Genomic DNA, 135,977 nt, shown 5'->3' on the forward strand with positions numbered 1-135,977 from the left:
TGGGGCCCATGACAAAAATGAAATTTGATCAACAAAGGGCAATAAATCAAAAAATAAGAAATGCAAGGCAGCAGTTTCTGTGCACTGCACTTCTTATCGGAATAAGATCTATCATCCTATAAAGTTTCAAGTCTAAAGCATTTATAATTTATGAGAAATGGCCTTGACAAAAATAAAGTTTGAAAATTAACAAGGGTAATAACTCAAAAAATAAGAAATGCAGAGTACCAGTTCTTGGGCACTGCACTTCTTCTTAATGAGATCTATCATCCTATGAAGTTTCATGTCCATAGCTTTTATACTTTAGGAGAAATGGCCTGGACAAAAATAAAGTATGAAAATTAACATAGGGCAATAACTCAAAAAATAAGAAGTTCAGAGTACAGGTTCTTGTGCACTGCACTTCGGGTCATTGCAAGAATCATGCATACCAAGTTTGAAGTCAATTCGACTTATAATGACTGACTTATGCTACGGACAAGCTTAAGGGGACGCCGACACCGCCGACAAAAGTAAAACCTATATGTCACCTTTTTCAAAGCGACACAAAAACCATGCAAAGTAGTGATTTTTGGCAATTTTGAGATGCCCGTCACTCCCCCCGTTGCCATGGTAACAGGAAATTTCCGATTGAGCATGCTGTTACAGAGGCTATGGTCTAGTCAACATTTGTGCCAAGTTTCATCATCACTGAAGCATTTTTCATAGTTTCATAGCAGTTTGAACTTGTTACAGGAGGCTTTTCAATGAAAATTGCCATTTTTCGCAATATGCTCATGGGGTAAAAGGTTAATCAGAGAGAGTTATAACTCAATATATGGCATATAAACTAGATTTAATTCGAACAATAACGGTTACCCGCAGCACTTGTTCAAATTAACATACATGTCAATGTCACGGTTCAGAACTGTTCACTATTTAGGGGAGAAAATGTTTAAGCGGCCGGATAGCTCAGTCGGTAGAGCCGCAGATCGGTATTCCGGCAGTCCTGGGTTTGAGTCCCAGTCAGACAGCTCATTTTTCCCACCCTATGGCATTTGGCGCCCTACGGGAAACTGTGACTGCATCTAGCTCACATTTCAATTAGCATTGCTCTGTAGCTTTGTGAAATTCGAGGACGAATTTCAATATAGTGGTGAAGTACGTCACGGTTCAGAACTGTTCACTATTTAAGGGAGAAGATGTGTAAGCGGCCGGATAGCTCAGTCGGTAGAGCCGCAGAATGGTATTCCGAAAGTCCCGGGTTCGAGTCCCGGTCAGGCTGCACATTTTTCTCACCCTGTGACATCAATATATATATACATATATAAATGCGTATATTTATAAATATATACTAGCAATTCTATTCAAATAAAAAAAACAAACATTCATTTTGCTTCCTTTTCAATTATTTCATTCACCCATTCAATTTGTTCACTAAGAAAAATTTAAAAAGTCAAGCGTTGCCCCCACCCCGCGGTGGTTCTTGTTCAACTTAAGAACACTTTTCTATTTCATTTTATTCACTTATAATTATAGAGATACTGCTACTTTTCAACAATGAGCTTCAAAACTCCTATTTTGTAAGAGTTGTAGCCCTTTTTCAATCTTGTTTCTGCGGGGGTATGTGTGTCCCATGGACACAAAGACATATTATTATCGTTTCATCACACCATTACCTTTACATTTTTGTATCATTGAATGAATAACTTAAGTTTATTTTTGATAGGTGGAGATTTGTATTACATGGTGGTATTGATGGATTTTCAAGACTTCCAACTTATCTTATGGTTGCATCAAACAATACTGCAGCAACAGCACTTAGTGTTTTTCAGCTGGGTGTTAGAGAGAATGGATTAGCTGAATGTGTTAGGTCAGACAAGGGAAAAGAAAACATTGGAATTGCAGAATTTATGTTGCAAAGTCACGGTCTTCAGACCAACTGTCATATTACCTGTCGCAGCGTGCAAAATCAAAGGTATGTATCTTTTGCTAAAAACTACAGCTTAGCCAAACTTGGTCAAATGTAAGATTGGTAAAAGATCTAGATTCCCTTTACATACCATCTGGCTTAGATCTTTACACAGGAAAAAAATCAGTATATTCAAAACACATAAAATATTAATATACTGTTAGAATCAGAAAATCCTACTACATGATCTTATATAATTATGACTTCTTGCTTTCCTTTATTTCAGAATATCAGCTATAATAAACCTACAGGGACAATGAGGACAATCATAACTGTTTGGCTTTTTATCCGTCAATCTCCGGATGATTATCAGTGGGATATTATGAATGACAAAGATGTTAAAGTTCATCAATAGTTCGATATTATGATTTCACATACGGATTGTGTGCTGGTAAAAAGAGAGAAAAAAGACCCACTTCAAAAAAAAAGGTTTGAGTGAGGGAGATAAATTTAGGATGAAGTGTAAAAGAAAAAGAAAGAGGATGAATGTTTGAGGTTGGCCAAAAATAAACAGTTGCAATCTATCATATTGGAAAGAAGAGCAATGAAAAAGGGGCAGGAAGAAGAGGATTATTCTAATAAAAATATTTTGCATATAGATAGTGAAAATCTTCTGCTTTATGACACTGAATATCCTCGAGAGCACTTACACCAAAATGTAGAATACAAAAGTGCAACATATGAAGGTGCATCTTATCAAGGTGAACCATACCATAGTGCACCATATCAAGGTGCTCAAAGTTGGCAAAGTAGTCAATTTGGCAGCCAGTACAGTGACTTTCAGAGATACACCTATGTTTGAGACCTCATGTCACCAACAAATTCAAATGCCACCTTCCATCAAATAGAATCACATAGGGAGCTACAAGACAAATGCAGGAGACTGTTATTAGAAAACGAAGAATTAACAAGAGCACCGCTAGGCGGAGCATTATATGCCCGAAAGTGTTTTTTTTTTTTATATTAAGGATGAAGCATTTGTAAGACATTACATAAATTAAATAAAATATTACCTCCTTCCAATAGCAATCCTCCTATAAAGTTTGAATATTGTGGGCCAAATAGAAATTAAGTTATGCTCCGGAAACTGTTTTCAGTTTAAAAGTAATAGTGACCTTGACCTTTAACCTTGTGACCCCAAAATCAATAGGGGTATTCTACCCAATATGGACAATCATCCTATGAAGTTTGAATATTGTGGGCCAAATAGACCTTAAGTTATGCTCCGAAAACTGTTCTCAGTTTTAAAATAATAGTGACCTTGACCTTTGACCGTGTGACCACAAAATCAATAGGGGTCTCCTTCCCAATATGGACAATCATCCTATGAAGTTTGAATATTGTGGGCCAAATGGAACTTAAGTTATGCTCCCGAAACTGTTTTCAGTTTTAAGGTGATAGTGACCTTGACCTTTGACCTTGTGACCCCAAAATCAATAGGGGTCTTCTACCCAATATGGACAATCATCCTATGAAGTTTGAATGTTGTGGGCCACATGAAACTTAAGTTATGCTCCAGAAACTGTTTTCAGTTATAAGGTGATAGTGACCTTGACCTTTGACCTTGTGACCCCAAAATCAATAGGGGTCTTCTACCCAATATGGGCAATCATCCTATGAAGTTTGAATGTTATGGGCCAAATGGAACTTAAGTTATGCTCCGGAAACCAAATTGCTAACGGACGGACAGACGGATAGACAGACGGACGGACGGACGCCAGGGGGTATAACATAATATGCCCGAAATGCTTTCGGGCATATAAAAAAAGAAAATGAGCAGTTAAGACTGCAGCTTGAAAGGTCTCATGACTGCCGGATAGATGGTAATATGCTTACTCATAATGAGTATTTTTTAATTATTTTTTTATTGTTAATTTTCTTATTAATTATAATTTAAGTTTTTTACAAAACAAAACTAATTTAAGTTAAAAAATTACCATTTTTCATATATTCAAGTTGAATAATATTCTTCAATTCAACTAAAGACTATCAAAATTTTGTAAGAACAAACAGAATTTCATTACTAAAACAACATAACAGGCTTAGATTCAAAACATCCACAAGTGCATCTATTTCAAGCAAATGTTTCAAATTCAAATGTTACTTATTTGGGAAATTTGCCAAATTCAGGACAGATGCCTGTTAATTACATGGCTCACATCATGTCACCATTCCAGTCTACGCAGCTGGTATGATTTGAACAACAGGTACCTGATGCAAATAATTATAATCCAGCCACAGGCATCACATCAACAAGATCTTACTTAGTCTCAACATAGTATATTTCAATAGAGGGAGATTTACATATCAAAGTGATTGACAGTCTCAACTTTTTACCTATGAAATCATCTACCCTTCCTAAAGCGTTTGACTAGAATAAATTGAAAAAGGATGGTTTCTGCATTACTTTAATACAAGAACAAATCAAAATTATGTCGGGACTTACCAAGACACCCAATATTATGGTCACAATTTTATGAGTGAAAAAGAAAGAGTTTGTTTTTGTAGAATGCTAAGTGAAAGAAAGAAATTCTAGATATTTCTCCATTTCTTATAAATGGATGTTGAAGCAAAGTGCTTTTGACAGAATTTGTCAATAACATTAATTCTTTTTACCTGAAATTTTAGCTTCTCGTTAAAAAAAAAATAGACAAGTTTGTTACATGGTTTCCAGCCCAGGAGCCTTAATCTGTTAAAGTGTTTAATATGTCATGGTTAATACTTTGTCCATATTTGCTTCCTCCATTTAATTTGATAACCAAAGTTATAAATAAAGTTGATATGGCTTTAATAGCATTTCCTCTATGGCTATCTCAAGCCATGGTTTCCTGTTCTTTTAGAATGTATTTATTCTATCCCATCAAGGTTACCATGACACAGGGATTTGCTTACAATTCAGCGCAATCAGGAAAAATATCCAGTGGGGAAACATCACAACAGTTATATCGGGGAATCACTCCAGAATAGAGGATTTTCATCAGAACAAGCAGATTTTATAATCTCATCTTGGTCTTCAGGAACAAGGAAACAGTATGAAAATGCTTGGAGATTATGAAATTCTTGGAACTTTGTCAGGTCTAGTAAATCCTTTAAATCAATAGAGAGGATGAATTGCAAAGTATTTACATGTATTTCATTTACTCAACTTAAGAACGGTCCTATTCTGTTAAAAATAGTCATAAATCTATGCTTCTACAGACTATGCCGTTTTTTGGCAACAAATGGTGAAAATCTAACATCCTAATTCCTCATCTCATGAAGAGTGTTTTCAACTATAAAACAGAGTTCAAAACCTAGAATCTTAGTGTTTTGGGACGATACGGTTGAAAGGAATGAAACAATATACATTATTAACATTTTTGCTCGAGTAATAAAAGAACAGTGTTATGGTTGTCAAAATGATTGCTGCAGTCAGAAGGATCATAATTATATGCCTCATGTTAAGTGAACATGAACAATTGGAATAGAAATAAGGATGGTTTATGCCTTACTTAAATACAAGAAAGTAAGTAGGTTGGTCAAGAAAATTTCACCAAATTGGAGATAGTCCTCCGATTGGGAGATGTCTCTAGATATTAAAGATCATTAAACGCTCAAAATCATGTGTTCATTTCTTAAAATTGAATATACCATTGCAAAGAAGAGTATTTTTTGTCATAATAGCCAAAATTTCAATGATAGATGTGGTCTCGTTACAACGGTTCAACCCGATATATAGTCATATTTTATTTTCTTGTGGCCACAAAATAATCCATTTGAATGGGACATAAATGCGATAAAGTCAGAAAAATACGAGCAGAAACGAAGTTTGGTTCGGGCTTTCTCGGAAGCGTGACGTAGTCCTCATGAATAATTAATGAGAAAATGGCTGAACAGAAACTAGGTCGACCTGCACTTAGCGATTCTATAAAGGAAAAAAGAAAAAGAGAGCGTGCTAAAATGAAAGTATATTTGGGCCAGCATATTGCAGACTGGAACTGTTTGAAAGAAAGAATGGGATTTTCGCACAACTTTGAAGTTGCTCGCTTATTGCTGGAGTTTGAAAAATAGGTCGCACATTTTGCTGATTTGTTGGTTTTTTTTAATCTGTATTTTCTCTTTACATTACTGTGATTACAATACTTGTTATCCTTGTCGCTCAGTAAATATAAACGATGAATCTTTTTTACGATTTATTGGAAAAGTAATTACGGTATTAATAAAGGTCTCGTAGAATATGAATTGTCACTGCATGCCTTCTCTCGTTTTATTTTTGTTTGTTGATTATTGTCGGTGTACTGTACTCTGATATACTTTATATTAAAAGTTGTTTGTTTTTGAATAAATTTGCGGATAAATTAATGATGATAATTAGTTAAAAAATATAGAAATTTGGTTGATGACACCAGAGTCAGTATAATTTTAATTAGTATAAACATGTATGTCTATAATGTCATAATGGACATGCAGAGTTATAGATGGCTCTAAAATGGACAATGGCTATTAAATATAGATCTATAGCCCCCCTACATTATAATTTAATTCATTATTATTAGACTGGATCATTTTTGAATTTTTTGTACTGTTATATTGAATACAAAACATGATGTGCAGATCAACTGAACCCGGAACATTTGTATGCATTTTCTAAAAATCAGAAAAGCCAAAAGTGGAAGATCCCCCACACCACCCTTCACCAGAGCTCAGACAGAAGATCTGTCCCAGAGCAGAGTAATGAAAGTAACATGAATAATGAAACTTGCAGACTCGTGATTTTGGTGATCAACTTAAATATTCAATTTTAAATATTGGAGTCAATAATACGACAAAAATGTTGTTACATGTATATATCAGGGTAAAAACACCAAAGTGTAGAATGGGAAAACTTTTAAAGCTGCTACATGGTACTTGCCACCTGCTGTTGTGTAGCTTTAAAATCTTGAGGAGCCATGTTGATTTTTTGCAGATAGTAACATACTGAATTTTAGCTGTTTCACAACAATTAAAGAAGGTATTTTAGTCAACAAGCACAGTCACTTCTACGGTCATTGGAAACTCTTATTTATACAAAAACAGTTTCAATGAAGGGCTCAAAAGCAGTATGTATTTTGTTGACCAGATGTTATCATTTTTGTAATCTTACTTAATAAAAATGCTTGAAGGGTATTATTGCATAAACATTTATTTTATTGTAGGGTTGGAGTGAAGCCACAAGCACTTGCCGGACAAGCTTAAGGGGACGCCGACACCGCCAACAAAAGTAACCCCTATATGTCATCTTTTTCAAGGCGACACAAAAAACCATGCACAGTAGTGATTTTTGGCAATTTTGAGATGCCCGTCACTCCCCCCGTTGCCATGGTAACATCCCCCCGTTGCCATGGTAACAGGAAATTTCCGATTGAGCATGCTGTTACAGAGGCTATGGTCTAGTCAACATTTGTGCCAAGTTTCATCATCATTGAAGAATTTTTCATAGTTTCATAGCAGTTTCAACTTGTTACAGGAGGCTTTTCAATGAAAATTGCCTTTTTTCGCAATATGCTCATGGGGTAAAAGGTTAATTAGAATAATTAAGGATTTATAATATATAGGGCAAAAAATTTAGTTTTAATTCAAACAAAAAGGTTCTGAGCACTTTAAAATAACATAATGTCAATGTCACGTTCAAATTTTCATATTTGGGGGAAAAAAATTTTAACGGCCAAAGCCAGTCGTGGCCCCCAGAAGGGTATAGGCAGCCCCGGGGTTTGAGCCCCAGTAACGCACTTTTTCCCCCACCTGGGGCATTTTGGCCCAACGGGAAAAGTGATGCATCAAGCTCCAGTTAAATTTAGCATTGTCTGTAGCTTTTTGAAATTCGAGAGAATTTAAATATGTGGTAAATATGTCACGTTCAGAACTTTTTCACTTTTTTAAGGGGAGAAATGTGTAACGGCCAATAGCCAGTCGGGAGCCGAAAAGGGTTTCCGAAAGCCCGGGGTTGAGTCCGGTCAGGCTGCACATTTTTCTCACCCTGTGACATCAATATATATATACATATATAATGCGTATATTTATAAAATATATACTAGCAATTATATTCAAATAAAAAATACAAAACATTCATTTCGCTTCCTTTTCAATGATTTCATTCACCCATTCAATTTGTTCACAAAGAAAAACTTAAAAAGTCGAGCGTTGCCCCCACCCCGCGGTGGCTCTTGTTCAACTTAAGAGTACTCTTCTATTTCATTTTATTCACTTATAATTATAGAGATACTGCTACTTTTCAACAATGAGCTTCAAAACTCCTATTTTGTAAGAGTTGTAGCCCTTTTTCAATCTTGTTTCTGCAGGGGTATGTGTGTCCCATGGACACATATTATTAGCGTTTCATCACACCATTACCTTTACATTTTTGTATCATTGAATGAATAACTTAAGTTTATTTTTTGATAGGTGGAGATTTGTATTACATGGTGGTATTGATGGATTTTCAAGACTTCCAACTTATCTTATGGTTGCATCAAACAATACTGCAGCAACAGCACTTAGTGTTTTTCAGCTGGTGTTAGAGAGAATGGATTAGCTGAATGTGTTAGGTCAGACAAGGGAAAAGAAAACATTGGAATTGCGGAATTTATGTTGCAAAGTCACGGTCTTCAGACCAACTGTCATATTACCTGTCGCAGTGTGCAAAATCAAAGGTATGTATAATCTTTTGCTAAAAACTACAGCTAAGCCAAACTTGGTCAAATGTAAGATTGGTAAAAGATCTAGATTCCCTTTACATACCATCTGGCTTAGATCTTTACACAGGAAAAAAATCAGTATATTCAAAACACATAAAATATTAATATACTGTTAGAATCAGAAAATCCTACTACATGATCTTATATAATTATGACTTCTTGCTTTCCTTTATTTCAGAATATCAGCTATAATAAACCTACAGGGACAATGAGGACAATCATAACTGTTTGGCTTTTCATCCGTCAATCTCCGGATGATTATCAGTGGGATATTATGAATGACAAAGATGTTAAGATTCATCAATAGTTCGATATTATGATTTCACATAAGGATTGTGTGCTGGTAAAAAGAGAGAAAAAACACCCACTTCAAAAAAATGTTTGAGTGAGGGAGATAAAATAAAGGATGAAGTGTAAAAGAAAAAGAAAGAGGATGAATGTTTGAGGTTGGAAGCCAAAAATAAACAGTTGCAATCTATCATATTGGAAAGAAGAGCTGTGGAAAAGGGGCAGGAAGAAGAGGATTATTCTAATAAAAATATGTTGCCGTTGCATGTAGATAGTGAAAATTTTCTGCATCATGACACTGAATATCTTCAAGAGCACTTACACCAAAATGTAGCATACCAAAGTGCAACATATGAAGGTGCATCTTATCAAGGTGAACCATACCATAGTGCACCATATCAAGGTGCTCAAAGTTGGGCAAGTAGTCAATTTGGCAGCCAGTACAGTGACTTTCAGAGATACACCTATGTTGGAGACCTCATGTCACCAACAAATTCAAATGCCACCTTCCATCAAATAGAATCACATAGGGAGCTACAAGACAAATGCAGGAGACTGGAATTCGAAAACGAAGAATTAAAAAAAGAAAATGAGCAGTTAAGACTGCAGCTTGAAAGGTCTCATGACTGCCAGATAGATGGTAATATGCTTACTCATAATGAGTCTTTTTTAATTATTTTTTTATTGTTTTTATAATTTATTAATTATGAATTAAGTTTCATACAAAACAAAACTAATTTAAATTAAAAAATTACCATTTTTTCATATATTTAAGTTGAATAATATTCTTCAATTCAATTAAGGACAATCAAAATTTTGTAAGAACAAACAGAATTTCATCCAACTATGAACAATGAAATTACATGGTGGATAATTGTTTTTCAGTGAATATGCTATATATATATATATATATATATATATATATAGTTCAGTGTAAGATCAGAATATATTTCACCAAGTGAGCACCAACAGGTATATTTCAGAAATATGAACTTTTGGGGTTCACAAGATGAAATATATTTTGATTGTACACTTAACTACACAAATTTTCTTTTTATTAATTATGCAAAGATATGTTCATAAAGACATTTCAACCTAATGCTAAATGAAAATCATAATTGAGCTTTGAACTTAAAGAAATCTTTATGATTTATAAACTAATGCTTAGAATAGCAATATTCAAGGACATAGTTTACATCCACAAGTGCATCCATTTCAAGAACATGTTTCAAATTCAAATGTTTCTCATTTGGGAAATTTGCCAAATTCAAGACAGTTACCTGTTAAATACATGGCTCACATCATGTCACCATTCCAGTCGACACAGCTGGTACGATTATTTGAACAACAGGTACCTGATGCAAATAATTATAATCCAGCCACAGGCATTACATCAACAAGATCTTACTTAGTCTCAACATAGTATATTTCAATAGAGGGAGATTTACATATCAAAGTGATTGACAGTCTCAACTTTTTACCTATGAAATCATCTGCCCTTCCTAAAGCGTTTTGACTTGACTAAATTGAAAAAGGATGGTTTCTGCATTACTTTAATACAAGAACAAATCAAAATTATGTGGGGACTTACCTGAAGACGCTCAATATTATGGCCACAATTTTATGAGTGAAAAAGAGAGAGTTTTACAAGAATGGCTGAGTGAAAGAAAGAAATTCTAGATATTTCTCCATTACTTATAACTGGATGTTGAAGCAAAGTGCTTTTGACAGAATTTGTCAATAACATTAATTCTTTTTACCTGAAATACTTTTTTTTTGCTTCTTGTTTAAAAAAAAAAAAAGACAAGTTTGTTACATGGTTTCCAGAACCAGGAGCCTTAATCTGTAAAAGTGTTTAATATGTTCCTCCATTTAATTTGATATCCAATAAAAGTAATAAAGTAAAACTTCATGAATTGATCTGGCGTTTATAGTATTTCCTCTATAGCTATCTCAAGCCATGGTTTCCTGTTCTTTTAGAATGTATTTATTCTATCTCATCAAGGTTACCATGACACAGGGATTTGCTTACACTTCAGCGGAATCAGGAAAAATATCCAGTGGGGAAACATCACAACAGTTATATCGGGGAATCACTCCAGAATAGAGGATTTTCATCAGAACAAGCAGATTTTATAATCTCATCTTGGTCTTCAGGAACAAGGAAACAGTATGAAAATGCTTGGAGATTATGAAATTCTTGGAACTTTGTCAGGTCTAGTAAATCCTTTAAAACAATAGAGGATGGAATTGCAAAGTATTTACATGTATTTCATTTACTCAACTTAAGACGGTCCTATTCTGTTAAAAATAGTCATAAATCTATGCTTCTACAGACTATGCCGTTTTTTGGCAACAAATGGTGAAAATCTAACATCCTAATTCCTCATCTCATGAAGAGTGTTTTCAACTATAAAACAGAGTTCAAAACCTAGAATCTTAGTGTTTTGGGATGATAAGGTTGAAAGAAATGAAACAATATACATTATTAACATTTTTCCTCGAGTAATAAAAGAACAGTGTTATGATTGTCAAAATGACTGCTGCAGTAAGAAGTATCATATATGCCTCATGTTAAGTGAACATGAACAATTGGAATAGAAATAAGGATGGTTTATGCCTTACTTAAATACAAGAAAGTAAGTAGGTTGGTCAAGAAAATTTCACCAAATTGGAGATAGTCCTCCGATTGGGAGATGTCTCTAGATATTAAAGATCATTAAACGCTCAAAATCATGTGTTCATTTCTTAAAATTGAATATACCATTGCAAAGAAGAGTATTTTTTGTCATAATAGCCAAAATTTCAATGATAGATGTGGTCTCGTTACAACGGTTCAACCCGATATATAGTCATATTTTATTTTCTTGTGGCCACAAAATAATCCATTTGAATGGGACATAAATGCGATAAAGTCAGAAAAATACAAGCAGAAACGAAGTTTGGTTCGGGCTTTCTCGGAAGCGTGACGTAGTCCTCATGAATAATTAATGAGAAAATGGCTGAACAGAAATGAGGTCGACCTGCACTTAGCGATTCTGTAAAGAAAAAAAGAAAAAGAGAGCGTGCTAAAATGAAAGTATATTTGGGCCAGCATATTGCAGACTGGAACTGTTTGAAAGAAAGAATGGGATTTTCGCACGACTTTGAAGTTGCTCGCTTATTGCTGGAGTTTGAAAAATAGGTCGCACATTTTGCTGATTTGTTGTTGTTTTTTTTTTAATCTGTATTTTCTCTTTACATTACTGTGATTACAATACTTGTTATCCTTGTCGCTCAGTAAATATAAACGATGAATCTTTTTTACGATTTATTGGAAAAGTAATTACGGTATTAATAAAGGTCTCGTAGAATATGAATTGTCACTGCATGCCTTCTCTCGTTTTATTTTTGTTTGTTGATTATTGTCGGTGTACTGTACTCTGATATACTTTATATTAAAAGTTGTTTGTTTTTGAATAAATTTGCGGATAAATTAATGATGATAATTAGTTAAAAAATATAGAAATTTGGTTGATGACACCAGAGTCAGTATAATTTTAATTAGTATAAACATGTATGTCTATAATGTCATAATGGACATGCAGAGTTATAGATGGCTCTAAAATGGAACAATGGCTATAAAATATAGATCTATAGCCCCCCTATATTATAATTTAATTCATTATTATTAGACTGGATCATTTTTGAATTTTTTGTACTGTTATATTGAATACAAAACATGATGTGCAGATCAACTGAACCCGGAACATTTGTATGCATTTTCTAAAAATCAGAAAAGCCAAAAGTGGAAGATCCCCCACACCACCCTTCACCAGAGCTCAGACAGAAGATCTGTCCCAGAGCAGAGTAATGAAAGTAACATGAATAATGAAACTTGCAGACTCGTGATTTGGTGATCAACTTAAATATTCAATTTTAAATATTGGAGTCAATAATAGGACAAAAATAATGTTACATGTATATATCAGGGTAAAAACACCAAAGTGTAGAATGGGAAAACTTTTTAAAGCTGCTACATGGTACTTGCCACCTGCTGTTGTGTAGCTTTAAAATCTTGAGGAGCCATGTTGATTTTTGCAGATAGTAACATACTGAATTTTAGCTGTTTCACAACAATTAAAGAAGGTATTTTAGTCAACAAGCACAGTCACTTCTACGGTCATTGGAAACTCTTATTTATACAAAAACAGTTTCAATGAAGGGCTCAAAAGCAGTATGTATTTTGTTGACCAGATGTTATCATTTTGTAATCTTACTTAATAAAAATGCTTGAAGGGTATTATTGCATAAACATTTATTTTATTGTAGGGTTGGAGTGAAGCCACAAGCACTTGCCGGACAAGCTTAAGGGGACGCCGACACCGCCGACAAAAGTAACCCCTATATGTCATCTTTTTCAAGGCGACACAAAAACCATGCACAGTAGTGATTTTTGGCAATTTTGAGATGCCCGTCACTCCCCCCGTTGCCATGGTAACATCCCCCCGTTGCCATGGTAACAGGAAATTTCCGATTGAGCATGCTGTTACAGAGGCTATGGTCTAGTCAACATTTGTGCCAAGTTTCATCATCATTGAAGCATTTTTCATAGTTTCATAGCAGTTTCAACTTGTTACAGGAGGCTTTTCAATGAAAATTGCCATTTTTCGCAATATGCTCATGGGGTAAAAGGTTAATTAGAATAATTAGAGAGAGTTATAACTCAATATATGGCATATAAACTAGATTTAATTCGAACAATAACGGTTACCTGCAGCACTTGTTCAAATTAACATACATGTCAATGTCACGGTTCAGAACTGTTCACTATTTAGGGGAGAAAATGTTTAAGCGGCCAGATAGCTCAGTCGGTAGAGCCGCAGAACGGTATTCCGGCAGTCCCGGGTTTGAGTCCCAGTCAGACTGCACATTTTTCCCACCCTGTGGCATTTGGCGCCCAACGGGAAACCGTGACTGCATCTAGCTCACAGTTCAATTAGCATTGCTCTGTAGCTTTGTGAAATTCGAGGACGAATTTCAATATTGTGGTGAAGTATGTCACTGTTCAGAACTGTTCACTATTTAAGGGAGAAGATGTGTAAGCGGCCAGATAGCTCAGTCGGTAGAGCCGCAGAACGGTATTCCGAAAGTCCCGGGTTCGAGTCCCGGTCAGGCTGCACATTTTTCTCACCCTGTGACATCAATATATATATACATATATAAATGCGTATATTTATAAATATATACTAGCAATTCTATTCAAATAAAAAATACAAACATTCATTTCGCTTCCTTTTCAATGATTTCATTCACCCATTCAATTTGTTCACAAAGAAAAACTTAAAAAGTCGAGCGTTGCCCCCACCCCGCGGTGGCTCTTGTTCAACTTAAGAGTACTCTTCTATTTCATTTTATTCACTTATAATTATAGAGATACTGCTACTTTTCAACAATGAGCTTCAAAACTCCTATTTTGTAAGAGTTGTAGCCCTTTTTCAATCTTGTTTCTGCAGGGGTATGTGTGTCCCATGGACACATATTATTAGCGTTTCATCACACCATTACCTTTACATTTTTGTATCATTGAATGAATAACTTAAGTTTATTTTTGGTAGGTGAGATTTGTATTACATGGTGGTATTGATGGATTTTCAAGACTTCCAACTTATCTTATGGTTGCATCAAACAATACTGCAGCAACAGCACTTAGTGTTTTTCAGCTGGGTGTTAGAGAGTATGGATTAGCTGAATGTCTTAGGTCAGACAAGGGAAAAGAAAACATTGGAATTGCGGAATTTATGTTGCAAAGTCACGGTCTTCAGACCAACTGTCATATTACCTGTCGCAGCGTGCAAAATCAAAGGTATGTATAATCTTTTGCTAAAAACTACAGCTAAGCCAAACTTGGTCAAATGTAAGATTGGTAAAAGATCTAGATTCCCTTTACATACCATCTGGCTTAGATCTTTACACAGGAAAAAAATCAGTATATTCAAAACACATAAAATATTAATATACTGTTAGAATCAGAAAATCCTACTACATGATCTTATATAATTATGACTTCTTGCTTTCCTTTATTTCAGAATATCAGCTATAATAAACCTACAGGGACAATGAGGACAATCATAACTGTTTGGCTTTTTATCCGTCAATCTCCGGATGATTATCAGTGGGATATTATGAATGACAAAGATGTTAAAGTTCATCAATAGTTCGATATTATGATTTCACATAAGGATTGTGTGCTGGTAAAAAGAGAGAAAAACCACCCACTTCAAAAAAAGGTTTGAGTGAGGGAGATAAAATAAAGGATGAAGTGTAAAAGAAAAAGAAAGAGGATGAATGTTTGAGGTTGGAAGCCAAAAATAAACAGTTGCAATCTATCATATTGGAAAGAAGAGCTGTGGAAAAGGGGCAGGAAGAAGAGGATTATTCTAATAAAAATATGTTGCCGTTGCATATAGATAGTGAAAATTTTCTGCATCATGACACTGAATATCCTCAAGAGCACTTACACCAAAATGTAGCATACCAAAGTGCAACATATGAAGGTGCATCTTATCAAGGTGAACCATACCATAGTGCACCATATCAAGGTGCTCAAAGTTGGCCAAGTAGTCAATTTGGCAGCCAGTACAGTAACTTTCAGAGATACACCTATGTTGGAGACCTCATGTCACCAACAAATTCAAATGCCACCTTCCATCAAATAGAATCACATAGGGAGCTACAAGACAAATGCAGGAGACTGGAATTCGAAAACGAAGAATTAAAAAAAGAAAATGAGCAGTTAAGACTGCAGCTTGAAAGGTCTCATGACTGCCAGATAGATGGTAATATGCTTACTCATAATGAGTCTTTTTTAATTATTTTTTTATTGTTTTTATAACTTATTAATTATGAATTAAGTTTCATACAAAACAAAACTAATTTAAGTTAAAAAATTAACATTTTTTCATATAGTCAAGTTGAATAATATTCTTCATTACAATTAAGGAACATCAAAATTTTGTAAGAACAAATAGAATTTCATCCAACTATGAACAATGAAATTACATGGTGGATAATTGTTTTTCAGTGAATATGCTATATATATATATATATATATATAGTTCAGTGTAAGATCAGAATATATTTCACCAAGTGAGCACCAACAGGTATATTTCAGAAATATGAACTTTTTGTGTTCACAAGATGAAATATATTTTGATCGTACACTTAACTAAACAAATTTTCTTTTTATTATTATGCAAAGATATGTTCATAAAGACATTTCAACCTAATGCTTAATAAAAATCATAATAGAGCTTTGAACTTAAAGAAATCTTTATGATTTATAAACTAATGCTAAGAATAGCAATATTCAAGGACATAGTTTACATCCACAAGTGCATCCATTTCAAGCACATGTTTCAAATTCAAATGTTTCTCATTTGGGAAATTTGCCAAATTCAAGACAGTTGCCTGTTAAATACATGGCTCACATCATGTCACCATTCCAGTCTACACAGCTGGTACGATTAATATTGGTTTGAACAACAGGTACCTAATGCAAATAATTATAATCCAGTCACAGGCATCACATCAACAAGATCCATCTTCATCTCAACATAGTATATTTCAATATATAGTATATTTTAATAGAGGGAGATTTACATATCAAAGTGATTGACAGTCTCAACTTTTTACCTATGAAATCATCTGCCCTTCCTAAAGCGTTTGACTTGAATAAATTGAAAAAGGATGGTTTCTGCATTACTTTAATGCAAGAATAAATCAAAATTATGTGGGGACTTACCAAGACGCTCAATATTACGGCCACAATTTTATGAGTGAAAAAGAGAGAGTTTTACAAGAATGGCTGAGTGAAAGAAAGAAATTCTAGATATTTCTCCATTACTTATAACTGGATGTTGAAGCAAAGTGCTTTTGACAGAATTTGTCAATAACATTAATTCTTTTTACCTGAAATACTTTTTTTTTGCTTCTTGTTTAAAAAAAAAATAGACAAGTTTGTTACATGGTTTCCAGAACCAGGAGCCTTAATCTGTAAAAGTGTTTAATATGTTCCTCCATTTAATTTGATATCCAAAGTTATAAAGTAAAACTTCATGAAGTTGATATGGCTTTTATAGTATTTCCTATATGGCCATCTAACAAGCCATGGTTTCCTGTTCTTTTAGAATGTATTTATTCTATCCCATCAAGGTTACCATGACACAGGGATTTGCTTACACTTTAGCGCAATCAGGAACAATATCCAGTGGGGAAACATCACAACAGTTATATCGGGGAATCACTCCAGAATAGAGGATTTTCATCAGAACAAGCAGATTTTATAATCTCATCTTGGTCTTCAGGAACATGGAAACAGTATGAAAATGCTTGGAGATTATGAAATTCTTGGAACTTTGTCAGGTCTAGTAAATCCTTTAAAACAATAGAGGATGGAATTGCAAAGTATTTACATGTATTTCATTTACTCAACTTAAGACGGTCCTATTCTGTTAAAAATAGTCATAAATCTATGCTTCTACAGACTATGCCGTTTTTTGGCAACAAATGAAAAATCTAACATCCTAATTCCTCATCTCATGAAGAGTGTTTTCAACTATAAAACATAGTTCAAAACCTAGAATCTTAGTGTTTTGGGATGATAAGGTTGAAAGAAATGAAACAATATACATTTTTTTACATTTTTCCTCGAGTAATAAAAGAACAGTGTTATGATTGTCAAAATGACTGCTGCAGTAAGAAGTATCATATATGCCTCATGTTAAGTGAACATGAACAATTGGAATAGAAATAAGGATGGTTTATGCCTTACTTAAATACAAGAAAGTAAGTAGGTTGGTCAAGAAGATTTCACCAAATTGGAGATAGTCCTCCGATTGGGAGATGTCTCTAGATATTAAAGATCCCTAAACGCTCAAAATCATGTGTTCATTTCTTAAAATTGAATATACCATTGCAAAGAAGAGTATTTTTTGTCATAATAGCCAAAATTTCAATGATAGATGTGGTCTCGTTACAACGGTTCAACCCGATATATAGTCATATTTTATTTTCTTGTGGCCACAAAATAATCCATTTGAATGGGACATAAATGCGATAAAGTCAGAAAAATACAAGCAGAAACAAAGTTTGGTTCGGGCTCAACAAATTATCTCCAAGGGTTTTCAAGTTATGCTCCAGACAAGACAACGGACGGACGGACAGACGGACAAGGCGCCGACTATATGCTCCCCCGAAATTTTTCGAGGAGCATAAAAAATGCTTGAAGGGTATAATAGCATAAACATTTATTTTATTGTAGGGTTGGAGTGAAGCCACAAGCACTTGCCACTGAGGCAAAGCCATCCACCTCCACACCAATGCGGAAAGTTATTTTATAATATATTTGTGATAATTTGTTTATAAATTTGAGTTTAATTTTGGAATAACTTGAGATGGACAATGTTGATGAGGTAAGATTTTATAATAAAAAAAAAATCACAAAAAAAAAACTAGATGCGATTAAAATAAAAGAAATCATATGAAAATGATTGAATTGGAATTCAATGTCACATTGTTGACAATGAAGGTAGATTCGATGCCTTCAATTAAAAAAAAACCCTAAGCGGGCAGAAATATAAATAAACAAAAACGAGGAAACAACCAAATTACATGTAATATTTATACTGACATTAAGTCATGTGCATGAAACTTCACTTATTGATATACTGATAAGGCAGATTCTGGGACACTCAAGAAATAAGTAATATTACACGATCTATACAGGAATGGATTTCACATTTCTGATAGATATACAAATATACATTAACTTATAGTGTTACAAACAAAACGATCAGGCAGATTCCATGCCAAAAGAACTAAGTATATGCCTTAAATAATAATACTGACTGGATTTCACAGTCAAAAGGCACTTGCCCAGATTTCATGGAAACAACTGTGTTATTAAGATATTGTAATTTTAAATAAGTTACAAAAGGTAAAGACGCATTCTTGTTTTTACAGGCCCATTTCGCAACAAGCTAAGACTGAAGTGAACAAAATAGTAATGCGCATGTGTCAATGTTTTCGAGACGATTGACGTATGGGGAACCAAACTGCCACATCACCTGATACTGTAAATCAAAGTTTGACCAACCCCCTTGATGCCCTTTTGACCAGTATTAATCAAATTCAAAGGGATGTGGCTAATTTGAAAAGGGCTGGAACAGAGCTGCAATCTGAGAGCCCTCAGAAATTTCCCAAACTGACACGTCAAGTACACACTCTGAGGAGGAGTCAGATCTTGATGCCTTATTACGTTTAGATTCAGAGGGGGTCGAAGGGGGAAATTCTGAAGAATGGTCAGACATTGCCACATTTTTCAAAGACAAACAGGAGTTGGGAGAAGAACTGGCTTGCGGCCTTGCGAAAGTTGTTAACACTTCATTAAGGACATCCCCCAAAAAGGAGAAAATGCAGGACCTATTTTCAAAGCACAAAAGGCCCAAAAACGTCAAAAATCTTCAAGTCTTGAAAGTCGATGAAATTTTATGGAAACAACTAAAGCCACAAACAAAAAGTTACGACTATGGCATGCAACAAACACAAAAACACTTATGTATAGCATTAGTGCCAACTGCCATGTTAATGCATCACATTAAACATAAAGGGGATGCTCAGACATCATTGGAACTAGTTGGTGACGTCTTTGCAGTTGAAAAGCAGTTAGATCATAACAATCTGAATGCATCTGTTTGTTTTAACAGGGGTTTTACAAGGTCAGAGGATACATTAGCCAAATGTGGTAAGCATTTTGAGCTTACAAAAAGTTTTCCATTCTTTATGGGCTGTCGTGGTTTAGAAAACATATGGATAATACGATTAAAAACAAAACTAGAACAGTGTCCAAAGGACACGGATGCCCCCACTGACAACATATATATGGTATATAGTGAAAAAATCAACAAAGGGCCATAATTCTGTTAAATTTGGTCACAGCAAAAAATCCTTCCTTTACTACCATCTACACATTAAAGTTGTTCATCCCAGGAAGTTTAAGCAAAATCTGCCAACAAGTTTAAGAGGAGTTGCGTTCACAAAAATTCTATATGGTATATAGTGAAAAAATCAACAAAGGGCCATTATTCTGTTAAATTTGGTGGCAGCAAAAATTCCTTCCTTTACTACCATCTACACATTAAGGTTGTTCATCCTTGGAAGTTTAAGCAAAATCTGCCATCTGGTTAAAGAGGAGTTGCGTTCACAAAATTTCTATATGGTATATTGTGAAAAAAATCAACAAAGGGCCATAATTCTGTTAAATTTGGTCGCAGCAAAAATTCCTTTCTTTACTATCATCTACACATTAAGGTTGTTCATCCCTGGAAGTTTAATCAAAATCTGCCCTCCGGTTTAAGAGGAGTTGCGTTCACAAAATTTCTACATAGTATATAGTGAAAAAATCAACAAAGGGCCATAATTCTGTTAAATTTGGCCGCAGCAAAAATTCCTTCCTTTACAACCATCTACACATTAAGGTTGTTCATCCCTGGAAGTTTAAGCAAAATCTGCCATCCGGTTTAAGAAGAGTTGCGTTCACAAAATTTCTACATAGTATATTGTGAAAAAATCAACAAAGGGCCATAATTCTGTTAAATTTGGTGGCAGCGAAAATTCCTTCCTTTACTACCATCTACACATTAAGGTTGTTCATCCCTGGAAGTTTAAGCAAAATCTGCCATCCGGTTTAAGAGGAGTTGTGTTCACAAGATTTCAGGACGTACGGACAGACGTACGGACCGACGGACGGACGGACGTACAAGTGCAACGCTATATGCTCCCACATTGTGGGGGCATAAAAATGTAAAATTTAATTTTTATGATTTATCCACTTCTGATTGGTTAAGTTAATATTTTTTTAAACAGAATGAAGAAGGAAACAGCATAACTTGACTTTTACGCTCCAGAATGAAAACCCAATTTACATTTTCTACTCATGCAGTTGAAAGTCATTTACAACATAACAATGTGAATGTGTTTTTTTTTCAACAGGGGTATTATTTACCACTGTGTAAGTCAGTGTTTAAGGTCATTCACATGCTATTGGAGTCACATGGATGGAAACGTATACTTTAGATTGCCAACAACAGCATGTTGACATAAGATGGTACTCCAAGCCGTGACAAGAAATAGGGCCAACTAATAAGGGTATACGTTTAAGACCAAAAGAGTATTCTTGTTTGAAGGATAAGATTTCAGAGATTGGGAAATTGTTACCCCAATTAGAAGCAGTGGTTCTTTGTTACCTACAAAGTGATCACATGAACCAAATAGGAGCTTTACAGTGTCCAGAATGTAACCATAATGAGTATGGAAATTGGTAAACAGGAAGCACTTGTCCATAAACAACAAGAACTGTCGGAGGACAGTAACGCTCGACTATTCGAAAATTTGTCACAAGGGTGTTTCATTGAGTATAATAATGCTTACCTATATGAAAACATCAAATTGTAGGAAAAGGTACAAACCCTTCAAGTTTCAATACAATCACAGAGAACAAGTGTGTGAAGTTTCAATCCATTCCCATCAGTAGGAGATACCAGCTTACACACAAAAACTTAACCACGAATTTATGAATCGAAAAAGGGGAATAATTATGCGAAAAAGTAAATCAGAGTTATGGGACTTGTGCCAATCATCTTAAATAATCACAGAGACCAAGTGTGTGAAGTTTCAATCCATTCCCTTCAGTAGTTATGGAGATACCAGCTTACACGCAAAAACTTAACCAAGAATTTCTAAGTCGAACAAGGGGCATAATTATGTAAAAAAGCAAATAAGAGTTATGGGACTTGTGCCAATCATCTTAGATAATCACAGAGAACAAGTGTGTGAAGATTCAATCCATTCCCTTCAGTAGTTATGGAGATACCAGCTTACATACAAAAACTTAACCAAGAATTTCTAAGTCAAAAAAGGGGCATAATTATGTAAAAAAGCAAATCAGAGTTATGGGACTTGTGCCAATCATCTTAGATAATCATAGAGAACAAGTGTGTGAAGTTTCAATCCATTCCCTTCAGTAGTTATGGAGATACCAGCTTACATACAAAAACTTAACCACAGGGACGCCGACAAATGGGTGACTGCATTAGCTCGATTATTCTACGAATAGTCGAGCTAAAACTGACGGTAGTTGATATGAAGTTAAATAGAAAATGAAATTCTAACAAGAGCTGTCCGTAAGACAGCGCACTCGACTTTTTTATTGCTTGCCAATAAAAAAAGTTTTTGCAGTAAAAGGCAATACAAGAATCTCTGTATTTTTAAAGTGAACAATGGCCATGAGCATTAAGATATTTAGTGAAGAATTATTTTACTGAATTGTGTGATACCCTTGAACACTGCAGCAAAGTTTTTTAGTGCTTGCCTATAATACAAAACATTGACAGTTAAGGGCCATAATTCAAATAAAATCTTTGACAGAATTACCTTCTCCTGGACATGTTTGGGAATCATGATTGTAAACAAGTATTCCAACTTTCAAATTAATATCTCAAACAGTTCAGTCAAAAAGTGGACTGGTACTAAAAACTTAACCAAGATTCTAAGTCGATAAAAGGCCTTAATTTTTAAAACAAATCCTTGACAGAGTTACCTTCTCTTGCGTACAGATGGGGGTAATGATGTGAAATAGCATTAAAAGTTTCAAAGCAATATCTCAAAGGGTTAAGGCAATAAGTGGATTTTACCCATATTCAATGTATTTTCTAAGTCAAAAAGGGGCATAATTCTGTCAAAAACCTTGACAGAGTTATGTCCTCTTGTCTGTTGATGAAGGTCGTGATGGTAAACAAGTATGGTCAGTTTCAAAGCAATACCTCCAATGGTTTTGAAATAAAGTGAGGTGGTACAAAAAACTTAACCAAGCTCAATACACTTTCAAAGTCAAAAAAGGGCCATAATTCTGTCAAAAACCTTGACAGAGTTATGTACTCTTGTCTGTAGATGGAGGTTATGATGGTGAACAAGTATGGTAAGTTTCAAAGCCATACTTGTAATACTTCTGAAATAAAGTGGGGTGGTACGAAAAACTTAACCAAGGTGTGACGCCAACGCTAACGCCGACGCCGACGCCGACGCCGGGGCGAGTAGGATAGCTCCCCTTTTCATAGAAAAGTCGAGCTAAAAATATTTACTAAACACACGTTAAATGCATGTACGTATGAATGAATACTTTACGAAACTTTGCTATTAATAAGATGAACTTTACCGACTGTGTAACACTTAACCGAAACATGGAATATTTAAAAACGATAATCGACTTGAGATGTTTGAAACATATCCAAAACAAATGTTACCCAATAAATACGAATTTGCTAGTGAAGGGCTATACTACACCGGAAAATTAGACATCAGCAAAAACCTGACTGGTCAGCTCTATAAAACAATCATCTGTCTTTAGAAGCCACATTTAATGTGACCTAAATGACACATTTCCTACAATACAACTGTATTATGCATCATTTTTTTCTTTTTCTTTTGAATGGTAGCTTAATCTGCAAATTTCTGCACTTAGCTTTTTAAATTATATGATTTTATACATCTGTGAAAATTGACAAAATTGTAAAGTTATTGTGATACAAGTTTCCAGCTAACGGACAGAATTATCATCTACCAAGAGGTGCTGACCATTAGAAACTGATATTACAGTGATATGCTTGATCGGCACGGTCAGAGGATAGAAGAGAATAATAAGACCAAAGACATGCAGCGTTTAGAAATTTCACTCTGTGGAACATGGTAGGCTTCTGGCTGTACAACTTAAGGACAAAACTGTCCTCCACCAAGAGGTGCTAACCAGTAGAAACTTATATTACAGAGATATGCTTGATCGGCAGGGTCAGAAATGTATTATATGCCACATTAAAAGTTATTCACTTTTCACCTTTCTAATATGCAAGTCAGGTCCTATCAATGGTGAAAGTATGAAATCACATTCAACCATATTTTCAGTTTTCATAAATTTTATTCTTATTACTTTGGTTATAGAAATTTTTATCTTACAGCTCTTCAGGGAGCTCCAAGGAATTGAAAATAAACAAATATTTCTAAGACGGGCATATGGCACCAATGGCCTCAAAGAGGCCAGAAGGTGCCGTACAGAGAAGATTGGGCAGGTGTACAAGAATTTTTTCTATACAGCTGTCCAGGAAGATTCCTGGGAGTTGGCCCAAAAGGAGTACCCAGAGGGCTGCAAACTAGTGGAGAGAATTGCTGGTACAACTATTATGTTCTACATCCTGTTTTTCCAAATTTCATTACTAAAATTTTTGATTTGTCAAATAAATTTAATTTAATGCAGATTATCATTAACAGATTTTTAATTAAAAAAATTCAAACAACTTTCTCTTTGTTTAACAAGAACCACAACCCTGCAGGGGGCCAATTAAACTATAAAAAAAAATTGTAAAATCAATAATATAAACAGTTTAAACAAATCTTTAAAAAAATGATTAAAAGAAAAGTTTTTTTTAAATAATAATATATTACTGCACTTGCATTACTGTCTATGCCACTTGTGAAAATATTTCATCTGGTGTTTCAATCTTACATGCAAAAAAACAAATATCCTCTATATAACACATTTTTTGCAAAAGCATGTTATCAGAACACAATAATTTAAATTCTTTATTCTTTTGCAGAAAAAGAGAATGGAAAGATGAAAAAGTACATCCCAAATGAGCTGATAGAACTTGCAGAAAAGTGCAATAATTACGAAAGAATTGAAGATTCATTAAAAATAACTATTGCTTTAGAAAAAAATGGAAAGAAATTTCAAAATTCACAAATCAATGAAATAATTTCAAAGTACCAACAAATTTTTTTAGAAGAGTTACAAGAAACAACGGAAAATGAAAATGAGCAGTAATAGGTATCAATGTTTGTTTTTTTTATATTGTAATATTTGTGCACAGCATATTTAAAAAAAACTAATATCTGCCCGAATAGTGTTCGTTCCCGATGGAACCGATCACCCTCGGGGTGGGATTTCCCTATCCTCTATCTAACCCAACGATAGATTCTATTAACCTATTGTCTACACGTGTTTACACAGGTGCTCAAAACAGCTAAGCACTGGGCTAGGTTCCATCATCCTATTGTAACCACGTATCAGTGTATGAGCTGCCATAGAAACTTCCAGAGGGCAACTGACGGGAGACAACATTATCATCAGTTTGGCCAAAGTCACTCATGTGAACTGAAAAGAGTTGTTAATGTAAACTTCAGGAGGAAGGGAAATATCCCAAGGAAAGGCAGGACGGACAATCTTGGGGGAATTGTGAGTTTTACTCCCAAGGAGTTAGACTATTTAGATATAATTGTTTTTCTGAGCACTGGTCTAGGTTCCATCACCCTATTATCACCATGTACCACTGTATGAATTGTCATAGAAATTTCCAGAGGGCAACTGACAGGAGGCAACATTCTCGTCAGTTTGGCCAAAGTCACTCATGTAAACTGAAAAGAGTAGTTAGTGTAAACTTCAGGCGGAAGGGAAATACCCTAAAACCTTGCTACCTTACAGCTGAGGAGAGAAGTGAGCTTCAGAAGAAGGAAAGAAAAGAATGTGGAGGAGAGAAGGTTAAAGATCAGGAGGAGAGGAGGAAAGGTAGGAGGGACATTTTTTGGGGGAAGATAGTTTTACTCCTGAGGAATTGGACTACTTTGATGATATCAAATTTAACTGATTAAATCATTTTGTTAATGGTCATTACAATTATGTGTAAATGCATTTTCTTTTCCTAAAGTTTATTTGTGTAATGTTTTATAATAAAGCTGATAGTAAATTTTTGAGTTTTTTATAGAAGTTATTTTTCACTTAGACTGAAAATAGGGTTTTACTTAGAAAATAAAAGTGCTTTAATTTTTCATATAATAAGATTTGGTCACATATTAAGTAAGAATAAATAAAGGTATTTGGTTCATCTTGATCAAGGTAATTCTTTCTCCTTTTATATAAGTTTTTTTTGTTAAATATTTTCAATATTTACATTTAAGGAGGAAGGAATGTAATAGTTTGCATCTTAAATGTGTATTTAACTTAAATTCTTTTGGTTATTACTTACACTGCATTCAATTATTGTTATTTTATGGGCGCAGCCATTTTGTCATTCATGCCTAAGTTAATGGCGATTATATAGAATCTTGTATTCGATAATTCTTCTTAAACGCATCATCTATAGGGTAGGTAGGTGTGTGTTTAATCCGGTACCGTAGTACGGAATTATACCCTACTGGATACTCTTCAAAGGAGGTTTACCATTATCCGGGAACTTTTGCCAAAGAAACGTGCTAAGAAAATAAAAAACGCACAAATAAAAGAAAATGCCCAGAGGCCGTGGAAAAAGAGTAAGGTCACAAACCGCCTCAAATACAGCCACACCATTGCCAAAGCGTGGCAGAGGAGAACCTCGTATGACAGAAATGCCAGACCAAGCATTGCATTACATTTGCAAGGTGGTGTCGATGTCGATGCGGCCGCTGCCGAATCTTTGCAAGGTAATATTAATACGGCTCAATTTATCTTTCCAATGCCGCCAGTTACGAGTTTTGAGCCATTCGACAATATTATATCAATAATTCGGCGGCTACAAATCATACTAATTCAGATGATTTTACAAGTTTAGGAAGTGGAATACCCCAAAAGATCAATGAAAAAGTTTGGGCTGGCAACTTTATAGACATGTCAATTTTATTAAAATCCACCAGTCAGTTGCATGACTATGCTGATGATGGCCCTTTCGGGGAACTCCAAATAAAAAATGGAAAGTTATGCATAACAAAGCAGAGGGGGTCAACATTTAAGTTGTCAGTTGAACAGTGGTCATCGGCTTTCATAGTATTCATAAGCATTTTCATCGAACGCTTCCCCAACAGGTCCCAGGAGTTGTTGAAATACCTCCGGGACATACGACTGACTGCCACAAGGTCTGACTCTTGGTGGAAATATGACGAACAATTCCACCAAAACAAATCTTATAACCCCTCTAGCTCATGGGGCACCATCAACCTCAAACTTTGGTTGCTCCATGTTAATGGTCATGTAACTAGGGCACAGGAATTCACAGGTCAAACCAGGCCCGCTATCAGACAACCTACCACTCAAGTATCAGGCCCCCCAACATCAAAGCTTTTCAAACAGCGTATGGTCAGTCCTAAAGCAGGTTTACTTGCATGTAATTATTTTAACACTGGTCGTAATTGTCCTTTTATCCCTTGTAGGTAGTCACGTTTGCAGGCTATGTGGAGGGACACACGCACAGACAGTATGCAACTCTACTCAATAAAACTACTCCTCTTTATCAAACCATTTGCACACCAGTCCTTTGAACATTCCAGAAATAAAAAAAGCACTAAAGTTAATTTGTTACGGCTTCATTCATTCGTTATTTTCCTCCTATTTTAATCCAATGTTTGATTGTTTATTTGGTCATGTGATTTTTGCATGTTGTATTGTCTACATAAGCTCATGCATTTCTTCATTTTGTTGGCTAGGTGTATCTGTCTACCGGTACTTTTTCGAAACCTTAGTGCTTTATTATAATTTGAGAATTTATTTCTCATCATTTTATTAATGCTTATTGCAAAATAAATATTGGTTATAATTTAAATATCTGTTCTTATTAACGTAGGGAAATTCTTTCAATGAACTTAAAGTAATCTTTAACATAATTATAATTAGATAACATATATATATATTCATTCACACAATTTAATCTATAGTTTGAACTAAAAAGCTTGTTGTTGTTCATTTGACTTGTGTATTCCTAATTTCACTATATGGTCAGATTATTTAGTAAAACTATTCTTTGTGATAAACATCACATATGAATTATACAAAGCAATCATGATATCTAAGTCAGGATATTCTTACATTTGGAAGAAAATAATTTAATGAACACTTACAATTAGTTTTAAAACATTTAAAAATATTACTGTGTAAATATTAATTTATATACTATTATTATGTAGATATTAATTCAACAAAAAAAACATCTTTTTTTTTTGGGGGGGGGGGGGGGCAAGATAGGATCCAAAGACTAGTCTATTATCAACAAAGACATCAAATATTTACGAGAAACTCTTCTTGACACCCATATCATGAGGTGCAACACCTTACCACAACTACAGTGGCGGAACAACCTTTCAGAATCACCAATATTACAAGACATAAAAAGAAAAGAAAATTAATTGTACTGTTCACCAATCTATCCGAAATTCTTTTTATTATATCACCAAAAACCTTAAGACTATCATAAGAACACTTTATAACCAATGGGGTACATCTGTCTTATAAAGATTTTATGGTATACCTACAAATAATTTAAGTAAATTTGAAGAAAATGTTATTCAATTACAAAATGGCTAGAATTCGGAGAACATGTGTATAATTATTTTTTTAATTAATAATAGGACAGGTGCTGTTTCCCCAACTGGCTTATACAAAAAAAACAAACACATAAGGACATGAACATTACTGCTAAACAGAAAATAAAGACAATGACTTTTCAAGTACTCGAACTAATTTCACCACTACTTTAAAGACATGGCTGATAGACATTCCATACAATCTCAGTCAGAATCTGAAGATATTAATGATTCAATTAACGATTTATTTTCCGAGGACGGAAATGACACGGGAGACAACGACAGAGAGAATGAAGATGATATTTTACAAGACTTGGACAATCAGTTCAAGGAAAAAATAGAAACTGGTGACAAAGTCTCTGACAAAATTGCAGAAATTACCGACAGGGCTTTGAGGGCTGCTCCTGATGAAAATCGAATGACAGAACTCGGAGAGAAATACACATGAGACCGGCCAATCTTAAAAACTTACAAACTCAGCCACGCAACTATTTCAAATTTGGGGATTCTTTGAAGGAGGATGCAAAATCCGTCAATGAGAAAACACCAATGATGACGCAAAATCTTAAATCCATGCCTCTTTTAGGGAAAAGAGGGGGAGGTCAGAACAACAGACCTTGAAACTACAGACACATATTTGTAAAGAGACCTTCCCAAAAGCAGCCAACCAACTACAACAACTACAAATGGCTGAGCCAGAAAAAATCACAAGCCTAACGAAATTACCGGAAATAGACGTAAGTAATAAAAATATTGTTCTGAAAAACACCACTGACAACTTTGAAGCTGGAAAAAGACAATTATAATCTGATAATTGGGCAAGATTGACTACAGACAAAAGTGGCTTGTAGTTGATAAAATATTGATCAAACTTCAACTTCCCCTTTTCAAAGGTAAGTCTCATTTAATCTTCCCATCAAATCATCATTGTCAACAGAACATATGGACTTTTCGCCAGCAGATAAGACCTTTTCATTGTAATACAGTCTACTAGGACTCATTGGCATTCAGCCAAAATCACTTCTACATTTAGTTACACTTTAATTTTAGTAACAAACATCATTAAGTGTAGCTGTTTTTTCCATACTTTAATAGCAAAAATTTTAGCATTAATTTGTCCTGAATAAGGTCAAATATTGACTTAAACTAGTTGACACTAATAAAATATTGTAAACCTGTCCTGGTGTTGACATGTATTACTCTTTTAGCTTAAACTTGTATTGGTAGCTTATTCTTAGTAAGCCCTGGACTGTGACAGAGCTTTTAGTTGACACAATTTCATAGATGAAGGAAAGAAATTATCTACATTATAAATAAACAAGACCACCACATGAGGTGTTAACCTTCGTCTGTTCCAAATTCTTAAGTAAAAAGGGACATAACTCCAAAAATATTGCTTTCAGTATTATGTCCCTTGTCTAACAGCTGCACCTTGTCGTCGTAAGTAAGTATTCCAAGTTTCATGTTGATACCTTTTGAAATGTTTGAATAATAATGTGCTACATTAAAAGTTTTTGCACAACAACGATGCAGCGATCATAATAGCTTGACTTATTCTTCGAAACAGACAAGCTAAAAATCTGTGGAAAATCTGGTGACTATTCAAATTTGAAAGCAATTTTAGTGTATTTTAAGATTAGTATAATTTTTATACAAGTCATGAGTCAGTATGTATATGAAATAAACAAAATAATTGGTATATAAAACTAGTTCTAGGTCCGTTTTTTTTCCAGCTCTTAATAGTTTACATTCAATTCAATTATGAAAAAAGAAAACAATTCATTTTCATCCCTGCATGCAATTGAATGTTTTATTTTGAGATAGATTTAAATCGAGTTCCTTAATGTAGCCAATTATGTTTGATTTATTTCCAAACATATCTTGCAGTCAGTCACACCCCTTACTGTAAAATTACAATTTTTGCAAGGGCGTAAACTTTTGTGTGTTTTTTTCATATTCTGAAGACTTTTATTAAAATAAGTATTCCCAAACTAACTAAGTATCACATAAATTTAACAGAACTGAAAGTAGAACTTTGAAATTACTTGACCTTAGCAATTAGTTCAAAATGTTGATTTGGCTAAATGCTTGGATTACCAAAGCTATCCAAGTCTTCAAATACTGTACTCCTTACTCTATATCTTTAAAACTATCTAAATCCATATATAATCTTACCTATTTTTCAATTAAATACATACTAAACAAATTAAACCTGTTAGAACAATTCTCCACAACCATATTGCACACATCCAATCAAATGAATTTATAAATTCTCATTTTATCACAGATATTCTTAAGACTTTTATCTTTCCATCACAGGTTTCACCTTACCACTACACCAAATCACCTATCACATTAATCTGTATAGTTTGTTTCCGTCCCTTTATAAACACAGACATTTCCAGTGATCATTACTCCATATCATCGCCAACGTCCAAATAAATGTCATAAGCCTCTCTGTTACAGTTGCCGTCCTTTGAGAACACATACTTATGGAATGTTCCATCAACACATATAGCTTAAAAAGATAAAAAGAAAATATCACTTAAATACAGTTCAGATTAATTTAATGGCACAGATATCTTTTTGTATCTTGCAAAAGTGACAAGGGAAATAACTCTTAAGTATCCTTTAGATATCATGTAACAACAATCTGATCTTTTATACAGTAAGGTTTAAACTTAAGCATTTGATTGGTTATTCCTGATCATGTGATTAAAACTGACCAATGGTAGAACTCATTTTACTACTAGCCATAAACATCTAAACATTCAACTCTTGACAAAGTAAGTGAAATCCTGACATGGGGAAAACAATCTTCGAGCATTATTCAAACCTGCAAAAGCTGTATGGAATGGTCCTTCATTTGAATTTTAATAATACCTCCCTAGAGTTTAAACCAAGGACTGTATTAGTCATAAGTAACTAAAATTTAATTCTTTACATGCTAACTGAACACTTTTAAATCCCCAAAGAGAACATCTGTTATCTAAAAATCATTATGTTAAACGAAACGTTGTCTACATGTTTGGCTTACAGGGCTGAAAATTAGCGGTCGCCCAGTCGCCCACGGCGACTTAATTTGTAATTGGACCACCAAAAATTTCAAAATAGTCGTCCAGTCGGCGATTAAAAAAAAGGCCGTAGATTAAATTAATATCCGCTATTAAATCAACTCATGTGAAAATTCAAATGAGCAAATTGGCTCCAAAATTATTAAATTGGCTCAAGAAAATCACGACTAAAGTATGACTTTTGGAATCTCCAGTCTAAATTTAGCATTTGCTATTTTAAGAATGGAAAAGTACACATTTGGTTTTCCATTTTTCATTTCCGCTTTACCGCTTCTTATCTCAAAACACAGCGACACAGTCTGCTTCTTGTGGGTCATTGACTGGTTTATATTTTTAACTTCCCTTCTGTATTAAATATCGATATGAACAGTAACACAGTCTAATACACTGGCCCTCACCGTTTGTTTACATCAGCTGATAAATATGACACTAATTGTCGTGAACATACCTGGCAGATTGTTGAATATGCATTGGAAAATTGGGTCTAAATATTTAATATGAAACAATAAGTAGTGGCATCCCAAGATTACTCAAGATTATCGCTAATCAAATCAGAAGTTTGGGTATGAATTAGCAACAAATTATGTTCTGCAGTTGACAACTTGACCTGTTGACGGTAAGTTTGCATTCAGTAAATCTTATCGTTGTTGATAAACAGATCAAAGAAATCATTAGTTAAGAGTAATGGTTTATATTTTTGTGTGTGTTTTTTTTTCTTTTTTATATTTTTTTTTGGGGGGGGGGGGGGTGATTGCCATTTAATTCTGACCTAATTATGCCTTTACAAGAAATTTATTTGACATTTGGCTTTACAGAGAATTCCTGGGGAAAAAAGATTGACCTTGATTTGGCTTAAAATCAAATTTAAGTTTGTAACCCCTAAAGCTCTTGCAGAAGTATTCATTTATAAATGGCTTATGGCTGTGAAAAATTATAGAAAGATTCAGTTAAGAAACATACAAAATGCCGTCAGATAACTTAAACTGATTCCTGTACACTTATAATGACAGTAGTACATGTTATTTTATTCCTGAATTATCTTTTGTTTAGAATTTTCAATATTATTTTCTTCACTCTTCTTACTTTCAAATTTGTTTCTTCTGTATTATTTCAGATACATATAGTCTTCAAGCCAAATCTTTGTCATTAACCAAGCAAGCTGAAGCAGCACATTGGAATGTGTTTCTGCTGTTACTGTCATGCCACTGACTTAACCAGGCAAATGTTATAGCTACTGAGCTGGAAGCTTTTATGATTATTGACTGTAAATTATATAAGTTTGATGTGTTAATGTGATAAAAAATGTAGGTACCAAAATAAAAGTAGGCAATATAGTTTATGTTTTTCTAAATACCTCATGCCGTACAATTTTGCCTTATTTGAAAATAAAATACAGGCACACAATTTTTGCTGCTAAAAAAATGGCTAAAAAAAAATTGCCAGTGCTAGCCCCGTTTCCGTTCAGAAATTGTTGGTCCACTAATATATTTACTGGGCCACCAAAATTTTACAGTCAGTGGCCCAGGTGGCCACCAAGCTTAAATGGTTAGTTTTTATCCCTGGCTTACCTATCACAGATTGACTAGGACCAAAGGCACAGACACAAGCACATTCTGCAGGCACAGTAAAGTTAGCTAAACCCCACTGTGACTCAACATACTGGCCGAGAAAACCCATCTTCTTAAACCTGAAAGAGCAAATCATAAAATGATATACATGTATACTGTTAAAGGAACTCAACTAAGCCTAAACACATAAAAAAATTTTTTACTAGATCAGTCAAGGCACTAAAAACAAAGACCAAAAACAAAGATATTCAAAAGAAAATTTAAGAAATATTCTCAGAAATATATTGAAAATCCTTTTTTGTGTGCTATACTTAGCCCAATTTTGGGTCACTTTTCACAATTAGAATAATTATTCTGGAAAAACAAAGTGAGCAACTGATCTAAAATTTTGTACACAAGTTATTGATCTAGACCTTCATTAAATGGAACTGTAATCTCCAAAAATAAGTCACAGTTCTGTCATGTAAAAAACCCTCAGCAGAATCCCTTTGTTTGTTTGATTTGGGTTTTACGTCACACCGACACAGTATAGGTCATTTCGCGACGTTCCAGCTTCACTGGTGGAGGAAGACCTTATGTGCCCCTCTGAACATTTTTTCAGGCACGAACGGGCACCTGAGTAGAACCACCGACGTTCCGTAAGCTAGCTGGATAGCTTCCTCACATGAAAGAATCCAAAGTCCCTGTCGGGATTCGAACCCACAGCGGTGAGGGGCAAGTGGTTTGAAGTCAACGACCTTAACCACTCAACCACAGAATCCCTTTAATCTATAAATATGTTAACAAGCTATCTATAAATAAATGTATGCTACTGCTGAGTTTAATCAAGGTCTGTCTTAAAAGTTATTTTGGTCATCTAGAAACAAAAAAATTCCTATTTTTACAGCAAAGTATATGGAAGATTCCGGAATATTAATCACATCTCACTACTTGTATGATACTGCTAACAAATAAATATTTTAGAACGTTCATGTACTTACGTAGATCTTTTATTAAGTTCCGTCTCTTTTACAGCAAATATATGCACTGTACCTTTATCACTTGATGCACACAAGTAAGCTGAATCCAGGCTGAATGAAATGCTGAAAATACATGTATAACAATGTTGCTGTCAACTAAAATATGAAAGAACATTTTCAATGCATAGTAACTCCCAATTTATATTTAGACTATCATGATGCATTGTACATTCAATTCATACAGTCTTTTGTAAATACCCCACACACTGTTAAGGTCTTTCGGCAAATTTCTGTCTAAATTGATAATAACCCTGCCTCTTGGTACATTTTTCAAAGCATTTACAAATGTTAACCACCAACCTTCTGAAATCTTACTGGATAGCGTTCATACACAAAACATTTTTGCAGTTTTTGTATTTTCAATATAAAAGTGGTGAGGAGCATTATGATATGGAGTCAAACAGTATTAAACCTGGTCAGACTGTATGAATATGCAAACTACATATAGCTTGGCTCTACAAAAGAGACAAAGGAAGGTCAGGCTATAAACTTACCAGTAAAGTTTGGCTGGATCAGCTCCTCGCCTCAGTTCTAGCTGTAATGTTTTCTTGTTGATGTCAAATACTCTTATCAATGTACCCTAATAAAAACAATTCAAACCATTGAAATTAATGTCTTTTAATAAAGGAACTCTGCACGTGTTTTCAAATCCGAAACCGATTTTGAAGTTATTATAAAGTTGTTTTTGAAAACCAAATTAATGCAATCTATATTCTACAACTGCTTGCAATTTTTCCTTGTTAAGCCAGCTTCCTTGTTAAGCAAAGATGAAAATCTTGGGTGTGTTATTCCAAGATATATGAAAGAAGTAATATGGACAGTTGATACATTAATATAACGTCCATAAACTAAATAATTAATGTCAAGAAAATTACTTCTTTACCATAGGTAACATATTACCAACCATTCACTTTCTATGTGCATATTAATAATGGATTTTTTTCTTTTTCTTGCTTTGTTGTTGGATCATGTCACATTGACACTATAAAGGTAATATGGGTGACTTTCTAGCTTTACTGGTAGAGAAAGACCTCAGGTGCGCCTTTGTGCATTATTTGAGGCATCAGCAGGCACCCGAGTACAACCATCAACCTTCCTTAAGCTGTCTGGTTAGCTTACTTATATGAAATAATCCAAAGTCTGACTGGATTTAAACCCACAACGGTGAGGGGCAAGTGAGTTGAAGTGGCGATTTTTCTAGCATTATCATAACTATGAGCCTATTGACTACACTACTGCATACTTGAACTGAGCAACTATAATTCATATGACAATGCTCTTTTAGTTGAAATCTATTTTCTAAAATGAATAAAGAAATAGAATTGATCGAAGTCATTGGAAAAGATAGAAAACTTCACCACAATTCGAGTTGTTACAATATAAGATCAAAGTCATGGAAAAACTTCAAAAAATTTGAAATTTGAATGATTTAAGCATAAGGGAAACATATTGCATACTTTAACAGAGGCAGTGGCAAGTAGTGTGCCCAGCTGATTTACAGCCACACTGGCGAGTTCTGTCTTGTGAGCATTTATTGTAACAGGTGATGATGTCTGACCAGGCTGTGAATGATCCAGATTCTGAAAATAAAATATTTGTCACCTAACTAAACATTGTTCCATACTTTACATGTGATCAAGATTCTGAAAATGAAATACTTGTCACCTATATAAATATTGTTCTATACATTACATGAATAAAATAATTATCTTGTATATTCTTCTTCTAACTTCACCAACTAAGTCTGAAAACATTATCATCATGATGTGGAAAGAGTGGTGTAAGGGTAAAGCATAAGACTCCTAATCCAGAGGTTGTATGTTTGAATTCCACCAATGATTTCTTGATTAGGTTCTTTTTTAAACACATTTCGCACAGACCAGTGCAAATATTGCTTATATCATCCAAGTACATGTCTAGGTCCCCTAATAGCAGTTTGAGTTTGATAAATAGGAAAACAAAATCCAAACAAAACCCACAATCATTCAAGTGACCCTAGCTGTTTTGATAATGTACTGGTACATACACTTTTTCCACATAGAAGTAGGTCTTTGTAGCAAAGCTTAAAACCAAATTGGTGTAGAAATATTTGATTACAATAGTTGAAACATAATGATGATCTGAAATTATGATCTATGTTTAAACCAATGAAAACAGAGATTTGTACATAGTATTGTTGCAGATGTACATTTGTGCGAAAAGCAACCCGGTCAATGCAATGTTTGTATAGAAACTAAGTTAACATATAGTAAACAGCTTGAAACAATGAGCCCTTAGTACAAAAGTTAAATGTATTCTTTGACAAAACTACACTGCACGACATGTCATTTGTGTAAACAGATGCTGTAAAATTTATAATTTCATAAATCTTATAGCCCTATCAATTAACACATCAGTAATGCTTACCACAATCTGAACACTCCCACAGATGTGACCTGGGAAAACAAGATTGGCCCCAACAGGACTCACTTCACATAGACCTGAAAATATCATCAACTAACTTTAACAAGGGCAATTTATGATTTTTCTGTCTAAAATATGTACTTTATACAGGTAAATAACAAGGAACATCGCAATGCGATGCAACCAGGTTTTCAGCAAAATATTTCACAGAAGCTTTGTCATGAAGGGGCATTTGTTTTTAATTGAACTTTTAGGAGGAATTATGGCTTTTTTAATATTCCTCAAACAAAAATGATTGAGAAATTTTATGTTGTCTATTCGCCTTTTTTCCCCAAATGTTTTAGAAAGGTAAACAGTACTTTATTTTTGCTTAATTTTTGCATTTTTGCGTCTTTTGTCATTTTCTTTTGTCAACAATATTGGCGTGTGGTGTTTTGTGCGATATCAAGAAAAGTATCTTCACAATTTTAAAAAAATACTTGAATGATGTCTTGGAAGAAACATGGGAATTTAGTGAGCGCCAGGGCACTTGATGACAAAGCTTCTGTGAAAGTTTGGTCAAAATCCATTGAGAAATGTAGGAGAAGTTGCGCACTGTAGAAATTGTTCACTATATATTCTGTATAAGGAAAAAATATACAAAGGGCCATAATTCGGTCAAATATTATCCAATCACAAAACCCCGACAATATGTGCCAGGCACTTGAAAACAAAGCTTCTAAGAAAGTTTGGTCAAAATCCGTTGAGAAATGTAGGAGGAGTTGAGCACAGAAGAAATTGTTCTCTATATATATTCTGTATAAGGAAAAAATATACAAAGGGCCATAATTCGGTCAAATATTATCCAATCACAAAACCCCGACAATATGTGCCAGGCACTTGAAAACAAAGCTTCTAAGAAAGTTTGGTCAAAATCCGTTGAGAAATGTAGGAGGAGTTGAGCACAGAAGAAATTGTTCTCTATATATTCTGTATAAGGAAAAAATATACAAAGGGCCATAATTCGGTCAAATATTTTCCAATCACAAAACCCCGACAATATGTGCCAGGCACTTGATAACAAAGCTTCTAAGAAAGTTTGGTCAAAATCCGTTGAGAAATGTAGGAGGAGTTGCGCACAGAAGAAATTGTTCACTTTATATTCTATATAAGGAAAAAAAACAAAGGCCATAATTAGGTCAAATATATACCAATTGCAAAAACCCTGGCAATATGTGTCAGGGCACTTGATGACAAAGCTTCTGAGAAAGTTTGGTCAAAATCCGTTGAGAAATGTAGGAGGAGTTGCGCACAGAAGAAATGTTCACTATATATTTTATATAAGGAAAAAAACAAAGGGCCATAATTAGGTCAAATATTATCTAATCGCAAAACCCCGACAATATGCGCCAGGGCACTTGATGACAAAGCTTCTGTGAAAGTTTGGTCAAAATCCGTTGAGAAATGTAGGAGGAGTTGCGCACAGAAACTATATATTCTATATAAGGAAAAAAAAACAAAGGGCCATAATTAGGTCAAATATATACCAATTGCAAAACCCTGGCAATATGTGTCAGGGCACTTGATGACAAAGCTTCTGAGAAAGTTTGGTCAAAATCCGTTGTAAAATGTAGGAGGAGTTGCGCTCAGAAGAAATTGTTCACTATATATTCTATATAAGGAAAAAAAAACAAAGGGCCATAATTAGGTCAAATATTATCTAATCGCAAAACCCCGACAATATGCGCCAGGGCACTTGATGACAAAGCTTCTGTGAAAGTTTGGTCAAAATCCGTTGAGAAATGTAGGAGGAGTTGCGCACAGAAGAAATTGTTTACGCCCGCCCGCCCGTCCGCCCGCCCGCCGACATACCTCAATCTAATAACCAGTTTTTTCCTTCGGAAAACCTGGTTAAAAATGTAAAGCTATTTTTTTGTTGGGTTTTACATTTATCTATAGCACAAACACAGTATAGGTCATATGGAGACTTTCCAGCTTGTGGATGAAGACCTCAGGTGCCCTTCTGTGCATTATTGCTGACATTAATGGGCAAACCCACAGCAGTGAGGGACAAGGGATTTGTAGTCAGTAATGTTAACCACTGAGCCACAGACTCCCCTAAATTTAATGCAAATTCTGAGAAAAAAAAATCTGGCACACATCTACTACAGTTTGAACTTTCAACAAGAAGAAAAACTTAGTGCCGTAAAAAGTTACCTCTAGGATTATCTCTGGTGTCAAAAGACAGAAGTTTCTGCGGATTGTTGGGGAATGAGAACACATGGACCTGATTGCGTAGCACCACTATCAACCTAGAACAATTACAATACATGTAGATTATCATGATTAAAACAGTTGAAAGAAATTATATTACTGAAAAAATACCTAAATTGAATGTTTCATGACAAAAAATAAAAATTTGTTCAATTCAAATCAAAAACAGACACATATGATAATGTCTTATAGCTTTATCAGCTATCATTATTATCAAAGAATTTATTGCCAAGCCTATTACTCAGAATCTATTTTTTTTAAGACTCTGCATTTTTCTTACCAAACAACATAAGGAATTTGCTCCTAAAAAGTGACATTTTACTAGTGAAAAAATCTGCCACTAAGACAAAATGGCAGTCAACAAAAATTAAATGTTAAGATAGACTAAAGTAAATATTTACTGGTTACAAAAATTGCAATTTACAACAATGGTTATTATTATATAAGAATACAGTCTATACTGTGTAAGTGGATATTTCCGCATGTCAAAAAGTTAGCAAATTTCAAATTCCAGACATTTCGTGTAAGGAAATATTAGAATAGAAAATTGTGCAAGGGCAGAATTTAATGACAGTTTGGTTGATATTGATGCTAGCGGAAATTTTAGTGATTTTCGTCTATTCGCGAAATTCCCCAATATTTCTGCATCGCTAACTTAACCACTAAAACAGTATTATAAAAGTAAGTTACATTATTACCTGTCTTTCTTCATTCTCACAGCATGAACTGGTTGAGCAAATGTTATATCTATTATAGGTTCACCACGATTATCATCCCATATGGTTACTGAAATACATTCACATCAACATATCTAACACAGTTCTATTCGTTCAATTTCCAATTTAATGACATGTCTCTAAATCAATAGTTTTTGTCAAGTCTGATAATTTGTCAAAGGACACTTACATGTAATCTTGGTTCCAACAACATTCTGTAAGCTACAGCCTTCAAGTTATAATTACAAACAATATATCTCTAAACAATGTGCTTCAATTTGCTATAATGAAGTATGACTTCACTAAACAAGAGCCATGTCAACATGGCCATCCCCCGCCGAATGTGTTTGCTCATTGGAGAAATGTATATGTAGTAGAGCAGAATAATTCCATTTTAAGAGGTCTTTTGATAATGAAAACTGATGGCTATAGTGATTACAGATTTGAAACCTATGTGAATACTGATGGCTGAAAATAACAAAGGGCAATAACTGAAAAATAATGCAGGGTAGGTTATCATTCTTGTGTGCTGCATCCCTCCTCAGTAAAATCTATCCACCTATGAAGTTTCAAGTTGATACCTCAAATACTTTTTGAGAAAAAAATTGAATTGAAAAATTAAGTATGAAAAATAACAAAGGGCAATAACTCAAAAATTATAAAAGGTAGAGTTATCATTCTTGTGCACTGCACACCTCCTGAATTAGATCTATGCACCTATGAAGTTTCATAATGATATCTCAAAGGCCTTTTGAGTTATGCTCTGGACAAAAATTAATTTTGAAAAATAACTAGGGATGGCAACCAGTAATCGGGTAACTGAGTACTTGATCGAACGTCCGAATATCGATTAACAAAATTGATATTCGATAACTCGGAAAAATATATATTTTCTATTTTTTGCGATTTAGAAAGATTGGTATATCCAATTAGTTCAGAAATTCGGAGATTAGCATGTATCTTCATAAATACCCGTTAAATGCAATCAAAACATCCTTGCAGAGGTGCGAAAACGAAGGCGATCAACAGTTTGACACGCGCACCTGTGTCGCTTATGTCATCAAGCCTCTTATGATATTAATTACCTTTAATTGCCGAAGTAACTGTTTTGAAAACAACAAAGGGCCGATTGCTATCATGAATGTAAGAATAAAGGTAACTAGAATTTAGACCATGTTAAACTTTTGTTGCCGCCGATCAGTCTATATTATTTTAAAAAGAAAAAAGATATATGAACTGTTATACATGTTTAAAACTTGATATTGCATTAATCAAAATGTTGTAAAATATTATGTTGTTGATTTAATTATAATTAATTTGTCTCCCGTGCAGTCCTATTTACTATCTACAGAATTCTATGAATTTAAATAGAAAACGAAAGTAGCACGCGGACGGTGTTGATATTGTGTGATAAACTTTGAAGATCACTGGCAATCATCCGAGTAACCGAGTACTCAATCGGAAAAATGACCGAGTACTCGAGTATTGATTTTGGTATTCGTTGCCATCCCTAAAAATAGCAAAGGGCAATAACTCAAAAATTATGCAGGGTAGAGTTATCATTCTTGTGCACTGCACTCCTCCTCAATGAGATCCATCCACCTATGAAGTTTCCAGTTGATACCTCAAATACTTTTTGAGATAAGCTCTGGATAAAATAGCATGAAAAAGAACAAAGGGCAATAACTCAAAAATTGTATAGGGAAGAGTTATCATTCTTGCGCACAACATTTCTCCTCAATAAGATCTATCCACCTATGACATTTCATGTTGATATCTCAAACACTTTTTGAGTTATGTCTCACTCAGGTGAAAAATTAAGTAAGAAAAATAACAAAGGGCAATAACTCAAAAATTATGAAAGGTTGAGTTATCATTCTTGTGCACTGCACACCTCCTGAGTGAGATCTATGCACCTATGAAGTTTCATGTTGATATCTCATAGGCTTTTGGAGTTATGCTCTGGACAAAAATCAATTTTGAAAAATAACAAAGGGCAATAACTCAAAAATTATGCAGGGTAGAGTTATCATTCTTGTGCACTGCACTCCTCCTCAATGAGGTCTATCCACCTATGAAGTTTAAGTTGATAACTCAAATACTTTTAGAGATATGCTCAGGACAAAAATGTCGGACGGAAGGACGGAAGGTCGGACGGACGGACGGAGACTATTTCTATATCCCCCGCCGAAAAGATTTCGGCGGGGGATAATAACCTTGACTATCACTTCTCCGCATAAATCAATTAATTACCAGCAGGGGATAAATGATATTTGGCATACTACATGTATTATTATTCACCATAACAGGAATAATAGTCACAAAATGCATCTCCTTTACAACTATGCTCTTAACTCACATTTTTTCCTTAATACTCTTTACTGGTGTCAAAGGGGAGTCCTAGCTACCACTAGAAAATGTAAAGTATTACTACCGTAGTTGCAATTGTTATTTCTGTTATGAAAAATAGCATTTCTTTATAAAAAACTTACCTGCTTTCTCATCATATCTTGGATTTTTCCCACCTCCAACCAATGCAATAATATTGGTTCTAAACAACATTTCAGCGCTGGCCACACTTCCCACAGCATCTGTATCTAATTAATGAAACAATGCATATAAATAGTATATAAAATATGACTGTCAGGACATTCAATATAAAGGAATTACTTCCCCTTCAAAAAATAAAGGTGTCTTTCTTAAAACCTTAATTTAACCAAGGAAATAAAAGATAAAGAAATAAGGTGCTGGTATCTTTATTGGACAGCAAGATAAAGAGATAAAAACAGACAAGAGATTGGAGTTTCAAACAACATCAAACTAATAGTTACAATTCAACACTAAAAATCTCTATGTTTTAGGATAACTGTTTACATACCAAAATGCACGATTTTCACAAATCAAATGACTAACATTCATGACCAAACTTGTGTTTAGTTTTAAACATTATATCTAAAATGCATATACCTTGATTGTGATTAAGCTGATTTGCAATGCTATTGAGACCACTTCCTAGAACGAACTATTACCTGTACTAGTGTATTATAGGTAACATAGTAGTGAAACCAGAAGGACTTGAACCTCTAATGCATTGGTTGAACACAGACACTATGACCACTGTACAAATGCTTGTCAAATCTATATTTGGTAGCATATTTACATGAATATCACGTTAAACAAATCTAGCCTATATACTGTTTGAGTTATAGTCAAACCTTCCAAATTTTTTGGCAACTTACATAATTTTTGTGCCAGTGGATCTACATTATACACTCTAAGACCGGATTCTGAAGCACATGTGAAACATCCTGAAAACATACAATCATACAATACAAGTCAAAAATACAGCTTCCTTTATATTCTCAGTAAATATTCTTAGTTTAAATGGTACCAAGTCTGTGTTTAGTAGCATTATAGACTATTCCAACATATCTTTCAGGCACTTTTAACATTCATATAATACCCTAAAATTTGATAATAACCCTGTCTCAATAATAAACCTACCCAGCAAATGCAATATGAGAGGAATGACTTGGTTTCGTTTCTTCCGAAACCAGCCACTTTTACAGGATTGGTTTCATTTTTACGACGTTCTTAATATGAAATTATTTGACAAATTATGCACTTTATACCAAGGTGAAGGAGTACCCGATACTATTTTCAAAGAGTATTGGTACACACAGAGTTAAATTTTGATGCATATTTCATAATTTTCAATACACAAATATGCGTCTTGTCCGAAGCTCTGAGTATCACAATCTTTTTATTAGCTTCAGTGGTTGATTCAATCAATCTGAAACCTATCAAATGATACAAGTATAATGGTCTTTAGATTGTGCAAATACACCAACTATTTATCAGTCAATAAATAAAGGTGTGAAGAGCAATGGTAATTATGATATAAGATAGGACACAAGGACAACCAAGCAAGTTTTTGCAGCTGAATCAGACTCTACAGAATTTTAAACTAGGGATGGCAACGGATACCAAAATCAATACTCGAGTACTCGGTCATTTTTACGATCGAGTACTCGGTTACTCGGACGATTTCAAATATACCTCAAAGTTTATCACACAATATCAACACCGTCCGCATGCTACTTACATTCATAGAATTCGTAACTAAAGATAGGATTGCAAAGGAGACAAATTAATTAAAACAAGATATGTTTGTAAAACATGTATGCCCCCTATCAGCAGCCAATTAGTCATGTGATAAGGTTATTATGCATGACTTCTGACCCAGTGATCAAACAATTAATAAGGGTTATAAAGTATCTACTGGTCATGACTTTGACCCCTTGACCCAAAACTCAATAGGGGTCATCTGCTGGTCACGACCAATCATCATACAAAGTTTGAAGTTCCTAGGCCTAGGCGTTTTTAGTAAATTGATCAGAAACCGTTTTTACCTACAAGGTCAATGTGACCTTGACCTTTGACCCCAAAATCAATAGGGGTCATCTGCTGGTCATGACCAATCACCATGCCTAGGTTGAAGTTCCTAGGCCTTAGGGTTCTCTTATTATTGATCGGAAACCGTTTTAACATACAAGGTCAATGTGACCTTGACCTTTGACCCCAAAATCAATAGGGGTCATCTGCTGGTCATGACCAATCACCATGCCAAGTTTGAAGTTCCTAGGCCGAAGCGTTCTTTAGTTATTGATCAGAAACCGTTTTTACTAACAAGGTCATTGTGACCTTGACCTTTGACCCCTTAATCCCAAAATCAATAGGAGAAATCTGCTGGTCATGACAAATCACCATACCAAGTTTGAAGTTCCTAGGCCTAAGTGTTCTTGAGTTATTGATCAGAAACCGTTTTTACTTACAAGGTCAATGTGACCTTGACCTTTGACCCCTTCACCTAAAACTCAATAGGGGTCATCTGCTGGTCATGACCAATCATCACACAAAGGTTGAAGTTCCTAGGCCTAAGCGTTTTTAGTAAATTTATCGGAAACCGTTTTTACCTACAAGGTCAATGTGACCTTGACCTTTGACCCCTTGACCCCAAAATCAATAGGTCATCTGCTGGTCATGACCAATCACCATACCAAGTTTGAAGTTCCTAGGCATAAGGGTTCTTAAGTTATTGATCGGAAAGCATTTTTACCTACAAGGTCAATGTGACCTTGCCATTTAACCCCTTAACCCCAAAATCAATAGGGGTCATCTGCTGGTAATGACCAATCACCATACCAAGTTTGAAGTTCCTAGGCCTAAGGGTTCTTTAGTTATTGATCGGAAACCGTTTTTACCTAAGAGGTCAATGTGACCTTGACCTTTGACCCCTTGACCCCAAAATCAATAGGGGTCATCTACTGATCATGACCAATCACCATCTCAAGTTTGAAGTCCCTAGGCTTAAGGGTTCTTTCATTATTGATTGGAAACCGTTTTTACCTACAAGGTCAATGTGACCTTGACCTTTGACCCCTTAACCCCAAAATGAATAGGGGTCATCTGATTGGTCATATCCAATCACCATACCAAGTTTGAAGTTCCTAGGCCTTAAGGTTCTTTAGTTATTGATTGGAAACCGTTTTTACCTACAAGGTCAATGTGACCTTGACCTTTGACCCCAAAATCAATAGGGGTCATCTACTGATCATGACCAATCACCATACCAAGTTTGAAGTTCCTAGGCCTTAAGGTTCTTTAGTTATTGATCGGAAACCGTTTTTGCTTAAAAGGTCATTGTGACCTTGACCTTTGACCCCTTGACCCCAAAATCAATAGGGGTCATCTACTGATCATGACCAATCACCATACCAAGTTTGAAGTTCCTACGCCTTAAGGTTCTTTAGTCATTGATCGGAAACCGTTTTTGCTTTCAAGGTCAATGTGACCTTGAACTTTGACCCCTTGACCCCAAAATCAATAGGGGTCATCTACTGGTCATGACCAATCACCATACCAATTTGAAGTTCCTAGGCCTTACGGTTCTTTAGTTATTGATAGGAAACCGTTTTTGCTTTCAAGGTCAATGTGACCTTGACCTTTGACCCCTTGACCCCAAAATCAATAGGGGTCATCTACTGATCATGACCAATCACCATACCAAGTTTGAAGTTCCTAGGCCTTAAGGTTCTTTAGTTATTGATCGGAAACCGTTTTTGCTTACAAGGTCAATGTGACCTTGACCTTTGACCCCTTGACCCCAAAATCAATAGGGGTCATCTACTGATCATGACCAATCACCATACCAAGTTTGAAGTTCCTAGGCCTTAAGGTTCTTTAGTCATTGATCGGAAACCGTTTTTGCTTTCAAGGTCAATGTGACCTTGAACTTTGACCCCTTGACCCCAAAATCAATAGGGGTCATCTACTGGTCATGACCAATCACCATACAAAGTTTGAAGTTCCTAGGCCTTAAGGTTCTTTAGTTATTGATGGGAAACCGTTTTTGCTTTCAAGGTCAATGTGACCTTGACCTTTGACCCCTTGACCCCAAAATCAATAGGGGTCATCTACTGGTCATGACCAATCACCATACCAAGTTTGAAGTTCCTAGGCCTAAGGGTTCTTTAGTTATCACTCGGAAACCATTTGGTCTACGGACCGACGGACCGACAAGTGCAAAGCAATATACCCCCTTTTCTTCGAAATGGGGGCATAATTAAATCAACGACATTATATTTTAGAACATTTTAATTAATGCAATATCAAGTTTAAAACATGTTTAACAGTTGAAACATCTTTTTCTTCTTGTAATAAAATAGACTGATCAGCGGCAACAAAAATTTAACCGGGTCTAAGGACTACCTTAATTATTTTATCATGATAGCAATACGGCCCTTTGTTGTTTTCAAAAATGTTACCTTAAAACAAGATTCGGGCACAAATATGCAATTGTGTTACACAATTAAAGGTTACTTAATAGCATAAGAGGCCGGATGACGTAAGCGTCACATGTGCGCGTGTCAAACTGTTGATCGCCGTATAATTTTCGCACCTCTGCAAGGAAGTTGTGATTGCATTTAACAGGTATTCATGAAGGTATAACATCTCCGAATTTCTGAACTAATTGGATACACCAAACTGTCTAAATAGCAAATAGAATAGAAATTATACATTTTTTCCGAGTAATCGAATATCAATTTTGTTAACCGATATTCGGACGTTCGATCGAGTACTCGGTTAACCGGTTACTCGTTGCCATCCCTATTTTAAACTGATTACTTATTTTACATAATTTCTAAGACCATACATATATATACTCTACCTTGATCTTGGTTAAATCTCAAACTTAGAACTCCATTTCTGGTCATCCTGGAATCTTTTGTACTCCCATAAAATAACAATATCTGAAGAAAACAAAACAGAAATGTTAAATTATTAATAACCTTAATTTTTGCAGTCTCTATTTTTAAATTACAAATGTTAAACATTATATTTTCTTTTCCTTTTACATGTTTAACCTGCATGTTATTTGCCAGTTTATGACCTGAAGTTTCTTGGCATCTTGCTCAAAATAAACAATGAAAGCATCAATTACATGAACCAATAAACAAATACCAGCTTTCCTTATTTTATTCTTTTCTTTCATTTGTGATTAAATTCAATTTTCAATGGTTGGAATTTGATTTCATATTTCCCCCCTTACCTAATTTATTGGGCTATATTTTTCGAAGCCCGGATGCTTCACTCCCCAAGACGTTTCACTATTGAGACGTTTCACTTCCAAGACGGTTCACACCTAGACGTTTCACTCCCACTTTGTCAATTGTGTGGATGTTTCACTCACATTTTCTTAGAGATGTTAACTAGGAAAGTTAACAAATTTTAATTTAATTATTAAACAGTGTAAAAGGGAAATTCAATTTAATGTTTCATTTTGTTGATTTCAATGGCATTGTTAATAAGAATTATTAGAATGTTTAGAGGTTTAAATGAAAGACAAATTTCTTAAATAAAACTTTTATTTTAAGAGTAACAACATGAGAAAATTCTATTTATAATAAATTAAAAAAGATAATAGAATAACAGAAAGAACAAGAAAGACATATAAGTAAAAAAAAATTGAGTATCAGTTTAGATATTGAAATCACTACCAGTAAAGTAATTAATATTTTTCAAATAATAAAAAATATCAATATAGTAAATATATTTTATATATATTGATTATTTTTTGTAAGTCTGAAACAATGAAATGCCAAAATTGTATATAAAATAAATTATTATATAGATATATACTTCAATTCAATAATCTAACCTTCAAGGTCAAGGTCATTAGAGAGCCAAAATCAATCTGAGTTTGATAAACATGAAGGTCTTGTCCTTAAGAATGTTCTGTTATAATATGAAGTCAATCCATTTAATAATGGCAAAGTTGCAGCCAGTTACAGCCAAAAAAAATGAAAATTTCAATAATTTCACCTTCAAAGTCAAGGTCATTTATGAGTGAAGGTCAAGTCTGTCTGGTTATTTTTAAGGGTTATCCTTGAAGATTATTATGTTCAAGTTTGAAGACAATCCAATCAAAAATAACAAAGTTACAGCCAATAATAGCCAAAAAAATGAAAATTTCAATAATTTGACCTTCAAAGTCAAGGTCATTTATGAGTGAAGGTCAAGGTCTGTCTGAGTTATTTTAAGGGATATCCTTGAAGATTATTATGTTCAAGTTTGAAGACAATCCATTCAAAAATAACAAAGTTACAGCCAATAATAGCAAGAACAAGCAAAATTTGGACATTTGACCTTGAAGGTCAAGGTCATTTATGGATGAAGGTCAAGATTAGTGTGGTCTACTGAAAGGTCTTGTCCCAAGGGTTGTTGTGGCCAAGTATGAAGACAATACACCAAGACCTAAAAAAATTATGATCCAGGTACAAGTTTGCGGACGGCAACGGCACGGCAACGCCGCCGCGACTATAACAATACCTCTATTTTTTTTTCAAAAAAAGTCGAGCTAAAAAACTCATGAAAACGAGCATATTTTATTACCAAAATTACAAAACAGATTTGTAAATTAGTTAACATTTGTTAATAATATAACCTGAAAACCTATACTTAATACAGCTTTTATTGAATAAAAACACATTATACTTTAACCAGCATTACATTTTTTTTCAGGAATCTTCTTTAAATCATTCCTGAGAAAGACAACCTGATTGCCGTTTTGAAGGTGACTTTGTGTTTTCGTCAAATAAATATGTACATTTAACACACTATGTTTTCATATTCTGTAAACATGTCTCAGACATTGGTCGTATAACAATAGGAGGAAGCTGGTAAAATAAAATTTAGCTACTTTTAATGAGATAACCGCTGTTGCTTCAGTGCTTCATTCACAAATTCGGCCTTACCTCGTAAAGATGGCATCAATTACGTCTTATCAGATAAATTAAGTGTAATATGACAAGAATAGATCGGAAAATGTCTCAGGTACACCGAATAAAAAAAAACATAATTGAAAGATTGTACTGTTAATTGAAAATCTGCACTGGGGGGGGGGGGGCATAACTTCATATTACTTATATGAAGAAACATTATTATTATCCTTACCAACGTCCCCCGCCTCGGGAAGTTTTATATGAAGCATAAAATTGTGCTATTTCAAAAGATTGAAGTATATGATCAATGCTAGATCTGCAAATGCAACAATAAATTTGTTAAAAAAATAAAATGAAACACGGAATTTAAAAATCTATCATGTTAAGCTTTGACCTCTTAATGTGACCTTGACCTTGGAGGTAGGGATGCAGGTGTTGTGCATGACATAACGTCTTATTATTGAGACTATTTGTGGCAAGTATTTTCAAAATCCCTTGAACTATGAAGAAGTTATAGATTGGACACAAAATATACCCTATAACAGACTATGTAAATCTTTGACCTCTAAGTGTGACCTTGACCTTGGAGGTAGGGACACAGATGTTACGCATGACATATCATCTAATCATTGTGACTATTTGTGCCAAGTATTTTCAAATTCCTTAATCTATGAAGAAGTAATGGACGGGACACAAAATATACCAAATAACAGACTCTGTTAACCTTTGACCTCTAAGTGTGACCTTGACCTTGGAGGTAGGGGTGCAGGTGTTGTACTTGACATATCGTCTTATTATTGTGACTATTTGTGCCAAGTTATTTTAAAATCCCTTGAACTATGAAGAAGTTCTAGATCCGACACAAAATATACCCTAAAACTGACTATGTTAATTTTTTACCCCTAAGTGTGACCTTGACCTTGGAGGTAGGAATGCAGGTGTTGCGCATGACACATCCTCTTATTATAATGACTATTTGTGCCAAGTATTTTCAAAATCCTTTGATCTATGAAAAAGTTATGGACCGGACACAAAAAGTACCCTGTAACAGACTATGAAGGTATTTGACCTCCAAGTGTGACCTTGACCTTGGAGGTAGGTGACTGGTTTTGGCGCATGACACATTGGCTGATTATTGTGAACAATTATGGCAAGTATTTACAAAATTCCTTCATAGATAAGAAAGTTATGGACCGGACACGACATATACCCTCAAATAGACAATGTTGACCGTGAATGAGCAAGTGCGACCTTGACCCTAGAGGTAGGGGTCTGGTTGTTGCGCATGACACATCGTCTATTTATAACAAACATTTGTGCCAACTTATTTCAAATTTCTTTGATAAATGACAAAGTTATGGACCGGACACGAAATATACCCTGTAACAGACTATGTTAATATTTGACCTCAAAGTGTGACCTTGACCTTGAAGGTAGGTGACTGGTTTTGGCGCATGACACATCGTCTGATTATAGTTAACAATTATGGCAAGTATTTACAAAATCCCTTCTTAGATAAGAAAGTTATGGGCCGGACACGACATATACCCTCAAATAGTCTTTATTAGACAATGTTGACCTTGAATGAGCAAGTGCGACCTTGACCCTGGAGGTAGGGGTCTGGTTGTGCGAATGACACATCGTCTTATTATAATAAACATTTGTGCCAAGTAAAAAGCAAATTATTTCAAGTTCCTTTCATAAATGACAAAGTTATGGACCGGACACGAAAGTGTGACGGACAGACAGACGGACGAAGCCTATTTCTATATCCCCCTTTTTTCTTCGAAAAGGCGGGGGACAAAAAGTTAATATAATTGAACTAGGACTAGTCAATCTAAGAAAATTATTGTTATAATCATACTGTGGCGAATCGTTATTTAACTGTGGCGAATCGTTATTTGACTGTGGCGAATCGTTAAGTGGCTAATCGTTATTGTGGCGAATTGTTACTAATTCCCTGGTGTCAACCATCTAAATAGTGAAACCTCTGTCTAGTTTCCCTTCAATTGTTCAAAAATACACCAGTTATTTTGAAAATTGAAATAAAATATTAAGCTAGAACAAAGATAATGAGGTTTCATATATCATTACAAAAAAGGTCGAATTTTGACTAATTGAGTGTCCGAGGCCAAATCATTACAAATTTATCTGATTTTTGAAATTATCAGATTATTCGTTTTCATCGCACGTGACTGTTCGGTGTTCCAGTACGATGTTTGAAAATTGCTACGTTAATATTATTTTAAATATCGAGATACTGTCTGTCGTGATTGACTATAACTTAAAAGTAAATATATGTTATAAAAATAACAAAATTACCAAAACGGGTTTTCTTTTGCGTTTTCGTTTTGCTGATTTTGTGTTGTTGTTGTTGTTCGTGATATATTTAGCGAACTTAAGTCAAATGTGGCGTAATGACGTATAATTGAACACAAAGGACATTTAAGAAGACTAAAGTTTTTTATACTACAGAGTTTTACCATTTACATAGCTCAGTCTTAGATGTATTTAAAACAACTATTTAAATGACATACCATTAAATATTCATCAAACTTTACGTAGGGGTCGTAATAAATAGAAAGGGAAATTAGCTAAAATAAATAAGATTTTAATTTGTTATCCATTTTTCCAAACGAAGATTGCACTTTTATAATGATACCAGCTGGCAGATCTAAACTAGTTTTCATATTTGGTAATATTATAAACTGGGGAAGGTAAAGTGACTGTAACGATTGGATGACTTTATCATTTTGTACTCCAATTAGCGTACTTAGAAGTGACACCTTCGACTGCCATTTTGTACACATTAACAGTAGTCATACCAATGCATTGTACTGTACATATGTTATGACATTTAGTGTTAGTTTTTTTTTTATCTTGAAAAAAAACCTGTTGAAAATCGTTGAATAGACTGCTGTGAATTTGTCTGATTCATTTTAAACAAATTCTTCAGTAGTGAATACCCTGCTGTTTGTATTTTTATTAAAATATTCATGGGAATGACTTGACTGGAACATATCTTTTTATTGTTTGTTTTTTTTTAAATATCAAGCCTTGTTGAAAATGTGCCAACCTGAAAATGAATAAATGTTGATAGATGCATTAATAGCTATAATAAATTTAACCATACTTTCCACTTCCATTTATTATTGGCTTGAAACAGCTTAACTTATTGAATAATGGTTAAATATTCCGGGATGCCGTTATTCATCTATGAATAGTAGCTTTTAAACCCCGTGACGAAGTCAACAATCTTAGACATGTTTGATTATTTACCATTCTTTACGTTCTTCTTCTTCATTTTTTTCACTTAATGAAAATTAATGTATATGGCATTTGATGAATTCAGGGAAATAAATAAAATACGTACGTGACAACAATTTACTTTAGTAAATTTTCATATTTAAACCAAAATTTAAATGAACATAATTCATCCTTTAACGTTTCTTTTTGGAGTGTACATTTTCTAAAAAAAATCGGAATGTCATCACCAAGAAAGTCATCTTTTTGTAAACCCTCACATTGCATTTATTGCAGACTACATACAAACCATGTTCTGACATTCGGCAAGAACACTAAGATATGCAATGTATCTTAACCTAGATGTTCTTAATTCAAAATTTCATCATTTTCGAGTTTAAATGTTGAATTCTGCGTAAGCCGATACTAGGGGTCGTGGACAGTAAGTAGAAAACTAAGGAATGTGGTACCTGACTCATAAATTTTCATTTTTGCAACATTTTCAATTTTGCCGTGTTGGGCTTTCTTTAGGGATTTTGTTTTTCTCTATTTCATGGTCACATCGAGATCAGTGTTATTTGCGCCATGTGGTGGCTGTAAAAAGTCTCCCCGTACATTTAATCAAAGATGTTATATTTTCGATCCTTGAAGATTGTTAACCACGACATAATTGTTATGTATACATGTTATGTGGTATATTTTGTTTCTTCTATTTGGGCATTTTCAATTTGGGTGGTTCCAGTATTCCTACTTTAAAACTGTAAAATCACCATTAAAACATGTTGGCTGCTTTTTAAAATTGTCTTTTGACGTCTTATCTGTGATATGCAGGTTATCTCATGTACAGACTCAATCAAACCGAGTCTGCAATTCTTATGTAATTTTGTTGTGATTAATGCTTCCGAGGGATCACTTTGTTTCCAGATTTTTATACTTCACAACAGCAGGTGTCAAGTGCTGTGTGGCAGCCGTAAATAGTTGCCCCGTACTTCACTTCAGTGTTGTTATATTTTTCTGGTCCTTCGGGATCATTGATGCCAGCACTATTAAGTGTTGAGAATTGAGTAACGTTCAAGCCGGTGCTAGGGGGCGTGAGGGATGTTGCACCTATTCATTATCCCTCATGTACAGACTCAATCAAACCGAGTCTGCAATTCTTATGTAATTTTGTTGTGATTAATGCTTCCGAGGGATCACTTTGTTTCCAGATTTTCATAACCTCCGATCCCATTTCAAAATTCCATTTTATTTAGTTCCGCCCATTGTTTTCTCGATGTTTGCTCACAAGCATTTTTTACTTGGGGACAATAGGCCGCTTTTCATGGAATGGTACACCGTGTCACATTAAAGGTTCCATGGTAACCGCCGTGTGAACACATCTGCGGATGTTCTAAATTCATAATTTCATCATTTTCGAGTTTAAATGTTGAATTCTGCTTAAGCCTGTACTAGGGGCATGGACGGTAACTTGCACTTTCCAGTACCGTCCATGAACAGGCTCATTATTGATAAAGTTAGTCTTAAAATATGGGTTAAAATGTTTTGAGTACGTTTTATAGATGTATCTATAATATTTTACTTTCTGAGCGCGTGTAAGCTGCCAATTATCAGTAACATTGTCCATCAGTCCATTGTTAAAGCACAAATAGGGGAATCGTATCTTACCGTATTCTTATGGAATCACTAGTTGTTGTCATATTTTTGTACTCTTTTATTTAAATTATTTGAAATTAAGGCGTAGTAAGATATCTTTCTATTCTCAAAAACATAGGTAACAGTAAAAATCAAAATAAATGATGATATCAATATTTTAAGATCCTATATGTTGTGAACAAAGTGGAAAACCACACTAAGTGAAATTATATGCATGTATATGTACATAATTATGCAAATAAATCAATTTTCAAACATCAAAGAATATGTAAAATATGTACTGCAAATATTTGTGCATATTATATGTAATCATTCAGATATGTGCATTCATTTCTTATTGTAAAATTTGACTTAAACTTTATAGAAAATATATTTTATTACCTCCCTTTATTTACATGAAATGTTAAATTCGGTAATACCTTTATAAATGATGCTTTTTGGAACCTCCAATATTGATAAATCTTAACTTTAGCATCATATTTATGATTTAAAACCATAAAAAATGTGTTACAGGATCTTTAAAAGTTCTGTGGCAAAAGTGTAAAATAAAAGATATTGTTAATTGATTAAAAAACTAACATGTTTGTTCGAAACAGGGCTTTTCAAATTTTAATCACAGAATCACGTATTAACAGGTATATTAAAAATATTTTCTATGAAAATCAAGGACATTGAATGCATATAATGTACATAAATACCATTTTTTACACAAAATGTACATTTGAATGGCATTTACATCACTGTATAGTACAATATGCATATAGTGCACATGTGTCTGTCTTCGCCCAAACGACCCTCATTTAACATAAACTTACTAATCTGAAACCATGACCCTGAAAACAGCATTTAAAGAGAATTCTTAAGTTATATGTTCCAACCCTTTTTCGTTGCGGGGAAAAATCTATGAGTATCATCGGCACGTCAAAAAGTATTTTTGAGTTTTGTAAAATTTGTACATTACGCCATATTATCACTTTTAACACTTCACATTACGCCTCATTTTGCAGATAGCTGTGGATAGCTTCACATTACTCCTTTAAACAGCATTACAAACAAAGATGGCGACTGCGAAAGGAGCTAACACGTACAATCGACAAAATTGGGAAGAATCGGTAAAATTCTCACATTTATATATTTTAATGAGTATATTTTAAATTTGTTTGGCAATGATTTCTTATTTCCATTTAATTTTGTTGTTTTGAAGTTATTATTTTCACCTATAATTTTAATTTTCTGTGTCAATCTACAATTTATCAAATTTGAAATTATCACTGATTATCACATCAGCAGTTAAAACGTATTTCTTAAAACATTTGAAATCACGCAGATATCCTAGATGTGAACGAGACAAAATTTAAGGGTCATTTCAGCAGCAGGTACTGAAAGTTTTCATTTTAAATCACTTTCGCCTGTGTGTTGCCACAATGAGACCTTGTAAACGTTGGGGGGGGGGGGGATCCTAGTCCAATATATTAGACGTTACAGGCTTGTTATAGTTTATGTCAGTCAAGCCTGACGTCTAATAGTTTTTGCTCAAAAACGCATAGCATCATAAAAAATTCAAAATGTCTAATATTGTCTTGCCTTTCAAGCTTTATTCAAAAGCTTATCTTCTTTTCTTTCAATTTTATGCTCAATCATACACTAAAACTCTCAAACAATGTACTTATCAATTTAAAAATAATATATAAACATCAATCTATTTTTGTCTATCAGCCATACTGGTTAAGCAAGTAGTCCAATAGATTAGACGTTACAGGCTTGTTATAGTTTTATGTTGGTCAAGCCTGACGTCTAATAGTTATTGCTCGTAAACGCGTAGCATTTTAAAAAATTAAAAAAATGTCTGTTGACTTGCCTTTCAAGCTTTATTCAAAAGCTTATCTTCTGTTCTTTCAATTGCATGGTCTATCATTAACAAAAACTTTCAAACAATGTACTTATCAATTAAAAGTAAAATATAAATATCAGTCTATTTCGCTCATCGGCCATACTGGTTAAGTAAAGCGTTTTACAGATTGATTCCAATTTTTTGAACAGAAAGATATATTAAACACACTGACGGTGCATGGGCAATTATTTCGTTGAAAAAATATTCCGTTAGAAACTTGTGGACTCATTTAAACGCTTGCATTTGAATTAGCCAATCAGATTTCGCGCACTGTATGGCGGCCATTTGTATATCGGCTGTACAAGGAATTTAATTAAATGAGAGGATTTAATCATGACTTTTCGGATGTGAGAGTTCAATTATTTTGTTAAAAGGTATTTATTTTTTAATTTTGTTCATAAATAGGTCAAAATTAATGTAAATACACGCTGTTTTAATTGTTTAAATTCATTAGATCTTAATCGATGTCTAATGTCAATATTTTTGCTACACGATTTTGCAAAGATCTGTTAAGACCTAACGTAACATGGAAAATGAAAAATGTAAAATATCAGATTAATGACTGATAAATATGAAATAGGTTACGTATAGGTCTTATAATTAGGACTAGTTAAGCAAGGTGCTTTACAGATTGATCCCAAATTTTTGAACGGAAAAATATATTTTAACACACTGACGGTGCATGGGCAATTATTTGGTTAAAAAAATATTCCGTTAGAATGTTCTGACTCAGTTAAACGCTTGCATTTGAATTCGCCAATCAGATTTCTCGCACTGTATGGCTGCCATTTGTTTATCGGCTGTAAAAGGAATTTAAATACGTGAGAGGATTTAATCATGATTTTTCGGATGTGACAGTTTAATTTTTTTTGACAAAAGGTATTTATTTTTTAGTTTTGTTCATAAATACTAAGGTCAAAACTAATGTAAATACACGCTGTCTTAATTGTTTTTCGTTCCGCCTGATTTTCTGGCGGAACATGCTATGGGTTTTTGAGCAATTTCGATATGACGTTGCTTTGCCCAGAAGCAAAAGTATCTTAAAGCCATGTCATATTTAAAGGACTAGGGGAATCCGTGCAGGCATGCACAAATATTTATAAATTAGGCCTTATGCCTAACTGGCAGTTAACTTCAGTTAGTTGAAGGTGGCCAGTATATTGGAAGAAGCATATTGGATGAAGAACTTTAACCAGTGTCCGAAATAATTGAGTGCAGTAAAGAATTTGAGCGCATGCAAGGTAACTACCGAAACCAGGCAATCCAATCAAAATTCCAGTAGTTCCGGAACAGAAATTGTAGTTACTTAAAATCTACAGTTAAATTATACTGATACATTTTCACAGGTCAGCAATACTCAACTCCAGTGTTTACCAAACATAGGTTCTTATTTGATAGTGATATAGAAATATACTTCAATCTATTGTTAACATCTAATAATCTATTTTCAGGAGTTCCCAATTTTATGTCAAACATGCCTAGGTGACAACCCATATCTGAGAATGGTAAGCAAAGTTTTTCAAAATTATTTTACTTATCATTTATATATAACTCAATACTGAAGTTGTTTTGACAACATTATACTAAACTATAATGTATTAATGATAATTTGCCAATGAAATACAATGATGTATTAATTAGAAATTATAATTAACCACAATTTGTTTGCCAATGGGTACATGAAATTATAATAGGGAGCAGAAAACAGCATATGAATTTCAAAAGCACGATAAATTAAGATGTTTCTCTCTTCCTCTACTTATATACATGTAAATAATTATTTCCCCTTTTTTCAGATGAAAGAGAGGTATGGAAAGGAATGTAAGATTTGTGCCCGGCCTTTCACAGTATTTCGCTGGTGCCCTGGAGCCAGAATGAGGTTTAAAAAGACTGAAGTGTGTCAGACATGTTCCAAGATAAAGAATGTTTGTCAAACCTGTTTATTAGATCTGGAATATGGTTTGTTGCTTATTTTTTGTTGTCAATTTATTTTTTGTGTTGCCTCTACGGAGTAGTGGCGACATATAGGGATCACTTCTCCGTCGTCTGTCTGTCCGTCTGTCCGTCCGTCACAAAACTTGTCCGGACTACCCCTCATAAACTACTGGTGCAATTTCATCCAAACTTTACAGGAATGATCAGTACCAAGTCTAGTTGTGCATATTGTCAGCATTTTCCGGTTCAATGATTTTTGTCAGAGTTATGGCCCTTTAATAATTTTTATTTTTAAAGTTTGTCCGGACTACTTCTCTTATACCACTTATGCAATTTCAATGAAACTTTACAGGATTGATCTGTAGCTCAAGTCCTTGCGCATATTGCACGGGTTTTCCGGTTGAATGATTTTTGGCTGAGTTATGGCCCTTTGATAAAAAGGTGTTTTTTTCTGTGTGTTGCCAGATACACAAAAGCTTGTCCGGACTACTCCTCATAAGCTACTGGTGCAATTTTATCCAAACTTTACATGATTGATCAGTACCAAGTCTAGTTGTGCACTGTCCGTCTGTCACAAAATTTGTCCCAACATGAAATTGGCCATTATGAGGCGACACATGTAATTACTGATCGCTCTTGTGTTAAGATATAGATATATAATTGTTGTAGATAGACTTTAAAGTAATATTTTTAAAAAAAACAGCTGTCATTTGTTTACAAGAGGGATTCAGGGGAAGGGAGGGGTAGTTGGAAATGTGAAAAGATGGACTGGAAAAAAACTAAATGTTGCTAATTAAATGTACAGGTCTCAATTTAATTGATTCATGTATTGAACAATTATGTCTATGTACAGCTTAAGTAAAAGCCAATTTTTGTGTCGCCTTGAAAAAGACGACATATAGGGGTTACTTTTGTCGGCGGTGTCGTTGTCGTCGTCGGTGTTGGCGTCCCCTAAAGCTTGTCCGGAGCATAAGTCAGTCATTATAAGTCAGATTGACTTCAAACTTGGTATGCATGCTTCTCATAATGACCTGAAGTGGAGTGCACAAGAACCAGTACTCTGTACTCCTTATTTGTTGAGTTATTGCCCTTTGTTTATTTTCATACTTTATTTTTGTCCAGGCCATTTCTCCTTAAGTATAAAATCTATGGACTTGAAACTTCATAGGATGATAGATCTCATTAAGAAGAAGTGCAGTGCACAAGAACTGGTACTCTGCATTTCTTATTTTTTGAGTTATTGCCCTTTGTTAATTTTCTTACTTTATTTTTGTCCAGGCATTTTCTCCTAAAGTATAAAAGCTTAGTCTTAGCTATGGACATGAAACTTCATATGGTGATAGATCTCATTAAGAAGAAGTGCAGTGCTCAAGAACTGGTACTCTGCATTTCTTATTTTTTGAGTTATTGCCCTTTGTTAGTTTTCATACTTTATTTTTGTCCAGGCCATTTCTCATAGATTATTAAAGCTTTAGACTTGAAACTTATTAGGATGATAGATCTTTTGATAAGAAGTGCAGTGCACAGAAACTGCTGATCTGCATTTCTTATTTTTTGAGTTATTGCCCTTTGTTAATTTTCATACTTTATTTTTGTCCAGGCCATTTCTCATAAATTATAAAAGCTTTAGACTTGAAACTTAATAGGATGACAGATTTTATTGATAAGAAGTGCAGTGCACAGAAACTGCTGATCTGCATTTCTTATTTTTTGAGTTATTGCCCTTTGTTGATTTTCAAATTTCATTTTTGTCTTTGCCATTTCTCTTAAACTATATTGTTCACAAGGCGACACATCCGACTCGCGGAGTTCTAGTTAGATAATGGATATGAGACCTACTCATGTAATGACCTTGTTCTTTCATATGACACCGGTTCTAGTTAAAACCGCCTCCGTGGTCAAGGGGTTAGAGTCAATGACTTCTAATCCAGTTACCTCTCTGGGGTGGGTTCGATCCCCGGGAGATGCTTTAGTAGTTTAGCACGGAGAAAGGTAGTTTAGTACTGGTGTAACTCTCCAGGAACGATGGTTAGAAAACTACCCGCCTATATGACTGAAATACTGTTTGGAAAAGGCGTAAAATGAAACAAACAAGTTCTAGTTAACTATTGGAAGTAGACACTTTAGAATGATTTCATATAAGTTTCATGAACATTAATCATAACTGTACATTTAAACTAAATTCCAATTATTGATTTGAATGACATTGAAGCAGGGTTTTCATTTATATCTGTAGCAACAGACATGCTTATTAAAAACAACTGTCAAGGGGGATATTTTAATCTACAGGCTAAAAAATACAACCGATTTTTAACAGCATTTCAACTGTTAATAATGAAAACCCTATTGAAGTACATTTCCTGGCATATTTACACATTTGTTGTATTACCGCCTATTTTGGTGTTGGTCTTTTGTGAAATGAGTGTGTGTATTATAATTGCAGAACACAAATAAATATATATGTAATCTTTGTAGGTCTGCCTGTTCAAGTGAGAGATGCTGCTCTGAAAGTACAGGATAACATGCCAAAGTCTGATGTCAACAAAGAATTTTACCAACAGAACATGGAAAGGGAGGTAAATCAGATTTTCCTATAGAAACTTACCTCTTTTATGTGTGAAAACTATCCAGCTAGCTTTTGGCTATACTTTAATGACTGCTTGTGTCTGAAGTAAAGCACCTGATGTCTCCCTCTTCACACTTGAAGCTAGATAGTCACCAAATAAAACTTGATATTATGTCTCACTTATTTGTGAGTTTAAACCCAGGTCAACAAAATAATCTCCCTAGTGTGTTTGTTTTCCTGTGAATAGTTTCTGAAGACAGGCCTGTTCCAAAAGTCCAAATTGCTTAAAATTCATATTTGACCCATAATAGCGAAAATGAATATAGTTATTCATATTTCTCATTTTCCTTGCTGTTGTGACACATTTATCCTTATTTAAATTACTAGTATGGAGACCCATTTGTGATGTGAGATTTGGTTTTGTGAGTAAAATGTTTTACCAACATATTGATAGCCGATGCTTCTACTTAAATGTCTATGTATGCCTAAAATGATGGGTAGATGATAAGCAGAGGTCTTTCAACACTAGTAATGCTGGAAAGTCTTTGAATTCACTGCCCAGTGTCAGTATGTTTTAAAACCCAATGACACTCAAACCCCCCTCCCCCCTAATCAAAACTTCTTATACAGGTTTTCATACCTCTTTAAAAAAATTGGCTTTATCCAGGTAAATAATTAAATACATGTATATTATACATTTTAGATGGCAATTAATGAAGGGGTGAACCCAGCAGGTGCCCTGGGTAAGGCAATGGCCCCGAGTGACATGTTGTTGAAGTTGGCCAGGACCACACCTTATTATAAGAGAAATAGACCACATATCTGTTCATTCTGGGTGAAGGGCGAATGTAAACGAGGAGAGGAGTGCCCATACAGGTATTGTACGATTAGTAAATAATTTGTTTTAAAAATTATAAACAATATAGAAACGATTTCCTCAAAAGCTAGTTGACTTCACCATTCAAAAGGGCCCCAGTCCCATTCACAAAAGACTGGTGAAAATACTGCTTTTAGTGTCTATTCTAGGAGTGGGGGAAGGGGGTATTGACTCATATTCACCCCTATATATTTTTGAGAATCCCCACCCCCCTTATTTTTCCACAGGCAGGGGGGAAATTTTACATAGAGAAAGAAGGAAAAAGATCAACAAATGAAATTAATTCTCACTTTTTTGATAACAATACCCCCTGTTTTTCGAATAGACACTGTGCTTAGTGATATCAGAATGTGAAGTGCTTTTAAGACTTGATATTTAAACCTCCTTCTAAACACATTTGTACAAAAAGAGAGAAAAGTGGAAAAATAACATTGACATTGTTTACAGACATGAGAAGCCGACTGATCCAGATGACCCGTTGGCTGACCAGAATATCAAGGACAGATTCTACGGGTTAAATGATCCAGTCGCCGACAAGCTAATGAACAGATATTCATCCATGCCTAAACTGGAGTCCCCTGAAGATAAAACTATCACAACATTGTATGTCGGTGGTCTGGGAGACAAGGTGACTGAAAAAGATCTTAAGTAAGTTATTTTAGTGTCATTATAAATTTATTTAGATTTTGTTCTCTTTCTTTATAGTTTTGGATTCATTTGTCCCTCACTGCTGTTGTTTGAAGCAGGCCTTTTTTCAAACATTTTCACCTAGAATTCTGAAGTAAAATACCTTTCATATACCCATAAGGCTGTTTAACCCATGTAAAGGTACATGACACAGTGTGTATAGTGTGCTCTGAAGCTCACAACTTTATATTTAAAGATATGCATAATATTACTTTAAGATTGCATGTTATTCTATAATTAACTCATCATTTGGGTAACTTGGACTGCAAAAAAAGATTGATTTTTCTTACAGTTTATTGCAGTCTTAATCTATTTACCAAAATTAAGGTTATTTTGTATTGCTATTTATTTTTCAGAGATTATTTCTATCAGTTTGGAGAAATACGTTCAATAAATGTGGTAGCTAAACAACAATGTGCATTTGTACAGTTTACATCACGTTCATCTGCCGAGGCAGCCTCAGAAAAGTCTTTCAACAAACTCATTTTAAATGGGCGGAGACTGAATATTAAATGGGGGAAATCTCAAGGTCAACAAGGTCAAGAGAAGGAAGAGGAGAAAGAAGAAGAAAAGAATCTTGAGCCGGTCCCTGGCCTTCCTGGAGGTATTTATTATTCTTGTAACAAAGGTTTGAAAAAGTTTTATTTTTTGACTGCCTGGGTTTAAGCCTCTGTGGAGATATACAAAAAAAGTCATTTTGTCAATTTGTTTAGGGTTTGTAGCCAACGTATTATTTTAATAAATCTTTTGTTAGAATATTTGTGTGTTAGAAAGTGTTCAGAAATACATACATACATACATAAAAAATGATGGTTTTACAAAACTTAAATGGAGCATGCTTTTGTCTTAATAAGCAATTGTTGACAAGTGGTATATTCCATTAATAAGAAAAGGAAGCATGCCGACTTGAGCTGCCATCTTGGTGGTGAGAAAATATAAGAGGAGAACTTATTTGTGTTGTAAGGAAAAGACTTCCAAAGGTGTTTGATGGTACTTGAAACTTTGCATAGAGAAAGTCCCAAATTTATGCAATACCATGAAAAAATAACATTGCCTTCTTTAAACAGTTTCAATATAACCTGAAAGTGCAGTATTTTCATGTTTACTATTCAAGCAAATGAAAATGCCATTTGACTTTATCAAAAAATAATTTGTAATATAAAAATATATAATAAATCTATGAAAGAAAACAACTTTTTCAGTTTTTCAAAACTGCAATGTTTGTATTTCAGCTTTACCACACCCGCCAGAGGAATTAGCGAACAATTTCTTCAATTTGAGCGGGGCACCACCAATGCACCCCATGCAGATGAGACATCCAATGCCACCAAGAGGACCACCTCATATGATGCCCATGTTTATAAGAGGTCCTCCACCACCAGGTAAATATGCTCAAATTAGATTTTATATTTCAATATATACTTATATAAATTAAAAATATTCCCCTCCACCAAATAATTATGTCCAGCTTAAACTTGATATTGTAAATTAAGTATTATAGTAAATTGATTTTCACTTTTTCTCTCAATCTTAAACTTTATTTTATCAAGTTAGTTTGTCTATGATTAACTGTCATTTTTTCATCCTTTATTGTTTTTAAGGTCATGCATCCATAAAAAAAATTGTGGAAATTTGTCTCTGATTTTCTGTACCTTACAGAGATTTCTTTTATATTGATAAGACTAGGGTCATCAAACATCTTTTCTGTTCAGTTCTTTGCTAGAATACATGAGATATATAATAAGTTTTTTCTAATCACTGCTTATTTGTTTTGTAGGTGTGAGACTGCCACCCCCTCCCCCTGGTATGATGCCGTTGAGACCCCCACCAGGTGTCATGCCCCGTGGCCAGGTTCCGCAGATGCATTACCCATCCCAGGACCCGAACAGGATGGGAGCTCAACAGAATGGATAGACAAGTCTGACCCATCAACTGCAATGGAAATATCTGCCATCTTTATTGTGTATGGTGTTCATTTGAAGCCATGATGTCATTTTATAATGACTGTTGACATGGTAATTATTGCAGTTTTAAAAGCTGCTTTATGTGGCCATCAAATTTATCAAGATCAACAGTGTAATGGGGAGTTTAAGAAATATGTGTGTTAATAAAACTGGTGAGAAGTGATTTTAGCAAACAATTTTAAGAGCATTTGAGGCATAATTAACAATGCTTTTGCGGAATATGAGAATGTAAATTTATATGATTATTGATAGATAACTATGTGGCGAAAAGATCACTGTAAATTCAACTAGTAAGGTATGGTTAATGTCCGAATGGTATAGAGTCGGTGGTTTCTATTTAATAAAAATATAATAACATCATGTATATGCATATTGTCTGCTTTAAAAGTTTTATGCATAACCGCATATGAGAAAAAAAAACATAAACAAATAATAACAAATATTTTATTGTATTGACCAGAACTTAATGTAAATAAATATGAAAATAAAAAGATGTGAAAATTCATTAATGTTGATTTATTTTATATATAAACTTAAAGCTGGGACAAAAGATCCCAGCTTAAAGAAATTTGTCATGAAACGGTAAATCATGTAAAGTTTAGAAACCAAATTGTTAGAGTAGTCTCCCCTTTATGAGAGTTTATTTTTTTGCTTTATCGATCAAAAGTTGTGAGTGATAAATATTTGAATCAGAACAGAAGCAACAATCACATCGTATGACAAAAGACATAAAACCAAAATAGATATTGCCAATCGAAATGAATATTGTCTAACTTATTTGTGTGATTGAAACGCCATTGTACTTGTATTTTTCAGGGTTGTGATTGATTTTATAGCTGTCATTAAAATCTTGTTTATTGAATGCTAGGGTTTTATCAATTTTCTATGGAACAATAGGACAATACTTAATTTATTTATTACAGAGGCCATATTGCGTTTGTTTACATTAAGTCGTAGGACCGATAAAAGCATAGACATTTTGTTAATTTGACTAGTTATAAAGACTAGTTATACAGACTTGTGTTTAAAAGATGTACTTTTTGCACACGGTTTTATTGATCATCCCTAAACAGCACTTAATGGGGAAAAACGTAATATGGTTAGAACTCCGTACAGCGGTTCCATGATTTTTCACCGGGGGGGGGGGGGGGGGAGTCTGCAAGATTTCCAAATGCATATATATTCAGAGGGTTTAACATTTTACAATGTTTTCAGAGGAGGTCATAGGTCAGAATTATATTGATTTTCACTTGTTTCTGCGTTATTTGGTGATTTTTGCAATAAAATGTTTGGTGATCTCTAATGGGTTCCACGAACTAGCCAAATCATTGGTAGGGGTCATGACCCACTATGGGACCGCGCATGCTCTGTGTTTCTGGTGACAAATAATATTGTAAGCTGATTAAAATATCTGCGGGTTTTGCATACATATATGAATGTTTGTTATGATATATTTACTGTTTATTTCAAATCTATATATACGGACAATACATGTATGTGGAATGTTGACTAATTAGTTTTTGCACAACATAGCATTTTAGAGCATTTAATAGTGAGCATATGGCATTCCTTGATATTTACGAGTATAGCTATTTGTTGCTTCCATGTATGAAGTTATTAAAGTTTTAAAATCTGGACCACTTACTGTGGGAATATTTATAAATTCATAGGTTTTTAAATATTCATTTCTTCAAATCAAATTACTTTTATGTCGCTATTACTTCGACTTTTACATTTCAATACAAATGTTAAATACGAAAAGAAACTTGTAGCCAATATTCCACAAAATTTATTATTACACATTGAATGTTAAACGATCGACAAAAAATGATCATTGGTCGATTCAGATATAAATTTATTACATATATTAAGATAATATTTACTTTCCCTTCTTCTATACATCTATATTTATTCTAGCTGAATTAATATTTGCATACTAACAATAAATATTATCTGAGTGGATAATGAAAAGTAGGTATTCTGTACAATGCACTCGTTTGTTTCTATGTACCGCGAACTTTATAAAAATCAAGTTTTTTTAAACCGTATGAAATAATGTAACCGGTTTATACCAAATTACATCTTGAATTCATCGGACGTAAAGAACGTAAACACTTCATCTCAGTCCATAGTTGCTAAATGAAACCACTTAAATTTGAAGATTTAATCAATACTCCGAGTTGTGCTTTTTGATAGTGTATGATATTTTATGGGGCATTTTAATAGTGTCAAAGATTAAAGAGGGTTTATAAATTCTATATTGAATGTACTTAGAAGAGTAGCGAATTTGTAATGAAGAAAAACAAATTTAAACATGTCCGAAATTTTTGTTTTTCGTTGAGTCATAACCTTTCGTCCATAGAAGTTTTCTTTATCTCTTTACAAAATGCTGAATTTAAGCCCCGTTATGCTAAAACTTTGATTTCTTTTAAATCACGTACATTAATTAACATAAAATTTGCATTATTGCGTTGGTTATGAATGTACTATTTTAAAGGGAGGTAATAAATTTGTAGTTTTTCTTTTTAAGATTAATCCAGTACACTGAAGTTGAATGTCCCTAGGTTATAAACAAGAGAAAACAACGCTATATTATCTTTTATAAAAAAAAAATCGTACAAATAAACATCCCTTAAAACCATTTTCACCTCGCCATTTTTGGGGTCAAACCCTGTTATTTCATGTGAGGAAGCTATCCGCGAGTGCCTGGGGCACCTGATGTCCTCCACCACCATTAAAGCTGGAAAGTCGCATATTGGTCATTTCAGTGTTTGCGTTACCCTAAAAAAACGCAGAAAAAAATCATGCACCTTAAAAATGCACAACTGTTAGTTCGAGATCCGTTTTTGAAAGTTAAAAATGTTTTCAAGAACGGAAGTTGGGAGATTTTTCACTTCCAGTAAAGCAAATTTGCAAGAAAGTCTCTTAGTACATATTATTGCGTGTAATATTAACGTGACTAAATCCCAACTAAACATGTGAGTCCCCAATAAAAGAAAAAGAAAACAAAGGTACTAGTCACCGCAAGAATTGAAATGCGTTCGTGCTGAGCCTTTAACAGATAACAAAACTGCTAAATTAGTTTTATTCCCATGATCCTGCACATACATGATTTGCATGAATACATACATTATTTGTTCGATCGAAATCGATAAAAAAAACTAAATACTAATATTTATAAAAATTACCTGAGTCATGTATAATTTTCAACTTCATTTTTTTTTCATTTATGAAATCGACCTCTGTCAAACAGTTTTCCTAAGAAAAATATTCTCGTACTGTTTTGTTGCTGTTTTTGTTTTGTTTATGTTTGTTTACTAAAACCAGACGAATGTGCCTACGTGCAGATAAAGGCTAAGCTGTATTTTAATAGTCTAAAATCTGTCAAATGAAATGAATAATAAAATAAAGATTGGGATAGGCAAGTATGATAATTTGATATTTACCATACCAGTTGTTACACGTCAGGCTCTATAACTATAGTGTTAGCTATAAGTGTTTAAGCCTTTAACCTGACGGTATCATAATTGATAAGCCTTTACCACCAGTACAGAACCAGGCCGGTCTGCAGCGCAGTCTGACCAGGCTATATTATGTTGGTAGCTCAACTTCTTAATTTTGATATTGAATTCCCTTCAACTCAAATTTTTGATGGACTGTTCCAAATTCAAAGCTGGTCAAATCAGCAGATTAAAGTTTAACATCATGGCTTGTTTAGGTAAAACTATCGGTCTTAGGTCAGAGGCGTAGGTTCACGGCTGTATACTCGTACATGTACGTATTAACCCACCGGTGATAAGATTTGAACTCACAGTAGGCTAGCGAATGCTTATACATGTATGTAAAATAAACTTCACATTTACGCATTAACCCACCGGTTACATGATTCGCATAAACCCACCGACTACAAGATTCGAACTTACAGTAGCGAAAGCTTATATACATTTTGTATGTACATTGTATATAAAATAAAGGAGTATGTTCAAATATAGTGAAAATTGGCCCAATTTTTAATTTCGATAAAACTTGAGCATATGACATAAAAAATATGTCCCAAGTAGGTTTTTGTTGATTTTTGTATAATTTTTTCCAATTTGTCAATTTTTAGGCTCTATACTTGACCCCATTGTAACGTATTTTGACGTCAAAATTGCAACGTCAATCAACGACGCCGTAACGTCATATTAATATTTGGAATATGAAACGCTGGTATATGACTCACAAATCTCTTTTTAGTTATGGAGAGAAAAAAGAATTGCTTCTTTTATTTACTACAATATTATAAAAACACAATATTCACTTTAAAATGAGTGAAACATAAATGAAAACAAACTCGTCCAGTTTACGTAATATATTTCAATGACTGGAGGTATTAAATGAATAATTTATTTACATGTTTATGTCATAATAATCTATTTAAATTATCACATGTCAAAGATAAAAATTGTTTACAGTATAAAGAGTAATACTTTTTCATTGACGCACTTAATTATAGTGTAACGCAAACATTTCATGCGTCTTTACGCTATGATCGTATAACGCAAAGGACGACACGTCAAAATATATACCCTGCCGTGCAATACTATTTTAATGTAACAGCAAAAGCGGCATGCGTTATGTGATAAAGTTATGTTACACACTGAATCATTTACTTAGTGTAACAGCTACGTAAACTGACATGTTTCATCATCTAACAAATTGAATACAGAACTATAAACGAAACGAAACAAAAATAACAAAAATGCCGATCATACAAAATAAACAATCTAGCATACTTTATAACATGTGTGACATTCAAATAACTGCTGCATGAAACTATTGCATGGATAGTGTCCATCTTTTATTCTGAAGAAAATCAATTTACATTTACAGGGCTGGGAATCAAAACTGCGTCGTATCCTACAAAATGTAAACAGACGCCGCCATCTTGGGACGAAAAATGTATGTTTTTGTTTATAACTTTTTTTGTTGGAAATGACTGAAAACCAGATATATGTATTAACAGGCTACACTATTTTCCGCTTCGTTCGGTATATGTTGCTTGCAAAACTTTTTTGTAAAACAAAAGTTATAGCGAACTTGCAACTCGAAGCGGAGCAGAATTTTTATGAAAATGTGTGGATACGACGCAGTTCATTTTGCTTTATCTATCGCTTCTCCTTCAAATAAATTATATACTCGTTTTCAGAGTTCACCATAAACTTCAAAACATAATTTTGCATCATTTACTAAATTTTCATTAAAAAGAGATGTTTATTTTCCAAGAAAATAATGATTTTTACGAAATGATACGACGCAGTTGAAAATAAAATATGATACGACGCAGTTGTTTTTTCATTGCAGGCTGCATATTGGTTTTAAACTGTTTAAATTATGTGCTAGGTATGCTAATAACGTCCAACAACATTTCTTGTTTACAACTTAAGTCAAAAGCAGAGGCCACTCGTTGGTTCCATAAAAATGGAAATGTAATACAATTCTATTTAGGCTGCATTTTTCGGTCGCATTTATGTACCCATCATAAGCATCTAAAAATTCCGAAAAGCTGTATCAAATGCAATATACATTGAAACACGTGATCGCACACCCATATGTCAACGTGTTCCAGTGTTCTAAAATTGTTCCCGTGAGTTCGAATTGGGAGTGATTACTTTTTTTGATACAAAATTCAATATTCCAGTGTAACCTCTCCCGGACTCTGTACTAGTATTAATCAGGAATGACCTTGTTTTTTTAAAAAAGAATTACATATATTGAAAAGGTCTATTGGAAAAGAGCTATGCGCAAATTGCATGCCTACCTTTGTTACTTGTAATTAGCAATGTCTTTTACGTGCCGATTGTATTGTATTCATTTTCTTATAATAATCGGTGAGAACAGATGAGCTTTATTATTTGAAACTGAACATTATTTTTTTAAATTATATTATATATAAATGGTTAAGCTACAAGATATTTTTGCAAGTATGCGTTCCGTTTAGTCATTTTATGTTCAGCGCCGCTGAATTTTGATTTTATCGTATTGCATTTCTTTATCGCCGATGAGGAAAGGTCTACGGAATGTATTTTCTATATTTGCGCTTAAGTATCATTCTTCTCCATTAAAAAACTTTAAATTTTCAAAATCGAGTTACATATGATACAACTACAGATTATTTTGTAAAGAAGGTGTCCGTTTTGCAAAGGTATTTTACGCTGTGCACCGATAAATTTGATGCAGATATAGGCAGACATGATCTTTCAACAGTATTGAAGAAGTTTTCACAATATTGAACAGAAAATTTAGGTCAGATTATCGCATCGAATTTTCAACAGACTAGAGACATCCTTCATACTAAAGTGTGATTTTTATTTGATAATGAATTGCCTGAAAACTTAAACAAAGGTTTTCAGAAAATGACTTCACAGAGGATTACCCCCTGTTTACATTGAAAATTTCTCTGCTAGTCATACCGAAATAAGAAATTTAAATGTTATTCTCTTTATCATTAATTCAAATATTTATAATCTTAAAACTTCACGCCAGAAGTTAATAAAAAAGCAGCTTATTTGTACAGCTGACGTTAACAAATTTTGTTGAAAAAACAAATCCGACAGGTGTGTCCGACTGAGGCCGAGTTGTTTATGTTTATTGAATTCAAATCACTTGAACTGAACGTCTATGAATGCGAAAACTACCAGGGACTTTTTATTCTTTCGTGTGGAAAACCTATCAAGCTAGTTTCAAAATGTCAATGGTTCTCTGAAGGTGCAACATTTTGCCTGAAATAATGCACAAAGGCGCACATGAGGTCATCGCCCCTAGTAAAGCTTATGTGTAGAGTGAAAGTTTGAAAACAAACCACAAAAAAGCAGTCATTACCCAGAACATGCAGAACCACAGTTTACTTAGAGCGTAGCTAGCCAACATGAATTCAAGTTTATATTAAATAGATTTATACATTTTTTTCGCGAAAAAGAATTAGGGATAATATCCCAGCAAACACATGACGTTAAAATAACGTCGGATTAATGTTAGATTTTGGTCACGACGTCGGCGACCAAAATACGACGTAAATCTGACGTTAAAATACCGATGTCTAATAGACGTTTCTTTTTGACGTCGTACTAACGTCAGGTTATGGTCGGTGTCCTGACGGTAGGTAAAAAAATAACAAAAAAATAATCCTTATTCGCTGTTGTAATCATTTAAACTTTTTTTCAAATGTTATTTGGATTACAAATGAAGTGTTCTTATCTAAATACAGACCAAGATCGCGGCGCTGCAACCTAATAAAACATATAGGTGGCGCTGTATATACGCAAGTTACATGTGTTATTGCTATGAAATCTATTTATAGCCACAGATCTGTTTACAAGTTCCAATCATTTAACGTTGTAATATTATCACTTGTGGTACATTATATGTATCAAAATTACGAGTTTTTAATAGTGCTTTAACATTTAATCATAGTGACAGGAAAGGGAAAGAAAACATAATTAACCTTTAATTCGAATCTAAAGTCACGTGGATGGAAATTCAAATTCGTAGGCGTTACGTTTTGGCTGTCGGTCAGGAATCGGGATGCATTGATAAGTGAATATTATAGATTTCCTTGAACAAAAAGGTCAGTTCAATTTATTTAGATTTATTTCTACTTTGTATTTGATAAATAATTGCATGATTGCAAGCACTCTTAATTTAATTATCATTATTTGAACAGCTGAAGTAAAATGTCACACAAATTCGCGATAATGTCTAATAATAAATCTTTTTAAAATTGACATGTTTTTAACTCTGCTTGTGAAGAGTTTATAATATGCCTTTCAGTACTACCAAAGCGAATGCTTAGTTTTCATATTTTTCTTAAACTGTGATGTTTTTGTCAGTTAAAATCTGAGAATTGAGAATGAATTTGTACGATTTCGAGCATTTCGGACCAAGACGTTTCGGTCCCAAATAACCCAAAACGTTCCGGTCCCAAATAACGCAAGACGTTTTGGTTCCAGACATTTCGGCATTAAATCTTTAATTTAAAACTATGAAATATTTAAGACTTGCGTAACTGTTCTATTTCAAACGTAGAATATATACATAAGTTGGAATATAATTTTCTTTTCAGGTAGTTAAAGTGTTGGACATGCTCTCAAAGGTCGGAGGGACGGAAACACGTGAATATGTAAAAAGAAACATATGAAAGTAAGATTTTTGTAAATTCTATTACATACTTTAATCCATACTAAACTGGAGTTTAAAAGCGGCTTTTTAAATGTTCAGTATTTATGTTTACTTTAAATTTTGGTTAAAGCTCTCTTATAAAAAGTTGGCAAAATTGTTCATTAAGTTACAATAACCATGAAAACATTTTTGCTTGTTATTTTACATGTTTCATAAATTTCTTTTTTTTTCAGTGAAAATGATGTCACACTCGCTATTGGGCGCTACAAACGCTACATATCCTCCGGACAGACGAGGGGTGCTGAAAGAAGGTCATATCTTAAAGCATCACACCTCAAAATTCGTGCTAATTCTCATGGATATCTAATAGTATAACTTTGTGAAGTAACTAAAAGGCAGCAATTTATACATTACTGACAATTATCAAAGGAGGTCAAAATATGCAAAATTGCACTAAATGTTTTAGAAATGCTGTAGAAATATAGTTAAAGTACTGAAAATCTGTCATAAATTGCTTGAAACATTATTATCAGAATCTTTTAACTTTTCTTAAAATTATAATATTTTCATTGTTTTATTTGATAAGGCAAACTTTGATAGAAATGTGCATACATTGTTTTGTTCTTTAATATTTGTACATGTTTTCTTAGTTTCATTTATGTCATTGTTTTTGTAATACTTTTTGTTTTGTAATTAACTTATTTTATGTTTTATTTTGTTTAATTTATGAAAATTATTTAACCTTGCAGAATTTACTAAAATTGTATGTATCGTATTGTATTATCTTAAATTAAAAAAGCATGAAACATATTTTTTGCTTTTAGTTTTCTTTTATACATTTCATTTGAGGGAAAGTTACTTAATAGAATGAGTTACATTTAATTAGATCAAATCAGGATTAGCCAGAAAATATTTATGACGTGGTGAAACAAAAAAGATTAGGGGAATGATAAGATGAAGGTCAGAAAATGATCAGATTTAGGGCAGAAAAGGGTTAATATTTAGGTCGGAAAATGGTCAGATTGAGGTCGGAAAATGGTTAGAAACTGGTTAGATTTAGGTCGGAAAATGGTCAGATTGAGGTCGGAAAATGGTCAGATTGAGGTCGGAAAATGGTTAGATAATGGTCAGATTTTGGTCAGAAAAAGGTTAAATAATGGTTAGATTCTGACGTCTACCTGACGTCAGATTATTACGTCAAAAAAACTTTCAAATCCAACCGTTTTTCTGACCGTCATCCGACGTCAGAACCAATCTCCTACGCAGTGATCTCCCCTTACAGCAGGATTAGATCTCTGCCATCACAACATTTTCGTCAAGATTTTTGACGATATGAATTTTTTCAATTTTTATATTTATTTTAAAAAGTAAACACGGTTTTGATAATTTTTTGAGGAAATATAACGGACGTAGGTACAAAAAGTTAAAAATAAAACAGAAAGAGAAAAATGACGTTAGATTTTCTATGTAACGGTCGATATTTACATTTGAATTTCGACGTTACGTCATGTGACTTTCATCATCATGTGACGTCTGTGAAGGCAGTGATTACAATTCTGCCAAGGGAGGTAATCACTGTGAGGAGTTTGCGTCAGAACCTGACTTAAATCTGACGTCAGTATGACGTCTTGTGTTTGCTGGGATTGAACATACAGGAAAATATAAGAAATTATTTCATTTTATGATCAATTAGGTAACATATTCATGTTTAACTGAAAAGTAGCAATGTAAAATTTCAAATTAAATGTGATATTGGACATGACACAATTTATTCTAAATAATCAAAAGCAACAGAACATTGCTATACACCTCAAATTATCTGGAGTTTTTTTTATCTAGCGCAAGTGATTATCCCATAAAATAGAAATATTTTGCCAAAATTATCCCTGTTGAAAAGACTGCCAAAAATACAACTGCGTCGTATCATATTTTATTTTCAACTGCGTCGTATCATTTCGTAAAAATCATTATTTTCTAAAAAATAAACATCTCTTTTTAATGAAATTTTAGTAAATGATGCAAAATTATATTTCGAAGTTTATGGTGAACTCTGAAACAAATATATAATTGATTTGAAGGAAAAAACGATAGATAAAGCAATATGATCTGCGTCGTATCCACACATTTTCATAAAAATTCTGCCCCGCTTCGAGATGCAAGTTCGCTATAACTTTTGTTTTACAAAAAAGTTTTGCAAGCAACATATACCGAACGAAGCGGAAAATAGTGTAGCGTGTTAATACATATATCTGGTTTTCAGTCATTTCCAACAAAAAAAGTTATAAACAAAAACATACGTTTTTCGTTCCAAGATGGCGGCGTTTGTTTACATTTTGTAGGATACGACGCAGTTTTGATTCCCAGCCCTGATTTAACGACCACAAAGATTTTCAAAAATATGCAATAGAATTTACATGTATAAGTCTTCTGCATATAAATAGTTTACCGCAATAAACTTTGATGTGTTTTTTTTTAAATATATAGTCAGTACAACTTAAATATAATAAATACACAATTAGCTTAAACTTCTTTTTAAGCAAACATAGAATCACTTTAGATGCAGACACAGATATTACATCAATCGGAACATGTCGACAATGTTTCATAAATACACGTAGTCTTATCCGAAGAATGACGGAAAAGGCCGAAAAGTTAGAGTAAAAAGTTAAACATATTTTATAACATTCAAGACATTCTAAATAACGCAGTAACAAAATCATTGCATTTTGCCACTTAAAACTATCAATATTCAAATATCTAGAAAAATATCAAATAAAAAATTACAGCATGTTTAGGACACAACCAATATTTTATTACAATCTCATTCATCATAACATTTAAAAATCTTAACTTGTCTCTTCTCAAATACAGCAACAACTTTGATTATTTTCATAATAACTTATGACTAGCCTTATGTTTCAAAAACGAGGACTAAGTATTGAGGAAATGAAACACTAACAAATCAATATTATGTAAAGCGATTGTCAAGATATGAAGTATTTCACCTGTCTATGGTATCTATGTTAATATTCTATCTATTTTGTCTTATCAATATCATGCCTTACATGAATATGTTGTGTCAGCGGCTTTTTAAAGGTACAGTATGACTCAGAAATGAATAATATTAACCTTTTTTTTAAAAAAGATCAAAGATGTTTTTATACGTTTTAAATAATGGTTTAGAGCATATAAGATGCTTGTTACATAAACAAAAGACCGGTAAATGTACTAATATGTCATTAGTGTAGCAATGAAAACAGTAATGAAACAAGTAATATTTTGACTTCCATAAAAATTACTAAGTTATTATATATGTACTTAATTTATTGGCTGAAAGTAACAGAAGAAGAAGACCAATGAGTAACTTGTTGGAAACTAAAAAATATTTTGAGAAATAAAAATGAAAGTATTGCATTTCGGGTACATAAAGGGGCCTTTACAGGGTATACTATTCACGATGACGTCAGCGGTCTGAAAAAAAAATTACCGTCTGAGCGAGGACTATTATAATGTGCAACGGTGAGAAAAATAAAAAAAGCGCACGTAATATAAGCTGAATGCCAATAATTTTCATTGCATTTTAAAAGATTGTTTGTGATTTAAACAATATGATTTCCAACTTTTACAATGAAGTTATATTAAATAAGAAATAACTCAAAACAACTCTTAGCATTTTACTGACCTCCCAGTCAGCCCGAAACATCAAACAGACATTAGCACGGACATTAGCCTTCCGCTTCAGTCAGGCTGACTGATTGGTCACTATAATGTTATGAAGCCGTCATTGTTGTATACTATTTCTTAAATACATATATGAGCCGCGTCACGACAAAACCAACATAGTGCGTTTGCGATCAGCATGGATCCAGACTAGCCTGCGCATCCGCGCAGTCTGATCAGGATCCATGCTGTTCGCTTACAGACCCTATAACAAGTAGAGAAACTGATAGCGAACAGCATGGATCCTGATCAGACTGCGCGGATGCGCAGGCTGGTCTGGATCCATGCTGGTCGCAAACCCATTATGTTGGTTTTGTCGTGACGCGGCTCATATATAAATACAATATAATTATATGTAAATACATTACATCAATAACACAAGTACTATCATTCAATTTGGTTTAGTACTATCATTCAATTTGGTTTGTAACTGTCTTATTATTATTATCATTATCATTATTATTATTATAAGATAATTCAATATATCAGGGAAAACCGTTTGCTGATGTTGTAAGAACTCATGGTTCAACCGTTTTGCTACTTTTGTGTTTATATTATGATAATATAACGTTATAAATGTGTACAAAAAGAGCAATAAAATATGTTTAAATCAATAACGTAAGTAAATTACAATTAATTACTTCAAGGATTAATTGTACTTCCACTGTTATAACAATCCATTTGTGAAAGAAAAATCTTACAATTATTACTTCACTGCAGTTTAATTGTTGCAGAGCCCTGCGAAATAAGCAGAATGTAAACAACAAAGTGTTCAAAGTCCACTATTCTTCTATAACACTAACGTCTGTATCAGAGTCAGTTTCATCTATTGTCTCTGGTATTTTGCCAGCATCTGCAAGATACTCTCCCCAGTTGTGTACACCAAACTTCTGACATTGTAAATGCCTTGCATAACTTAAATACCACACAACAGAGGCAATATGTGAGCACATACCAACAACACGTTCTCCAGCACGACATTTGCAATACCAAGCTTCAATATCTGCAGCAGAAAATCTTATCCATAACAGATATTTCCTGGATGACGTGTGCCGACTTTGGATCCGTACCCGGATCAAATCAGAATCATCATTGTGGACATGGATTTCACAGTTTCCATCTAAATGTTCCTGTATATAACTTGATGACATTTTAAGTTGATATACGCCACACGTCAACGATCTCAACTGTTCTTCGTTAAACCTTGGAAAACTTTGCAATGATGAGTCGTCCACAGGTTTCCATAAAGCTGATCTTCTTTCAAGATTATTATCTTCAACATAAGATTTCAATATGTTTGCGTTTGATGATAATGCACGCATCTTTGAGGCCAAACGTGAATCGTCATCACTATCAGCATTGCAAAGTGGTTTAAAATACTTGTTGCATATTGCGCAAACTATTCTTATGTAGTCACCAATGTATGGAATTTGATTAGTTGGGAGAACATGATTAAAATATTTCCAACTTTTAATCCGGGCATTTGCCGATTCTACAACCCAGCGAATCTGTAAAAGACGAAGAACAACAAATAACATAACTGTATATTCAGTTTGATATCAGTGCGCATATATGTGAAATTCTTAAAAGCATAGAACCAAAGTATTGCTTTAAAATGTCAAAATACATTCACTTCAGTAGAACCAACAACATTTTTAATATCTAGTTATATTAATAGATATTAATGGAAATCAATCTTAAACGATTATCACATAATAACTTGGTAAGCAGTCATTGTTTTTAACAAACATTAAGACTTAAGATAAACTGTGTTATCTATGTAGATCTAATGTAATACAGTCTTTACTTATAAATCTGAAGATAAAATACATTTATAAAGTACATTTATTTTCAAAACAGAATACCTTGGTTACAAATCTACTATTGTTTGCATCATCGCAAGTCATCTGTTTTTGTCCCTTGGATAAAAATGAAGGCATTTCCACCCTAATGCCTAAATCTTGTAAAAGTTCAAGAGAATCACGGAAACCTCTATCGACAACAAAAATATCATCCTCCTGAATAAAGTCCCTTATCTCTTCAGTATTTGTTTTCAACATATGATTCAGGATAGAAGCATCATTGTTCTTTGAATCAGCAAAATAAGGGCCCATCACTGTAACAAAGTATCCGGTTGTTGTGACAATAACCATGGGCTTCACTAATGGACGACCTTTGTGCATTGAATATGAACGTCTTTGAAAGCTAAAATTATTACTTTTCTGAATATAAACATAAGTTCCATCAAGAACTAAAATAACTTTCCCATCATTTGCATCAAAAAGGGACTTGGCTAACGGTCTAGTGTGATGGTTGATAATATCTTCCCTTGTTATGCTTTCAAAACCAAGATATAACGGCACAAATCCTCTCATCATCGCATGTTTTGTGGCAACAATCGCTCTCCGTACACTTGACTTGCTAATTCCAAATAGAGTAGACAATAGCTTATTAGACAAGCCCGATTTCATCTTCAGGAGAAAAATTCCTAGAGTTGTTCTGGAAGAACGTGATGGAGAGTTATAAATTTTGTCGGCAACATGACGAAACACATCATCAAACTGAGAACGTGAAAGCCCTGTTAAGTTTTCATATTCTACGTCGTTTAAGACATCAAAATTCAATTTGTTTTGTTTGCAGCAGCATATTTCTCTTAAATGTTTTATAAGTTTTAGGACAGATGTCCTGTTTAGAAATGCTGTTTCTATTATCGGCACATTCTCTAGAGAATCTGAACAAAGCAGGCCTTCATGTATGTGTACTGGACAGCACCTAGAACCAGCAGGTATGAGTACGTTCTGTTCTATAAACACATTGAATCTGGCCTCTGAAGACAGAACAACTAATTTTGGCCCTGGTCTCTTGCAGACTAAACATCTTGAATGTGTTTTACTGGTAGTTTTTATATTTAATGATACCGATGGCGGACTAGTCGGTGTTTTGGTTCCTTTTGATTGAGAAGTTGAAACAGATGGAACATAATCTGGATCTGAATGGTTGCTGTCTTTTCTTGTAAAAGATGATGATTCTAATGCATAGTATTTATGTCTACATTTGTTACAAATTATTTCATTGTCTTTAACATCAACAAATAACCGTTTTTGAAGATATTTTCTTATAGGTTTGCTTATGTGTCTTCTTTCTTTTGGTTTAGTTCTTTTCTTGCACACTGCACAGGCATAAAACTTTGGACCCGATCCAGGCATCCTGAAAAAAATACTTAGTACATCAATGATTTGACAGAAAAAATAAAAATATTTCCTCTTGTATTTTGGTTTTATTAACTAACAATAAACTTTTAATTTAATTATTTTTTTCACTCATGAAATAAATAATGATTTAAATAATAAACTCTCATTTAATACTTAATAATTTTTTTTTCACTTATTTAATAAACAATTATTTAAATAATAATCTGTCATTTAATAATTACGAAAAAAAAATGTACCTTGTTCAGGGGTCGAACCACTAGCCGGATCTGATCAGTCATATAAAACATGCATGCGCCGGGCACTTAGACCACTACGCCATCGCCACAACTGAAATCAAAATGTTTTACAATTACTACTTAAAGTCGATACGTGACTAAATAAAAGTAAACGGATTGGATGCTTTAAATTAAGTATTCTATCTCTTTCGACACATATTTCAGTTTGTTATTCTGGCAATTACCTGATAAATATATACATTACCTTCACACTTTTTCTAACTATTTAATACTGAGTTCTACTTGGATAATGTTCGACTTTATAAATTATGCAGACGAAACACAGATTTCGACAATTTCATGGATAAAATTATACTTACTTGGAAACTCCCTGTCACGGTTATCACAAAGTCATATCTGGACTGGAATACATTCCTAGATCCGAGAATAAATGCTCACAAAATAAACAAACACACGTTATTGACTGTTTTAAACCCTGTCAGCGTTACAGTAGTATAGATTTGCTAGGTAAAGTGTAAACAATGGCTTTGTTGTTGTTGTCGTCGTCGTTGTCATCATCGGCTGGATTTTCACTTTTCATTCAATAAGTTAACAAAACATGACAGAAAAGAAGACATATTTTATTTGACTAATGATAATTGCTTTCGATCTCAATGCTTGACCGCAAAAACAAGTAAAAATTTATAAAAATACAGCTTAAATCTTTGATCTTCTATGCATTCGATTTGCTTTTGCACAGACACCAAGGGAAGGAAAATATAAATTTTCGTAAAGGGCACAGGCCTCGACCAAAATTATTGATACGTTTTTGTAAATTATAAATACCCACAATGACAATGACGTATTTTGTTTTTTGGTCGAGACCTGTGCCCCATTCAAATTTTTCAATTTATCGTCGAAAACTGATACAAAATACCGGAAAACGGGTTTTAGCCCTTACTTCAAGCGTATTTTATTGCACGGAACAGACGTTTTATCTTTACTGTTTTTCATATATATCAACAAGCTAAAGATGTTCTTCCAGAAAATTGTTTCATTTCTTGAAAATTTGAAGTTTTATAAAATACAAAATATTTAGGCATATTTCATGCATAAGCGAATCTACTCCTTTAATTAAGTTATGCTTTATCACCCAGTACCCGCGTTCCCTACAAAAATACTCCTTATTTTCATTACTATGTTAACTATAATACAAGTTATCTAATGCGTTTGACATTGTACAGCCTAGGACTTGAAAATACTTCATCAGTCATTCATGTATCAGCTATTGATAAAAGAGCACCTAAATCAATACTTCATTTTCACCTTTATTACTGAACAGGAAATTGAGATGCAATTACTTCACAGATTATTAAAGGTAGGTTCCTAATATAGATCAATGTTAAAACAAGTATAGGATTGTTATATAAGCTTGATTATTCAGAAACAAAATAACATAAAGAAGGAAAGAACTTGTGCTTCTGAGTCTGTGTCAGCATTTTTAATCAAAATTGATTGCACCATCCACACGTTTCAATGACCCCATTGTTATTCAAATACTAGTGCATGTTTACGACCATTATTTTTACATATAAGAAAGGGTGCTTAACTATGCCATGTATTTTTAAGATTGGATCATGGCCTTTTACGGTTTTGAATTGCAGTGAAAGAATTTGAGTATAGCTTTGAGATTTAAATTTTTGTATATAGCCATCCCCTAAATTTATAAACGAAAGATGGTCAAGATATTTTTCTTCATAATTTCAGTTAATATCTTCGAACCTCTCTATACAAGATATTGGTTTGAAACTCTTACATTTCCGATTTCTTGTCAAGAATACTTTGTAATAGATTTGATATACATTTGTAATTATGCCCCTTCTTGACTTTGATTTTTTCCCATTTTCGTGCTGTTACAAGAATGTCAGCACTTGGAATAGTTGAGCGAACTGTCTAGAATAAAGCTCTTGTACTCGTATGATTAAAATAAGTGTCAAGCCAGTACCATAAATACTGTACTTCACACACAAAAAATCATACAAAAAACTTTGTAGAAAAACATTTAAATTTGATTTTTATCTTCTCTCTTTCAAAACAAATATACATTTCACCTCAAGTTTTGTATGTATAAGTAATGTACACGCTATGATATTATAATTAGTATTCCTTTGACAAAAGGGTATATATGACAGAATACATAAAGGATTTGACTGTAAAATCAGGAAATATTGCTTTTGGGTTGTTTTCTTCTTCATGTTTTATGACCAAATTCATATTATATACCCATTAGAAAGTAATAATAATAATTTCAAATATGGCCTTCTAAACATATATATATAGACCACAAACACAAAACATTTTAAAACAATAACAAGTACAATGTATTCCATTAAGACTTTGTCCTTTAATTGTTTCTTTTGACAAACGCAGCTTTTAGATATTAAATATCATTCATACAAATTCTATACTACAAGAGCATTTACGTCACGTTCTACTACTCATCTTTGTGTGTACATTTTCTATTCAGGGACGCCAATACTGAGAGTGTTTATAAATAAATAATTTTGTCATACTTTATAAGGTGTAGAAATACTCAGACACCAGACTTCTGACCTCAATCCCACCCAAACTACACGCTTCTAAAACCAAATAAATTTCATTTACACACGGGTGTTTTTAAGATTGTATTATTTTATTAATAAGCTCTAGTAACTTTGTAATGGTCTGTTTGATTAGTGTATGTGTTGAGATTTTACGGAAATGGAAGCTATTTTGGTTTTACAGCTGTTACTCTCCTGCACATAGGTCGAATGTTCAACTATCGCTCACTTTCTTACGAAAGTAAGAAGTAATGTGAAAGTATTTACTGAGCTGCAAAGGGAGCGTATATAGGTGTGTACTGGGGGCCACAAATCCGATCCACACCCACAGGATCTCTGTGGAAAATGTCCTCTCTTGATTACTTATTAAAGTCGCTGACTTCTAGTAAACTGGCCGTTGAACACTTCAAGGTGGCAGATAAAATGCCTGCAATGATGGGTATACACCAAGTCTTTAACTGTAACCTCCATCCGACTCAAACAGTGTCGTGGCGAATTGCAGACCAATTAATTGAATGTGCCTTTGAACCAATTACATCTATCAGAGAGTTTAGAAATACTGCAAAATATATATGTCATTAAACGGAGAATAAACCGATCATTTTGCGTAGATTGACAAGATATTTTGTTATACAGATTAATAACTTCGCAACCTGGTAATAAGGACAATTAAAGTAAGCAAAATTTTATATCTCAAAATTGTTTTCCTTTACAGTAAATTGCTAAAAAGGAAAACGATATCGATCTTTATATATATTTCACAGTTCAGCAATGGTCATTGATCGCAGGCCAAGGTCGCAGTTGTTTGATTGGGTTCAGGGATTATTTTGTGTTTAAACACAACTTTCATTTTATTAAGTTTCTTTTGAAAATATTTGGCAAGCTTAAACCGTCATACAAATAGAGGTTTTCACTTAACGGCAGAATATTTGAAATCCATTTCTAACTGCCATCTCATGAAAAAGATTTTAATAACTTGTAAACCTTTGTAGAAATTGTTGGTTCATAACAAAATCAATTTATATGCGTTATAGCATCTAACATAATAAATGTTAAATTCACACACCCTATTACTAGTATTTGAATGGTTTCGTTCAGATGAAATTTAAAGTTTGGTTTAAACATTTCCGAAGATTTTTCATCAAATCAAAATACAGTGAACCGTGTTTTCATTTCAATAGTAAAGAAGCCCTTTTTATTTTTTCGTCCACATCTTCTCGGCCCTTTCCGCCAAACTTCGGTTATAAGATTATCATTGATCAAAGCCGAGATGTTTCGATAGTATGTAGATTTTTTAAAGGAATAGTTTATGTAAAAAAATTGAGTATTTTGTAGACAAGGCTGTACTATTTTAATATACAGCCAGACCTGTGCAACTGAAAACTGCATATAAACAACTAGCCACTGCAAGAAATCATTTTATTTCTTAAATTATTTATATGATCACACTTATATAAAAATATCTTGCTTAAGAAGCCACTTGTCCTATCATTGTTTAATAGCATTAGCTATAAAATATAGTAAACAAGTTCAACAAGGAAAGGTGACGTTCAAGTCACGTTTTACTGTATTTAGAGTGCTCATAGCACGGGTTGCACTGTATCTCTGTTTACATATAGCTACAAACAGTGGTAAACAAGTCATCTCGGATGTTTGGATATTTGATCACAGTACTTTATGTCAAGTTGACACGCATTGCATTTTGAATTGCAAAAAAAGACATATTTTTAGCATATGAGTTCAGACATGCGCCCACGTCATGTGCGTGCTTTGTCATTAATTTAGATCTTCTTTACAGATCATTTCTCCTCGACAAATAAACTGTCAGAAACTTTTAAATGCGTGTCGAATCGGGTTCAATGTGTTCTTTAACTTAATAGGAAATTCAAAACAGTTTATGGGTAAATAAAACGGGTGTTTTTTTAGATATTAAATATCTCAATAAACAGTAAGGTTTGGTGAATAACATTATTTCCAAATTACTTCAATGTCATTGCATATATCTAATACCACTGTACTTGAATTTGCAACAAAATACTAGTAAAGTAAATAAAGAGTTTTAAATTTCATATATGATAAGTATGCAAATTACATGGGCTCAGCTGATAATCGTCATAAATTAAATATTTTAAGCCGTTATTGATTTGACAAATTGGTTTGTATCATTCGTCGGGTGATTTTCTTAAGTAAACACAATATAATTTATGTTTCATATGTCTGTTATCGTAGGAAATATTTTTTCGCATTTAACAACTGAATGGTTTTATTTGTCCGGCCACCATTCTTTCCTAACACAGTCGTCTCATTTTATTTAACACTCGGATTGTACAAAACATGAGCACCTTAACCTGCTGAATTCCTTAAATGGACTTGTCCAGCTTCCATTTTTGGAGAAGTACATTATTAATTCTGTGATTAGAGAGTCAAGTCAGTCAGTCAAAAGCCCGGTCAAACTATGCGGATGAACTGGCTGGCTAGGCTCAGTACTGGTGGCAAAGGCTTATCAGTTTTGTTTTTCCAGCTAGGTTAAGGGTTATAACTTAAGTGAATTTCGCAGATATTTCTAAAATTTGGAATTAAAAATGAAATATCATAGATCATTATACAAGTTATATCATGAAGTGTTCAAAATGCGAGGTGGGGATGTTTTAAACTACACTGACATTGTATTTTTTTTATTTCAGTTTATTTTTTACTAGTCGCCGTATTAAATCAAAATGGGACAGATCTGTTCCTGAATCTGTTGTCATTGTTGCTGACAATAAACTATGTGTGTTGATCGGGAACCGAAATAAAACAATTTTCATTTTGCACACGCTATCTGTATAGCTTCCTCCTATAGAATAACTTGTGCTTTGTCAAGATTCGAACTCACAGAGGCTAGGTGTAAATGGATCGAAGTCAATAACCTTAAAGACCCCTCTGATTTTTGAAACATCGAATGTAACAGACTGTAGATATAACAACTATGTCCCTGTTAAATGACCAAAACAAAAACCGCATAAAAAACATCACCAAGACAACTTGTACATATTAGTATTTTAATGTGATTAAAAATGCATATAGTTATAATTATGTGACAATGCATGCATGTTTCTTTTTTCTTCCTTTTTCCCTTTTTTAATAAAGCAGGATAAACAGCCTATGTTTACACTGCACATTTTGCAAGATCGCAAATACATGTATAAAAATCTTCTTTCTTACAGAATTTCAACAGTACATGACGTTATTACAATTTTTTTTTTTGGTGGAAAATTGATATTTAGGTTAACAGGCGATCTACAATAAGCTATTGAAAAGAAAAAGAAAACGCATTTAAGCAAGTATAAAAACCTTTCTTTTGACCTTAAGAATGAATAGAAATCATTTTGTAAAGAAAATACTTAAAAGTTAAAAACCAGATATGATTTATGACTGAAAAATTTCAATGGGCATGTATTGATTACCCAAAATGCGTCAATGATTTTACAAGGTTACCCCGGTGTATAGATCTATTTTAGAATGCGAAAATTTTAATCTACATTTAAAGTGCATTGTTTGAAACGTGCCGAGTTTTTTTTATATCGAGAAATGAAATATCCAAATGTTGAATAGAAGGATTAAAATTCAAATCATCATGTAAACCATCGTCGGATACCCACTGCCGAACCATTAACATTGATTACAGGTTACATGTTTTTCAATCATGGGTATCCGAAAAAAAAATCCAGTCGATGCCGTGCTTGTTCACTGACACTTCAGTTATACTTAACACATCAAACTCATTCAAAACACTTGCTAGCCCAAACCAATATTTGTTATGAAAATAAATATTCAGTCGAGTTATTACCCTTGAAATTCTACAGTCCTTTAAATAAAAAGCATTTCTTCTAGGCTTAAAGGCATTAAATATACTGCTTGCTAATACCAAAGGCATGTCATTAAAGCCAAGCACCCTTTGTCAACTATTTGATGCATTTGTTGGCTCCGTGTTAAATTATGCGAGCGAGATATGGGGTTTTAGCAAAAGCAAAGACATTGAGAGAATTCATTTAAAATTCTGTAAGTCAATACTCTATGTTAAACAAAGTACTAGCACTATGGCTATTTATGGAGAGCTATGCAGATACCCGCTGTTCATTAACAGATATGTCAGGATTGTAAAATACTGGCTAAAAATTGTAAACAGTGAAAATATTATAGTTAAAAAGATGTATGAAATAATGTTAAATGATTGTCAAAGAGGCAAGGTAAATTGGGTATCTAAAGTAAAATCTTTGTTAGAAAATAATGGATTTTTATATGTATGGAACAATCCTGATATTATTAATATTAAAACGTTTCCTTTGTTATTCAAACAAAGACTAACGGACCAATTTGTTCAGGCATGGACTGCCACATTGTCTGTTAGTTCAAGTTTATGTGCTTATAAATTATTTAAAAATTCTTTTAAATTTGAATATTATTTAGATAACATTCCGCTTAAACTTCGTATTCCATTGACTAAGTTAAGGCTATCTTCTCACCAACTACGAATCGAAACAGGTCGCTATGGTAATAATAGAACTGAACGTAACCAAAGACATTGTATGATTTGTAACAGTGGTGACCTAGAAGATGAATATCATTTTATTTGTATCTGTTCAGCATACAATCAGATTCGAAAACGTTATATTAACAAATTTTATTTTTACAGACCAAGTGATGTTAAATTTATAGAACTTATGTAATCTGCAAACTATTCTGTAGTAATTAAACTATGTAAATTTATACGAGAAGCATTTATAATAAGACAAAACATTGTAAACAACTATACTTAGAAGTAATTAAGGCTACTTCCTGTAATCACTTACATGTGTATTAATTTAATATAATAATTTCTACATTATTTGGTATTGTATAATAATTATCTGATACTGTGGTGCAAATGTATTGTAAAAATGTCTGTGTTAAATAATTATCATATGTTCATGCGCTCACATATTGTTGTAATTGTACATAGTTCATCCTCTTGTATATGCTCATATTATGCTTACTTGTTTTCAGTGAGTTTAATCATTCATGTCTTTTTTTTTTTGTATTTGTCATGTGTAATACGTATATATGTTAATTGTATCATGTAACAAGAAACATAACTTGTTTACGTTACTTAATAAAGAATCTTGAATCTTGAATCTATTCCATATACAGTTCTTGTATTTGTTTTTTACTGTCTGCTATAAATTATGTTTTTAAACAAAAGGGAGAAACAATTAAAAATGACATAAAAATCTTAGATAACAGAAGAGCCAGTTCTTACAGTCTACAAAGGTGCACATTTTAAATTCTTTCATTCGGCCATTTTCTGCAGCCATTGGCCAATGCTGCCAAAGATATGACTGTATTAAATTATACTGAAGGAAACATTTTGTGTCATGTTACATTTGCCTTTAAAGTTCAATTAACTTTTCTTTTTCATACAAATATACATGTATCGCCTAGATATTGTACCAGCCAACCTTCCCCCTACCATCCATGCAGTGATAAAATCTGAATTCAGATTAAATCCTAGCGAATTCACGGACTCATGTCACGTGACCTTCACCTACCAACTTACACTATTGCTGCTTGTATACTTATGTGATTCCCTTTAAACTTTTTTGTAGGACTAGGCACATCACAGCGTGCCTTTGCTTGCTTGATTGATAATAAATTACAAAATTAAATATTCATAAGCCACGTGTATGAAGAAATGTCCCACACGTCATTATCACCACTTTTCATGTCGGCAACTATCAATATTATTACCCTGGAAATGTAAAGTGCCGATTTTATTTGAGTGATAGATCAATTCTTCAATATAAACAATTGACGAACGTATTCTTCCGTTAATTGATTATAATAAGTTGGGTCATTGATAGACCGATAACTGAAATGAACAAAGTTTCTCATTCCCTTTGATTTTCGTGAAGTTCTTTTGAAAAAGGTTTTTAATCCATTTAGCGGGATATAGATTCCTAAAGATTATTCATGTAATTGATAAAAGAACAGAAGAAAGAACATTGTTATGAAAAATAAATGATTATTCAGCCACCGGAAGTTTCAGCAGACTCTTCCCAGAATGCACCTGGTTAATCAGCAGACGACGATTTGGAAAGAATGGTCATTAATGACGTATTGACCATAACCAAAACTTGACACATACCTAATTGTTCCATTTTACAAAGTGCATTCCCATAGCGTTAGCAGTTTGAATCGTTGAGGTCTCATTGAATTGTTGAGTTCTCGTTGAATCGTTGAGGTCCCGGGGCACGTTGATGTTACTTGTTCCATTTGACAAAGTGCATTCCCATAAAGTAAGCAGTTTGAATCGTTGCCGTCTAGGGACACGTTGATGTGACAAGTGTATCAAATATTAATATACTGCTTATCGGAAAATCGAATGCGAATACAAATATCTAGACAAATTAACTCAACAGTTTCTCAAAGTTTATCTCTTGCAAGCCCCCAAAGGTGAACAGTGATCAATAAATTTTAAATAAATTATCGTTTAGATTAAAGAGCGCGTGGCTCACATATAATCGCTCATTTGTGTCGCCTGCAAAACCTTCTTGTCTTACATGAAAGAAGTTAAATTTCGAGGAAAGTCTGATAGGCTCAATCAGTGTGGTCAAATTACGATTTGTATTAAACAACAATTTTGATATCGAATGAGATGAATCTTACGATCGCTCGAATTGATATCATATGCAACGTGGCATGATAAAACTGCAAAAAACATCATACAAATTAGGAATAAGGTGTTAAATTCGTACCAGGCATACAACAATCTCAAAGTAACCCTCGCAATTTCGACATTTCATGCCGATACCGAACTTTTTTGAGTCGCTCTTCGACAGAATGTTTCAAGTAGACCTTTCAAGTCAAACAATTTGACATAACATTTGTCTACCTCAGACATACATGTATGTGAATTCCAGTTCAGAACTTTTTGAGTATCCTTTGATAGTCAGTCATTAATTAAATTGTTATTATAATCAAGTAACCTTCGTATAGTAGGTTTGGCGTTCGAATTCCAAAATTAGCCCTTGCAACCCGACGTCGGATACCCACGATGCATGTAACGATGTTGCAACCGAGACATTTGAACATTATTATATCTATAGTCCCCTCATACAGATATTTGAATTCGTTATTGGACCTCTTGATTAGTTTAATGTTTTTATTTTTAAGCTCGATTATAAAACAAGCGCATGCAACTTATATAAATCACATTTGAATCCGCTTACTGGACCTAACCAGTACTGGTGTCACATGAGAAATCTTGGTCGTGACCCGAGTAGGGATCGAACCCACGATCCCTAGGTTAAGAGGCAGGCACCGTGAAAAGATAAGGCCACCACTCCCTGTCCTGATTAGACGACATATCTTAGCTTATATTGACCGGACATAGAACCTTGAACTATTATGTTTCTCATAAACCTGATATTGGAGAGCATTTGTGAGATGAGCTGACCTACAGTTATTCCTGCTAATTGAAGACATATAATTCACTCAAGAATATGAAGCCAATCGTGTAATGATAAATAAATAATTTCATCTGAACATACTGGTTATAAATGAAGATAATAACAAAGGCTGAGAAGAAATATACAAATGATCTTAATTATGATGTTTCACATTAAGCTTTTACCGATTTCATATAAGCTTTTACCGTATAAGCTTTTACCGATTTCATATAAATTTGTTATGTTGTCGGCGTAATAATACAAAAAAATACAATAGTTAAATAAATAAATAAATAAATAAATAAATAAAAACAAAATCTATCACGCCCATCTTTTTTTTGACGTCAATGAAATTTCTCAATTTTAAAGCATTCCGAAGATCACCCAGTGACGCGTAATAACTGGCTATTTTTAATTCACGGAAACTCGTAAACCACGCGTTTTTTAATCTTTTGATAACGAACTGTCTTAATTCAATAGTTTTTGTTATGTTTTTTTTTTCTACCCCTGAAGTTGAACCATAGTTGACCTTTATACTTCATAGCAGTTTTTTAGCCAATCAACAAATTATTTACACAAGACTTATGAGCCTAAACTTCTTTATGTCAACACATGCTTCCCAATCTGTTTCTGTCAATTTTATTAAGCATTAAAAGTATAATGTTGAGAGATGCTAATACAGTTTAATGCGTGTTATTTCGGTTAAGTTAAATAAAAACTCCCCCAAAGTGCCTCAGTTTTGTATTACGAATGTACTTTTATGCTCTTAATCACCGATTACATTATCTAAATCATGAAGTTTTGATAAAACATAAGACATTCAATTTTAACGTCTGCGTATCTTTTAACAAATCAATAAAAAACAACCTATATTTTATTTGATATTGGTACGTTTAATGAAAAAAATATGAAAAAATATCCGGAAGTAAATTATCACAAAATACGCAAATGAACTGTGCTGTATGTAAAACCAAAATATAAATGACCATGGCCTTAGCTAATGGCCATTTTGAATTGGACTGTACCATAAAAAGAGATTAGTGATATCTATAAAACTGTTCGATCGTGTGGGCAAAAGTCCTTCCGTAACGCTTGTTTTGGTCACGTGATATCTATCACCCGCTTGCCAACAGTATATTTCGGAGTCGACAATTTAGTGTTATTTTGGAATAGAGAGGACTTGTCCATTACACAGTAAAATTTGTTTTTTTCTTTTATTAAAGTTGACTTAACAATAAGTTTTCGGAATTATTTTTGAAACTGCAGGAGTTAATCCCTGATTCGTACATTTTGCATTTGTGATATGTAGAAGGCATGATTAAGTCTTTGAAATGAACATTTCATTTTTTTAAATTAAATATTCATATATGTATTCATGTATTTCAATTTAATAATATTTTTGCAGAATAAGCATATTCACTATAAAGAATAATCTTAAGAGAAAGTGTCCTTTTCAATTATTAAACTAAAAAAAGGTTTTTGAAATGAACATTTTGTTTTTTTTATCAAATATTCATATAATTATGTATTTATTTATTTCAATTTAATAATATAATCTTTTCAGAATATGCATATTCATTATAAAGAACAGCTTTAGGCAAGCATGTGTCTTTTTCAATTATTAAACTAAACTAAACAAAACTTAAAAAAGGTAAATAACCAAATCCTTTTTTTGTAATTAAATATAAATCGACACAAACATGCATTTATTCTAAAATATTTTTTGCTAATCAAAATAAGAACTTAAAGGACTTAATATAATATTTATTAATTTGATTAACATTTTACAGGCATAGATATTGCACCATTTTACACCTAACGTTAATATTATAAACTACATGTATTTTTTGCAAGAATTTGCAATGAAGGGAAGGTACAAATTCTTTTAAGTTAAGTTTTAAAAGAAATACACCATGTGTACACCTGCAGTTAAAATGTTAAAGTTAACGACTTTTTTAAAACTTTAAATATGAGCCATCAGGTGTGCATTTAAAGTAGAGATATGAGATGGACATATTGAGTACTTTAAAGACGTGTGCGCGTTATTTGCAAAACAAAAAACTAATTTGTGAGCGTTTTGGAAATTCATTCATGTATGCTTAGTCATCAATATCTTACTGATTTCCAGTATACACGAAATTTGAATAATGTTAGGTATATTTAAACTTCATGCATTTATGATTAGAAAAGCCTCCGACATGTATTATTTTTTTTAATATGTCAGCGAAGTGAAGAAATCTTAAGTCGCCGTTGAAACATTTCTACAGTAAAATTTCCTTCATGTCTTAATGTAAAATTTTCATTATATATAAATTATGGTCATCAAGTTATTGTTGATGTTGAATGTTCTAAAATATATGTGTTTTCAGATACTGGTGTTTCTTAAATTACCGTAAAAATGTTTTGTTTGTGTTTACTTGTTACTTTGTAATTTTCTCAATAAAATCTCACTCTTAAGACATTTTCTACCTGAGCGTTAGGTAAAATATTATTGATTATTTCTTTAGTTATTGCCAATTGTAAACGTGACCATCGGTCAAATGTAAATATATTAATACATTGTTAACAATAGATTCTATTTTTATCACCAGAACAGAACAGAACAGAACATAGCAAAAGTTTATTTAACATTTAAGAAATACGACTTAAAGTCATAGCATTACATTGAATACATTAATACATTCAAATGTATACTAAAATTCTACCGTGAAAAAAAAAAACTGCAACAGTAAATATAATAATTAAAAGTAATTTTGAGTGCATGTACTATCGTTTCTTTAAGATATTTCAAATTTATAGGGTAGGGGTATTTATTAAAGCCTTTACGGTAGAACTGGTTTATGGACTGTTAAACACACTACCTAAAGATAGTGTAACGTAATTTAACCTAAAAATATCATTAAAAAAAGCTTCTTTACGGTAAAAAAAATACATTCATAACGACATAACCTAAATATATTTTAATTTATAAGGAAAAGGGGCCTTTATTACTAGAATTACAGCATGGCTTGTCCTGTCGGGGTAAAAACACATTGCCATAAAGATAAACCCTTCAATAACTTTAAACCCGGATTTTGTAAATCAAATGCTTGAGAATATGGGCGGTTAAGGAATGCTTCAGGTTTAAAATAAATGTATGAAAACTTGAGATTTAAGCGAAGTTTTCAAACGACAATGTATATAAAATATTTATCTTGTCAAGGCAAATACTTTATAAGCATTACAAGGTACGATTTAGTCGCCAAGAGACTAAATTTGCTGTTATTATTAAAAGATGTATACATGTTTGAGAAACCACGATACTCTTATATAATTATGGTATGAATAATATTTACATGCGTATGCGTCATAACAAAGCCAGTTAGTCTATAAGCAGTATGTGAAAATAAATTTTTACAGTATTTCTTGAAATTTGTTTAGCTTTATATTTCATAATACTACACCTGAACTTATTCATATTTGACTATGCATATAATTATACAGTCACCAATTCTAAACCTCTACTGTTTCATTATTTTCTTTATCGAAAATACACCAAAACTCATTTAATTATTGCAGTTACTCGACTCAATGTAGTTTTTCATCATGAAATTTGGTTACAGTAATAAAACACCATGAAAAACGTGCGTAACGTTTGAAGCATTAAACAGGGTATCATTAGTGATAATTTAACTCATTTGTACGAAAGACCAGTGGAGACATTTCAAGTTCATGAATTCCCAATTTCATCTTCGTGAATTCACTGTTTTAACTTCGTTAATTAACGATTTCAACTTCGAAGTTGAATTCGTGAAGTTGAAATCGTGAATTCATGAATTTGAAATTTGAAAAGAAGAGACACGGTTACTTTGTTTGTTATTCTGTCGTGTCTTGGCGTTTTTACATTGGCTAGATGAAAAGCCAGAACATGCTTTGCCACACTATGTCGTTATTTTCCGACCTTGATCTTGTATGCGCCACAGAGCAGCAACAGTGAAATAATGAGACAAACCAACTTAAATATATTGAATCGGACAGTAAAGTATTAAAATGTTGCCGTTCTTAAATCACCAGTGTTCACAGTCGGTAAACAAACTGAAATAACACAGACTTAATGGAATTAAAGCTTAAAGTACAGTATGAATGCAATATTACAATATTGCAATGTGAAAAACCTTCGTCGATATCGATTTCTCATAACGTAGCAATAAACATTGCATAATATTAAATATATTTATATCTAAGTAGATTTAAGTTAAAATGTTATATAGCAGCTTATTACCGCAAAATTCGGTCAGCTTAATTTCATTCAATACCACTATAACTTGATTTATAACAGTATATGACAAGCATGGTAAACAGTTAAGTGGCTTTATCTTGTTTGTTTATAAAACGACAATAACACGTAACTATTTTGCTTCTTTCATATCATACCACGTTTCTTATTCAGATCGGATAATTTCAAAACAATGAAAAAGTTATATAAACCCTCCCGCTCTGATTCAAAATAAAAAAAAAAAACGATTATTCATAACGTATAGCATATATTGTTTATGTACAAGACACCTATAGGCGACAAGCACCTATTCTTTAACGTACTAGAATATTGTGATCTTTTCATAATGACGTCATCAAAGTAACAACAATTGTGTTCATCCGCTTACGTCTTTATTGCAGAAATAAAAAATGGCTACCGCCGGAGATGATCTCGTCGCCAAGTTCCAGGAGTTCTGTACCCTTGCAGGTTCCAAGGATAAAACAATGATGACGTCAAAGGCCAGTGGAAAGATGGTCGCCGATTGCTTCGATAAAGGATATAAGAAATATGACGTCAAATCTATTTGTGACGCAAGTGTTTTTCCTGCTCTGAAAGAAAAGGGGAAACCGTTAGTGTGCTATGTTTTGAAATTTATCATGTCAAACCTTGCAACAATCTTTCTCAGTCTTGTTATTGGCATTTCTTTAGCTACCTGTTTGATAAACTTTATGATATTTATAAGACTCATATATTTGGAATGTGGACATTTTTTAATTGTACAGTACACAGTTCTCTAAATATTTACAAGCACTGAGATATGTATTCTGTATACATGTTGTAGCTAATATAGTTTTTCATATTTTCTGTAAATGACGTTATTTCAGACACATGGTTGTAAACAAAGCAAACGTGGATAAATATATTTCTAAAACCGCCCATGAAATTGCCAAGAGGAAAACGAAGAACACAAAAATTGCAGAAAGCGATGCTGAGGTGGTGACAATCAAGACCGATTTAATAAGCTGCGTTTCCGGTGGTGGACCAAACGTTAAAGTTGTTGTAAGTACATGTATATCCTCGCATGAGAACAGGTTTTGTCAGTGGCATCTTTTTCGATATAATTACCAACCTTTTAATACACTTGTTACTATATATATAGTAACACAATTTCCTATGATTTCAATTTATGAGTTTGACGTGACAGACTATGAGTTTGCGGCGCGGGGCATTTCAAGTACGAATTTCAAGTGTATGTCTATACTCGTATTGGTTAATTTGAGGAGACTGGTGCATTTTATATAAAGGATTTAACCGCGAAGTAGACTTTCTCTTGATTTTGAAATATAGCATTTTCACCTTGCTTGCAATAATTTTATTCAAATTCATTCAAATATGTTATTCTTATAGTCTACAAGCAATCAAATAATTATAGTATATTTTTATATAAATTAAATGTGGGATACTTCTATGTAGATTCATATCTATGCAGTTTCAATTTCAATATATCGTCATTCTGTCACATGCTTTCTCTATTGATTTATATGTAGGCATTTTTGCACCCATCATATGGACATTTCAATACACTTTTTTATTTAACTGGAATTTTCAACGTTCAATTAAAGTCAGTATATAACTTTACTAATCTTATTGTTCAATAATTATTGACCATTTTGAAGGTTTTGCTTAAGCCGATGATAGGGGGCGTGGACGATAACTTGCACTTTCCAGTACCGTTCATGCAGCAGTTTCAATGTTGCCGTGTTGGGCTTTCTTCATTGATTCTGTTCTTCTTTTTCTTTTATATTATGACAATTTGCTGAATAAAAACTGATTATTAAGATACTCTTTTGAACAATGTAGTTAATTTTCATTCACAGAAACAATCGGCAACTGGAAATGTTGGAGGTTTGACGGACGCTTCTCAATATACTGGGGCACATAAAGAACGTTTTGACAAGGACGGTAAGGGCAAAGGTATTGAAGGTCGAGCAGATATTGCCGATAACTCTGGTTATGTCGGTAACTATAAAAACGAAGGTTCATACGGCAAGAAATAAATACGACCAGAATCATAGACGCTTTTTGGAAAGACATAATTATAACGCTCAGCAAATGACTAAAATAATGAATAAAACTAACGTGAAATGAGCGCAGTAAATCAATACTTTTAAGCTTATCGATCAATACGAGATATTCGAAATAGAGATATACGTAATAGAAGATATACGAAATAGAGAAATACGTAATAGAGATATACGAAATAGAGAAATACGAAATACGAAAACTATCCTTTATTTATGTCAATGTACTTATATTAGTATTTTTTACTTTATACTTCATTTTTATATTTACTTGTACGTAATGTGATATATTTACGCATGTGATCTTAGCAAATCTCCGAGCCGAAGCTGTTTCTAGTATGTTTTTATAAATATAAATTATAATGTTTTGTGTCAATATGTGATTGTTTTCTAGATATTTTGAAAAAATAAATTTGTGTTTGTGAATATTTGTGAAAAGAGAACTTTGTCATTGTTTTTTTTTTAAATTATTTTAATTTTGTTATTATTGACATGGTTATTTACAAGGTTTTGTTTAAGACAGAAATATCACTTCAAACTATCAAATGTTCATTATAGTTATTCAAATGAAAAACCTTAAGAAATAATTAACAACAAATGTATAGAAAAATATTTGCTGACGGTGATGCAGTAAGATCTAAGACATTGAAATTTGAAAGAGTTTGGGTTATTTTTCTAGTGGTCGGCGTGTATGCTCAGAGAAGAAAAATAAGAGAGGGACCGGGGCACGTCACATGATCACCATCTATCCGGCATAAACTGTAGATGACATGTAATTATGTACATGAAAAACCAGCATGAATTGTCACAAGCCAATTGATAGAAATCATTTGATAGATGACATAATGATAATCATAATGATAAATAATAATGATAATTATTATTATTATCATAAACAATAAATATGACGAAAATATTATCAATCAATCAATTGATCAATCAATTGACCAATCAATCAACCAATCAATCAATCAACAAACCAAATTGAAATAATTTATGAAGCACACTTTTTCTGCTTAACCAATTAATAATGTATTAGAAAAATCAATCAATCAACTAATCAATAAACCAAATAGAAATAATTTATGACGTACCATCTTTACCAATAGCTAATGTACTCGTATAACAAAAAATAAATAAATCAATCAGTCAATCAATCAATCAATCAACCAATCAATCAACCAACCAACCAACCAACCAACCAATCAATCAATCAATCAATCAATCAATCAATCAATCAATAAATAATAAATAAATAAATTAACAAAACGGATAGGATGTATTAAAGATCCTGTAACACATTTTTTTGGTTTTATATCATAAATAAATAAATTTGTAAGTCCAAAAAAACATAATTTGTAAAGATATTACCGAATTCACATTTCATGTTAATAAAGGGAGGTAATTAGAAATTTATTTTCTATAAAGTCTAAGTCAAATTTTGCAATAAGAAATGAATGCATATATTTTAATGATTACATATAATGTGGACAAATATTTGCAAATATTTGCAGTACACATTATACATATTCTTCGATGTTTGAAAATTGTTGTAGAAGCATACTATATACATGTATATAATTTCACTTAAGTGTTAAACAACCTTAATAATAACATACATCTTTAAGTACTATCTTTCTGCTTTACCAATAAATAATGTATAACAAACATATTTCTGGACAAAATGAAAGTGACCTTATGCTCCAGTAAAGTTATTAAAATATAAATTTCAAATGATTGACTGTTATGATGGTGACTCACCAACAGTTGATATCTTCATAATTTATTATCACTCAAGAACTAACCACTCTTCAAATTAAGTAACTGCCATCGCATCGCCACTACAGATAAAACCAGCTACAAATCTATCGCAGACGACATGTAAGTATAATGTCATTCTAAAGTGCAGTTCATTTTTCTTTTATTTCCAGACAGATTTTGGTTTGATCAACCGTATTGCACAATCTCTTCCAGTTACATACGCAATTTAGGTAAGGCAGCGATATTTAACATATAAATAAACATATGAGTGTACTGTGTAGCACAGAACAGTTTAAATCATTAAAGTAAGAAAGTCAGTGGAAGTATCATTTGTCAATTAAGCGTTAATTATAAGTAAAACAATCGGAAAATGTTCATTAATACATAACTAAGAAGACACAACAAAACTCAAAATGCTTTAAATCTTATCGTTTTATCTTATACAATCATACGTTTGGTTAAAAGTTGTTTTACATTCATTTAACCATTCCACCGAAAAGACCACTTGAAAATATTATAGAAATCTATAATTGCTATTCAAGTTTCAAGTTACATACTTACTAATAATGGACGCATTTTTTTTTTTGGCGAAAATAAATCGTAAATATCGTACTTTAGATCCTCCAAAAAATGAATCAAACTGGGTTTCAAGAATAAACATTGTACTGTACTGTATATACTTTAGACAAACATACTCATTTGAATACTTTAAGACTAAGAGAGAAAAATATGCAGGAAATTACATGGTGATATATTTTAAAAAAATTATATGTATATGAGTGTAAACAAAAGTCCGTTCGGAACCGGTGCTAGGGAGGGTGAGAGATGCTGCGATTTTCTATAATCTCTCTTGAACAGATTCAATAAAACAGCGTCTGCAATTTTCCATTTTTAAATTTTGTTTTCCTTGCTCTCAAGGTAGGTGTGTTCTTCCTTTTTCAGTTTTTTTTAAATATAATCAATGCATCGCTGGTGAAACTAGAAAAAATCAAGATAGACGCATATCGCTTGACTTTTTGTCAATGTTAAAATTCCAGCCTTACGTGCAAGATACAACAATCAGTTTGTTTATATGCTTACTCATAACATAAAGTAAAAATGTAAAAACTAACATTATTTTTAAGACAAGTCTTTAGGACAGTATGGTACAAGGGGAAATACTTGGTTAAAGACACTAACGTCACTTCTCTTTACTTCTTGGTTCAGATTATTTCTTATAATAACAATGTGAAACATGTAATATAAAGGGGAGTAACCGAATAAAAATGACAAAATTATAAAAGAGACAGACAACTATGACGAGTTGACATAAATTGACAGACACATTGCGAGCTCATGTGTACTTATATATAACTTTAAATCCCTTGTACATGAACAGGGATCTTCTCTTCCTCGGATGAAACACTTCTGTTGAAGTTGAAAGGGCGTCCTTCCTGCATCCGACACTTATGTTTTACATGGTATTTCCTTTTTATGTCACAGTATTTAAGTACATAGATCTTTTTATGACATTCATTGATAGAGTGCAAATGAATGAGTATTAGAATTTTGTTTCTTATTATAGTTGGGTCTTCTATCATCCACCTGGAGAGTGCACGTGGCAGAGAAGGCACAGGGAATCGGCAGAAGAATTGACAGCTTTGCTGATTCATCACCGAGGACATGCTGACAGGTTAAGATCCTAGCGATTGTTGCTTTACATATATGGCAGGTCCTGGAGACCAAACTACCCCTGACCCATTGGGCAGTGACACTTTCTATCGACGTCATCGGCTCGGCTGCCGATGTCCTGACTAGTGCCGAAGGGAGTGGTGCTACAAAGTAGGAGAATGAGTCACAGAGAGTGACAGTTTGAAAGGCAGACCCTTTGCTGACATAACAGCCCTTTTCAGGGCTACCTCCTTATCATATTGTCTCAGGTTACTGTACATTTAAGATCTCAATGGCCGTCGTACAGTGACCTACTTTTAGCTCAAAATTCATATTTTTGGCTAATACTCCATTGAAATTGCATGCACCTGTGTGCCTTGAAGATCATGACTGGTGACATGTCTGGGATCGTACTCGACAGCAAAAGCTGCTTTTTGTGCCTTAACGGGCGGATGGACCCGTATTAAGCATAAATAACATATTTACCTACATACATATCATAGTTGGGTTCTTTTTCCTACCTTCCTTTATAGCTGTTATATAATTTTAAATGCATCCATGTATGATGCTATTTTATGCATTCGTATATTTATATCCATACTCTACTTGCATACATATTTGATAAATAAATGGGGTAACCTGCAAAAGGCTCAAAAAGTTCAATATATTTTCCGTACAACAACTGATTTCTTATTTTACTTCCCCTTTTGATAAGAAGATCGTACGAGACAAGATTTTTTACCATGTAAAATGCGTGACGTTTGATTCAGAATAAATTGATCAATGTGTTATATATACAGGAACAAGCAAGTGATGGTCTCCCAACAAATGTCATTATGAATAAGAAATTGAAATTGTTGCAAATATTTTAAATGTTAATGAATTTAGCACTCAACTTTGTTTCAGTTCAAAATCTGTTCTTTATGTATATCATGCCAGTAATTAGCTTTCGTTTTAGTATACATTTTGCCATTATTTAGCAAAACAAATAATATTTTTTTTGATGATATGCATTAATGTCATTTTTACTCGTATGTAAATTTCTTAGGATTTAAATATGTTGCAATTTCTAATATATATTTTTTCTTTTTCAAAAGTGCGACCTTTTGAGTTTTACGTCTGATTTACTATAAATACTCTTCTTGTACGTTTTACTTTTCATTTTAAAATCTGGAAGTGACTGCTACATACAACTATGAAGTTTCTTCTTTTATTTTGGTTATTTCCGTGCTTGGACGTAAGTCAGTTTTGATTTGATATCTAACATATCTAAAAATAATTAATAAAATGTGACAAATTTGCTCACTTTCTTTCTAGATATCTCACAGCCTAATATTTGCCAACAATAATATTCTTTATTCTAAAATGCTTCTGTTTATATAAAAAAATCTACTCTGTGTATCATATAATAATGATAAATGTTTTGCATTGACATATTAATGAAAGGTTCAAGGGTCTGGAAGAATTTCCATAATACGCAACAACACTTAAAGATATTATCTTCCTGCGAATCGGTCGGATGTTTCACGACAGTTTGCCTTCTGAAGCAACGGAAGTGTATTCACTCAGCTGCCAAGAGAGCATTTATCTTTATAGCTGCTTTAAATACCACTGCGAGTTTTGCATGATTAGCAACTGCTAACGATGGAAACACCAAGTCCAAATAGGAAATGAATGACTTTAACTGAGTCTGCAACGAATTCGCCGTTTTTGGACTTTCTTTAGGGATCCTATTTCTCTCTCTTTTACTCTTAACTATACCTTTTTATTATTATGTTTTCTTTATTGTATTCACATCCATGTGATACAATATATATCAAAGATTATTATATATATAACAAATTAAAAAATATACCTTACACCCCTTATATTTGTAAAAAATCTGCATCAAGGAATTTTTTCCAGGAATAAAAGTCAAACAATGTGATGGTCTGACGTCATCTGTACGTTATACAAATGCATGTAAGTAAGTTAATTACAATTATAGCATAAAATCGGCTATTTTTCCCTCTTTTGCCCATGTTATAACGGGGCCAAAACCATGCGTTAACATAGTCACGCGCTCTTGTTATAGCCCGGTTTTACCTATGCGCAATACATACAGGGCCCAGTAAACAAATTGGCCTGTTTGCCAGAGTCATGTGCTCTTGTTATATTGGAATTATTAATTCGAGGGCCTCAGTCGCATAACGGCGATATTATGCCGGCAATACGGCGTATAGACATCGCCGCTTATCTTGGTTGTCGCCCTTTCTTAGAAACGGACAGTTGTCAATGTAAACAAATAGAATCTGTCATTCAGTTTAATCCCCGTACCGATTAACTTACAAAAATGGAAAGCACAAAATGAATATTAGAAAACGTTGTTTTATTGACGTTTATATTGATAAATGTTCTGTATGTTTCTTTGAGAGAATAATGTTTTATGCCTGATTTTTTTTTAAACTTGCGTGCTTAAAAAAAACGATTCTGAATTTGAATCTGATGTCACTGATCTTTTTCCTACCGCCAATCTGTAATCATTCTAGGAATTTCTGAGGCGTCTGTTTTGTCTTGGGTAGAGTAATGTTATGTTTTTCTTAAGTTAATATATCTCCAAAGTTAAACTTTGTTAAATCAATTAAAATTCGAAATTTCGTTCGGTTCTCAAGTTGTTGGCCCCGGAAAAAATAAAACGCATACGTAAAACATGTAGAGTTGGATAAATACCGTTCAAGCACAAGGATTTAATGTTTGTGTTTTATATATAATATACATCATGAATCTGTTTTAAAATTTTATGCTATAATAGCGTCAACGCACGTTTATTTCGTGTTATAAAGTCTGCAGAGTCCCTCGGAACTGTTGGAGCCCTCGCCCTACCGGGCTCGGGCACCAACCGTTCCTCGGGACTCTGCAGACGTTATAACACGAAAAAACGTGCATTAACCCTATATTGTAAGCCAATATACCAAGAGATGTATGTTAGAATACACGTGCGATTTATTTTATCGTTCATATGATAATATCTAACAACTCTTACTAAAACATATGTGCACGTGCATTACATAAACCCTTTTTTAAAGAGAAATTGAATTGATAATCTATTTTCTGTTGCAGATACGACTATTGCTGATGACGATCTCGTCCACAGTGATTTTCCTGCTTTGAAAGATCAGTATCTTTCTAGAACAGATCACAAAATTACCGAGAGGAAAACACAGAATACAGAAACAGCAGCAGACGACCAGGAAGTTACATCCATCAAAGCAGACTTATATAGTTCTCTGTCTCGATCTGAAGTTAAACAAGTTGTAATTATTTGATTTGTTGTTTTTACGCCGCCTTTAACACATGATTGATTGATTGATTGATTGATTGATTATATCTTTGTGGTCGGTCCTCCTAAACGGCTTTCCTGGATGATTAACCGGCAATTACCAATTTCTCAGTAAGTCACCGATTACTTATACCTCATAACTTCTGAATTAACGGTAAGAGACAAGTGATATTTATGTTCGGTTACCAATTATCACTAAAAATGTTTGCCTCAACCGAGTATCAAACCATTAACCTTTGGCCTATAAACCTTTCCCTATCGAATTCTGCGGTTTGACACGCTGTATGTAGGTGTACTAGTTGACGCTGATTCAGTTTTGGAGTTTCCTCTTTTCGAATTAAAATAATATTCTTTGAAGTTTCCATTACCCATACCATCATGAATGTTAAGTGTTTAGCATAATGTATACAAATCAAGATTTTCAGGAATCAGTAGTTGTAGCAAAGGTAAATGAAATTAATAAAGCTACTGTAAAATTAATATTTTCTTTAATTGACCTTCAATAAAAATTATTTTGAAAAATGCTGTAGAAACTGCAAAAATATTCGATTAGAAATGAAATGATTATTGATATTTACTCTCTGTCTCAGTACATCAAAATGTATAGAAATTAAAGATGTCACATGCAAACAAAACTGAAAAACAATATTATATAAATCCAGTTATTGATGTTGAAAGATTATGAAATTATAGTACAAACATAAGCTGTCAACCTGCTTCCATTTTAAAATTTACATTATGATATCAAGATGCACTGATAATCCGCAAGGTTTGGCACTGTACATGTTGTAAAAGTTAAACAAACTCAAGCTGCACCTCTAGACACGTGCAGAAACCATTACAATTTTTTTATTCATTATTGTATAAGAATTGGTGTGAACGTATTGAGGCAAAAAGGCGATACTTTAGCATTTGATCATTCAAGCGCCTTGTCTGGTATACAGTATTTATGGTGGTAACTCAACACATTTTCTAGTCTCACTCTTAATTTAACTTGTTTTATTTCAGGAAGAGTCGATGACTGGAAATGTCGTTGGTCTTACGGATACATTCCATTACACTGGGTCACACAAAGAACGTTTTGATGAGAGTGGCAACGACCAGAACATAGCTGACCTGGAAAATATAGTTTAAAACACGGTTTACGTCGACAACTACAAAAGAGAAGGAACATATAGCAATCAGTTACAACTAACTTACATAGAATGAAAAGCACATACCATTGAACTGTGCGATAAATACTAATAATAATAGACTTATTTGGTCTTTGTAATAGCTGATAATCATTTTCAGGATCGGCATTTCTACTATTTGTATCAATCCCACTAACGTTTTCCTTGTCACTTACACAAAAGCAATAGGTAAATCTATTCATTTCTTTCGTCTTCATGGGAAAGCTGCAATTGATTTTGACAAATCCTTCTCTTATAACATATAAATGAAAACATTTTACAAGTTTTCCAATAATAATTAAAGTAATTTTGAAAACTACAATTGCTGTAGTTTTACTCGCACTAAACGGCACAAGACAGTCAAGAATTTGACGTAAAATTCGTTTTAAACTTGTTATGACATAATTTTTAAAAATGTTTACATGAATTTTTAAAGTTAAAGTCATATGATTTATTTGGCACGAAATTAAATTGTTTTATTGTTTTTCTGTCCAACTTTTTTTTATAGAATAAGTAAGAATTCAGATAATCTCGAGGCTTTTATGACTACTTTTAAAATTGACGTTGGCTTCTTTTGTTTTGCAAAATTTTGTTTATTCCGTCTTTTTTTGTGCTGTAAATACTTTGTAAAAAATTAGTTTAATCACATGGACAAATAAGTATTAAACTGCATGGTCACAGATGGTAATGTACTCATTATACGGGTATGTAACACATTTTAAAAACGGCTTGGGTAGGACCGGTAATATTGTCCGATTTTAATTTATAATTCATTAATCTTTAGAAAAGTGACAGATAATTAAAATGTACATTATGTATAATAGGTATGTATATTATTATATAATATATGATGCAAATGTATTTTAAAAATATGGTGCATGAGTACTAAGTAAAAGGGGGAGCGATGTTATGACACAGGGGTTAAATGCCTGCATGCCAACCCATTGCGTTCGAGTCCCAAGGAAGACACAGTCATGTCAAAAGATACAAGTCAGTTCATAGAGAGAACTCAGATAAATATATATTTAAGGAATGTAATCGGACATAAACAAATTTGCAATAATGAATAAAAGTACACTACATTGTTTTTTTCTCTACTGGTTGTTTGCCATAAAACATCGATCGATTTATTTATTGAAAGATTTGCCGTATAGGGTGTCGTATTTCAACATGTTATTTAGTTTATCTATATAATTGTTCATTAGAACTGAATATATAATGTAACATAAAACCTCTACATGTGTTTAAAAATGCGTTTCAAACGCACACTTGTATACTTGTAAATTTAATTGTGCAATGTCAATAGACGGAATTCAAATTTGAAAATGTATGTATTAAACGGATAATGGTTTATATTTAAACTATATACATGTGTATTATGTGAATATATGGAGAGAAAAATAGCCTAATATTAAAATAAAATAAAATTTTAACGTAAAAAACTTATAACTTGAAAATATAAACTGGTGATAAGCAAATCATATATTTCGTACATATATTGTTAGCAGTAATGGTAGGTGTGAAAAAATGAAAAGTTCAGTGCATTATAGTTTGGAGTTTTGAAAAATGTATTGTTAAAGGATCTACATATAAATTGAATAATGTTAACAAGTATTTAAAGGTGTTATATATTTTATACATCTACATTCATTTGATTTCATGAAGATGTACAACATGTATTACAGGGAGGATAAAAGTGAGACAATATTTTGCTCCTATATTTGCAACTTTTCAAGTATCCCGGTACAAAATTTGATCTGTGCCCTCTCCTGCGTATTCTCGGTTCCTGCCTTGGTTCCGTGTGGGTTGTTTTGTGTACTGGGATTCGTTGGAGGGGGTGGGGGCTGTGTTCACTGTATGCCGACCATTCCTTGTTTATCGTTGTTCTCATAATTTATTTCATATTCAGTCATTTTACTAGCATAAAATCTATGATAACATCTGACAAATTATTTATATCTATATACAAAGATAAATTTCTTCGTTTAAATTACTTTAACATAAAATAATCTAATAAACTCATCAAATTAAACGAAATCTAAAATTGTCGATGTAAAGCAAATAGGTTTATCAGTAGGTTTTCAGTGTCGTGTGGCAGCTGTAAAAAATTGGTCCAAACTTCAGTGTCATAGTTTTTCTGATCCTTCGATATCATTGCTTCAAGCACATTCAATACCGTTTAAGGCGTGAGACAGGTTTCCAGATTTTTTTTTATCAGCCTTATAGAAGTTTGGAATTGAAGTTATATAAAACATTAAATATCAACGACCATAAGCATTACTGTAGAAAACTGCAATGTATCGGCTTTTACTAACATTTATCACTACGTATGGTTCATAGTTAAAAATGCAGACACATCTTTGAAAAGTACACGTTCAATGTCCGTTAATAGCTAAAGTTCGACCAATACTCCCTATTTTCTTTTCGATGTTTAAAAATCTTTACATATTACTGCTTGAACATCATTTAATGAAAAAAGGTTCCACACATTTATAGGTTTTTACCAACTGTGATCCATAGAGAATGAGGTTAAATATATCACTTGAAATTTTCAATGGCAATACATCATAACAAGCGGGACAACGGGAAAGAAAAAAAAACGCGAAGAACACTATACAGAAAGAATGATATATTTTATTTCAGAAATAATTTGCCTAACATGTCTGCCTCAAAGGGTAAACAGCATGGTCACGATCATGATGACTGCAAAGTCACAGATGAACTCATACATCATTTCGAGGAGTTCTGCACACTAGCTGGCTCAAAAGATCCGAAAATTATGACAACAAAGGCAAGTGGCAAGTTGGTTGATGATTGTCTTTCAGATCTTAAAAAATATGACGCAAAAGCCATATGTGATGCCAGCGTGTTCCCCTATTGTAAAGAGCATGGGAAACCGTAAGTAGCTAAGTAAGGTTTGCGAAACAATACATAAAGGCTTTAACGGCTTTGTTGTTGATACTAGCATACAGGGCAACACTACTAAATTGAAAAATGTTTAGCGAAACACAGGGTGCACACATTCCTTTTTATTACGGCGCTTGATAACCTTTTAGCCTTTCATTTCACTACTACATCATTTTGATATCCACCATTTTTTCAAGATCCTCTTGTGTTATGTCTTTTGAATATATGATCTGCAACGTTCGTTCTGTCTTATAATTGTTTAGACATTATTTTAACTGATCTGTTGATTTAGGAAAAGGGATGTTTCTATGTAATAGCCTTACTGTTATCCCTTTATTTTCAGCATTTAAAGCAAATGTGTCTTTGAAACGTTTATCTTTTAATTTTCCAATCTTCATGTTCTAGACACACAACAACACATAAAATACTTTTGGTCCAGAAACAATATCATGAGGGAACACAGTTATAATTACAAAGGCGTTATTTTAAAAGACTCTTTTCATTTTATCTGCAATAGTTAATATTTTGCTGGACATGTTCATTGTAATATTTTTTTCCAACTATTACTTTCTTATTCATTTAAGACGATTTTGTTTAAACAAAAGGGTTTCTCTTTTCTATAATTATTTTATAAAGCAATTCCCTCACAGAAAACAACGTTGTTTGACTAAAACAACCCCTTCTCACTCTAATAATTTCAGTCACATGGTGGTCAACAAAGATAACGTAGATAAATTTATAAATAAGTTCGCCCATGAGATTGCTAAACGCAAAACATCAAATAACAAAATCGATGACAAAGACCCCGAAGTACTTGCAATAAAGAAAACAATTTGTAACTGCATCACCAAAGAAAAACCTCATGTACATGAGATTGTGAGTATCTTGTATATTTGAAGTCAAATCTACTTTTTGAATACGTTTGAATATTATATACAAGGCATCTTTTTATTCTAAAATTCAGCTGAATTTTAACAAGTTGAAAGCCAACGAATACAGTTTATTGTTTTAACCAATATTCAAAAAGACTATTTTGCTTCGTTCAAGATGCCGACCTAAAACTAAAAATATTTTGTGATTGCTTAAAACGTACTCAAAATGTTTTTGAAAAGTACATTTCAAAAGTAAGCTTAGTTTTCCAACATGACAGCATGGTTGTTTCTTTTTTATAGAAAGAATCAGCAACAGGGAATGTAAAGGGTCTAACAGATGCATCTAAATTCACGGGGACAAGCAAAGCACGCTTTGACAAGGATGGAAAAGGAAAGGGAAAAGAGGCACATGATTACGTACCAGAAGACTCCGGTTATGTGTGTGGTTATAAGGGTCAAGGAACATATGATTCCAGCCATTAATTAACAAAAACATAATATTTTGGTGATTTGAGCCGCGCTGAACTTGTTATTCTAATGAAGAAGAAAGTAGATAGGCATAGAAACGTGAACTGTTCTTGTTGTGTCGCTTGACATTTCGTTGAATTGGGATATGGACTATATTTGATTTTGAACACATTTTGTTTTGTTTATTTGAAATACATTTAAACTTGTATTTGATTTGAATACACTTATATCCTTAACTTGAAATAAATTATTAAATTAAAATATATGTATAAAAATAATAAAATAAAATATATGTATATTATTTATCTGATTGGAATACATTTAAATTTTTTTTAATTGGAATATATATGATTGAAATTCTTCTTTTTATCCTTTAGCTGCGATTACTTGAAATATATACTAGGTAAAAAAAGTGTGCACTTTGTTTTCAGCGATTTTCCATTGCCCTTTATGCCTAATGTCCACGTATTTGGTATTAAAATCAAGATCAGAACATGTACATTATAATTGTGACTTTAAACTTTAAATTCCGGTGTCATACAGGATACGATTCTGTCTCGAGAATGGACGCTGTCCAAAAATGAAAGTTGCAAGACTACTCTGAAATTAGCAATTTCCACAATTCATCATTTCATTCTGCTGAAATTGGACATTCGATGTTAACTGTAGTCAGTATCGAGTGTGGCTACCTCGACTATTGATGCAAGCAGCAAGGTGACCTCGCATTGACCTTACGTAACGTCTAATAACGACGTTGGGGATGTTATTCCATTCTTGAATTAAGGCGTTTTCCAGATCCATAAGATTGTGTACATTCCCTCTAGCTCGAACCTTTCTACCAAGATAACCCCAGATGTGCTCAATCGGATTCATATCCGGTGACACAGCAGGCCAAGGTAGCTCTTTAACGTTATTTCTGTTTAGAAACTGTCGACATATCCTTGCAACATGAGGCATTGCATTGTCATGCATCAATATTGCAGGCCCATGCCTTTGCAGGATAGGAACAGTTTCAGGCTGCAGAATCTGGTTAATGTAACATTGAGCATTGAGATTACCTTGCACAACAATGAGATTTGTTTTCCTTTTGCCCATAATGCCACCCCATACCATAACACTCTCACCTCCAAATCGGTCCCCTTCAATGAGACAATAATCAGCAAAATGTTCCCCTCTTCTTCTAAAAACTCGAATAAGACCGTCATGATGACTATGGTTAAACCTAGAATCACTCGAGAATAGAACCCGAGCCCACTGCTGTCGCCCCAACGGAAATGCCGTTGTGCCCACTACAAACTGGCAGCTGTAAGCACTTGTCCCACATAGGTCCTCCTTGGTCGAATGGGTTGCCGGGCTTGCCTGATACCGTACTGCCTTGCAGAACGTGTCGCCGTTTGAAAACGACTAGAAGGTCAACGTAATGAACCTGTCCGTTCGAGGGTTGGTAACCCTCGGTCTACTGGGTCTACGGCGATCTGCTACCACACCTGTTTGCTGGAAACGCTGCACAGCCGAAATATTGTGTTTCTGTGACAACCGAACACTCTACTGACGTTGTCGCCACAAGCAAGCATTGTTTATGCTTGAGTTCGCTGATTTTGATTCAGTCTAGGCATGTATAGTGACAAGCGCTGTGAAATCAAATGTATTTTTCCCTATGTAGTGGGTATAAGGATTATGTCTATACACATTTCCTGTGACATGTACCTTCGCCTCGGACTGCACGTGCATATCATGCTATATGTTATGTATTGCCATATAAAGCGAAAATTCCGTGCCAGCACGGGATAGGTTTTTTATTGGATCGATGTATTGTGTACTTAGGACTAACCATGCCAAAGTTGCAAAAGAAACGTCTGCTAATTTTCTTTTGACTTTAAAAGCAACACTGCAGTTTGATTTATCGTTGTAAATATGATTTTGTGGTAGATTTTAGTTTTAAGAAATCTTAGTTCGTTACCGAGCGATTGTCTGAAATTTGCACTCGACAGGGAAGTTCAGGTTCAGTAAAGACAGCTGTCACTAACAATATGTTCATTAACGGTGGTTATCACTGTGTCAATCACCACCAATATGATGAACCTCATACTAAGGTGTTATCTAAAGGACAACATATGATTGCAGTTTCTACAGAATGTGATATAACAGATACTCACGTCCAAAGCGCCAACAATCTTTCTGAACATTTATAAACAACATCAACCTAATGGAATATCACCAAAATTTCTAGCTGTACTTAAATATAATAGAAGCAATACGGGGTGAAATGAACACCCTCATAAGAAGTGTTGGTGCAGTGCCACAAACTATCGCCTACAAATATACGACAATTGTTCAAAGGGGAATAAATAAACTCCAATATTATGAAAAATATTGGTTCACATCCATACGACAACGCTGCCAAGTTGTAATCAACAGTCAGGAGAGGCATATAATATTAGAATAATTTTCAATGATACATTTATTTTGTGACATTTGCTTATAACGCAATATCACTTTTATTCGGCATGTCCATCACATTTGTGTTTCTTATGAAATTTAATAATTGGAATGTTATATCATGTCTCTCAACTGTATTTTTTGAAAATTTCAGAAGGATCTTACCAAAATTGGCACACATATTACGCCATTTATACATGCACACGTATAAGATTTGTTAAGTGTATGTAGACCAGTCAATGTATTAAAGGAATGACAAGTGGTGTAACTACTGACATTGCTGGTCAGCAGATTAAGACTAAGACCCAGAAAAAAGTCTCTTCAACTTTATCATCACTGAAACTGTTTGGCGCCCGATATATGAAGGTGTTTACGCGATGCTCTTTTTGCATCGAATAATTAGCGAATAACTAAATATATCAATATCAGATGTCATCGACATGTATCATAATCAAAGATACATCAGCTACATTTTAATTACTTTGGATAAAGTCAAGAAAGCGCTTGCGTTTAAGTCTGTCACAAAACACCTGCAATACTTCTATATATACGTTTATTCAACCAGAAAAAAAACTTATAGCATACTTTAAAAGGCTGTACGGATAACCGATTACATTGTAATAGAACAATACAAGTAGTCCCTTTCCTTTCTCTAAACAATGGATCAAATATGACTTAATCAGTGAAATAAGATATATACATTAATGGCTTTTTAAATCTTCTGTTTTACTGATTCAGAATGAAGTTTTTTCTCATCATTTTTAAACAGAAAATACGGACAAATAAGTAAAAAAATTAGGATTGTTATATGATATAAAATGAGCTGGCATTGATATTGTTTTATTTAATCTTACTTTTATGTGTTCGTGTTATTTGCGTATGTATATGTATACGTGACCTTTGATGAGACATAGATCTTTTAAGGAATACATGAGAATTTACTTGGACCAATCTGAAATTTGTTATTATATATGCATTTCAACACAAGCGGTTGTCAAAAAACAGCTCCACGCCATTACACCGTAGTCAGTTGACCTTTAATATTTAAAAGGAAGATGGCGTATGGCCCAGGAGCGGATGAGAAACTTGTTAAACAGTTTGCTAAAGCCTGCAAGCTGTCTGGGAGTGATGATGAGACTCTGATGAATAAGAAGTGCAGTAGAAACATTCGAAAATTCTTCTGGGAGAAAATAACCGAGTTCGATGGACTAGACCTCCAAGCATGTGAAGAAGCAGTATTCAAAAAACTGTTGAACCCGAAAACAGGGTAAGTATTAATGTATCTGTGTCTGCAATTTGTAAATGTTTTGATCAACGTAACAAAAATATCATACTATCCAGTAAGCATTAGGGTTCATGATAATAGAGCTTGACTTATATTGATTTGACTTATAGTTTACCAGAAAGTCCTACGTGTCCAAGTAAAATTGTTTAAGAAATAATATCGGTCTCAGTGGCTACCTAACACCGATTTGTTCGTAGGAATTGACCACAAAGGCCGTATGTTTTCCTTTGTATTAGACATTAATTTCTCCATTTAAGTCATAACAATTTACATGATTCTACACTTGCAATTGGAAAGTAAGTTTTATGAATACTTTTCACAATACAATTAAGTCTTGAAATACACGTACAAGGTAATGGAAATATATTCAATAAGTTTAACATGTTTTATTTCCAATATCAAGATGTTTAAAGCTAATAAATGAACACCAAATGAAACATTTTTATCATGAGGCTCAAAGCAATATAAATAAAAGATTAAGTACAATGATTTAAGTTAATAAATGCGATATCAGACACACATTTACAAAATAGTTCAAATATTTAGAAGAATGGCATACCGATGTGGAGACTTTACAACTGCCGTTTGTGTGGCTTTTCATTTTTAAGAATTATAGTGGTAGATGGAGCACATGTAGAAGCGTACCTTACAGAGATGGCGCATGAAATAACTAAACGTAAAAGAGAAGACCCGAAGATTATGCGCAATGATCCTAGAGTAACCATGACCAAAGACTTTCTAGAGAAGATTGTAAGAGAGACAAAAGTGTATGTCACAGGAAAAGTAAGAATATTTTTGATGATTTTGGTGGTTAAGGACTTTATTTTGAAGTGATTAAATTTTAATTATATCAGAAGTGAAATGCGCAGAGGACGTTTGCGTTATAGTGAGTTGCGTTCGATTTTTATGAAATAAGAAGAAATGTCTAAACTATAGTTCATGTAATTTGGTCAGACGTAGCAAGTTTTCACTAGTAATGATATTTTGTAAATGAATAAATTGCACACGTTTTTTTTAATATCAGTACTTTAGCATTCATCATATACAAGTTTTCGTTCTATTTCATGATTATTTACGTGAAAATGGGAATGGTACAGTTTCATTCGAAAGAATTCATTTGACCGGGTTCCGTTGTATTCTTAGCATACAATTTGTTCCTTTGATTAACATGTATATGAAATTTAAACATTTAGAAACATTTAAGTTAGTATTTGTAGACATTGCCCACTATTTCAATCATTTATGAAAAGAATCAAGCGTTTTTAAAACATGCTTTGCTTGATTCATCTTTTGGACTACTGAGCTGCAATATATTTTCCTGTAAATACTCGCGTGTTTAAATCCCATGGGCACCTGATCACTGAACTGCAGTTTAAACAGCGGAAATTATTTGGTGACTTTGAATATTTTAAAGTATGTTAGTGTGTTTATTCATGTTCATGACGTCAATCTAATGAATAATATAGCAGTTACCACAATCTGATATAGGTAACTGATTAAGCTTGAGCTTTTGAATATAAATATCTCATCATAATATGCTTTAAAGTTCGTCAATCATAAACATACGGATGATGAAACAGTGTCCCAGAGTAGTACTTTAATTAGTAATCACCGAACATGTTAAATTATTTAATGAAGTATCGACGGATGTTGAACTGAGTGAGACAATGTCATTTTTATGTTTCAGGTAGAATATGTGGACGCTAAAGATATTGATGAGCCGACACGTACTGCATACAATAAGAATTTCCAATTTGTTAAACCAGAATTCCCCAAGGGCATCAAACAGATTTTTGATATCAGAAAAAGGAAACCAATTGTTATTGCAAAAAGAGACTATGGTAACTTGAGCTAGAAAAACATTTGGAATGACTGCAGTATTGTTTGAATAAAGTGTGTTACCTCGGAAGCGTAGTTTGAAAACATTGAACGGCTGGTCTTGTAATAAAGCCGAATAATTCTGTGCATGTTTGTCTTTGTCGTCTGTGTTTTGGTGTTGCAGTACATGTATTGTTATAACACATTCCATCGAATTTGTGTTTTGTTTTTATTGTTGAATTCTGCTCAAGCCGGTGCTAGGGGTGCGTGGACGTAGTTTGCACTTTACAGTACCGTCCATGAACAGGCGCAATCAAACCGAGTCTGCAACATTTTTCAATTTTGCCGTTTTGGACTTTATTTAGGGGGGATTCTTATTTTTCTATTTTATGTATCTTTTGTGTTATAGTATTAAAACTAAGCATTCATTTAAAATGTTTAAGTCACGTCAACAGAATGTTCTTTAGTTCAAATAACAAAAGCCGATTCAGGAGTACATGTATATATACAATCACATGATGAAATTACTTCGCTAACATGCATGTGAGATTTTGTTGTCATGTTCACATGCTATCTCATGATATTGATGTATTTAATTTATAGGTACATATTGTATGTTAAACACATTATTTTGAATATTTGAATTGAACAGGTAATATTCATAAAATAACACCACTCATCCGTTCGGCATTTTAACTGCATACATTTCTCTATTCTCTTTATAGATCCAGTTGTATTAACATAGAAAATATAAGATCAATCAAACACGCAAAGTACGGTGATAAACATGTCTTTCTCCGTCTCTAACATCAGTAGAACCTGGATCGATAAACAATAAAAAATAATGTTCAATAAAACACCAGTGATTGAATTCTTTGTTCATGTTATTGGGAAAGTTTCCATCTGTACAACTCGTTTGAATATATCTGTTATTAACTATAGAGGTTTTCTTCTTTTCATACATTATTAGGAGAGTGTGTGTTTGCGTGCGTTAGTGAGTATTGAACTCAATTTCTGTTGATGGCCAAGCTATGGGCTGTGTCACTAGTATGGCTTTTCCTACAAATATACCCTCCCTCCTGCTAAGCGTCATGCGTACGCTATCTTTTAACACTTCCGCAGTATCCGTTTCGGGATCAAACCCGAACCGACTCACCGTCGAGAGGCAGATCCTGGATCGATAGATTGTTATGAATGAGTGAGTGAGTGTTTGCGTGCGTATGTTCGTGTACTGTACGTACGTGGTCAATCTATGACATACATCACCAGTCTGGTCTGTCCAGTAACTATCCCCTCTCATGCAAAAAAAGCTACGGGTACGATTCTTTTCATTACCCGATTCGGAATCAAGCCAATGCCATCCCGCTGTCGAGAGGCAGACAATTTACGTTAAGGCCATCGATACTATTATTTATGAACAAAGATGTTTTCAAGGACACGACTGCAATAAAAATAGTCAATATATAGAAATGCATACATACGGAACATTTGTTTAAATTTCAATGGATCATGGTAGATAATTGGATAAGATGACGTTTGCTACAGTATTGCAATTTGCATTTTTACATAGACAAAGAAGGACGCACAGATTAAAAAAAAGCATTTAAAGAAATCATTATCTAGAACAAGTTTATAAAAAACGTATGGATCATATAATTACATTGGTGTAATTTAAAAACTTTGTTATCATATAGATTTCCATTTAAAAAAGAGAAGAAAATGTTTCACCTTGAAATAATGTTAAATGACAACTGCGTTGTTGTATTTGTGTGTGTGTGTGTGAGTTTATTTTTCCCCTTCAAAATAGCTGATTGCGGCGTTGATTTAATCAATCGCGCCGTTTTCTTGCAGATGTTTCCCCATTTATGAGGCTTATAAACAACAATAACAACATGCAGAACTGGATAAATCCAGCCTTAACTTGCCTTCGTAATGCAATATTCAAAATACTCTCGTTTTGGTGGGGTTCATTAACTATCAATATCAAGTTTGTTTATATCGCTTCAAGGTCAGATTAAGTAGTTCTATTGGGACATCAATAATATTTTTTGGTGACATGAGTAGCAAGTGAAATGCATCCAGTCGAGACTGATCACGTGTTCAATATTGTTAACAACAGTGTTGTTTACATTGGATACCTTCAACTCATTGCTTGGCCTAGACTCTGGACAAGCTACGAGTTTAAAGTTTGCTATTAGTTGATCGCCCCGACTTGAAGCGCTAGCATTGGAAATATAATTTGCAAAAGGTATTTATTTGTATATACAAAACTTAACGGATTTGTTATCATTGTAAGGCAGAAAAATGAGTTTTAACAAAATATAATAAAAAAATAAATTAAATAAAAGATAAACGCGGGATTACAGTAGACAAATAATAATTAAATGTTGATTTTTTTCAAATGTTCAATGTATTGAATTTACTCTAGGTCGCATTGTGCAAAAAATGAATAAATGAATAAATAAATAAATAATAAAGATGCACACGCTCATAGATCTAGCATGATTTCTCGATGGCAAAAACAATCCAAAACGATTAATAAAAAATATTTGGAAATGCTTTTTAAAATTAAAAAAAAAAAATTAAAAATTCGGACATTATATCTATATATCTTCATTTTTTATAATTATGTTAATTTCAATATATGTTTATTTGCTTCAACAGACTGTAAACATCTTAAAATTAAACAGATATCTATATTTGTCGATGTAATATTGCTATGTTCACGCAATCACATATTTACATAATGATCCTAACGATATTTTGAAGCACATAACACGTCCCCGATTTTCTCTATAATTGTCATAAACATAATCCAGTATCATCCAGTTTTCCGTGTCGTTTGCAAGGACTTGAATTAAGTGCCCAGTTCTTGTGAGACTTTCAAATATAGAATAATTAAGTTGGATATAATTTCAATATTGGAATATCTTATACACGTGTAAGTTTTTCTTTCTTTTTGTATCCATTTTCTATTAAACTCCGAACATGCAACCCTGGCCCAATGTAGTAAAGTGCTTACATATTATTAGAACTATTAATATTTAATTTCTGAAGTAATGTTTCAATGATCACAGAAGAACGTTACTGTTTTGCTGTCTTTTTTTTTTGATTTTGCTCCCAGTTTCAATTCAGAAATGGTACAAAACATATATCAATAAACAAAAAAATATTCGAACACTATGTGTGAATTTAACAATTCTACGAGTCCTTTTCTTGCGCAGCTTTGTCGCATTTACCTTTTATTACAAAAAGCATAAATTCGGGGAAAAAATATATGATAATTTCTACAAATTTGATTTCCATAACTGCCTATCGATACATGTAATGGGGTTTATTAAATAAGACTTTTTAGCAAAGGGAGGCAACTAGTATTAGTAGTCAATATATTTTTTTCTATTGATCTCCCTTGAAAATGAAAAATTTCTTTTTCAGATTTTTTTCTTTTTCACGAAAGGGCTATCAGAAATTTGAAATAATAATTAGTTACATTGTGCTTATGGTGTTTATGGTTTATGGTGTAGATGCTTTAAAGTTGATATCTTGAATTTCAAAGATGTTACGTACATATAGGCAATAACATGCTACTGTCTTTTGATATCAATTTATCAGGCGATGATGATATGGGCTGTTGGTAGCTCAGTTTATGGAATCCTGAATTTTCTTAATTAAGCTTGGCAAATCCACTTTACAAATTTAGGTTAAGGTTCCAAATCTTTATGAGATATATAATATAGTTTAGATGGTCGCATTTTCGTAAGTACAAATGCACGAATGTCATCCAGAAAATTCGTATAATGTTTTACCAAATTCTAAATAATCACGGGAGCTTTAAAGAAACCACATATTAGTATTCTTCAACAGCATTTCTTTACATTTTATATATGTAAATTGCAGAAAGATATAGTTACAAACTTATTTTCACAGTTAAAACAAATAAGCATATAACCCATACCTGGAGCACCATCCAACGTCAATATAAAAATGACGTCGCTGTAACATGTTTTTATTTCGTAAGTCACGAGTAATACATACGCAGTAGAAAATCGGTAAAGAATTTAAAATAGGCTGACATATCACACGTAGCCTTATTTTGTTAACAGACCGATTTACATATGTTAAAATCCGCAAATTTACATTGTAACTATCTTTTTTATTTTAGATAATTCAAAATGGCAGAAAAGGCGGCACCTCAAGGGGATCCTGATTCCGATGCAGAGTATGAAGAATTAGTAAAAAAGTTCGGAGAATTCAATGCCGCTTCAGATCTTGTTAAAAAAGACAAGACGAAGTTGACAACAAAGGCGTGTGGTAAAATGGTGAAAGAATGTCTCAATGGTGATTTTGGGAAATACAAGGTTTGTGAAAGGACCGACGCCAGCGTTTTCCCCGCAGTGAAACCTACACGTCAAAAGTAAGTGTTTTTAATAAATGGTGCAGCTTACATATATAGGGACCTTTATTAAGTAAAATTTAAGAATTAAGTAATTATACGGTATTGCTTGTGGAAAGACATTTCAGACCCCAAACCCCGCATTAGTGTAAGCATTGTTAAGTCAGTATAATTGATAGAGTTGCAAAGATTTGGAATAGAATACCATCTAATATCCGTTCTTCTAATTCTCTGACATCTTTTAAAAATAAATATAAAAAACATATCTTGCAGCGTTTATGACAAATCTTACAGAAATACTAAGTAGTTGTTATTGTTTAATGATGTTTCGTGTTTGTGTTTCTATATATTGTTTAGAAGGCTACATTTAAAATTAAGATATGTTAATTGTTTTCAACGATGGTATATCTTCATGTTATACCTCAATTTTCATGTATCATTATTATTATCAGGGTGTCATGCTTTGATAAATGGCCTTTGTCCTCAATTGCTGTTTATGTGGGTTATGTGAACCAATTCGCAGATACTTGCGAAATATATATATAGTTTTGTAGAGTAGGATGGAAGTGTTTTAAATAAATAATGTTTACCTGGCATGAAATTCAAACCAAACGAATGTAACCAATTATTTCGTCGATATAACTTTGTGTTTCACAAATCAAAAATATGAGCCGCGCCATGACAAAACCAACATAATGGGTTTGCGACCAGCATGGATCCAGACCAGCTTGCGCATCCGCGCAGTCTGATCAGGATCCATGCTGTTCGCTTACATACTCTATAACAAGTAGAGAAACTTATAGCGAACAGCATGGATCCTGGTCAGATTGCGCGGATGCGCAGGCTGGGTGGATCCACTATGTTGGTTTTGTCGTGTCGCAAACCCACTATGTTGGTTTTGTCGTGACGCGGCTTAAATATAATTTGATATGGTTTACTTCAGAGATATGCCTTTGAACAAGGAAACTGTCAAAAAGTTTTGTTATAAACTTGGACATGAGATGGCTAAGGAAAAACACAAGTCAAAGTCAAGCACTCTAAAAGAAAATGACAAGGAGTGTCAAGAATGCAGGCACACAATCAAAAAACTCTTTAGAGAAACAAAACCAGGCAATTCAGGAACGGTACTGTATTTTATAAAAATAAAAATATTTAAAGGTTTAACAGTTTTGTTCGAAGAAATATTAAAATATAGTTCTTCTCATAGATACCACCACTAAATTCAATGATGCATACAATGCTGCACCTGGTGGTTGTCTTATGTCTGGTGGTTGGCTTACATCTTGCATATCAGACACGACTTTCTTGCATATGAATTAGGGTTATCTACTGTTTACTCCAGTGCTAGAAAAACCTGCCTCACAACTCCATGTAAGACAAGTCGCGTGTTTAAATGACGTCATTCACGCACCATAGATGTCCGGCACGACATTGTTGCTGTGTATACATGTTATGTGGTAATTTTAGTTTCTTAAATTTGGCATTTTTCATCTTGGGTGGTTCAAGTATCCCTACTTGAATACTGTATAAACACCCTTATGATATGTTGCCTGCCTTTTGACGTCTTATCTGTGATATGCAGGTTTCATAAGCTCAGATCCCCTTTCAAAATTCCATTTTATTTAGTTCCGCCCATTGTTTTCTCGTTTAGGACACACGCATTCTTTTACTTTGGGACCATACGCCGCTTTTCATGGAATGGCACTACTTTGTAACATTGAAGGTTCCATGATAACCGCCGTATGAACACATCTGCGGATGTTCTAAATTCAAAACTTCACCATTTTCGTGTTTAAATGTTGAACACTGCTTAAGCCGGTGATAGCGGGCGTGGACGGTAACTTGCACTTTCCATTACCGTCCGACAGGCCCAATCAAACCGAGCCTGCAACATTGTCAATTTTGCCGTGTTGGACTTTCTTTACGGATTCTGTTTTTCTATATATTTTATGAATGAATTGCGTTCTTAAGATGACGACTTTTTACCATTATGAATTTAGTTGTAAATTTAATTATACGCTACTAATAGAACAAGTCAATATGTATAGCCAATCAAAATTTTTGTAAGCTGTTCATAAAGATATGGAATGAATGAAAATTTTATTCTTCAAATGAGCCGCGTCACGACAAAACCAACATAATGGGTTTGCGACCAGCATGGATCCAGACCGCGCAGTCTGATCAGGATCCATACTGTTCGCTATTAGTTTCTCTTCTTGTAATAGGGTTGGTAAGCGAACAGCATGGATCCTGATCAGACTGCGTGACTGCGCGGATGCGCAGGCTGGTCTGGATCCATGCTGGTCGCAAACTCATTATGTTGGTTTTGTCATGACACGGCTCATATATTGAATATTTTTCAGAAAGCGTCAAAGACCGGTGGCGTGGACCGGTTGACAGATACCAAACATTACACTGGGAGTCACAAGGAAAGGTTTGACGACACTGGAAAAGGAAAGGGGAAAGAAGGACGTGAAAATCTCCATGCAAATGACGGATATGTGGGACAGTACAAAAATAAAGATTCTTACGACAAAAAGAAGAAATAGAATTGAACAAAAACATAGCCCTTGACGGTTTCTGTTATACATTGTATTTTATTCTATTATATGGATGTGTTTGGTTAAAATGTATATTAATGTAGTTTTGACTTTATATAAAATTAATTTATTGTACTCTTGAAGTTACTTCAAATTGTGCACTTAATAAATAAGTACAAAGAGTTCAGTTTTGAAATGTGTTTGACAGATATGATTCATATATTGAGGTACATTTACACTTATTGGTAATGCTTGTATTTTTTGTTGTTGCTTTTTTAAAATGTTTTTTTGTGGTTATTTGGATTTCTCTGCAATATCAGTTGCGACTGCATTTCATCCAATGTGATGTGTTGAATAGCGTATTCATTGACGTCACTATTGTAATGACGCATGCTACCGGAAAATCATTAACATTTTTGTTTCGTGATTTTTTTATTCTATTTCGTACAGACCTTATATATACTGTTTAGAGACTATTTTGATGTAATTAATACAAAAAATGCACAACTTACACGTTTATATTCGAATAAAATGGTGATGTACATTTAGGAAGTAAATAATAACTGTTTGCATATGCGTAAATAAAATTTAACAATGTGTTAAGAAAATATAATAAAAATGTTGTCCATAATCTTAAAAATGATAGTATATCTCGAAAACCTTTTGATACTTACTTTGATAAAAAAAAATTTGGAAGTTAAGAACTAAAAGCTAAAGAATTATTTACATGATTATTATTTATATTATACAACATTTGACTGAATTTCAATAAAAACATCATTTGTTCACTGTATGGGTTGTTTTTAATGCGATGTATACGATGACGTCATAATTTAACGTAAGAAATGGAATCTCTAAAGAACGCACAAAACGATATAATTAAAGAATAATAAATTTGAGCCGTGTCACGACAAAACCAACATAATGGGTTTGCGACCAGCATGGATCCAGACCAGCCTGCGCATCCGCGCAGTCTGATCAGGATTCATGCTGTTCGCTATCAGTTTCTCTACTTGTAATAGGGTTTGTAAGCGAACAGCATGGGTCCTGATCAGACTTCGCGGATGCACAGGCTGGTCTGGATCCATGCTGGTCGCAAACGCACTATGTTGGTTTTGTCATGGCGCGTCTCAGATGTCAAAGACAGCATGTGCACTGTAGTTCAAACACATATGTTCAAAGTATGCATGTGTATTAAAACGAGCTTGATCCATAACTAAATACAAAGATTGGTTCTCAAACTTATATAATTTCATTCAAAGAAATTTAAATCTATTGTTTTAGCATCATACAGAATATATAATTCCAGGGAAATATAAATATTTTTTTTATTTTAAGGCAAAGTTTGTGCCGTTCAGGTCTGGCCATATAATTTGTATCATAATAACTTAAAGTATCTACAGAGAATTAATAGACGTCACGATTATCCAATGAAAATCTTCGTTATAGAAATTAAGTGCACTGAAGACTATTATTATAATATCAATACCCACCGATGAGTCATCCCGTATACTAAAATCATATAAACGTGTGTATCATTTTTACTTAAGAGTCATATTTATAGGTCTTCTTTATATTTAGAACAACTATTTATTTGATAGTAAAGCCAAAGTAAGGTTCTCTCAGCAAAATGAATGGATAGCGAAAAAAAACACCATACCGAGCAGTATTATTACAAATGCTATTGTATACATATTGTGAACGTTTTTTTTCCTGGAACAATTATTGCTTGACACAATTTGCCGGAATAATCAATAGAAGACGCTGGTCACGTGACACAAATATTTACTGAGAAAAATCTAGGTCTTTGGAATTCGGCATCATAGTTAAGACGGATTAATCGATGAAAATTGTAAGTGTTTTTGTCTTTCCTTTTCTTTAAATATGACGTCAGATAACAATATACTATATATCGACTTTACCAATTTTAGCTTTAACTTACGCTAGATGCATACATGTACTTCTATTAATGAACAAAAAAAAAGTCATTGTAAATATAGACATACAAGAAATGTAAAGAAGTAACCAATTAAGTGACCTTTGACTATACTGAAATAATCAGTGACAGAAAATGGGTTGACATCATATGGAAATGTGTTTAAATCACAAGAAATGTGTTCACTTCACATGTGTTCACATCTTATGGAACTGTGTTCGTAGAACACTTTTACAAGCACTGCTATCAGATAGGTGACCCGGCTTTAGGAAGATAATGGCTTTAGTTATTTGATTTAATAAACGTGATTTGATTTGCGCCTAGGGATCACGGGGTTCGTATTCTCAGTTCCTGAAAGGGCGGATGGACTCTCATCAAGCCTATAGAATACATATATACATGCCCGGGGATCTTGGCGTGGTCATTTTTCACTCCAGTGCAAGTCAGTTTACCAGTAGTGGCGGAATTGGAGATTGGTTAAAATAAACTCAATGATTCCATATAAATTTAGTTGAAACACATTTATTTGAAATAATTTCATGAATTCATCTTGTCGACACTAAGTAGAATCGCCTAGAAGAAAAACATTCCCCTTTCTTGCCTTTTTCCCAAGTATATTAACTCACGCTGTCACTGAATTAAAATCGTGTTTCAGACTCAACTCCAGTTTGAACAGAACACGTCGAAAAAATTCGCTCCCACAGAGAGCCAAATTATGCAATGAAGCTCCAGAGCAGAAAATAATTAAAAATATGACATGTATAAAATCAGCACCAGAAGTGTTGGCTCATTGAAAAATATTTGGCAACGTCGATTATGCAATACGTATGTTAGTAATTTGTAGCGAATTGGCTTTAAGTGCCTAATTGTTTATGCACGTTATTCGCGTGCGATCAATTATAACAAGTAATTTCCGATCAATTATATTACTACCAACGGGAGTGTCGTTATTCGCGAGTAAAAAAGACCCATTATATGTTTTCATATATAAAAAATACATCCAATTAGATATTTGTTCAAGAACGACGAAATTAAAAGTTACATATTTTGAAATTTCATCTGGATATAGCATTTCTCTAATATTAACGAGTTGGGATGCAAAGTTATTCTTATTTTTCCTGAATTTTTATTCTAGCTCCATAAATTAAAATTTGTTACGGTCTCAAATTAGTCTTCAAGGGATAATGCTATCCAAACGTCTATATAGTCATTTCAGGACCTTTAACGACCATTGATATAGGCCAAATTCCCCTCTACTCATCGGGGTTGATAGGGCCTGGGTACCAGTGACTTGTGCCTTAGTAGTAATCATGCAGTTAAAAAGGATGACATCAAAGAAACCATTAGTAAATGTGACATGTTACTTTGTGAATTATACATAGTGCCTGTCCCAATTTAACGGAGTTCTTTCGAGACTTCAGTATACAAGTCTCTTAAATATGCAATGGAATAGTTTCATCAACTGACTGTTATCTATTTGTATCAACAAAATCTAATGCCCCGTTTGTTGTAGGTTATTAACTGATGCTTCTGTTGATGGTAATGGAACAGTATCGATCTTGTATCATGGTATTCCCCTCCGAGTTTCCCGCCGATTCATTACTCACTGTATTGGTACTGCTACACGATATTTCTCTCCATATTACCCTAATTTTCTGCCTGTTTATCAATTACTGTATTAGTACTTTTACAAGTATACCTGCTAAGCTATTAAGCAGCATGCCTCCAGATGAGCCAAAATATGTAAGTTATTTCATAGTTGACAAAAATGTACAAATATTTAAGAAAAAGTAAAATGATTCAAGATTCAAGTAATAATTTACATATTTTGTGCGATTAATGACTAATTTTTCAGTATTTATCACAATACTTCTACTGCGTTACTAACGCAGTAAGGGATGTTTTTGCATATTGTAAGACATTTTGTAACCTCTTTTTGGTAATTAACGTGGGTTGCAAGTGTCATTGGTTACTTCACAATATTATGCTTTAAATACATTTTCAAAATTTTCAAGAAAATATCATGAATCTGGAGGCATGCTGCTTTAAGTTCTATTATCCATAACTGTATTGAAACTGTAACGCGTAGTTCTATATTATTCAACTGTATCAATTCTGTTACACGATTATTCCCGTTGACTGGCCGCGGCTGTCATTCATCACATTATCGGCTCTGTTCTAAGAATATCTCATTTTAGTCCCGCTACCATTCATCAATCAGTGTGTGGATACAATTACGTATATTAGATTTACTTCTTCAGCTGTAAGTTTTTCCATATTAACAGAGCTCATTTATCTTCTACAATTATACATAAAAGGAGCTAATTTGTATAGACAGGATCATTAACTGATTTCCTTCGAGCGTATTTTGTTTACAGCCTGTGTAATCATTTTATCAATTGAACGTGAAAAATGTAATGTAATGTACTTTTGTTTTGTTTTAATGGCAACACTGACACATAACTGGTCCGAACACTATAATAAAAAGGCCGCAAGGTCAAGGGGTCCGTACTGTCAGTGAATGGAGGGCAGATGGACCCTCATTAAGCCAAGAATATACAGTTTATACAAGAGAGATAGTATGCTCCTTTCTCAGCCCAGTGAATACATCCCCGTAAGATAGTGAACGATAGTGAAACTTTCCAAAAGCGAGCTAGTTAAATCCCAGAATACAAGCCCACTTCTCCCAGGCAATCGACCAAGAGCCTGGATGGAACTGAAGCAACAAGTTCCCTAAGTGAATCAAATCGACAAAATCCACCAATATAAACAAACAATCTGATATGCATGTTGTAATACTGAGTTTTCATTGAAAAATCGAAAAGAAAGATATATTATTACATTTTAACTGACGATATGTACAGATTGAATTATTCGCTTTATCATTTTCTGGTTGATGTGTCGTTCTTTTCCCATCAAATTTGTCAATCTTCTGGGTCCATTAATTTTTTCTATAAAGATCTAAATTGGTTATAGTCAGGGCATGTATCGATAGCAAGGGGAAAAATAATACAAAAGTGTATCATATATTTTCACAATCGAAAGAAACATCGGAAAGAAAAAAATAGAAATTTATAATGTATTAGTTGGTCAGGGAGCGATTCCCCATTCACAATGCTGTTATCTATTGATCAAAATGAGCCGCGTCATGACAAAACCAACATAATGCGTTTGCGACCAGCATGGATCCAGACCAGCCTGCGCTTCCGCGCAGTCTGATCAGGATCCATGTTGTTCGCCTACAAATCCTATAACAAGTAGGGAAACTGATAGCGAATAGCATGGATCCTGATCGGACTGTGCCGATGCGCAGGCTGGTCTGGATCCATGCTTGTCGCAAACCCATTATGTCGGTTTTGTCATGACGCGGCTCAAATAGTATGCCCTCAACGAAGCTCGCCAAAACCTCGGATGCTGAACAGTTCTTCTCACTGCTTCTGCTTCGTCAACAATGTCTTAATTTTGTATATAAAACGTAGAGTGATGGACTGAATTTATTACCTTAAAATAAATGTGTTTCTTAAAATGATACTTTTGTGATGACAAACAAAACACCAACAGGCTATATATAAAAGATAAATAAAGGATATTCAAGTTTTTCTCTATAAAAACAGGGGTTATTTTCATCGGATGGTATGTAAATAAAATATTTCTCACGAGCAGCAATAGCTATGAGTGAAATATGATAATTTTCATATCACGAAAATTTTAAGTTATCATTGAAAATACAGAAAATATGTTGCACTACAGTAAGATAATTTTTAATGAAAACGTGCATTTTATTTCAACAACATTTCTCAATATTTCATCATAAGTATATAATAGAATATCACGTTTTAGGAAAGTCACATTATTATATTTCAATACAAACGTATTTTATGATTTAAACTTCATACATACACTGAATATTTTATTAGGAAATTTGTCTCGATGCACGCGTCATTCAAAATAATTTTAATTTGATCTCGAAGCAGTATATTTTTTAACTTTGATTTAATTAAAAATGTAGAAAAAAGCAAACGGCGTTAAAGTTTTACTGAAATCGAAATAGAACACGAATGCAATTTCCGTGAAATCAACTGATTTTACAGTAATGAGTGTATCATATTCACCACAGTGATGAAGTACGTATCATATTCACTACAGTGGTCCAGCTGCTTCCTTTACTTATGAATGAGGTCGAAACTAACAGTGATGCAAATACAAAATCCTCTCTGATGATTCATAAGGAGACGCCTCCCCTCTTGCTTACAATATTTTCTTAGCTGATGATAGATTAAGTACTTTACTACAACGTTTAAGGGGTGAATTGATTGTAATATGTAACATATTTCTATGTTTGATGGATATGCTTCATTCATGCAAAGCGGAAGAAAAACAACAATAATTCATTTTTTGTTAACGGGCAAATTTGTTTAAAGTGATACGAAACAATAAACTGTTTGTTTGAACGGTAAGATCTTGTTATGTTTTATAATTTGGATGAGGTTTTCTAGGGAAAAAGGTTGTGTTGAAGTGATTTAAATGTTTGGAGGAAAATGTGAAACGAGAAACAAGAGTTTGTTTCCTTTAATGTATACGGTTAAATGGTAAATAAGTTGTTTTTGATAGAGACATTTAGAGTGTCTTTATAAATGATGAATTTTGCATACTTTCAATTTAAACTGTATCTTTTGTTGATGGTTAACAAATGTCGCATATGTCGCTTTACTTTGAACGGATTTGCCTATACTAGGTTCGTATGTTTAGTTTCTTTAAATATGTACATACTCATATAATATTTTGTTTACATTTTTATTGCTGTTAAAGTTACATTTTAAGACAATCCTATTTAAAAAACGTTTTTGGTCAAATTTAGGAACTATGGCGTCAAATGGTGATGACAAGCCTGCATGTCAACATGGCGAAGATATGTCCGGTTCCGATGCAGCGTCAGGGGGACAGTCTCAAAATGATGATGTGAATGTAGATTTGGCAGAAAAGTTTTCTGCTTTCTGTGACATAAAAATGAAAGACCATTTTACCTCAAAAGCCTGCAATAAACTAGTGAAAGACTGTTTAGAAGACCATTTTAAGTTTAAAAAGGTCATTCTTACCAACCGAATAGATTCCAGTGTGTTTTCAAAGTGCAAAGAAAAAAGTAAACCGTAAGTTTGTGCTATATAATCATTCATATTTTACAGAATAGTTTAGGATAATGATCTCTAAACCTTCCACATTAGCTAAATGTTATGATTTTTTTTCTCATTAATTAAGAAGGGTACACATGAAATGCGAACATTTAAATAACAATAAATACTCTTTATGCCTTGGCTTTTACTTAACCAGACAATGCGGTGTACTAGAAACTACTTTGCTGAATATCGCATTCCTGTTTATATTCTTTATGCCTAAATCATTTTTGCCGAATTCATTAAGCTACAAATGTGGCCACTTGTAACATTGATAATAAAATACAGTATGTTCTTTTTCTGCAGGCACATGATCGTCAATAAAGGTAACTGCGAGAAATTCGTGCAATTTACAGCATTCGAGTTTGCAAAGCTGAAAACTGGCGATGAGAAGCTTAGTAAAGATGACCCTAAAGTAACTGAAATGTATGCAAAGGTCAAAGATAAAATATTGCATTCAACAGGACCCAAAATTAAAACTGTTGTAAGTTGTGCTTTTAAATTTGTTATTCCTCTCTTCGAACAAACTTTTATTAAAGGAACTCCACTGTAGTTCAAAAGCATAAAAACATAAAATTTTAGTTTCTTACATAGATTAGCTTGGATATATATAGAACAGAAAGATGTGCAAAAGAAATTAAGAAATTTACAAAGAAATAAATTAAGAATCGTATTGTTGTGGTATTCTTAGCACTTTTTGAGTGAAAAGCGTTTCAACGCTTTTCAATTTTGGGTCATTTTTCACAATAAGAATAATATCTTTGGAAAAACGGAGTGAGCGAATGGTCTGATATTTTGCACACAAGCTATTGGTCTAGATCTAAATCAAATGGAACATGAATATCGAAAAATTATTTCCAGTCCTGTCCATAGGTTTTCGGCGCGTTGATTGGTCACCACCCCGGGTCCGACCCCCCACCCACTCTACAACCCTCCTTCCTCTCAAAACAATGTAAACTGCAGTATTTTTCATTTTAAACATGTTTTAATATTTGGTACATGCTTTTTATTCAATTTCCTTTATTTCCCACAAAAAATGATACATATTTATATTTAGTAAATATATATGTATCAATTTTTTATTTTTTTGCGGGAAATGAAGGAAATTGAATTAAAGCATAAACCAAATATTAAAACATGTTTCAAATGAAAAATACTGCAGTTTACATGGTTTTGAGAGGTAGGAGGGTTGTATAGTGGTGAGGAGTGGGGTTGGGGGCGGGGGTAGTGACCAAACAACGCGCCGAACACCTATGGTCCTGTCATGTCAAAAACCTCAGTCGAGTCCCTTTAATTGTATTGAGCCTAGAAACATAGGACGAGAAGTACAATTGATAATGATGTTATTGAAAGGTAGAAATGGTGTCCGTTTTTGCTCTTATGGAATGTACCTGTCATTCTATCTTTGGTTCACATCATTTATCCTTGATTTAAGAAAATCTATGATAAAAGGGCCATCACTCCGATTTAAAAGACTGGATCGAAAATACAAAATGCTTTACTAAATCGTTCCTATAGTTAAGCAAAGTTCGTTCCTTAAAATGTAAGTAACGTTTCCTTTCAAACAATCTTAACGGGGACAGATGAACACTTGGACGGACGGACGCACACAAGGATCGTACGATTGCATAACTAGAAAACAATTGCTTGGTGCTTAAGGACATTTTGATTAAAGTGGACGATTGTAATTGATATATATATAATGTATATATAGAATATATAAATGCTTGGTGGTTTGCAGATGCAGGTAATATCACAATTTGTCCAGAGTAAAAAAACTACATGAAAACCAGAATTCTAGACAGAAGAGTTGCCAGCATTTCTGTTAGATGTATATTTTATATCAGGTTTAGATAGATATCTACAGTCCTACGCATAAACCCAAAATTTCCAGTTTTTCCCCAAAATTTCCTATCTCTGGCCAGTGATGAGCATTTAATTATAATTACATGGCTTGTCACAGTATACACTGATAGCAGCACCCTAGAATGTTTTATGATCCTATCATGTTTCAAGAATGTATAGTTTTATTATTAGCTGGAGGATATAGAGAACATTTTAGATATAAGGAAAACTAAGATTTTCATACTAAGATTTTCATAGATACATTCAATTTTAAATAAGTTAAAGACTAAAAAGACTGGATTACATTAAAGGATTTTAATCACTTACAACTCACAATCACAGGGACTCGGTACAGCATTGGGATAGTGTACAGCATTGGGATAGTGTAAAAATTAATTTTAGAAACAAAAATATTTTATAAGTTTTTTATTTCTAAAATTCTGAGTATAAAAGGATGATGATTCTGAAAATATTGATGCGAGAGTTATGTAGCTTGTCATGTTATTGTTTAAAGTTAGAAGTAAATTCTTTCATAAATAAAGAAGTAAGAGCAAAAAATATAAATATATAAAAATAATATATATAAAGAAGAGCTGTCACAGAACGTGACAAATGCCCCTAAAGGATTCTAGTTATAAACCACCTATAACATGTTAAGTGTGGTGGTAAAAATTGACAAAGTTCGAACCCCAGCAGTGACCTTTAAGTGATAGACAAAGAAACCTGGGTCTTGTTCATAACACATTGTCCATTTATGGTGACTTTATATTTTAAAAAAAAATTGAAACTTTCATGTATATGGAAGTTACAGAGCGGACACAACAACAACCATTTATATGTCTTAAGGGCAACACATCATACATTTATGATGATTTCATATGTGAAATAAAAAATATAATCCTTTCATGCATATTAATTTCAGAGCATACACGACCATCTCTGCCTATATGTATATTAACATCAAAATTGACAATTGAAAGTTTGAACCCCCACAGTGACCTTGACCTTAGTCGTAGGAACCCGAGTCTTGTTTCTGACACACCATACATCTATGGTTATTTCATATATGAAAAAATGAAAGAAAAATTAAAATCCTTTCATGCATTCTGAAGTTTCAGAACGGACACGACCACCACTGTCTATATGTATGAAGTGGGACGGACTGACAGACGGACGGTTCGATTTTAATATGCCAACCTTCGGGGGCATTATAACATCTAAGTTCAAAGGGGAAATAATTCTGGAAATATCCATGCTAGAGTTATGAATATTGTCACACATGTATAAGGAACATATATTTTAAGTTAGAAGTAGATACCTTAGGAAATAAAGAAGTAAGTAAAAAGTAACATTTTGTTAGGAAAAAAATGAGTTCATGGGGAAATATTCTGGAAAAATATTGGTGCTAAAGTGAACAACATTGTCACATATGATGTAGTCGTCGGTAAGGAACACATATTTGAAGTTTTAAGTCAATCCCTTATGATGAAATGAAGACGTAGAGTAAAAAATAACATTATTTTATGGAAAATTATATGTTCAAAGGGAAAATGTTCTGTAAATACTGGTTTTTGTCAGTTTAACACCTTATCACATGATGTGTATTATGATAAGGAATACATGTGTACATACAGATGTATAATGAAAATTAATGACCCTTCGGGACGGGGCCAATTTTTACCACAGGGCTTTGATCTGAACAAACTTGATAGACACTCAGTAAAAGGTGTTTCATACCAAATATCTAAGCTCTAGCTCTTTGGATTTTTGTGTCGCCTCTACGGAGTAGTGGCGACATATAGGGATCACTTCTCCGTCGTCTGTCTGTCTGTCTGTCTGTCCGTCCGTCACAAAACTTGTCCGGACTACTGCTCATAAACTACTGGTGCAATTTCATCCAAACTTTACAGGAATGATCAGTACCAAGTCTAGTTGTGCATATTGTCAGCATTTTCTGGTTCAGTGATTTTTGTCAGAGTTATGGCCCTTTAATAATTTTTAATTTTAAAGTTTGTCCGGACTACTTCTCTTATACCACTAATGCAATTTCAATGAAACTTTACAGGATTGATCTGTAGCTCAAGTCCTTGCGCATATTGCACGGGTTTTCCGGTTGAATGATTTTTGGCTGAGTTATGGCCCTTTGACAAAAAGGTGTTTTTTTCTGTGTGTTGCCAGATACACAAAAGCTTGTCCGGACTACTCCTCATAAACTACTGGTGCAATTTCATCCAAACTTTACAGGAATGATCAGTACCAAGTCTAGTTGTGCATATTGTCAGCATTTTCCGTTCAATGATTTTTGTCAGAGTTATGGCCCTTTAATAATTTTTATTTTTAAAGTTTGTCCGGACTACGTCTCTTATACCACTAATGCAATTTCAATGAAACTTTTTACAGGATTGATCTGTAGCTCAAGTCCTTGCGCATATTGCACGGGTTTTCCGGTTGAATGATTTTTGGCCGAGTTATGGCCCTTTGATAAAAAGGTGTTTTTTTTCTGTGTGTTGCCAGATACGCAAAAGCTTGTCCGGACTATTCCTCATAAACTACTGGTGCAATTTTATCCAAACTTTACAGGAATGATCAGTACCAAGTCTAGTTGTGCACTGTCCGTCTGTCTGTCTGTCACAAAATTTGTCCCAACATGAAATTGGCCATCATGAGGCGACACATGTGATTACTGATCGCTCTTGTTTAAAAGAAGAGTTTATGAGGTTTTTTTTGGTTGCTTTGGCATGGGATTTTATTCTTGAACACCTTTGGTAGAGCTTTATGCAAGGTACACTCCTGCAATGGCTAAGTGGTTTAGGAGTAGAAGTTGTTTAAATAAATTTTTGACGCACGGACATTGTCCTCAGATGAGCTAATTAAAAATAAAAAAAGTTAGAGATAAAATATTTACTGCACATAGGCATTAATTTAAAGTATGTACGCTGGCGCCAACTTACAAACCGAGGTGAGTATGACAGCTCTACATATACTTTATATAGTCGAGCTAATAATAAAAATATCACTTACCTGGTCACTTAGTTAAGAGTCTTGCACTTTGCAGTAAAAAATTACAATTATCTTGTGATATTAAGTATATTTACAAATAATTCAAATAATTGCTAGTTTCACAATTCACTTGGGCCGCAGTCCCAGAGAAAAAAAAAACATCGATAAAAAGTGAGTGTATCTTCAGAAATTTGATCCTTCAACATTAGGGCCATTAGATAAGAACACAGAGGACCAATTAACGATGACAAGACTCTCAACTCAGTGGACGTGTTAATGGGAGATATACAGTTAATAGTGATTTACTAGCTGATAAGCCCTTACTGAGATTCAGCAGGCTGGGAGGGTTTATGCGTAGGACTGTCTAATGATGTAGATGTTTTACCGTGCCTAGTTTTATCTAGAGTATTGATAACCTTCCTGTTGTAGCGTTAATACTTATCAATCAAATATATCTAGGAATTTATTAGAAAAATATCATATGAAAAATGGTATATATTTAGACTAAGTGTTTCCATCCATCTATTGCTCGTTCGAATTCGGCTTTTTTTGAAAGTTTCCGTATCTGTATTTATTGAGGTGGAAAAAATTTCTGCTACTGCTTATTCTGGTGCATATTTTAAATTTGGATCGAAAATTAAATTAAGAAAGCAACCTAGCCAAATTAAAACTGTTGTAGTCTCTGGTTGAGCCTGTTTAATATGGACAGTGTTTGATATACAAGCTGCGCCGTCCATGCCCCATAGCACCGGCTAAATTAGAATTCGACACTCTACAAATATACAAACTGTTCAATTTAGAACTTTATAACATTAGCATGTATCCAATTTGGGTAATTTAGAACGTTACAACATCAGAAGATGTGCTGTGACAGCGGTGATCATGAATTTTTTTTATTATTCATTTTTCGTGCCAGTCCGTTAAAAACGGTATTTGAGCCCTAAGTAAAATAATGTATGCACGTTCCCTAAGATAATAAAACAAATTAATGGGCGAAGCCGGATAAAAAAATCTATCTAAGGCAGATATCAAAAGACACGGCTTATGTAAAAAAAATATTGAAACCTTACAAAAATAGTCAACGGAAAATGGCGACATATACAGAATAATTGGAACAGCTGTCTCGTATAATAATCGAAGATAGAAGGAGAAGTTATTGCGTTTAATATCAGATTGTTCAACCATTTGCCAAAAATAAGAAATATGCCAAATGCTTCATTTATTCTAAACAAATTTCTATTGATAAAATGAATGTACCATCTTTACTATTGAAATTCTACATCGGAATCTGTAGCGACGGTTGTGAATCAGTTACATTCCCTATTTAATATAATCTTCATGTCTGAACGTCTCAACTTTGAAAATATATTTGACGTAATGATTCTACCTCAATTACTAGATCTCTTAGTTTTCAAAAAAACAGAATTATAATAAAACGGGAGATAGTCTGTCAGTAAAAAACATAAATGCTTATTTCTTTGAAGTTAATATAATGTCTTCTCAATATTTAAATCAGTTCACAAGCATTGTAATAGTTATTAAATCCCATCCAAATGTTCATAATCCTTCTTTACACATTCGTGTTTTAGTTCCAATTTTGTTCATATCATCCTTAATGGGTTTTCCAATTACCTCCCCTGGCGATTCGTAGTTAGGGGTATTATCTGGGATAAATCACATTCCGTTGTGTTCTTATAAAATCTTTCACCTATTTTTTTTTTTTTTTACTTTTTTTTCTAGAAACAGTCTACGACAGGTAATGTTCAAGGGCTTACAGATACTACAAAATATACGGGATCGCACAAGCTTCGTTTTGACGAGACGGGTAAAGGGCGTGGCAAGGAGGGCCGCTCAGATGAGGGTAAGAAATCGGGATATGTGGCAAGCTATAAAGGTGAAGGGACCTTTGAGAAGGACGGAAAGGAGTGAATTTCAAACGTTACTTTCATTTCTAAATGTAGATGATATTGCTACTAATTAAAGTGTGTTATTCAATCAAAATTCAGTCATAGTTATGTAGGATATAAAGTAATAAAAATAAAATTCGTATTGAAAACGTGCATCTTCATTTTCCCTACAAGATCAGTGAAGATTGTGTAATTGTTTTAAGATAACTACGTAAACGACGAAGTATAAACAGCTTTTTCGTCCATTTAAAAGGCAGTTATATGTATGAAAGAATTTATTTATTAGTTGATTTTACAATGCAGTAAGAAAAGTCTGTAATGAGGATAATTATAAAGTTATTGTTTTTCCTGGATCATTTTAAACATGCATGGCTGTATTAAGTTACTTTACTGATGTCATTTAAACTTTACTGGCATAAACATACGTGTATATATACTTCCTTATGAGACAAAAACAGTATATGAACAAAGAAAAAAATAAATTAAAGAGACCCATCGTAAGTTTATTGTACATTTAGTGAATCTTGCCACCACGTACTGCATTGACTCAGCAGTCAGTGCCGGGTAAGACGGGAGGTTAAAGCTGCACTTTTTCGTGGGATCGGTCGGGTTTGAAATACCAGTATCTTGTACAAAAGCCAAAGGTAAACGCATTAAATTGTCGTCTGCAAACTTTCTCAGGACTTTTATTGTATATGTAAATGTTAAACCTGTGCAAGATGTTAGCGCATCATAGATTTTATGTCAGATAAATTGTTCTGTTAATGTTTTCTTATATGTAACAGATGTGCTACAATGTAAGGAGTTTATGTTAAAAAATACAAAGTAGAAGCGTTAGTCAGAACCTTTGTCAAGGCCAATTGTTCGAAAGGGAGATAAGTCATGTCAGTAATTATCTAATTGGTGTTAAAGAAGGGAAGCAACTCGGATAACTTCTGCCAACAGGCTTCGCTACGGCAAAAAAATGCCTTTTGAAAAAAAATCTTAACAGTTGCATTTCTGGACGTAGGGTAATCTCCTACTTAAAATTAGTTATATAAAATATTTACACAAACGTTATAAAGGTCAAAGGGTTATGGTCATCTAACTTTTTTTGGGGTGCAGTGCGATTTCATATGTTTTAAACAATATATAACTTTTCATTTTTATATATTTACTTCATAACTTTTATATAAGTGTATTTAATGTAAATTGACCTGTTTTATCAACTAGAAGTGTACTGCTTTAATTTTATTCAGCTATTTACAGAATATGTAAAAGGGTTGCATTATATATTATTCATTAACCTTCATTTAAATAATTAATTGCTAATTAATTCTTTATTTGATATATGTAATTACGCGTTTTAGCCATTTCACATTTGTTGTTATGTATTTCTATGTACATGTATTTATAAATAAGTATTAGATGTATAACAATATAAGTGTGTTGTTTTCATTTCTGGATAACGTTTTGCATAACTGGAGATGTTCATGAAATCACAGGAACCCGAAATTCTACCCAAAAAAAGAAAAAAAAAGATTAAAAACATGTTTTTTTATAGTATACAAATATATGGGATTTTTTTTAAAATCGTTAGAATTTCAGGTTCCTGTGATGATAATAAACATGCATACCAGGGCAAAGAGACGCTGTAACCTTGACCTACTGGCAGACAACATTCACTCATGCTATAAATTATTGGGTTAAGTGCTTTCTCCAAGAATCCTTTTCAATGTCAAGGTCAGATTTAACCTTGACATTTGCTTTTAACCCAAAAATGAAAGGGGTCATTAGCTTACAGTAAGGAAGTTTGTACCCCAATCCCGCCCCTTCTTGAATTACTGAAAGCAAATTCAATTTTGCAAGTATTTTGACCTTGACTTTTGACCTGTGTCATTCAAATATACAGGTAATTTTCATATAGTTTGACATCTGTACATTAAATAGTCTCTTAACATTAATTTTTGTGCTTTAAATAATGTACAGAGGGGCACCCAAGTCTTTCTCTACCAGTAATAGCTAGAAAGTTGTCACTATACTTTGTTGGTGTTGACATAAAACCCAACCAAAAATAAACAGAATAAAAGTCTTTTAATTACTGAGTGGAAAGAAAGGTGTAAAATTTGTTATACCAGAATTAGGATACAAGAACAATGGTATATTGTTTTATTAAAGATCAAGAATTCCTAACATAACTTTACTGTCTGTAAAATAATAAGCATGATGAAGAATCTGTATTAAAGGGACACAATTCAAGTCAGTTCCCTATTACCTTAAGATTTTTCTCCCTTTCTGGGTAACACTAACATAAGTAAAAACATTGTTCTTT

General features: G+C 33.4%; 8 protein-coding genes and 2 long non-coding RNA genes across 15 annotated transcripts; 8 read left to right on the top strand and 2 right to left on the bottom strand.

Annotated features, from left to right (window-relative positions):
* Positions 1-29,682: 29,682 nt before the first annotated feature.
* On the bottom strand, positions 29,683-51,056 carry LOC132720459 (WD repeat domain phosphoinositide-interacting protein 4-like). Of its 2 annotated transcripts, none has more exons than XM_060704601.1 (12): positions 51,002-51,056; positions 46,627-46,708; positions 42,635-42,703; positions 41,888-41,992; positions 39,378-39,465; positions 38,623-38,717; positions 36,430-36,503; positions 35,481-35,603; positions 34,518-34,603; positions 33,985-34,086; positions 33,005-33,123; positions 29,683-30,880 (listed from the first exon to the last, which is right to left on the bottom strand). In XM_060704601.1, exons 2-12 carry the CDS (start codon positions 46,670-46,672, stop codon positions 30,774-30,776), a joined length of 1,014 nt encoding a protein of 337 aa, XP_060560584.1. In that variant the 5' UTR covers positions 46,673-46,708; positions 51,002-51,056; the 3' UTR covers positions 29,683-30,773. The 2 variants fall into 2 exon arrangements, with proteins under 2 accessions (XP_060560584.1, XP_060560585.1); XM_060704602.1 differs by lacking the exon at positions 51,002-51,056 and adding an exon at positions 47,008-47,139.
* Positions 31,401-32,770, top strand: LOC132720460 (uncharacterized). The gene is made up of 2 exons (XR_009624354.1): positions 31,401-32,052; positions 32,551-32,770. It is a non-coding gene; the product is annotated as an uncharacterized LOC132720460 (long non-coding RNA).
* Positions 51,057-54,558: 3,502 nt separating the features above from the next.
* LOC132720461 (pre-mRNA-splicing factor RBM22-like) lies at positions 54,559-64,000 on the top strand. The gene is made up of 9 exons (XM_060704604.1): positions 54,559-54,687; positions 56,918-56,971; positions 57,263-57,425; positions 59,877-59,977; positions 60,671-60,843; positions 61,292-61,492; positions 61,888-62,135; positions 62,764-62,913; positions 63,309-64,000. Exons 1-9 carry the CDS (start codon positions 54,634-54,636, stop codon positions 63,443-63,445), a joined length of 1,281 nt encoding a protein of 426 aa, XP_060560587.1. The 5' UTR covers positions 54,559-54,633; the 3' UTR covers positions 63,446-64,000.
* A 6,882-nt stretch (positions 64,001-70,882) lies between these two features.
* On the top strand, positions 70,883-72,418 carry LOC132720455 (uncharacterized). Its single transcript, XR_009624353.1, has 3 exons — positions 70,883-71,101; positions 71,597-71,673; positions 71,886-72,418. It is a non-coding gene; the product is annotated as an uncharacterized LOC132720455 (long non-coding RNA).
* A 3,219-nt stretch (positions 72,419-75,637) lies between these two features.
* On the bottom strand, positions 75,638-79,928 carry LOC132720462 (uncharacterized). Its single transcript, XM_060704605.1, has 4 exons — positions 79,180-79,928; positions 78,821-78,911; positions 77,238-78,579; positions 75,638-76,880 (listed from the first exon to the last, which is right to left on the bottom strand). Exons 3-4 carry the CDS (start codon positions 78,576-78,578, stop codon positions 76,155-76,157), a joined length of 2,067 nt encoding a protein of 688 aa, XP_060560588.1. The 5' UTR covers position 78,579; positions 78,821-78,911; positions 79,180-79,928; the 3' UTR covers positions 75,638-76,154.
* Positions 79,929-89,903: 9,975 nt separating this feature from the next.
* LOC132720463 (tubulin polymerization-promoting protein family member 3-like) lies at positions 89,904-95,626 on the top strand. Its single transcript, XM_060704606.1, has 4 exons — positions 89,904-90,059; positions 93,522-93,730; positions 93,987-94,161; positions 94,980-95,626. The coding sequence occupies exons 2-4, from the start codon at positions 93,531-93,533 to the stop codon at positions 95,157-95,159; spliced, it is 555 nt and encodes a 184-aa protein (XP_060560589.1). The 5' UTR covers positions 89,904-90,059; positions 93,522-93,530; the 3' UTR covers positions 95,160-95,626.
* An 8,636-nt stretch (positions 95,627-104,262) lies between these two features.
* Positions 104,263-107,685, top strand: LOC132720464 (tubulin polymerization-promoting protein family member 3-like). Of its 2 annotated transcripts, none has more exons than XM_060704607.1 (4): positions 104,263-104,412; positions 105,729-105,983; positions 106,694-106,868; positions 107,165-107,679. In XM_060704607.1, the coding sequence occupies exons 2-4, from the start codon at positions 105,745-105,747 to the stop codon at positions 107,345-107,347; spliced, it is 597 nt and encodes a 198-aa protein (XP_060560590.1). In that variant the 5' UTR covers positions 104,263-104,412; positions 105,729-105,744; the 3' UTR covers positions 107,348-107,679. The 2 variants fall into 2 exon arrangements, with proteins under 2 accessions (XP_060560590.1, XP_060560591.1); XM_060704608.1 differs by lacking the exon at positions 104,263-104,412 and adding an exon at positions 104,465-104,598 and having other exon boundaries at positions 107,165-107,685.
* Positions 107,686-110,173: 2,488 nt separating this feature from the next.
* On the top strand, positions 110,174-113,021 carry LOC132720456 (uncharacterized). The gene is made up of 3 exons (XM_060704599.1): positions 110,174-111,038; positions 111,665-111,839; positions 112,744-113,021. Exons 1-3 carry the CDS (start codon positions 110,827-110,829, stop codon positions 112,909-112,911), a joined length of 555 nt encoding a protein of 184 aa, XP_060560582.1. The 5' UTR covers positions 110,174-110,826; the 3' UTR covers positions 112,912-113,021.
* Positions 113,022-114,900: 1,879 nt separating this feature from the next.
* LOC132720467 (tubulin polymerization-promoting protein family member 3-like) lies at positions 114,901-120,595 on the top strand. Of its 2 annotated transcripts, none has more exons than XM_060704612.1 (4): positions 114,901-115,122; positions 117,037-117,288; positions 118,211-118,391; positions 119,631-120,595. In XM_060704612.1, exons 2-4 carry the CDS (start codon positions 117,047-117,049, stop codon positions 119,814-119,816), a joined length of 609 nt encoding a protein of 202 aa, XP_060560595.1. In that variant the 5' UTR covers positions 114,901-115,122; positions 117,037-117,046; the 3' UTR covers positions 119,817-120,595. The 2 variants fall into 2 exon arrangements, with proteins under 2 accessions (XP_060560595.1, XP_060560596.1); XM_060704613.1 differs by lacking the exon at positions 114,901-115,122 and adding an exon at positions 115,664-115,815.
* Positions 120,596-121,511: 916 nt separating this feature from the next.
* LOC132720465 (tubulin polymerization-promoting protein family member 2-like) lies at positions 121,512-134,124 on the top strand. Of its 3 annotated transcripts, none has more exons than XM_060704610.1 (4): positions 121,512-121,659; positions 126,602-126,890; positions 127,221-127,398; positions 133,500-134,124. In XM_060704610.1, the coding sequence occupies exons 2-4, from the start codon at positions 126,607-126,609 to the stop codon at positions 133,686-133,688; spliced, it is 651 nt and encodes a 216-aa protein (XP_060560593.1). In that variant the 5' UTR covers positions 121,512-121,659; positions 126,602-126,606; the 3' UTR covers positions 133,689-134,124. The 3 variants fall into 3 exon arrangements, with proteins under 3 accessions (XP_060560593.1, XP_060560592.1, XP_060560594.1); XM_060704609.1 differs by lacking the exon at positions 121,512-121,659 and adding an exon at positions 125,934-126,196; XM_060704611.1 differs by lacking the exon at positions 121,512-121,659 and adding an exon at positions 126,197-126,332.
* Positions 134,125-135,977: the final 1,853 nt, after the last annotated feature.

This window comes from Ruditapes philippinarum, unplaced genomic scaffold (genome assembly GCF_026571515.1).
Source record: "Ruditapes philippinarum isolate M1 unplaced genomic scaffold, ASM2657151v2 ctg144_1_1_1_1, whole genome shotgun sequence".
Lineage (NCBI taxonomy): Eukaryota > Metazoa > Mollusca > Bivalvia > Venerida > Veneridae > Ruditapes > Ruditapes philippinarum.

Coding starts and splice junctions, on each gene's coding strand:
- LOC132720459 (XM_060704601.1), bottom strand. CDS start 46,672: ATGACCAGAAATGGAGTTCTAAGTTTGAGATTTAACCAAGATCAAG. Junction 38,718..39,377: donor GTGAGAATGAAGAAAGACAG/GTAATAATGTAA, acceptor TAATTGTTCTAG/GTTGATAGTGGTGCTACGCA. Junction 34,087..34,517: donor GATCCAGCCAAACTTTACTG/GTAAGTTTATAG, acceptor ATGTATTTTCAG/CATTTCATTCAGCCTGGATT.
- LOC132720461 (XM_060704604.1), top strand. CDS start 54,634: ATGGCGACTGCGAAAGGAGCTAACACGTACAATCGACAAAATTGGGAA. Junction 60,844..61,291: donor GGAGAGGAGTGCCCATACAG/GTATTGTACGAT, acceptor CATTGTTTACAG/ACATGAGAAGCCGACTGATC. Junction 62,136..62,763: donor GGTCCCTGGCCTTCCTGGAG/GTATTTATTATT, acceptor TTTGTATTTCAG/CTTTACCACACCCGCCAGAG.
- LOC132720462 (XM_060704605.1), bottom strand. CDS start 78,578: ATGCCTGGATCGGGTCCAAAGTTTTATGCCTGTGCAGTGTGCAAGAAA. Junction 76,881..77,237: donor ATAGTAGATTTGTAACCAAG/GTATTCTGTTTT, acceptor CGTCTTTTACAG/ATTCGCTGGGTTGTAGAATC.
- LOC132720463 (XM_060704606.1), top strand. CDS start 93,531: ATGGCTACCGCCGGAGATGATCTCGTCGCCAAGTTCCAGGAGTTCTGT. Junction 93,731..93,986: donor CTGAAAGAAAAGGGGAAACC/GTTAGTGTGCTA, acceptor ACGTTATTTCAG/ACACATGGTTGTAAACAAAG. Junction 94,162..94,979: donor GACCAAACGTTAAAGTTGTT/GTAAGTACATGT, acceptor TTTCATTCACAG/AAACAATCGGCAACTGGAAA.
- LOC132720464 (XM_060704607.1), top strand. CDS start 105,745: ATGTCTGCCTCAAAGGGTAAACAGCATGGTCACGATCATGATGACTGC. Junction 105,984..106,693: donor TGTAAAGAGCATGGGAAACC/GTAAGTAGCTAA, acceptor TAATAATTTCAG/TCACATGGTGGTCAACAAAG. Junction 106,869..107,164: donor AACCTCATGTACATGAGATT/GTGAGTATCTTG, acceptor TCTTTTTTATAG/AAAGAATCAGCAACAGGGAA.
- LOC132720456 (XM_060704599.1), top strand. CDS start 110,827: ATGGCGTATGGCCCAGGAGCGGATGAGAAACTTGTTAAACAGTTTGCT. Junction 111,039..111,664: donor CTGTTGAACCCGAAAACAGG/GTAAGTATTAAT, acceptor TTCATTTTTAAG/AATTATAGTGGTAGATGGAG. Junction 111,840..112,743: donor AAGTGTATGTCACAGGAAAA/GTAAGAATATTT, acceptor TTTATGTTTCAG/GTAGAATATGTGGACGCTAA.
- LOC132720467 (XM_060704612.1), top strand. CDS start 117,047: ATGGCAGAAAAGGCGGCACCTCAAGGGGATCCTGATTCCGATGCAGAG. Junction 117,289..118,210: donor GTGAAACCTACACGTCAAAA/GTAAGTGTTTTT, acceptor GGTTTACTTCAG/AGATATGCCTTTGAACAAGG. Junction 118,392..119,630: donor AACCAGGCAATTCAGGAACG/GTACTGTATTTT, acceptor AATATTTTTCAG/AAAGCGTCAAAGACCGGTGG.
- LOC132720465 (XM_060704610.1), top strand. CDS start 126,607: ATGGCGTCAAATGGTGATGACAAGCCTGCATGTCAACATGGCGAAGAT. Junction 126,891..127,220: donor TGCAAAGAAAAAAGTAAACC/GTAAGTTTGTGC, acceptor CTTTTTCTGCAG/GCACATGATCGTCAATAAAG. Junction 127,399..133,499: donor GACCCAAAATTAAAACTGTT/GTAAGTTGTGCT, acceptor TTTTTTTTCTAG/AAACAGTCTACGACAGGTAA.